This window comes from Lepisosteus oculatus, chromosome 5 (assembly GCF_040954835.1).
Source record: "Lepisosteus oculatus isolate fLepOcu1 chromosome 5, fLepOcu1.hap2, whole genome shotgun sequence".
NCBI classification, from domain to species: Eukaryota; Metazoa; Chordata; class Actinopteri; order Semionotiformes; family Lepisosteidae; genus Lepisosteus; species Lepisosteus oculatus.
This window is the reverse complement of record NC_090700.1, coordinates 37,250,790-37,353,820: the sequence shown is the minus strand read 5'-3', so window position 1 is coordinate 37,353,820 and position 103,031 is coordinate 37,250,790. Positions and strand designations below refer to the sequence as shown.

Below are 103,031 nucleotides of genomic sequence, written 5' to 3'. Positions count from 1 at the left end.
AAGTAAAGTGTTAAAGGAGTCTGTACAGAATATTTACATCAGAAGCCTGGATGGAGTCCAGTATTTTACATTATAAGGTTTTTCACACTGCTGTAGAATCGGATGTGGATCCTATCCACATAAGTGTTTTTTAATGCTCTATAACAATGCTGGTTGATATTTCCAACCTGCTGGAGAGGTGGAATTTGACACTTTAGCTTTCTCTGTTGCCCGCAAAAAGAGTTATTAGCACCTCTTCTCAGGGTGTCCTGCTGCGGGGGTTGTCTTTCATTCTTTTATTTATTGATCATTTTCAGCATGAACATGTGGGATCCGCACTCACTGAGACAGAAGCACAGGGAAATGCAAAACAAGATGGATTTCTTCACTGTGAGGCACAGGGGATGTGGCAGTTGATGCTGCTGCTTCAAAGCGCTTGGATCCCGGGTTCGATTCCAGCCTGGTAATCTTTGGTGTGGAAACTGCACGTTGTCCCGAAGTTTGCATGGGCCTTCGCAAGAAGTTGTTTCCTCCCATCTCCAAGAGACATGCTGTCTAGGTTTGATTGGCTGTTCTACTGTATATAATTGCTATCACCATGGCCCTGCAATGGGAGTAAGCCCTGGATCACAAGAGCCCTACCAGGAATAGTTTTCTGATATTCAAGTAAGTACAGTAGCTGTGTCAGGATGCATAAGGAACAAGTAAAGGTTCATTCCATTCTGCAAAGAAGGCTTCAGGTTTATTCATCACCTGAAGAAAGTTATACAGCCAAAATATAGGGTATTTTCTGTATTGGGTGGATTCAATTATTTTAAATGATTATAGGTCTAAAAATTGGATCAAGCTCTTTTGGCTGTCGTAGTGTGTTGTATATGATAATGGCCCCTGCTCTCTCTGTATTGCACATCTTTGGAAAGGCAATTATTATAAGTAGGATACACTTGATTTTGTATTTTAAATAACTTGGTGGCTCATTGCACAATTTTCATCTGCGTTGAGAACCATGTGCCATCAGCCAATATTTTTGTCCTATATGCTTATTTTTTATTGCCTCAATTAGCCTGATCGCAGTGGGATCAGCTTTTCCATAATTCAATGTTGGTAAGTGGCTGCAAGTTGTTTTTTGCATTGTATAATTGTAGTCCTTTCAACACAAGGTAAACTGTGTTTTATGACACATTAATAACACCGCTGAATTACTTTTTTTGGGGGGGAGGGGGGCATTTGAGATGGTGCTGTTCTGTCTTCTGATTATGTGATGGAAGATTATGCGTTTACACGTGTGATCTAGAACATTCATTGCATGAGTATTTAAACATTGGTATAGAAGTGAATACCTATAGGAACTTCCCACTGAGGGTTTGAAGGACAGGTAATACTAATTACTGCGATCTCTCAATGTCATCTCCAAGTGTTCACCTGTGCAGGGGGACCTAGAGCCTCATTGTCATAGGAGATGAGATGTGCTGGAGCTGTAGAGAGTGGCAAGGGACTTATAGCGGGATGGGTTAGTGTGCATGGAACAGCATGACTCATCCGAGCAATGAAAATGAAACGAGAGCCAAAGAAAAACACATGATTGCCCGTTTGAAACTAAATCTCCAATTAAAAGTAAATTCTCTTTCTGGGGATAAAATTATCTTGCTGTCACTGTTGCTGATCAGTTATAAATTGGTATGTGCGTTGCTCTTCTAAGTTGCTGGCAGGCAAAAATCTGAATTTGATTGGTGCAGAAAAAATGCATTTGTCACTCATAAATATATTAAAAGTAAAAGCACATTTGTAAACTTGTTTTCTGTTCGTTCTTTAGAATTCTGTATGGAAATGTAATTTTACACGATGAAAGCCACCACAGGGCCACACATCTTACTGGGAAGAAATCCTGTAACAGAATTCATTTGAACAGTGCATTTTACCACCAGCATCCCTGCGTCTATCGCAAAAGACTCTGAAAGAACCCTGTGGCAGATAAATTTCCAGTCATTTACTACAATGAAACACTGTGCAATTAAACAATTATCCAAAGGCAGTGACTTGAAGTCTTACATTCTTTTGGGTGTATGTATCTGAAACTAGAGCGCTGTAGTGTTCATTAAAGCAAGCAACAGCTAGTATCGCCAGTATACAGAAATTAATTCCAGGCTGAAAAGTGACACAAAAGAAGAAGACACACTGTTTCAGTTGTGGAGGAACTTGTTCATTTTCTAACTGGTATAGGTACTATATATATGAATACATATGAGTGTACAGTATATGCTGTATATATGATTTATATATATTTTTTGTGTTTACAATTTACAGTGGGTAGGAATGACTTCTCTACAGACATTTGTGTTCCTTTAAGCCAGTGTCCATTCACCAATTTAAAAGAATTTAACTTGGTTTCAATTGAAAATGATGAGTAGGTGATTGACTCTCCAGTATGTAACTACACAATTTAAAAGTTTATGAGATAAAGAAATGTAATATGCCATCGCATGACATGTCTTTGTCAAACGCCCTAAAGGAACAATCTGTATCAAGAACATTACAAGCTTCCTGGCTGAGAGAGAGCCTCTTCGTGCCAGTCATGTAGAACTACGTTTTTTTTTCTTCATTTTTATATGCCTATTGTCTAGCTTTTAATGGTGTAATCAGGTGATCCTTGCTTATGGTTCTAGAGAGCAACAGCCCTGCATGTTTAATCATCAACTAACCCAATGTCAGTGACTGAAATATTGGAAAACATTGTAATCGATGCATATTAAGCCAATACTTAATAAATTCTACTAATTGGGAGCTCAGATAGAATGGAAACCAGCAGGCATGGATGCTGTCCAAAACTAACAATGGGGACTGCTGATCTGTTTGTTAACTAGGCCTTAATAGCCATGTGCACCATAAGTAGCAGATGAATTTCAGAAAAGAGTCCCCCAGGTGCAACAGCTGTGCTTCAGCTGCAGTCTCTTTGGTTGATACCAGAGTCTTAAACAATTGTTTGTAGTGCCAGTAAGTCGTTGACTGAAAAAACCAATGAGCCACTTGGGTGTAGAAGAAGCTGAGGATAGTCGCACTTCAGTTAGGAAGACATTTGACGAAGGAACTGTATTTTAGGTATAGCTTTAGCTTGGGAGTCCAAAGACAGTTTTGTCTATTAAAGGTGCCTTGTTTTTCCAAACAGACAAGATTCTCTGTGCACTTTTCCACATGCAGAATTTTCAGTGCCAATTAATGTCTGCGTTGTTGCTGCTGTCGTAGTTGTTATTTATTTCTTCCCCTTGAAACCCTGCCCCCCTCTACTCCAATTCTGTTTGCTCGACCTGGTGATCAGCATGCACTGCAGCCACCTGCAAGTGTGTTTAATTGCTGGATTTCCTCCCCACTTGCCACCTGGTTCTGTGGAGAGTTTTCCTGTCTGCGAAACGAGAGAGCTGCTCAGGAAAGGAAAGTTGAAGTCTCCCAACGTGAAGCGTATCTTCATGCTTATTGTATTACCCAAGCCGCAGCGCATGAAATAATGCAGTCATTGTGAAAACAGACACTGCTTGCTCCTGTTTAGAGACTGAGATCATGTTAACCACCAGAGAGGGCACTTTTTTTTTGTAAATAAAGAGCGTTGCCACGGTGATATCGAACATGGTTTCCATGGAGAGCTCTTCTTCTATGGCTTAAGCCAGGTCACACAGCTAACTGAGTTTAACCCTCCAGGTGCTGGGGGGGCAGAGTCCGGGGGGAACATCAATTAAACGACACTGAAAATAATCTTCTCTATCCATTCAGGCACACAGACCAGAACAATCTGCTGTTTCAAGCAATTGGTCCCCAAACTAATGTTTGTTTCCCTTGGTTTATTAAGTCTTCTGAAGTGTTTGATTAGTACTGAAAGAAAATCCTGATAACTAAAAGGTCTTGGAAATGGATTGAAGTCCTTTTTTTCCACTGTGGGCACAATGCCACTTTATAGTAAATAAATCAGATGGGCATGTTGCCTGCAGTGGAAAATCGCAGAGCTGTGTCTTCTAGGAAAGCCATAGCTGGTAATTTACTGTAGATTAATCGGAATGTGTTATTCCTTTAGTAGGGAGACAGTGCTGGGATTCTTTCCTTCCAAACTGAATGTATATAGATCAAGCAAATTCCGGAGAGCCAGATTCCAGCATATTTTTGTGGTCTGTTTGATTTGCCAGCAGCTGAAGACCTTGGAAAAAACTGGTACAGTAAAGTTAATATTGACCTCAATTAGATGCTTCATTGGAATTAAAAATATGCTGACATTGCAACAATCTAGGACTGGAAGTGTACCAATAGAACTGGTATATAGAAACTAAATAATGTGGTGGTCTTTTGCCCCCTATATCAGTAGAGTTTACTAATTATTCTACCACCCACAATGCAGATTCATGTCAAGGAGGGTAAAAACAGGCTTTATAGGTTAGAAACCACACTAAAGCTGTCAGTACTCAGCTTGGGACCATGCAGTGCATTGCATCTTATGTATCCTGTAGCCATTAATATTTTCACTTCTTCCCTCATACGCATAGTAAATGCTGATAGTTTTATTTAATTTGCAGGTAACTGTCACGGACGTCCAAAGGGACTAACCGTGGGGAGCAGTAGAGCGGAAAAAGACCCATATGCGTAGCGGCGAGACGGGAAAAAGGCCCGGGCTCATTAGTGCAAAGAGTTCAGGAATGCAGTATAGAAACCTATGCCCTCAGGGAGCGGACGTGGGGCGCCCTGGTGCTAGGCGGGTCTCAGGACATCCGAACGTCAATGCTGAGCAAGGGCAGAGTGCAACACCTGGAAATATATAGCCCAAGGGAAAGAGAGGGACCGGAAGGACAGCAGACCGGAAACTAGGGACAGGACAGAGAAGGAGCGCCCTCTGGCTGCAGAGGGCGTGACAGTAACTGGACACAATACAATTCCTTAATGGGTCTCTTGTTTTTTATCTAAGAGGGAATGATTAGAAAATAGATACTGGAAAAAATAGCATTTCAAGTACAAAAGTAAGAGTGACTGCATGCTGTAATTTCTAAAGTTCACAATTTTTAGAATAAGCGCTGCAGTTACAGTATGCATAACACCATGCAATAACACAGCACAAGGGATCCATGTGCTCTGTACACAAAATCTCCTCTGCTGTCGTATAGTCCATAGAAATCTCCCAAGCAGGGGGCTCAGAGTGACTCAGAGTGACTCAGCTACAAAAGACACACGGGTGTGTGTTGAGGCCTTTAGTTCAGACCCTGTCACTTTGAGTCTGGGTTACTTCATTAGCCATCTGCCACTGTAATTCATCTGAATTAATACCATAGTGCCAGGTATCCCTGGCAATGTGACCAATAGCAGCCACTGCAGCATGTTGGGCAGTCATGCATTCACAGTGTGTTCAGAAGGAAGGTGTGTACACTGATTTTGTCACACCTGTGTTGATGAAAGACTCACTGAGGCACAACAAATGACCTGCTGATGGTTCCAGATTTGGGAAGGGCATAAAAGGAAAAAAGAATGAATGATTCAATTTTTGGATTGCCCATTTTTTTTGTTGTTACATTATCCAACTATTTCATAACCTCTTCTTCTAATTCAGGGTCGCAGGGGAGCCAGAGCCTTTTCCAGCAAGGCACGTTACACCCCTGGACATACAGGACAACAGCCCATTGCAAAGCACACGCACACAAACACAAACACGCACACACTCGCACCAGGGACACTTTTCCAAGCAGGCAATTAAGCTGCTAATATGTCTTTGGACTGTGGGAGGAAACAAGAGCACCTCAAGGAAACTCGCGCAAGCACAGGGAGAGCATTCAAACTCCACGCAGACAGCACCCCAGGTCTAGAACTGAACCCAGGGCCCCAGCGGTGTGAGGTAGCAATGCTGACCAGTGTGCCACTGTGTCGCCTTTATTTTATGATCTGCCCGTCCAGTCTGGAATCTGCCAGTTGTTTTCGTACTTGACCCTTAGCTCTAAAGATGAGCTTTGGGAGGGAGGGAGTGAGATATGCAGGCGTGCCCCACTCACGTGCCCACTGGTGGAGCCATTCACCATTTGACACACTATAAAAAGAGACTCCACAGTGATTGGAGGAGACATGTTTGTTTCACCGATATTTCAAGCCTGCAGGAGCCCAGCAAAGCGATTAGAAAATGGTTATTTGCAGTCAAGAGGGACCCTCCCAGCTATTCCCATCCATCCCTGGTGGCATGTGGGATGACTCCAGATTTTGAAACAATTAAAAAGAAAACTCAGACAACAGAACATCGACGGAGAGTGAGGGTATATAGATCTTCATTCATCCCAGAGTCATCGCAGTGGAAAAGGCAGAGTCCAGCAATATTTAACTCAATAATGGTCTCGGTAGTTCCTTTTGTTCTTTGTTCAGCGTCTTTGATTTTTTCATCTCCAGCTCACGGTCTGAGTTAATTGTCAAATAGGGGGTGATATTTATTACAGCTGACAACCAGGATACCGATTAGTTCCCTCCTCTCTGTGCAGTTTTAAGGGGAAGAGCCTATCCAGCTGTATCCCTTCACCTTCAGCTTGACGCCGCACTGCCTCTGGGAGTGAGGAAGGATGAGCTGTGCCTGTGGATTCAATTAACCCCAGCTGTGGGCTGTGGGGTGGTGGGGCAGTGGTGGGTGGATCCCACAGATTGTGTCATCTCCCTGTCTCTCGCCCTCACACCAGCGAGAGGACCCCACCACACACACACTGCTTCTCTTCCCTGGCAGCGACTTTCAAGAGGACCATCAATCAGGACTCCTAAGGGGACTGGAGAACCCAAGGACGTGCTTTCCTCCCGTCAGCTGCCGTACTGAGCATTAGCCAAGCTGAACGTTCGGCACACACACCTCTGTTGCTGCGCTTAGTGCACGTCTGGATACTCGGATCAGTTTATTGTCAGAGGCGCAAGTGCAATGAAATGCACAGTTGCATGTATGTTCCAATACAAAGAATACAAAGACATGAAGGAAACACCAAACACAAAAACACAGAACAGCAGCAGCAGCAGCAGCAACAAGTTAAATAATATACATCTTATATATGCTTGAATGATACTTCATCAAGTAAAACTAACTGTTGTTGCTCTAAGTAACATAACACCTATAATATTGCCTCCTAATGGAAATCTGTTCTAATGGAAGTATCTCCATACTGCACTAACAGCCTTTTTTTTCATGAACAAGCTTGTTTTTAGCCAGACTAATGCACCTCTTTCAAATTTGTTTGCCCCAAATCTCCAGGCATCTCTGAACCGAATCCTTTAATACTTGACACACCCTGTGAACCGTCGCCCACACCCAGATCCATCAGGCCAACCATCTGTTTTCTGTGCGTTTGACCACCTCGTAAAAGAATGTAAATCTGCTATAAACAGCGTGACTGGAAAGTGGCACAGGCTATGCAGCTGCATTGTCTTGTACATATTACATATGGACCCCTCTCCTTGTTAGAAGACAGAGAGAAATCCGTGCCTCCGTCTCTGCCAAGGTTCTGCTCGGCTGAGCCCTGCCAATCCTCACCGCTGCCAAGCAGCTCACAGCACTTTCACTCCTAATTACTGAGCAGCTAAAGTGGTTGCCAGGGGATAGGGGCTGCTGACACCAGTTCTCGACTCGTTAGTGCATACAGTATATTATTGACAGCAAACTGCAAAGCTAAACATACATTGCAGCGAGCCCTTCCTCTCCCTCACTCCCCCCCAGAAAAGAGGATCATCCAGTTTTCCCTTAGTTCTTCCTCATTTGTGACCTGAAAAACAGGAGAATCAGGTCCCGTATGATACTCCAGACCAAGATCCTCTCATGGTGCTCTGCGTGATACTCGAGGTGCGCCTGTCTCTCTGTTTTGTGCTTGGTGTTTCTGGAGCTGTTTTATCGCTGTATGTGCAAGCTGTACTTGCTATTTGTTTTTCATTTATTGTTGTTTGCGTGCGTGCGTCAACCTTTTCAAAAGTACTTTTCCCTAAATAAATTGTTTTCCTAAGAGTTTATTTACTTATTTTCACCAATCAGGATTACGTTTTCTGACATCAATTTCATTTCAATCTTTACGGTCACCCAAGCCATAGTCAGATGTGCAACTCCCTATACCACATGTCCCCTAACTACTTCTCATTTGTACTGACATAATTTACAGCAGTGTCTTGCAAAGCCCACTACAGTACTGCATTGTTTAGGAGCACGTCTGTAAGAGCCAGCATTTACATTACATTCAGAGAGGGCTGAAATTAGGGCAGTGCACACCGTCCTGCAAGACAGAGCATCTGCCAGCTCCGGTAGAGAATTCAGTGTAAATGCTATCAAGCACCATGTGAGAATTTAAATATTCCCTGCTAGTTAAGAACTGGCATCTTTGCAGGCTCTCAAATGGGATTCTGACGGGAGAGAGCATTTAATGTCCTGTCAGCAGAAGGGAATATTTGGTCATTAAATAATTAGTACACTTGTGATGTTGCATCTTTTCCCGCTTGGTCTCACAGATGTGCAATGAAGCAGTTGCACACGCACACTAAAAACAGGGGCCATTGCCAGATGATTAGGCAGACCTCCATCCACCAAGCTGGCTGTGGTGTAAGGGACATTAGGACTAAACCCACCTGCAGGCTATTTTCCTTCTCCCCCTTGTCAAAGCCATCCTTAGGCAAGCAGTCTTTAGCATGTACAGGTAATAGATCTGTTCCCCCCCCCCCCCCCCCCTTGCTAATAGCAGCTTAATCACAATTTCATCCGTACGCCCTATCATTGCCTCTTCTTCTTGCTGGGAAATCCATTTTCATCAACCAGCACACATTGACACTAATGGCTTTTACATTAATAGGGCTCTGGATATGTTGAGGCAGCAATTCAAAGGGGGGATGACAGTGCTGTGGCAGTTAGTGCTGCAGCCTTGCTGTTATTGCTTGGGACCTGGGTTCGATTCCGGGATGAGATCTCTAATATGGGGAGTTTTCATGTTTGTGTGGGTTTTCACCAGGTGCTCTGGCTTCCTCCCTCAGAAGCCATCCTTCCTAGGTTAAAAGATCTCTCTAAATTGTTCTTATGTGAGTGTGTGCACTGCGATATACTCCCATCCTGTCCGTGTTCTGTACCTTTCATTTTGTGCCTCCATTCCTGGCTCTCTGTATGCACACCTGCTTCTATCATGTAATTTAAGATCCGAATAAAATCCATTAGTGTCTCAGCTCGTAGAAGAGTGAAAGTTGAGCCTTATATTCCAGAAATGGCCTATTTAAACCTAGACTGTGTTATTACTTTCATTAGTAGGGGCACAATTAACTGAGCACCAGTGGGCTTGGGCTCCAGCCTGCCAAGGTACTCTTAGTGTGCCATTGCTGCAGTGACCTTCTGGACCTTGCCAGCCACCTGGAAGCTTGCACATTGCCAGCAAGAGCTGCTGCCACCAAGGACCAATTACATTCTTCCTTTCGCTTTTCCTGTGCAACAAATTCACTTCCTTCATTACAGCAAATTAAAAACAGCTCTTTAGCAGCAAGAATCTGTGAAAAGCAGTTTTGCCGAAATTGAAGAAGCACTTTCCTTCAAACGAAAAACAAAAAACCTGTTCTCGTGATTTCCGTGATAACGAGAGTCACTCTACGGGTCTTCTCAGAGTAAGCTGGAGCCTAGGAGAGAAACTGCAGCAGAACAAGAAGACAAGCAATGAGCCAATCAGGCTCCAGGAGCTCTTGCTGTGTGTCCTGTTGCAGATTGTATCCTAGACACCTCGGCGCATCAGTATTCTAACAGCCTCCTCTCCCCTCAAACAGTCTTCTCCATTCAGCTTCTCCTGAACACAAACTAAAGGGAAATAAAGACACAAAGGGTTGCCATGGAGATGTGCACCGGGGTGTCACTATTCCCAGTCCTAGATTTACCAGAGTGGAGATCCAGACTGGTGGCCAGTGCTCCTTATTACTCACTTGTCAGGTATGCATAATCAGAGCCACTCTCTCTTTCTGCGTTAATTTCTGGTTTGGAACCCATTTTTTTTAACTAGTTCCAAGTTTCGCACAGAAGTAACAAGAAATTTCATTGCATATTAAGAGTATATTTCCTTCTCTGCTGTTTGTCTTGGTCCAACAGAATCAGGCTGGGTCACCTGCCAACTGGCTTAGCATTTTCATTCATGTGCTGTGAACAGTAGGGCACAATTACCCAATTACCAGGGGGCTTGGGCTCCAAAACGTCTGTACCTTTTCTCCTATACCAGAGGGACTAAAGGTGTTGTGTGCTGCTGAATTCTCGCAATAATGCAACTGTTGTGGCATGTGGATCTTATGCTTTTTTCCTATACTGTATCTCTATGTCTGTCTGGAGACTAGATCAGGACTGAGTGTTCTCATGCCAGGACTGAAGATGTGACCCTGGAACACGAATAAACATTTAAATAGGAAGCACTTCTTTACACACAAAGTGGTGGGTGACTGTGAAATGCTAAACCACCAAGTTGTTGAAGCAGATTTCCTGGGATCTTTCAAGACATGACTGGATGAGATCCTTGGGTCAACGAACTAACCAAGCTGTTCTTGATCAGAACTATCCCCATACTCTGCGGCAGAAGAGGGCCAGCACTAGTTACGTCAAGAGCTACCGCCCACAACCGGCCCTTGTCCCATCTCTGGGTACCTAGAGCACGAGAAGCAACTGCACTGGGCCCAGCCAATCACACCTATCAACCTCAGAAAGCAAGAACAATGCAAATCCTTTCTCTCTGCTAATAGCCAAAAATGGAAGAACAACCCCCTGTAGCAAAACATTAAGAGAAGGAGCCCAGAGCAAAACCTTATCAATAACAGTTACCAGTAGCTCATGCTCTTTTTGTGTTTTTCCAGTTCCTAGTGTGTTACAGAGCAAACCAGATACAGTTGCCACATCACTCCCCAGGGTGATCATCGTTATTTTAAAGGGACTCTTTTAGTGCTGAACATTCCCCCATGTCTACCTCATGCCTTTGGAACCTAGATCTGAGCTCCTGCTTCTTGAACACCCCTGAACCACACAGCCCCCCGGTCAGGTCCCTCAGCTCAGGGGGTTTGAACTCTCCCAGGACTCCCAGGATCACAGTCCCCCAGGGAGTGAGATCAGCAGGCACTGGCAAAGTCAACCCAGCTGACTTCTTTAGAATAAACAGTGAAACAAAAACCAAAGGATAGCAGTGGCAACTACATGAAAGTGCAATTAAAACTGAGAGCCAGAGGCACTTTTTATACATAACCCCCTGTCACTGGTAACCATTCTTATTTTCTTATGCTCTTAGCACACAGGACTCGCTATACACTCTGGACCCTGTTACACAGACACACATACCACAGCACTGACCTGAGCATTGGGAGAAAGAGAGAATAGTCTGTTGCTGATGTCTTATCCCAAACAGTTGTTGGGAGTGACAGGCTAAGATGGGCTTGAAGTTTTAAAGCCTTTCACGTTTTGACAGCTAACTTCTGTTCTCAGAGGTTCTGATCACCAACCCAGGTATTTACATTGTGGAAACAATTAAAAGGTTTTCACATATACACTGTAGGTGCGTACTAGTAGCCCAGAGTCCAAGCATTGTAGTTCTGCCTCTGAAAAATTCGATACCAACTGGGACCGATGCCAGTGCCTGGCCACCTCTAGCTCCGACACTCATAGGAAACGGCTGGGGTTCGATCTCTAAAAGCCAATTTGCTTTTTTATTGTCTAATTTTAGTCTTTATTTCGCCCCCGACAAAGACCTCTACATTATTTAACTGTCACTCAGTGCCTGGTGAAAGAGACTGCCGCTGTGCTTCAGACAGATTCGCAGTGTTGGAGACAGGGTGGCAGTGTTCCAGCCTAATCTCGTTTCTTCCTGGCACCCTCCCAGAACTTGCTCGTATTGTCGCTGTTGATATTGGAGCTGATGTGCTGGAGACTTTAACAAGGTGATTGCACTTTTTTCCCCCACTTTTCTCAGGTCTTACGTTTTTCTGCTTCTAAAAACATTTGCTTTGGCAGCAAAACGTAGTTTTTGATACACTATCTGCCTTTAATACAAGTCTAAATTCTGTTTAACAGGGCAACTCTGAGCCAGCATGACTAAAGGACTGTCAGTGTTTTACTGGAGTCTTGTAGGATTTATTGCAGGATAATATTCAAATCTTTTTATTACATCAGGGACAAAATATTACAAGGAACTAAAACATTCAAGATAGTGTTGTAATTCCTATTTATTTAAGTAGGCTAAGTGTAATCTTTATCAGCATAGAGCCAAATGCCATCTCCTTACTTTTCTCTCTCTCTGTACTACTACCCTGTGTGGCCAGAAAGAACCCATCCCTCTCTTGGGGGGGACACTTCTTCCCCCTCAGAGAACAGAACAACTACTCCCCCGCTCCTTACTGGACTGGAAAAAACTGCCTGAAAAGTCTCTCTCTCCATGCAGCCTTTTTTTAAATTCGCTCGTGTCCTCAGATCTTCAAAGTTAAGACAGTTCTTTCAGGAACGGCAAGTTGTAGATAGGGCCACATGCTGGAAGAGATGTCTGCCTTGCGTTGCATTGACGACAATGAAAAGAAAAAGCATGTGACTCATACAGGCAAGGAAATCAGCACAATGCCATCTGTGTACAGGCAAATAGATAAATCATTGTCGATTTCAGATTTTTAGGTGTACAGCTGTGGCAAATTAAATTGACAAAGAAGCCTGCTGGAATGAGGTTCTGAGGTCTGGGTTTCAAAACCACTAATCTAGTGGAGCACAGAGAGCCGTATGCAGACAATACACAACAGAGTTACATCATAGGTACAGAAGTGCTGTGGATCAATCATATGTGACAACTCACCTGACCTGACTGTGAATTGTGGCTAAACTCTTCAGCCCTGTAGGACGTTAATAAATCTGTGTGAACCCACCTTGAGATCAATCCAGTTAATCAGTCGTTAATTTACGTACAGTCGGGCCTTGTCATGAGGGAGACCATTTTAATGTGCTTCACTCAGACGGATTAGAGACCAGGAAGGTATGAAAACCTTGCAGCATAACAAATAATCGTGCTTCAGCAGAAGAAGCAGAATGCTGATCTCTCTGAATCTAATTTCTCCAGATAAACGACTCAGCTAAATCCCCGTTGTTTAAATACATTCAAGCAGTTGAAAGAAGTAACCAAAAAGTTTATAATATACAGGAATCTAAAACTTAAAACGATTTCACACTACCCGGGGCTTGTGAGGAGAAGAGAATGAGGAATGGCGTTAGAGAGGAAAGTACAATCGGTAGATTCTTGGATGCGATGAACTGCTGTAGGGCCATAAGAGGAATTCCGCTTTTCCCTGGGACATCAGATGGTGAGGGTGCTGATCTGTACCAACTGTAGGTGACTACACCTGGTCCAGATGGGTGCCATGCCTTCCTGAGCCCATTTAGAATTTAGAAGGCACTGCTGCTCCACATCTGCACATTCCACAATGGCATGAGGAAGGAGTGTCTGCAGTCCCTCCACCGCAGAGGAAAGGTCATCAGGCAAACTGGTCACCACCCTCCTCTCCACTGCTCTCCTTCCCAGGCCACAGCTTTGCTAGGGGCCTTGTTTAATTGCTGGAGGCAGTTTTAGAAAAATGTCATTCCTGTTGCAGGCTAGCGCAGCAGCTGTCAGGGAGAATTGTATTAGTCTGGCAGTGGCTTAAAAGGTTACATTCTACAGTTACAAGGTTGGGTTACTCTCCGTCACACAGCCTGACAATACAGGGAAGCCCAGGAGGACTTTAATAAAGGACTGAACATTTTATGCACTCTGGCTCTGTAGCTCTGTGATTTGTTCTATTCCAGCGCTTGGATTTTGAGATCTTGTAGTCTGTGTGTGCCTTTGTACCCCCTTTAGGCTGAGTTATGTCATCCAGTATTTTTTAACCAAATGTCTCTATCGATAGTGAGATACCAATCCTACTGTTTGCTCCAATCATTGCTACTCGTGTATGACACAAGGAAGGATGAGTGAGAATCAAAAAGAAACAAGCTGCTGAGATGTCTATTCAAAATCTCTTCCCACTCTTTGACCAGAGGTCATGTCCTTGATTCTAAGTGGACAGAATTCAGTCGAATCCCACCTGTTGTGTCTGTATGATGTATTATAGCACCTAATAACTCACATGCAGCCCATATGTCAGTGACCTGTGATCACTGACACAGGAAGGAAACAAGGGAGAGAGCGACCCCTGCTGACTGGCAACAGGGCTGCATCTAGATTGTAGAAGGAAAGAGGAACCATCCTTTCTCCAGTTACAGTAAAGTGGTAGCTAACAGGTCCAGGGTTCGAGTCTCAGAGAAATTTGCTGAGACTTGCCAACAACAGTCTTGTACAAGTATTGGTGAGCACTCGCATGAGAAGACAGGCCGGGTTTAGTTATTATTCTGCTTTTGCCTCATCTTTCAGGCTTTTTCTTCTTTTACGTCCTCAACATTTCCTGGGATAGCTTGCTATCCCGAGTTGCCATGGATACCCCCTGAGATCACTCAGCCACCAGAAAGGTAGACATAATGTGTACTTGTTATAATAATGACAATAATAAAAAAATAATAATAAAAGCAGCCGACTGTGAATATTATATAATGGCCTTTACTCAATGGCCTCCCGTAATTCAGAGAGAAGAAGCATTCGGTTCTGGATGACATAAATACCTCTCTCATTATTGTTCAGCACAGTGTAACCCTGGATTTTCTGCTGGTCTCTGAAAAGTGAGATGATCTTGCAGCCAGTTTTAGAAAAACTACAATAGGCACAGTGTCACAGAAAATGAAAACCTATTTAAAGCACCCATATCAATTTTTACCTTACATTATAGCTCTTGTATATTCTTAATCCCTGCAAACATTTGTTTTTCTTAAAAAGCCTTCCTTCACCTGTTTGTAATACTTCCTTTTTTTGAGAATGTTTCTAGGGCTTTGTCCCCAAGCTAATAGTCCCTCCATTGTGTTACTCTGCCACCTTTCAAAATACTTCCCTGTGAAGACTAGCAGTCTTCTTTTAAAGGTAAACACCTACTGAAGGAATGATGTCAGTTCTATTTTGGAATATTTGTAGTACATCTCCGATATGAGAAGCACATCATTAGATCTTACTACATTGTGATGCTAGAAGCAGAATTTGAGCTTGAGCTTTGAGTGTGTGATGTGAACCATCAGTAACGAGTGACCAGGACAGTGGTAACGCTCTCTGAACAGCTGCTAAACCTACAAAGCACTACAGCTGAGGAGCATGACAGGACATTTTCTTAATAACTTGTATATAAGTACTGAACTGCAAAAACACATTGTAAAAACAATTGTAGACAATAGTGCCTCACCGTGTAATCTTGGCAGGTAAGCCTGTGATGAAGACCCAGGTGTCTGTGTGTCTGATCCAGGAGTTGGAGGGGGGTAGGTACCGACAGCATGGCCTGCCCAGGCATTTTGATGCCAGCTGTGATTCCATAGCAACATGCTCGGTAATCTCACGCCCTATAAGAGAATTATTTCTTTTCTTTGGTGGGAGATTAGCTGCTCCCCGACTGCAACAAACTGAAAACAAGATCAAAGGCTGTGTAACCCTCCCCACCACCGCAACCACACATACTGTACAAGTGTAGTCACTCTGCCATGGACTTTTGAACTCCTGTCCTTAAGATTTTAGGTAATTGAAGTTCTCTGTATCTTCCAAAACCTGTTCACATGGAAAACAGTATGTGAGCCCCCGATACGAAGTGCTGTATTCCGTCACATCGACTAGTCAGACCCAACGGACCCGTAGTCAGATGATGTTGATGATCAACATTATTTAAGCACATAATAAAGGTTACAAATGAAAAGAAGCCTTTCATTCCATCTAGCCCAATTGGTAGTTACAGATAGAATGAAGTAAGGTGAATAACAGATCCAAGGTTCTCATTCAGCCATTTCTTAGGCTGTACTATACTCCTACAACCTATGGGGCAAATAAGTGCCTCTTGTTTTTGTTTTTAAATGCACTTCCATGTATGAAGTTGCTACCTGTGTCCCCTGGTGCATGTTTCATATGATTCTGAAGCCCTTTGAGTTATCTTTGTATGTTGGGTTGTCTTTGGTCCTCTAAACGTCTGCTGTGTACTCTAAAATCCAGATAATGGAGGACTTAATTGGGTCCACTGCTTCCTGGTGTCACTCAGAAACAGAACATGTGCGCTGCTGGTAAGAGAATGCTGGTGAGAATAGTTCCTTTTTAATGTCTTCAAGACTCACATTAGTGATCAACTGACATACTGTACAGCTTGGAAAGCAGTCAAAAGGCTGAACGAAAGCATATTTCTGGATTTTGGCTTTAGTGACTGTGTGAGTTCTGACTCGGTGCTAAATTGAAATGGAAGGAAAATGTTTAAAAATGAAAGTGTGAAGAAAAGGAGAAGGAGCTGCCAAATGATAGAAACGAACGAGTGTTTGTTCAGCAGTGGGAGTGGGGGGGTGGGTGACGTGGCAGCCCAGATAGAAGAGCAGCCAGTTTCTGCTTCCAGGAGACTCGAATTTCTCGCCATCTTTTTTTTTTCTCTTTCATGCTAAGGCGGTGAAAGCTAACAAAATGAGTCTAACTGCTTACAAGAAGAGGTGACACAGGCAGCAAAGGAAACAAACTGTTTAGTGAGACAAACAGCCGCAGTTCCTGAAGGCAGATGCACACACACTCGCACACATGAGGCGACAGCCTTCTCCTGCAGACAAGATTGCATTAATGAGGATTCACCAGAGCTCATGAGATCAGCATGTTTGAACAGGTGGTGACTTTTTATTTCTCCCTGTTTCTTGTGCTGCCATTCCCTCAGGATTCTTCACAGACACATGGTATCCTTAATATGAGCTATACCACAGCAGATGTTCCAAATGTATGCAATGTCATTCACAGAAATCGCATTTTATCCAAAAGCATTGACAGCCTATTACAATGCACATTACAGTGTATTACGTTCTCACCGGCTGTGTTTTACAGGAGACACTGTTTATTATTATGCAGCCCTGTGTATTTGCACATGATCTGCAGAAACACAGATCTGGAGCGGTACCAAACTGAAATGAAGTGGTCACGCTACCAAGGGTTACTTCTCAGCTACATGCAGCAGGGCAGGGCTGTGATGACCCGTTCGAGAGGTCAGCTTCAACGATCTCATCTGGGCGTACAGCTTGTCTGCAGTGCATTTTGTTCTTGAAAGCCAGGAGATATCTGTCTCTCACAAATGACTTCAGTCATGTAACCTTGACTGCCTGCCACCAGCTGCATGTCAGCCCGTATGAACAGTGATCATCTGGGCAGGTGGATGAACTCTGAGTTATGAAGCCTTTCAGATTAAAAAAAAATGCTAGCCAGCTTGATCGTGATCGGGCAATAAAAGAACTGCAACCAATCTTATCATGTAAGGTCAGTTTAGGACATCTGACGTGCCTGAAATACTCACGCCTTATTGTGTAACTGTTCAGGAATACATTTTTAAACATTTTAAAAAATAGTTTCAGTTCCCAGTTGTTAATGTTTATAATGCACCTCCTAACCTAATTTAAACAAACCAGCTGGTGTATACAGAACCTAGATTTTTTTAAGGGCCAAAATCCTTACTAATCCTACAATATTTGGGAATATTACCTCCAGAAAGGCCCCCACACATTTGGTGAAAGGAAAACAGAGGATTTCCTGAAATCCCATAACATTTCTGGCCTCTGTGCACGGCAGGATGTCTTTGCAGCCAACATGTGGAATCTCTCCAACTCCATGGAAAAATTAGGGATTGAGAAGCAATACAGCTGTGACTCATACCAAAAGGAAAAAAGGCTGGGCACGGATATAAGTGGAAATGAAGAATTTGTGCTAAAATATTCTCTACTCTGATGTTTTTGAAAATCATTTAATATTAAAGATGCAGAGGGTATTGCATAGACTGTCAGCATTGCCATCTTCACTCCATTATAAAAAAGGAATGAGGTAAATTTCCTAGGCAGACATATTCAAGGATTCTTTACTGGTTGTACACAGATATCATCATTAATTGCCTGCTAGATGTACTGTATTATATTTAAAGACAAAGGCTGCTACAACACATTTAACATTGAAAAATCTGAATGTCTGTAGATGTCACCCATTCTTTCTCCTTTGAATAAGCCGTTTTGAATGGAATCAATTGCCCCTCGAGTAATGGCTTGTGTCATGTCTGAAGCTATCCCATGTTGCTATATTAGGATATGTGCCGGCTTTGCTGTTCCATTGGCTGATCAAGCAGGCAGCCTAGTGCCACAACGATAGAACTTCTCTACCTGTTTTCACACACAAATCCTGACAGAGGTTTCAGAGAGTAGGAGAGAGGGAATCTGAATGAGAAGCTAAAGGCTATTAGCAAGACTGGAGCTGTTGGGAAATACAAACATTAAAGATAACTGTTTTCACCTGAATATATCAAGTGACCTTACACGCACACCTACCTCTTAGTGTGGTGTAAGTAGGGTTCTGCTTTTTCAGTGTTTATTTTACATTGGCATACCTCCCTTTAAAAGGCAATTAGCAGTCATTGCATATTCACTAGAGCAAAACTAACTCTTCACCAGCACGGTAGCTCTGTTCGTTATTCATTGCTTTCTGAGTGATGGGTGTGTTTTGTCATTATGAATCATCGCTATTTCAGTTGTGCTAATTGTAAATTTTATACATCACCAATCTGATGAAAAATTATTTTGGGGATGTTTTGTTCAACAAAGAGTGAAAATAAATAAGCACGCATCCATTGGCACAAAGCCAGTAAGCCTGGCACGGCATCACTACAACTCGGAGGAACGGTAGTTCATCACAGTGCAAATGCACGGCCATGTATGCATGTGTCAGGCGACCAGCTGCAGGACTGAAGGGCAACTTCAATGGGCTCTGGCTCTGGGATAGTGAGCAAATCCCATTTGAAGGAGTGATGAGACCATACACTCGGAGGATGAGATGTTAAATGCAAAGCACATGGTGTTTTGTTTGCATTTAGGGGATTTTTTGTGTTCTTAGCTGGTAGACAGAGTTGTCCAAAGGTATGTTTAGACAAACAATGAAAACATGGAACACAAGGTGTAAAACTTGTGATGGCAATATTCTGGACGGGAAGTAAAGAGTCTTCCAGCCTGCTGAAACTAGATGATGTCTTGGCCAGACTGTAGATAGAAGCCCATCCTTTCTTACTGAGACGTGACACATCTATAGAACCACCACCAACACAGCAGCACAGGAGAAATAGATTTTCACTATGAAGGTGAGCCTTACGCCCTGCTCTTCTTTTCCTTTGCTATTCTGTGTGAAGTCTCCTATTTGAGCATTTTGCTGCCAGTCAGAAAGGCTACAAATGAGAAAAAGCCACTGACTAGAGCATTCTATAAGCCAGGCACAGCCCTGATCAGCCCTGATCAGCTTCATGTGTTACCAGAAATGTTGCATTTAGAACATGAACACAGTATACATGTAAACACAAAATGCAATAGGAATATATGTAAACAGCAACACAGAATATAAATTCTGGTACCCGGGTGTTTGACAATGCCCTGAATTATTTCAGGTAGTTTAATAAGAGCTCATCAATGCCGAACAACAGGTGTGCTGCCTGCTGTATCTGCCTGCTTTCTTAAGACAAAGGAGCTTTGTCTAATGGAGTTCTGCACTAGGACAGGATTACCTCCACAAAGACTTTTAGAGGATTGTTCATGAATTTTAATTTTAAATTGTGTCGCAACCGAAGGCAAACAGCAGTCCGATGGATGAGTGCAAATGGATGATCCTGTCACTCTTTCGGAAGCAATCAGCGGACAGCCAGCTCCTGCAGGCATTGCTAAAATCCTGGAGCCACACTCCCTCATGGATTAAAATGGGAGAAGCAGATATGGTTGGATGGCCACGATAGTGCAGGTTTTCTTTTTGAATGCATAAACGCTAAGTAGTTAATGCATAAATAATGAGGCCCATTTTCACTCCAGATGGGTAGAGAAATCATTAACTGTAATCTGTTATTCATTGACACATAATTGCCCTGTCTTTGATTTTTATCTTTTTTAGTTGGGAAAAAAATTAATCAGGTTTGATTTGGTGCTCATTAGTTGATTTCTGAAGTGATATTCCCAAGGTCCCTGCTAATTTATCTGTGAGATGTTCGTCCTTGCTTTCTCCACTCAATTCAACACACTCCAACCCAAACGATGACTCATTTTGAGGACAAGAACAAACTGTGATCTTTGCTTTCCTTGGGAGCTGATCGGTCAAGACTAAAGAGACTAAGTTTCTTTCGCCAGTATGTGTGTGACATTCCTACACTCAAGGCAGTGTATTAAACATTAGCCTGGTTAGAATGTTGGACTCCAACCTGTGAACCATAAATTCAAGTGTTGAGACTGCTGCTTTGGTTTACAAACACCCAGATCACCCCAACAAAGCCTATATTTTGCTTTTCACAAAGTCAATAATAATATCATCTTTGGTGAGTAACTTCAGATAAAAGCTTCAACACAATACAATAATCAGGATAAAAATACTGCGCACATTTTCCACAGCAAACGTTTGTTATAGCTGACAAAGGAGGTTGATCACAAATGTTCTTTTAGCTTTAAATCAATTCAATTCTGGGCAACTTCAAAAGAACAAAAAATGTCATTCCTTCTGAAATATCATATTATACTGCAATTCGGATGTGTTCTTACACCATCAATTAGAGCAGAGTTTAGCCCTTTTTGTGAAGATCGAAGTCTACCGTGTTTAAAGTTTGAGATGTTCTGCTTTACATCTTCCTGCCGAACAGTGGAAAATCGGGATAATTTTATAACTCTAAATTCAAATCCTTTCTTAGATATAATATACAGAAAAACTCTTAACTGGAATTCTCTGTTCCTGGCACTTGAAAATCAAATGTTTTCAACACATTCCTAACACTGTCTTGGAGTGACGTGGCAGTTCAGTATGCCATTTGTTGGGAGATAATTTTAAGGAAGGACCACACCTTTTTCCCAATACCAACTCATCTGTCATTTCCAGGAAAATCTCCAAAATGGTGCACTTTCAAGGAAGAGCCCACCCAGTATGATCACTGAAAAAGTATAACTGAAAGGAAATAAACAGTTGGATCACAGAGGTCCAGAGACAACTGTATCCTTAGTTTAATAACATTAACATTAGTAGTGTGGGTCAGGGAAACGTTTCGGCCGTGGAGCCTTCTGTTTTAGAGAGGGTAGCTACATCTCCATCTGCTACTTTTCCTTATGAGACCACTGAAACACCCTTTTACGCACAAGCTTGTACAAAGCATACATTTTGTACACACATATTCAAAGATATGTGTGAACGCACTCCTTTCATGTCACCATTCAATTGCAGAAGTCGTAACACTTAGTACTTTGAACTATTTTACTTGCCTTTGTTGCAATGTTTTTAGCGGCCTCTAGTGGCCCCTATGGTCATGACAGTCCTTCCACAGGACAATCTGATATACTGTAGATGCTGGAATATAAAAATAAGAGAAATTGCAAGGAATGGGTTACTACATCGTCATTCTACAGTACCTCCTCCTTTCCCTTTACGTGTGTTGGAAAGCATCAGGGGAATAACACTGCAGTGTTACAGGAGTGGATGGCAAAAACAGACATGGCAAGCATTGCGTATAGCATTGCAAATTTGCAAAGTGCATTAAAACCATAATTAGAAGCACGAAGCACGACTGAGGAAGGTCAGAAGGCTCGTGTTCCCGGCAGAAAACCAGCCCCCGGAGATCCTGTCCCAACCAGAGCCAGGAGTCTCCTGACTGGCAGCCAGAGATGATCCTGACCAAACAGTCTGGGCACTGTGAGGGCACCGATTTGACACACCAGGAAAGAACCCCATCACATTAAAATGAGCACGCTTCTGCAGACCAAAAGGGAGCTGTCCAGATTTTCCACCGTTCCACTTTTCACTCTCAGTAATGTGATGGCCTATTTGTTATCTGAGAGGCTCAGACACATGAGGCCAAGGCATTGCATACTGCTGTGTTTGTGCATTCTCTGTTTTGTGCCTAGTGTTGTTTAATCAACATTCCGAACCAGCAACACTTACTCAAAAAGGATAGGGTTCTGTATTTTATAAGTTGTACATGGTACATGGGAAGCTCTTTAGGTTAAGGCTGAAGCTTTAAAGTGTTGATGCTGTGATTGCTGTCTTTATTGATGTGGTCATGGCTGTTCATTTTTCTAAAAATGTTCTTTGAAAATTTTTGATTGCATAATGTAATGTGTTATATAATAGTTTCACATAAGTGAATAATAAGAACATGAGAGTGATTATTAATGAAAGGACGTTACTTGCTAGCGTTGATTAGTGAAGAGGGCATACATGTGTATCTTGCAACAAAAGCCCTTCAACATTTTGGTGTCTTTTAAAAGTGAGCAATCATTATGGGTTATCAGAACGTGTTCCTTGTAAGACACATGCTGTATATATACTGGTTTCACTGGTCAATGCTGGCTATGTCACACTGATGAGCACTTACACTTACACTTGGCTGCAAATTTGACTTTACATACCCTGGTACACCACAGGTTACCATTTGAGAGGCATTTTACCTGCAACGCTCCTGCTCTGAGGGCACTGTGGAGGCAAAGAAGGTATGAGAGGTGTCAGCTATTAGCTTCTGCAGCATCAGAGTCCCTTAATGCCACAGAGTGTGGCACAGTCAACACACACACACCCCTTCTCCTCTCTTTCCTCAGTCATGGGACTCCTGCTACTACTTGTAATCTGCATTACCTTGATATCTCTTGAGCCCTTACCCCTGTTCTTGAGAGAGTTTACTTCTTTGACAGCAGCATCTTTTTTTTCTCATTCACAATTACGTCAAGGTTTCCAGACGTCTCATTACAGCCTAGGCGCTTCTGTCTTATCGATTGGATACACTTCGATTTTTATTTCTTCGAAATCTACAGGATGGGGCTTTCTGCATCCTCTAATGCTCCTGATCCCAACGTGTTCTTTTTTTCATGAAAGCTGGTTTCTTGGCATCCTGATTAACTTGGCATCCTGCACGTAAAGAAATGGGACTCTTTGAAACTGATTTCCGCTTCCCCTAAAGTTGCAGCAGAAGAATTTTTGAAAGCTGGAAATCTCCTGCAGCTTCTGAGCTGAAAGCAGTGAAAAGAAGTGAATTACTGAGTTGAATGTACAGTAGTGTGCAAATAAATCATTGAGAGCTGATTTGGAACAAAACCCCTACAGATGACCTTGGGTCCTAGTACCAGGCTGGGGAATGTGTCTGATGTGTGTGCGAGGAGTTGCCCTGGGAGTGAATGGGGGAAAACAGGTCTTGGTTGTCCCTCTGGTCTAGGTACAGTCCCATCATCAGCCAGTTATTTTCCTGATTTAAAATGAAAAGCAGTGATCCATATTTCGCCCACTCGATCACCCCTTCCTGCCTGAATCTCTCCCTTATCCTTCTCAGTCTTTCCAGCAGGGCTCTCCTTAAAGTGGTTTGTGACAGACAGGAAAGCGTGAAAAAAGCTCTTAGTAATATCCCTGAGGTCACGCCTTCAGTGCCTTGCAATATCAAGGCAGCTGTAAAAGGGCAGAATGGAACTATTAAAGACCTTAAGAGCTTTGACCAGTCAGTTGATAGGAGACTAATCCTTCACCCTAGTGGTTGATGCACAGCGACCGGGCAATTTTTAATGTGATTTTCTGAAATCCTTATAGTATCAGTTTTTTAAGGAATTCACTGCTCCTATTACTATTTTGTCAGAAGTCAGGTGCATTATAATGTACTTCACCTCCAACTTCACATTGGCGAAACACACCTATATAATTTCCACCGGCATACACTAATGTGACATAACGTTTAGGAGCCTCTGAAGAGGCTTCAGGCGCTGTAAATGGTCTGCTGAGCAGAAAGCTGTTTCCTTGTTTAGTTGCATGTGTTCACCAAGTCCCCCTCTGCTATAAAAAAGAGAATGTGGATGAAGAAGGTTTAGAAGAGGTACTCAGATGTGCTAAAAGGCCACTCATCTTATACTTCCAAGTCCACATTTGTAAGATGAGATAACTTAACTTTCAAAAGACCCTGAACATCCCCTCATGTGGAATTGTAAATTGAAATTCCCTGCCTGTCTCTTTTGCTAACCGCCATTGTGTGCTCAGTCACAGTTCCCCTGCTTTTCACGGCTTGTGTAAAACACAAAAAAGAAGAAAAGAAGGCAAAATCCCAGACCCTGAGCCTCTACTGTAGAAGCCAGTATTTCCTGAAGCTCCAACTTTCATCTTTTTTTTGTGTTAACTGCCCTTCTGCAAATCACCTCCAGAAAATGGCCGTATTTAAAAAAAATATATTTTCCACAGGTCTGGGCTCCGATGATATGGGCATTAGAAAGCCTAATCAAAATGCAAATCGCGTTTTAATGGAGACAGCCATCCATGGCCTTCAATTGCCTTCCCCATCAGACAGGAGAGTTGAATAAAGGGGACAATTAGTCGTGTCTGTGTCTGCTCCTTATCAGCATTTAATCTGTTTTTTATTTGTTTAGCCATTGCACTTGACATGCCTAATAAAAATACACTGCAATACACAGAAGGCATCCGCTGTGTCCTAAAACCTCCTCCCTGTTGTGGAGAGATGATACAGGGTGTGTTTTCTAATGAGGGTGTTATTTATTTTAGTTTCACCTTATGAAAAGAAGACGAAGGACTAAGGCTCTTTTCTTTCAAATTTAGCAAGAGACTATGTCTGCATTTAGGACTGTTATTCATTGCTAGCCAAAATTACACACACAACAATGGCAAAAACACCATCCAAAACTTGCCAGCTTTTACTGAGGAATTGCTTTCCATATCTGGAACAGATCCTGGTCTTTTATCGTAATACTGACACATTAACCCCCCTAAAAACAGTTTGATGGTCTCATGAAAACATTGTAAAAAGCAAAAATGACATGTCCTTGGATATGTCAGATTTGACTGGATTCATTCTCAAAACTCCTTCTTGTAGAAAGATGTTACAATGAGGTTATATTTCCAGAGTGCAAAGGCTGTGGAAGTATTCCTTTTACTTTTATTTTAAAATACTAATTTCCCCCTTTCCCTTTTGTGTGTGTGTAAGAAAGAAAGCCTTGTTTCATGTTCTGAACTTGTTCTATTTTTGGAAAGAATAATGAAAATCACTGCCCAGAAAAAGGACATACGATAGCTCTGTTCTCAGACAGAAGAAAGCGTGTATACATAACATCCCTTCAGCCTTGTGTTGGAAAATTCTATCCAAAGATAATACTATCCAAGCCAATCATTTAATTCAAAATGTACCATATCTTTTTAAAAACAGAGATACTGAATGACTCTTTCCGGGACGATAAGCTTCATGGGACCTGTTGTTCCTATTGAAAAAAGTTTTCCTTCTCCCTCTTGCAGCTTTTCAACCTCCAGAACGCACTCTCTCCCACCGAGTAACTTCAGCCCCTGTGTGGTGGCAAGGGCTGAAATCATAAAAAATGGATGCCGATCGATTCTGTCTGAAGGGGAGCACGAACACGTTATCTCTTGTAGAAAACAAGAAGGTGAAGGAGGCAGCGCGGAATCAATCGGCCTTTTTCCCGAGCTCGGTTCTGACCTTCCTTGTGTCCTTCCTCACCCTGGCCTACTGAGAACAGCTCTGGAGCGAGTGAGATCTCACAACCTGGGCCAAGAACGCCTCCCCGCTGCCAAAGAAAACGAAACCCCGCCACTTATGTGGCAGACAAGTCTGCGTTTACTTTGGAAAAGCAGCATCTCCTGCTTGTTTTCCATTATCAAAAAGAACATTTTGACCCTTTTTTTTACCGAATGGGCAGTGTTTCCTTCCTCTATCAATTGGCCGGCTGTGCGGTTTGACACAAACCGCCTCTCTCTGTCAGTCATATGTCAAAAACTGGTTCTCTTTCCCTTTGTTCTCTAAGATCTGCTCAGTAGCAGATCAATGCAAGCAAGCATTAATGTCCCAAACAGTACAGCAAGGACAGCTCATGATAAAGAACATTAGAAAGTTTGCAAGTGAGAAGATTCCCTTTGGAAAGTAGGATGCCTCACAGTGATGCAGCTCACTGAACTACCGACTGTTCTCTATCCTAAGTGCACTGCCTGGTAATAGCCTTGAGCTGTGTCCTTTCCACTTATCTTTTACCCCTGACCTGTAGAAGACACAGAGTTTTTTGACTTGTTCCTCTTTTTTGCCCTTGTTTTGGTTACAGGACACCATTAGTGCCTGGGATCTATGTGCAGAATCAGGAAGAATATGCAAATATCAATTGCATGTAATAGCAGGTCTTCTTGTAACCTTGCATATGTGATCTCTATTGCTGTTTAATGGATCCATGGAAAATGCTCAAAATATGAATCTGCTCTTTACTTTGTCTTTGCTTTGTTGGGTACTTCAGACAGTCTTTTTTACCCCAGCCTTTCTCTTCCAATAGGAGCTGTGCGAAACCTCGACAGCTCTTATATTTCTGAATGTGACTAGAGCCAGTGTGATGTGCTGCAGTTCAGAACAGCACCGACTGCAATCTTCACTTTCTGTATATGCAGAATGTTAAGAAAGCAGCATTTCGTATTTTAACCAATACCAAGGTTAAAGGATATGTGATTCATATTAGTTCTTGTTTTCTACCACCTACAGTTGTTTGTTAAACGAGGAAGAACTAAAAAACAAAAACACAGTGAGTTTGTACAGTACATTGGGAAAAAGTTGTCTTATTCCTATACTGAAACCCTGATGCTGACAAGCTCCTGTCTTTCCGGTTTTATAAGTGGATTCCATCATTATCCAAAGAGCAAGGTCTTGAATTAAAACTGTAAATGAATCAGTAAGGGCAGAAGTCCTGGTTCCTGGGTTAAATTCTGGGACCAGCAGTGTGAAGTGTCATGTTGTCTGTGTGTTTGTGTGCATTTGTGTTACTCCAGTTTCTTCCCGCTTTTCAAAAACCATGTTGGCAAGGATAATTAGATTCTCTAAATCAGGGCTGTCGGACTGGTTTTAATTAAATAATTAGACCATTTAAGCAGGAGCTGGAGTTGGAACAGAAACCAGAGGCCACTAGGTACTCCAGGGATTGAGCCTGACACACACTGTCACTCAGGACTACACCCTGCTATGGCCTGATGTACAGTAGTCCTGCCTTGATTCGTGTGCTTCTGGGATAGGCTTTGGGCTGCTGTGGACCTTATGCAGCTCTTTGCTAATGGATAATAAATGTTGACTTATTGAATTGAAATGGAAGATTCTGTAGTTCTGAAGTGCTGGGTTTGGGGACCGCCAGTGCAGGAAACACAGTGTCTACCACTAGTCTATATACAGTAACAGTATTAGACGGGTGATATCTTTTCCTTTAAGTAAGATATAATGGGTTAGCGCTGCCGTAGCTCATTATGAAATCCACTCTGCTAGACCTGAGGTTCAGCAAGCCCACAGTCGTCCTCGGAATATCAATTGCCTGCTCAGGCGATGTGTGAGCGCTGCTTGTGTCTGATGACATGAAAGTGCTTCTCTGTCTTTGTATCCAGGTCTGGTGTGGGATGCTGGAGAGCTGATTTTAATTGGAATGTTTTAAGATGGAGCATGCATTTGCAGCTCAGCATGGAAGGCAGAATGAAGGCTAATTGAAAAGCCTGTATTCCACAATGCTCCACCAAGCACAGGATGGGAATATTCAAGTTTAATAAATTATTTCTCAAAGTGGAAAATTAATCATTTGTATTTAGGACTTCCTTGTTGATGCTGAACCAAGGATTACAAGGTTACAGCTAACCAGTCTGCAACTAATAAACCAACAATTGATCTATCAGTCAATCTTTAATAACCCTGGAACTCACTTTATTGATTGTGGAAGGCTACTCAAACAGTCCTATTGTGCTGTTTGACATTTTCAGACTGTGTTGCAAGCATGCTTGAGAATTTGAATTGAAAGCTTATAAAGTGAAAAAAAAAGTATTTTATTAAAACTTGAAAAAAAGGCTGTTCTCCGCCTCACTCTGAAACACAGGTAAAATCAAAGGCGGCTTTCTCCTTGGTATTTGACCCTTGGAAAGTCAGACTTTCTCCCTTTTATTTGTTGGCATTTTTGCCCCTTTCTGCCAATGAGCTTTTCAGGAGTTTGGTATCCAAACCCACATGGGCCCTACTTCCTATGACAATAAGGTAGATTATTTGTTCAATGAATAAGCTGACCCAGACTTTCAGTGAACATTCAGTTTAGTTTGTCTTAAGAACATAAGGATGGTTAAAATGAGAGGAGGCCATTCGAACACTAGCCTGTTCAGTACTAATGAGCTAACTGAAGCCAGAGTGAAGAGGGAAGCCAGCCTGAACGATGTAGCCAGAGAGGTTGTTCCACACCCCCGCAGTACAGTGTGTAAAGAAGTGCTGCCTGTCCTTGGTCATAAGTACAGTTTACATAGTTTCCACTTGAGTCCTCTGGTTCACAAGAATAATTAAGTAAGAATGCAAAGTACCATTTATATTGCACATTGCTTAATTAGTATATTTTTTACTGCATGGACCAAATTCTTCTTTATTCTAAGGAAAGATGTACTGTATAGAAATGAAAATAGCCCTATTTGAGATGAGAGTAGTATTCACACCTGAAAACATGCATGTAATTTTTTCCTAGACCTGTGTTGTCTGTGCTGTGTTGAAAAGGCTCAGTGAGTGTTCCTTATTGTATATGGCAGGGTGTTGCGCAAGCTGTCACACTACTTGGACACGGTTCACTTACACTGGCTCACTCCCAGCTCCCGTTGAGAAGAGTACTGGAAAAAGCTTTTTTTTTTTCTTTCCTTTGGCCAGAACACAAACATTTTCCACACACGGTTTCGAAGAAGGATGCCTGCTGGAGCCATTATCTCTGCATCTCTGCAAAACTCATTAAATACAAGTAGGGGTGAGATCAACACCCCCCCCCCCCCCCCCCCCCCCAACCTAACACATACTTTCCTGGAAGGACAGTCAATGTATCTGGTGTGAAGAGATGGGAAAGAAGAAAATATTTCAGGAACAGGGTGTCTTTTCTTTAAATTGGCTCCCAGCCTGGGCCAACATCTAAGCTCCTGACTGCCTTCCTCTATTACCAGAACTGAGGTTGTAGAAATAGAAATTGTCTGTTCCCCCTGCAGGCCTGTGAGTTTCACGCACCGGAGTGGAGCCGGACCTGTCATTGCGCAACAACAACAAAGAAAGGAAAAAACAAAGTCATAATCTCCAAGGGTTAAAAATAAACGGGGCCAGTTATGAGGTGTAGCAGCTCCCATGGCTGTTTCACATCAGGAATCCTGGCCCTGAGTGAGGGTGATGGGTGATGGCGCTTGTGAGATGAACTCGAGGGGACTCAGCACTGGCCTGTGGGACTGAGAAGTCAGTGTTACAGAATCAGGCCTGGTGAGCTTTGCTCAGAGACAGGCACGAACGCAGAGCGTGTAATGATGAATTTTAGCGCAATGCAGCTGACCACCATACATTCAGCCTACCTGTAGGAAAGCCTAGTGGCTATAATGACTTGTGCCTGTAGTCACAGTTGCCCTGTGTAGAAGAAACTGGGTGCATTAAAAAGAGAGACAAGGAGTCGCCAGATATTGTAATCAGTCCATCTTATATGCTGAGAAACAATGCTGAGGAGCTACAGTAAGTGGTGTGGTAAGTCATTTTGCCAGACCCTACAAAATGATGGTACAGTTGTCCTGTTTGCTGTGTGCTAGTTTGGACTCAGCAGAGCTATAGCTGTTGGCAGATGTCACATAATAAACATGAGGAAGGTTACAAGACGAGGCCATCCTGCTCATTTAGCTCACGTAATTACTAGCAGCTAACTGATTCAAGGATCTCATCCAGCCATTTCCTAGAAGAAGCCAGGGTACTTGGAAGCTTGTTTCCCCCAACTCCCAAACTCAACTAGGAGTTTCCCCCAATTCTTCGTGTAAAAACACTTCTTCGTGGTGCCCTGAAGAAGTCCTTTGGGTTTATTTAGTCAAGGCCTTGGAAGATCTTGGTCCTCTCATCGTCTGTTCAGGACTGAGAGGACGTAGCTGTAGAAGGAGGTCAATCCATGGAGGACTTTCTTTGAAGTTCAGGAATGTACAGTATTTGGTTCTTTGGACTGATTGCAGAGGAGCAACATTTTGTTGGGATACGGTGACGAGATATACATATATAAATTCTAAAACAGGTCTTGCTAGCACATCTGAAAATTTAACAAAACATCACACAGTTTAAATTCTACAGTTTTGACTATATACAGTATATCCTAATATTCTGTTTGCTTTTTATTGTTTACCAACATTGTTTAAAAGACAAAAATGATGTACCAACCTGAAGCCTTTTTGATAAGTAGCCTCTTCAAGCTCAGTGTTTTCTTATATTTATGGTTTACGTTTCTGCTTTCCTGTGCATTTTTCAACATCAAATGCCTTCAGCAAAGTGTTTGTCTGGTTTAGAATTTAGCACAAATCTTAAACCTAAAGAATTGGCCTAACCGTTTCTACAGTATTTGTTAATCCTGCTATTTTGATATCATCTATAAACCTGACTAGTTTACTAAATATAAAAGAATCTAGATCTTGGATGTCACACTCACTGCATATATCCGAATACGGCACCCTGGTGATTTTAATTCAGCCCTTGTGAATATAAATTCATGAGGTAATTTGGCTTGTCAAATTGAATGTGAAAATATAAATCCCATCAGCCATTTGGAAGGTAACAAAAAAGTGCTAATATTACCGTTTTTCAGAACTGTCATGTTTGTTGAACAGAAAGAAAAAGTATGTATGTCTCGTTTGTAAGCATAGTGTGGTTCAGTAATATTGAAAGACTTAACTTTATGGTGGAGCTATGAAACTAAATACAATTAAACATGATATTTGGAGAGTGAATAAAGGTTAAAAAAACTTGTAGATGTTTCTAAAAGCCCTGAATTACATTCAAGGGTGCAAACGTGAAACCAAAGATGCTGTAAAGGGGGCTGCATTGTGTAATAATGATGCAAAGTGTCCCTGGCCTTTCCCTATGGGCTCTGTTGTAAAATACTGTATAATGTAGTGTAACATCTCACTTAGGGTAGAGTTTGATTCTTGATGTTTGTGAGAATAGCTGTCTTCAGTGATGAAAATCAACGATTACTACCCAACAGTGACAACTGAATGATATTGACATTGACTGTACCAATGACTGCATCAAGCGCATGTCTCCTGAAAATAAATAAGATACCTGGAAAAGGTGTCAAGTCTCCACCATAAAATAACTTTCTCAAAGCAGCAATTAGGTAAGATGCGTATTTTGAATTGTTTCTAAATAGTTGATATATAGATAGTCTCTAGAGCTATTGTATATTTAAAAATTCAATTGGATTGAATTGTAAGAAATTACTCTCATTCAAAGTATGGTGAATTTAGATGATATATCTAAAAAGGAGGATGAAACAAATGTGCTGTTGGTGTATCAGTTGGCCCATAATAAAACTCAATTTGATACTGATCTACATTCTTGATACAAATTAAGACAGCCAGTTACCTGAATCCAGATCCCTGTGGTACTCCCCTAATTCGTGGCTCCAACTGAACTTTCACTACTTACAGTATCTGTACTTCGTGTTTTCCATTAACCATCTCTCAACCTATATACTGTACATTGAATTAGTGAAGTCATTGAATGCCAGTTACTTGCAATTCAAGAATTTGGTTGGTGAATGAGGAATTTATTCAGAAACCTTTTAAAAATCTACATATTTCATATCACATGCTTCATTGGTATCCTTTACTAATGCTGCTTGTTCAAAACTTTGGACTAGATGGGCTGAATGGCCTCTACTTGTTCGTTACTGTTCTTCTTACGAACAGGTTCATTAAGTACGACCAAACTTTTCTAAACCCATGTGAACTATATTCTAAAAGCATTTTGCCACGTGGATGTTACTCTACAATAGTTTTGTTCTAATTAATAATATACTGTGTATTGTATATCGTTTTCATAACCTTAGATGTTATAGAAATTAGATTTATTGATCTATAATTGCTTGGTTTGGTTTTGTCAAGTTCTTTAAGAATGGAAATTACATGCTAATCAGTAGGTATTACCACAGTAATAGATGGTGTCTGCTTTGTGTGTAGTCAAGTCCCTAACTTAACATTAAAATCTAAAATAAAAAAGGTGTTGGTGGAGACATATGTTAACTTGATATATTTATACTGTCACAGTTATTTCAAATGTGCTGTTTTTTTATCATATTAAAAAATGCATTTTTTTTGTTCTTTGTAGCACAGGGATAGGATTGACATTTTGTTTGATTTTAATCAGCATTTAATAAATTAGCTATATCAGGAGCCAGATATAAATCAAATGAATAAATGCAAATGAATAATGGCATACTGATAACAAGCCAGCAGATGTACACTGCCTTAATGAGTAGGCCTTCTCCTTAATCACAAACTTAAAACTTACCAGCAGAAGCAGTGTGAACAGCAGCAAGCAATGTGATAGTCATTGGTTTATAGCACCCTAACGTGTACTTTCACACACAAAAAAATCAGTTATTGGAAACAACTCCTGTGTTACTGGGAAGCCAGTCTGTTGTTAATCTATACAAACGCACATTTAAAACAAATAGGATGTAATAAGATGAAATCAATATCAAATTCCTTCCAGCAATTACCATACCATGATGTTTTTTATCGCCTTGGTCGTGACTGTGAAAGAAGTGTAAATGTGGTAATAAACAGAGAAATGGGGCTTAAACAGTTTAAAATACGCAGCTCTCTGTAGGCAGGAAAGGGGCTTCAGACATGGCGTAGATTTGTGCCCTCAAGGCTGCATTATAATGTATACCGCAAATAACCAAGAGGTTTATTATGGCCTTTTCATTTATTGTTTTACCTTTTCACCTCACATTTGAAGTGTCTTGCTAGAAATGAAAGTAAATTGCTCATCTTTCTTTTAAGCTTTGAAATTTTCACTGATGTGTCAAAGAAATTAACATGTCTTTTAAAATCTATAAATCCATCACAAAGACATCTACTTTTAAAGTCTTAGTGTCTGCATGAATAATAATCAATCATTATTAGACAGCTTACAGAAGACTAAGGCTGCTGTCTTTGCGTGTCCTTCTCCCAGTGTTTTTGCTTTCCATAATGGAGGTCAGAGATCAGCAAGTCTTTTTTTCTTGGTGAAATCTGGACAGGTGACCCTACATAGGACTCATGCAAAACACTGCAAATTAATTACCCAAACCACGTTGGTTTGGGGTTTGGTTTGGTAAAAAACAATCACTTGAAAAAATCTGGTGATCAGTTATTGGTATTATCATAGTGCTTTATGCATTTTTTAAGTGCTCCAGTAGAGATGCACAGCAGCACCTTCTATAAACTGAGCTTCAGAACATGAAAAGTACACATATTTTGTGGCATCCTGGAATCTGTCCCAGAAGCACAGGGTGCAAAGAGGGACAACACCCTGGATGGGACACTAGTAGTTCAGCAACACTATATCTTCAATTTCTTGAGCTTTAAATGACACGAGTACTGTAATGCCACAGGGGGCAGGGTCCCTGAAGGGTGACTCTGCCCCTGAAGGGCTGCATCCTTGATCTTACCAAGATATAAAACAGTGGTCACAGAGAGTGGAGCAGGGATGAGCTCCATGCCCTACTCCAGACTCTATAAGTAGACTGACATGACAGTGGGAGAGAGGGAAATAGAAGGTGAAGACAGTGAGGGCAAGACTGGCTTGTATGAGATGGAGATCATAAGACCCTCTGTGTGAGATTTCTACTGATCGATGCTAAACTATGTGTGAGATAATTACTGGGAGATACTAAACTCTGTGTATGATGGTATCAGGAGACACAACCCTCTGTGTGAGATAATTACTAGGAGATACTAAACTTTGAGATTAGCAACATTGGAAGATCCCTCTTCTTTTGGATATATTGGTTCATTTGTAAAGCTGAATCTGTATCTCACAAAATATATAATGGCAGTAAGAACTGTCCAGTTCAGATTGCAGAGCAGTATAGAGGATTGAACAGGTGCATATTAGAGAAGAGCGTGAAAAAGGCTTCAAACTGCAGCTGCAGTTGGCAGTGGTGACAGAAGGGAGCCTGAAAGATACAGAAGAGCTTGAAAAGGAGAAGGTTATGAAGGTAGGATATAGAAAGTTTAGTGATAAGGTTCTGAAAGACTGTTCTGGAGATGAGACCACAGAAGCCAGAATACTTGAACAAGCAGCCCAGTACTCCATCACTTGCACTGAGTTCTTGAGTTGTTTCCCGCGGCTCTCCCTGCTCATTGGCAAGGCTAATTCAGTGGTGTATGTGATGGCAGCATACATGGCATTTGGATGCCTAAGAATTGGCAACCCAGATAGTTGCATAGACTGGCTGGTGGCCTGCAGACACAATACACCTTTGTCTCACTAAAGACCGACAATGTGTTTGTCTTGAACTGGGAGCTGCGAGCAATTGGAGATTTCATCTTTTTCAGGGCAGCAAAATGAATCATAAAAGTGCAGGAGTCAGGAGAAACATTAGATGAGTCGGAGGGAAAGGTCAAGAGCAAACGGAGAAGGCCACTGAATGTGTTGCACAAGTCCCCAGACCCTGAATGCATGCCTGAGGAAGATGAGGATGTGGAGACTGAAGTGTTCTAAATGTGGAGGATATTAAATCTGCCAACTCTGAAATCTGAAACTCAGAAATCTGAAGACATAGAGGCAGAAGCAGAACACGAGAAAGTCTGAACCTACAGTATTAAAGATAGGTGACCATAGGCCCTCGAACACAAAATGGACAACGGCATCTTTTCCTGTATTTTTTTCTCTATAAGACTGAAATTACTACTGTTTTGAGGGAAGATGAAAAGGTGCTATTTTAAATGTAAAAACTTTACTGTGAAATGAAAGAAACACAAAGGAAATCCTCAACATAAAGTGGAACATCTTATCTGCAACAGCAGTGAAACATTTTGAACGGTGGATTAAAGAACGAGAGAGCCTGTAATTTTGTTTTTCCCCAGAGCCCTTCAGCCACCTAATTGCACATGTTAAAAACCATTTCCTGTCAATAACATTGCAAGGAAATAGCACTGAAAGATGTAAGTGTGAAAAACGATGGCGGCTGGAAGTTTCTTCCCGAGCAGAGTCATTAATTGGTGGGAAAAGGGAAGCCCTCAAACTCTGTATCTCTCTCTTCTCACACTCGGCCCAGAAAAAACAGCTGGGCGAGAAGCACCCAACACTGCTCTCTTTAATTAAGAGCGAGGATGGAAATGCTATTAGTGCTCTAGTGCATTTGTTTCTGCCGAGGCTATCTCCGAGTCACACAGGCTCCAAGCTTAAGAAAAACAACCCGCTATGTTTACGGAAACAGAGAAGAGGAAGGCTTTTTGCTTTTGAGTGACGAAGGACAGGCAAGATGACGCATCTTGGAGTCTGAAAATGGAAACGTGTGCGAAGAAAACATTCTGTTTATGGCTAATCCCAGGGGCTCAACTGTTGGAGTGTTTATTGTCCTGTCTGTCATTGAAAAAAAAATAGCTGAAAAATAGAAAAATCAAATGCTGTCACGCCTTCCGTTACAAAACTTGTATGGTATTAATTAAATTAAATATGGCCAGGATCACCTCAGCTCTTCACCAAACACTGACTCTTACCATCAATGAGAGATGAGCCGCTTCTCAAGTGAGCACTAACTCTCCTCCGACGCAAAAGTTGTATGGCTCTTACACATGTCTGTGTTAGACAAATACTGGTACAGGTCCTCATTCTCCCCTTGCAACTGAAGGAGTCATTGCCCAGAAGCAGACTCCATGGCCATGTAAACCAAAATAATAGTCTTTGTAAAAATCATCTCAAAGACTGTCTCCAATCATTTTGATTTTATGTAGTTCTTGAAAAAACTACATATTGTAACAGTGTGGGTGCCTGATCCTTACACTCCATTATACTTGACCTAAACTCTAACTCTGCACTCTGTGCGATTTACCAAATGGAACCCTGCAGTCTGTGTGACTGGACTCACCATGTGAAATGAGCCTGCCACAGTGATCTCACCCTCCTGCGCTCTCAAGAGCGCTCAGACTCCCTGTGGCTGGAGGACCTTTGGGAGCAGCAGGTTTGTTGCTAATTGCTGAGCTATGTGGCTCAGGTGCACAGAGGGAACATTTGTTAATAATTCTTCATAAAGGGTTACCCTGATCTGAGTCGCAGAGATCAGAGTGCGGAAAACAAGCCCCTTTTACCCTTATCAGTTATTACTCCCAGCTTTACTTGACTCAGGCTATTCTTCGGGAAGACTTCAGCGCAGTGTTTTAAATTTTCTCATTTCTACTAAGTCTCATGCCTACTATTTACTGTAACGCCAATCATGGTAATTGATTGGATTTTTGATGTTTGTTCCATTAAAAGCATAATGTATTATTATTATTATTATTATTCATTTATTGTGTTTTGTGAAAAAACAGTATTCTTTTAACCCACATTATGTTGTTGCCTCAGATAATCATTAGCTAAGCAAATAAGTAATATTAGCAAAGAGGATCATGCGTGGAGCATTTGACCATGTTCCAAATACTGAGCTCTGTACAGTACTCAGATGTGCAATTACAGGGCACCTTGTTTGGGCTTCAGTAAGTGTCAAGTCTTTCAGTGTGCTGTGCTCTAGTGTAAACTGTGCTGTCACACTGTGCTGCAAACAGTAATGTACACAAAGAGGAGCAAAGTAAGACTTTACAGAATCAAGACAAATAAATTGCCTTCTCGTCTCTGGAAAGACGCCTGGCCAGTAACAGTGCTGACTTTATCACACCCTGTGGCTGCTTGTAAGGATGTCTTGAATAAGACAGTGCAGTGCCAAGGTGATTTCCCTCATACCCTCCTTTTCCAGCCTTAGGTTTGGATGCAGTTCTTTAAAAAAAAACAGCAAGTTCGTTATTTTAAATTAGAAATGGAGTTTATAATGAAAATCCTGGAGGGATGATAACAACCAAGTTCAATCTGCCTCAACCATCAGTAATTAACAGTCTCTCCCGACATCCTATAATCCATCTCCCAAAATGCTATAAATACCTACGAGATCCCTGTCTCTCTCTCTTGCATCCCAATTTCACTCCATAATCCTTTCATGATCTTGGGTGTTGTCATTCCTAGTGAAATACAGGTCATGCCAACTCATTCATTTTTACCTTAAATTGACTCCTAATTATTAAAACAAATAAAGGCAAAAAACGTTTTTTTGTTACTCACATGTACACTGTGAAAAAGCATTCAATGTGTGAAACATTAGAGATAACATATAATGTGGTAACTATAAGTTAAGAGCAAAATAGTCATCTTTAATTACACTGTGAAGTTTCATATATCTGATCCTTGATTGACTCTGAATTGTTCTAACTTTGACCATTAGAGGGCAGAAAAAAATTGAGTAGGCACAAAAGAGGAGACGTTTATTGTTTTCTGTTTAGATAGGACGAACCGAGGGATGAAATTTAGGATAAGGTGTTGTAGATTACAGTATATCAGGGATTCAAAAACTGGGGAGCAGTCCATAAGGATCTGGCTTGTAAAACTTACACAGTTTGGTGAGAAATTTGATTTTATCAGTATAATGTTAATTATACTAATGACATACCCCTGGTGAAATTGTTCGACTATTTATAAGGAAATAAGCAGGTTTGACATGAACACACCAGGGTATACTAGAAATTAAAAAGTTGTATTATCAGAATATAAGGTCTTTATTGATGTTTACAGTACATTTTAGTGTGTTATGTGGTTGATACTGTATAATATCTCTGTTTGTTGGTTATTTTGTCATATAGCTTCTGTTGTTCAGTGAACCTGTTTCTGAATTCACACATGCACTGGCCTCTTTCTCCTTAAATTGGTTAATTCAGTTGAAATCTGAAATATCATTTAAATAATTAAAAACAGTTGCGTTTCATTATGCTAAGTTACTATCAAATAACTGTAGTTAGGGCGTTTTTTTAAACTTGTTGATTTTAGTGTCTTCCATTGAGAAAGACTGCAGTGATGGAAATAATCTGCATGTTTTATTTCACAGGCATCTGATACTCTTTTGCGAACAAAAGTATAATGGCTCTTGTTCTGTTTCCTGTCTCTCCACCCAACCAATTTCTTATTGCAGCTACAGATCTTCATACAAATGACACTTGAAGGATCTCATATAAGTTGGTTACAGCACATTAATGACTGCAATTTAATCTTTCCTCTGTTTTTTTGTTTCTGCTGACATTTGGAGCTAAATTGCTTTACATCGGACTCTAATGGCCAGTGCGTCTCTGAGAATATAGACCAGACACACTTAGTGGGAAGGAGAAGGTTTTCCATTATGAAGCATCATTTGCAACACTTACTGTATGAAATTTGTAGTCAGAAACTATATGTTTGAGTTTCTGTCAAAACCTGAGCTGAAATGCTCTTAACTGTAATATGTATTATACAGCTGCAAAATATTGCAGTTGATAAAACATTCTAGGTTTCCAAAGAGTTGTTGTACAGTATAAGGTAGCTGACATTATGGTAGAGAAAAAAAGGAGCACATTAATATTTGTGGGCCTGTAAATTACTGGGCAACATCACTAGTGTGTGCCAAAAATAAGGTAATTACTGTAATAGTGACTAGAATGTGCAGGCGGTACTGCAAATGAATGCTTTGTTTTCAAACACCAAGTGCTTCAGTAAATCTAGATACTAACAAGGAATTTATACTTTACAGAAAAAAGACAATTAGACATACAGTATTTGTGACTTTTTGAAATATTTGTAAAACAATCCAATATGTTGATAGACCCGATCATAATCAGGGCAAGTAAATTTACATTGTAAAGACTGAAAAGGGTGGGCCACAATCATTATCATACCATTGGAATCGAATTAGTTTGCCTGTGCTCAGGCTTTGCGAGACATGTGCAGCCTTACAGTGTGTGATGCCTCTGACCTCCCTGTGCTGCCTTAGTTCAGATGTGGCCAGTCCTGTTCCTGGAGAGCCACAGTCCAGTGGGTCTTACAGGTCACCCTTATGTTATCAATTTGTAATGTGTGTTTTGATCAATATAGTATGGCCACATGTGCATCTTGGGCTCCCTGTGCTTGTTTGTATTCCAAAATGAAATGTCTTTGCAATGTGATGACTTAAGGGTAACCTATAAACCGTTCTGAAATGTGGCTCTTCAGGGCCACAGAGTGAACAAGACAAGACAAGTCTTCAGTTATCTTGTTGTGGTGGAAGGGCCAGTGAGCCAAGTTATATAAGAATTGTTGATTCCAAAATGCATTAGCAGATTAAAAAAAAAAAAACAGAAATAAGTGGTTATTCGGAATTGTTAAAAAATGCAACTAAAGCACACACTCTAGTTCAGTCTTGCTCTCAGAAAGGTATGCCCCAATCTCAGGGAGGGGTCAGCACTGACATTAAGCATGAAGTCTGCGATGGAGTGATCAGTATTCAGCTTTGTCTCTCCCAGATGGCGTGGCAGTGCTCCCCTGATTTAGGTTTGCGAAAAGCTCAGCCACGGCACATTAGTGGAGGGCTGATGTGCCTTCGAGACAGGCAAGCACGCGAAAGTCATCAGCATTCCTCTCCACGGTTGTCTCTGCCCAGAACACGCCGGCACGTTTCTCAGGAGACGCTGGAGAGGTCACCTCTGCAAGCCCCTGTCTGACAGCACCCTCCCCTCTAAAACTGTTTTTTCTGTTGTTTGAGCACACATTTTTGAGTGTGATGTATTTATTTAGTTTTTGCGTTGATCTAGGCTGAGAAAGAAGAATGGCATCAAAATGTGGATGTGTATCTCTCTCTTTGCCTGAGTGAGACTGTACCCACACCTCCCCACTCCAGCCAACACCTTTTATTGTCCTGTCTGTGTTCCCTTTCTTTGCCTTTTCTTCACTGAAATGTTAAATTAAGGATTTTATCTCACTAGTAATTTGTATCACTCCCTTGTTCATACACCATGAGTACCCTCAAGGCCAAAAGTGGAACAGACTTGGTCCTCTTGGTCAGTATACATGTTAAGACGTAGTTAGGGTGGCTAGACCGTTTAAAAGATTAGCTCTTTGATTTCAAAACAACATAAGCTGAAGCTGGTGAAATATAACACAAAAGTAAAGTTTGGGTATGAGAAGTTTTCAAAAGTAGATGCTTTGCCAGCACTGGGTTAGTATTAAATAGCTCCTTATTTTTGGGACACTTGTCTTTTGTGTCCTTTATCAAATTGTGCGGCTTCTCTGGACTTTATTGAATGCAAGCAGAGTTCTGTCAGGAGTTCATCTATCAAGCAGGCTGCATTTCCCCTGAACAACAAGTGTGTAGAACCATTCAGGATGTGTGTCTCTTCCTTGAACGCCCCTGTCAAAAACTCTGCATTAAGACAGGAAGTCAAATGAAAACATTGAATACGACTCTGTGGAAGCAGCACCTCACAGAGGTTTTAAGACGCCACTGCACATTCATCCAGGTTTCTAAAATTGAAATCTGAACATGTTCTGTATTAGGGGTCTGTATAGGTTATCACAGGTGGCTGCTGTGATTCTCAAAAACACATTTTTAAAAATGTGTTCATATATATGGAAACATACATGTCTGGTGATCCATTCTCATTTGTGTTTTAGGACTTTCCTTGTTATATGCCAGATTGTTTAGCCTTGCTTTGATACTCCTAGGCTAATTTAAGCCTTTGAATATGTATCACTGGTTGCTAAGGGAATGGGGTGACTCTGGAGGCCGGTGCCATGGACAAACAGGATAATTAACACTCGCAATTGTTCAGTAGATATGCACTAGAGTGAATCTTGACAGACTAGCTTGCAGCAACATTAAAAAGTATACTATGAGTTTTGTCTAGCCCTCTGAACTTTAGTGAATCCGTTTTTATGTATATTCATTCAGTTTGTGAGTACGTATAAAAGGACATTTAACACTGAAGACCATTTGAATCTTAAATAGTCCAAATAAATCTAAAAAAAACATTTTATATTAGCAATGTCTTTCATGTGCTACAGAAATAAATACACAATTTCAAAATTGTTCCTTATCTTTCTCTTAATGTGTTTGTGGAAGACAAATGGTATCTTAGTTCTGAAGTATAGGTGCTGGGAGCAAAACAATCCTGGAAGAAAACTGCTTACTGTTTTTCTTGCGTATGAAAATGCTCCACCTAGAGTGAATAGGTGGTGTTGCAGTCTCCTTATTGCAATTCATCTTGGCTTGTGCTATCTTAGGTTTACGAAATAAAACAATTTGAGTTGGATGCCATAGTTCCAAACTGTACTGTATTTTGGAAGTGAACTATGGCAGTGAAAGTATTTATGGATTATCATTTTAATATTGTAGCTGTGGCACATTAAGGCATGGTTTTCTTAGTTCTGACCCATATTTACATTCCAGCTGGACTTTCTGGTGCTTGATTGTCCTAATAATTAATGAGGAACTCCTTTACTATTGTAGTTTTCTGCCGCAGGAATATTGCAGATTCCTAGTTGCTTATTTTTACAGTTACATTTAAACCTTCTTAAACAGGTTTAACATCCTTAAACAGCTGAAAAAAGTCGAGAACTCTCCGGTTATTTTAAAGAACTGAGCTGAGAAAGAATCCTGCAGAAACTATATTGTCCTTAATGCCACAAATACCCCAGAATAGCCTCCCAGCACAGGCGGATTACTGTATATTGCAGACTGAAATACACATTTAAAACATGGGTTCAGTCATTGAAATCATCAATTTCCATTGCTAGTAAAAGAAGGTTTAGGATACACAATAACAAGCTGGTATACTGTCTGAGCATTTCAAACATTGATCTAGGATTTTTTGTGTATTTGCAACACAATAAAAGTGAAGAATTGTATTTTTATAGTACTTCTTATCCCTTAGAATCCTAAAGAACTTGCATATAGGGTGGGACCTACATCACTCACGACTGTAGAGGGGGGTGCATGATGGGTATTCTGCCACAGCAGGCTCATTATACATATATCAGGTCAGGAGAAGTGAGAAAGTGCTTCAGCAGTTGAACTTTGGTGCGGCCAGGTTGTACAAGCCCAGGGTGTAATGTATCCAGGACACTGGGGTTCTTTTAATTGGGGGTATTAATGAAGTTTTAAACATGCTAACCACTGCAGCAGTGTAGTAAAATCCACTGCTGTGTAATATTCATTGCTTTCGTGCAGTGTATTGATTGGTTCCAAAAATTGTAGCCTGCCAGGCCTGACTGGTGAGCTTAGGATTCAAGGCATCCCTTGAATCACAAAGTGTTTAGACAATTTTAGACAATAAAATCATACATAACACAATGCATTATTTTCCCTAACTACCCTATTGCCACTTTTATTAATCAAACATCTCTTTAGAAAATATCGGACATGAAAATCATGCCAAGTTGTTAACAAGTTCAGTGTAGGGCTGCTGTCATACAGCAAGTAATCTATTTTACTATTTTATTTGTTAGTAAAAGATGAAAGAAAGCATCATACAGCTTATGATTTGTATCTTTTAAGTGTCTAATTGTGTAAAACTTAAAACACTCACCTCTTAACTGATGAAATGCATACTTCTTACTGTCACAATCAAGAAAATGGAATTTGAGTCTATTACAGTAATCTCTAACCATATTTTAAAGGTTTATTTTTTCCGTATGTGTATTTAGAAAAACAACAGGTTTTGCTGTGCTGTTGAATCATATTCTTATTTGCTCCTGTTAACGTAGTTCATCTACTTATTTCAGATTGACTGCTTTTAGTAGATTCTGAGCTTTGGTGTTTAATGGTTTTTGTGACACTATTTTTGACAAGATCCTGGACATTATGATCCTGAACAATATGTACATATTATACATGAATATTATAGAGCATAACACAATCCTTGAGAGCCACATTCCATCAGGTTTTCTCAGTGTTTTCAAATCAACAGCAGTAGAAGACCCTTGGCAAGTGTTACATTGATCCCATTAAACTAACGATTAACTCAGTTTGGTCATTAAGAGCCCAGGCAGAATAAAACCCTGAAGACATTGTGGCCTTCCTGGACTGGAGTTGCACACCATTGCTCTAAAGCTTCCTGATTTCACCCATAGAAAGGAGTGGCTTGGAGTCAGAAAACACAATAAATGTGACAGAACCCCACGAGAATACGAACAGCAATATTTTTTCCTTTATTGATATTTTTGGTGATATCCATAAGTGTTCCAGGTTTTCACACGCAGTTTAAATACTGTACAGTCATCGTGACGCCAACTATGGAATACTCATCTTGATTCGGAAAGACAACTATTATGTGCTTTAACATTTACAGCGAGAGATCATGGCAGATCCGGGTTTTGCCAAGCCCCGCGATACACTTAACCAGTAGGAAATACACACACACACACACCACACAAATCGCTACATACTTTGGCCACAGTGAGGTGCTCTATCCTCCCAGTGCACTCCCTGCTGCAGCTTCAACATCTCTCTGCTGCTCCATTTCTTTCCATCCTGCATTTGCTCAACTTTATTGCTGTTGCACAGCTTTGAATGCTGCCGTCAGGTGATGCTTACTGCATGTCACAAATGCCCCAAAATATGCAGAAATGTACACGACTAAGTTCTTAATTTCACCTTATTATTACGAGATAACATTGCTTTGTAATTATTGGTTTGCATGGAGTGAGAACTAACCTGTACTAAGTCTTTAAAAAGGACACATTTTAAGATGTAGAATAGTCTGGTGATAATGAGCAGCAGTAGGATTAGAAGAGTAATACAGCATAGCTGTTCCCTATTACCCTTTCCTGCCATTGAGAAAACTGTATTGGAAAGCTGAATAACCCTTTGTAATCACAGCAATCCTCATGTGCATTTCTAGATACGAGTATAACATTGGAGGAGTGGAAAAGACCAATATCCTGTTAAACAATTTCATCTTTAGGAATATGCTCACATTTCACTCAAATGTACCGTGTCCCTCTTAACTTTTTCAGACTGTCCACATCAATTACATCAAGAGGGGGCCATCTGCAAACTGTCCACTAAATAAATCTTAATGATGTCATCTACTGTAATTGGAACAGCCTTAACTGAAGAGTACTGTAGCCTACTTGGACATTGTGTTTTCGGAGACCTACTACCACAATTGCAATAGCATTATGTACTGTTTGCAGCATTTATATATCCATGTACAGTATGTACATTCATACAGTATGTATATATTTGTCATAGAGATGCTCTGGGAAGAGAACAGAAATTGCTTTACAAGTGGTCCAAAGTCACTGTTACACCACACAGTAACAAAGAGAACAAGATTAGATAATATACACACGACACTGTAGGGAATACCAGAAAATAGAGCCCCCCCACTTGCTTTGAAAATTAAAGGATAATTAATCCCTTTCCCCAAACCAGTCCCAGGAGGTAAAGTTACACTGGCGGCTACAAAAATTATATAAATATCTCCAAATATACAATGATATTTATATATACAGCACAGAGGATGAAAAGATTCACCTTGTCACTTTTATAGATAGTTTTCATTATTAATTTAACAGAATGTACACAGACATATACAGTTTAAATATACAATAATAGAAATATAGTCATTGATTTAATCACTGTTACCATGGCTTCTAGCATCACATTAAAAAATCAATAAGCGATAATTAAAAAAAATGGAACTCATCAATTTTGTATTGTGTTTTTCTTTTATTGGGCGAGACCTAGCTAGGGAGGCAGAGACCCTGGAATTTTTTGCCACTTAATCATTATTTCATTGGCCATTTATTTAAAGGCTTCTTTTGTGATGCTAAGATTTTAAACAAAGAAGCTAAAGATTTGTTCTTTTTGATTGTAGACCAGACATGTCTTCCTAGCAGGAAATAAGAGAGTAAGAAAATGTACCTCTGCTATATTTCGTGTTGCTTGTAAAAGGGCAGATAAGAAATAACAAAATCCTATGATGTCTTGTATGATGCAAGAGGATCTATGCTACTTTCTTTCCAAACCTACTGCAACCAATAAGAATGTGCTCTGAACAGTGTGTTGTCTTCCTGCTCTGGTTTGCTCCTGAAAACTCGCTCAGTGGGCTTGGCATTGTTTCCATTCACGACAGAAGGTGAGGAGCAAGGGGCCTAGTAGGGAATCAGTCCCTGGTGCCCCTGGTTATCTCCGTCTTTACTACCTGAACCTTACTCCAGCTTCACTGGCTTCAGTGTGGCTCCAGCCACAACTGACACCAGGACCTCAGGCCGTCAGCTAAGCACCCCACCACAATACTCTAAATCCTCGTTTGTCTCCATAGTAGGGATCATCAAAATGTGTAAATACATGATTACAATTGCATTAGTAGTTAAATCTATTAAATCAAGAACTCAGTTGGAACAAAAGCCACCAGACAATGGGGTTTACAGGGATACGGATGGAAAAGAAATAGTCTACTCATTTTCTTAATGTGCTTCCCTACTCCATCATTTTCAATTTCTCATATGCACTGTTTTCAGGATTTTTTATCTATTTTTCAGTGTACATGTGGGTTATTTTTATTGCTGTATTAAGTTAGTCTACACACACCTATGAAGAAAGGGTTTTGAGCTTGAGAATCTCAGATCCTCTCCACCCATTTGTAGGAATGTACTGTTTGCAGTTAAGTGGAAGTTTTAAGTCTTGTGGTCCCTAGATTCTACATTGTGCAGCTGCTGGATAGCCCATGCTGGTCTTGTGCTTGTGTATAAATCTGTGCTCTCTAAAACTTCTTATTTGCTTTTACTGTTTCTTTTAATCTAATATATATTTACAGTATGTACACTTACATATATATATACTGTTTTTATGTTGTGCACTGACTTGTTTCATTTCACATTGTAGGGATTTGATTAATTTAACAGGAAATGCTTCAGTTTGTAATGTGAGACATTACCCTTAATTGAGGGGAGGACATTTGCAATCTTGTAGGATTGCTGTGTTTGCAAGTTTTAATTCCATATTTATGAGGATCCTTATATGGAATCATCTTAAGTGCTTAATTGATCTGAATGTTGGATTAATTTGACCACTTTAACTTCAGGTGCTGGACAATTAAACAGAACTGAAAGACTTGCTTTGCCGCACGTCTTCAGGACTGAAGCTGTGCATTCCTGTCCATGTATCACGTGTAATTGAGTGGCACAGTAATTCCAGTGCCTCTGCCCATAGCAAAGTGCACAAAGTGATTATGCATTACTCTTTAAGACATTTGGGATGAAAAGCTCTATATAAATACAAGGAATTGTTAGTGTTATAAGTAGCAAAACTTTACGTTTCCATACCATTGTGTCTGATTAAACTATTGGGCTTCAAATTAACTGAAATTATTATTGTAGGCACCCATACAAAACTGTGCTTCATGAGAATTATGCTTTCAGTTACCTGAGCAAGGTAAATAGTAGTCAGAGGTGTGCAGAATATCAAGGTTTAGGAGGTACCTGTCTTTTAGGTAGACCCTGATCATTAATTAGCCCATTTTACTAACTGTAAATATTGCACCCCTGATGTAAGCATTCAAGACATATTTTAAGAGGCAAAGTTTCCATTATATTCATATACTTTTGAAACACATTCAGTATTTTTACATATTGCAGAGCTGAACCATGTCATCTTGGAGAATCACATATAGCCTCCTGATTTACTAATAGACTCCTGCTGTCACTCACTTCCCTTAAATTCACATAAATCCAGGCCTGGCTGGACTACATATGAGCCTGATTTTACCTGAATAGCTGGTGCAGTTCCATACCTTGCTTTTAGCAAAAGCTGGTTATTTGGAGCCGTTCATCTTTACAATTGAAAGTTTCGCTGTGCTGGTTTTTATCACAATACCTTCTGTAACGGCTGCAAAATACTTTTGCTAGCAAATAAATGAAGATGATTCTCAATAGACTCCTTAGAGGAATAGCTTGAGTACACAAGCTGCATGAGTTGTGCTGTTCCTTCATGTAAGGTTTCCCTTTGGGTCCTTTGGCAGATGATCTGCACACCCCCAGCAGGACTGTGTTGTTCATAAAGCAGGGCAGTGTTAGTGTGATTTACTCAGCTTGAAGAGTTTATTAACAGGCCATTTCAGAGGATTGTTTCCATTGCTGTGGAAATCCCTTTCCTCTCCATTGTTAATACTGAAATAATCAGGGACCTGTCTCTATCACATTCAAAACTGTCAGTACGTGTTAATTGCACACCCTCTTTCTAAACCTGCTGATACCCCCTACTAGAGAGAAGAGAGAACTTGGCTGGAACAAGATCAGGAAAACTTGACACTTGCAGACTTTAACCCCACCTATTTGTTTAATTACTGAATTGATGTATACAGTAAACACTTAATTGACCCATTTGCTGGGGATCACGTCAATAATTTAGGATAACCCAAAATCTTTGAGTGGAGCATGTGAAAAGAACCAATGTTGTCGATCCATGACACAGACTGAAATATATGTGCTTGAATATGCCTTGTTGAAGAGTAACTTTTTATAATCACTTGTACATGCACAATATACTGTATACTATATCTTTCAGCATGTCCAATGTTTGACATATCATGCAGACATTAATAATTGTTTTTCATGTTATTTCCCATAAACTAATAATTTCTCCTTAATTCTTGTTAAAATGACTTATATAATTTGCCACTGAGTTTATAATTTAATTATATTTAAATATAAATATGATGGTCTAAGTGCTAGAACACCTGTATGAAATCCAGTATAAAGTGTACAGTATGTCTACAGGTATTACCCCAAATAAATATACATTAAAAATTCCTACAAGAAAAATGACCTCTGCTAGCATACACAATAAATTTCTCTGAAGTTGAATGTTATAAGGTCTGGTGTCCTTTATACACAGCCTTTGTTGTTTTCACAATGCTCTGTTTTGTCTGCAGAGGAGTGTGTATTTTTGTATGCTTATTACTCATCGAATGTCTGTGCTCTCAGAAGCAGACATGTGTTTGTTTTAAAAAGAGTTCAGATTCAAAACATACTCAGATCTTACATCTTAAGCCTCCTTTGTGTCCCCAGGAGCTTTGAGTGAAGTAAAGAAAATCAAGTGATCCCGTCTTGGTAAATTACCTGCAATTCACTGATCCTTAGCAGCCTGAGGAATTTTCCTCTTTTCTCTGAGAAAAAATTGTTTATTCCTCACAAGTGAAAAATATATCTGCTATAGAAATGCACAACACTAAACCGGAAGCAAGCTGCAATCTAAAAACATTACGTTTTAAAATCACGAGCGCTCTGTTAATAAACTCTTTTTTTCGGTTTGTTTTATGAATATCAACCACAGTCCGTGCTTACATTGTCCCTGGCTCCAGTTTTTTCCTAACGATTCTCTGAAGCCTATAGAATGCAAAGGGTTTTGCCTTGTTATGCAGAACTAGTTTTGTACCAGCTCCAGGCTAAAAGGTTATCATATACATTAAGCATGTGCTTCACTACCTAATGATTTAACATTTTCCTATTAATTTACCATAGCAGTGTGCCTGTACGGCAGATGGTGTATGTGCGAGTTAACACAGTTGTTAAACTAAAACAGGAGTTATGACTGCAGTCCTTTTCTCCTGCACTTACAAATATAGATAATTACAATATAATAAGCCCTACACAATGTAATACTAGAATATTATTCTAACACACTTGTTACATAGTAGGAGATCAACAACTGAAATATCAATGTCTTTTACTAAATAAAGAATCAAACGTAAAAGGCTAAAGGCAAGCGTGGTGATTTGTTTCTGGAACATTTGTGTTTTCATAGTCTTTATCTTGCAATTATTTTCAATGAACAATTTTAAATGGAAATTGAATTAAACTTATTAAATCAGTATTTAAGCCACTGGCTCATCTCCATTCCAGCTCTTCATTTAGCAGGTTCTTTCATGTACAATCAATTAATTTGTTGCACAAAACAAAAAGCTTTCTGTTATGCAACTTGAGAAAGGTGTAGATATTAAAATAAGTTTTTTTAATGATGTATTGTAATGACTCCATATGTCTGCAGACATTATTCCAACAAGATTGCTTGAAATGGTTTGCACAGTAGTCAATAGTGTTCCTAATTTTCCTGCCCTGGCATTCATGCTGCTTTTTCTGTGGCTGACTTGTCTCCATATTGTGTCAAAGTGCAACTACTGCTTAACAGGGTTTGAGATGCTGTTGTGCAGGATGTCTGTATCCATAGAATAGCAGTGCCCTTTCCACCAACCAGAGGAAGACAGCAGGATTTAATAGACATGACACTGCAGATCATGTCCAAAAAGTTCTCCAAGAGAAATGTTGACATGCTAGACTACTATACTAAATTGGTCTTAAATTAATTAGTTCTTGTGTGTGATGTTTGATCTCCCCTCAAAACCTGCACTGTTGTCTAGAATGACAGCTGGTGTTAAATCATGAAACTTATGTAAATCTAAAGATTCTTTGACTTTAATGTTTTCCAGTATAGACAGCCTTTGCCTCTAATGATCAGTCAACATGCTTCAAGACTTTTAGTTTTCAGCTTAGGCCTTAATACGGAAGGCCAGGCTCCTTGATAACCAGGTACTTTTAAAGGCCAAATATTTATTACTTGTGAATGTGAACCCAGGAGAGGTGTTAGATGGATGGATGGAAACTTGAATTGCATTTTTAGACAGGTACTGAAAAACAGATATTTGGAAAATAATTGTCACTGTGGAAGACAGCACATTAACACTCCATATGCTTTCCTTCACAATCAGGCCTGCCTTCTAAAAACTATTTTAGCTCAATGGGGCAACTTAATGAAGCTTTTCCCTGAAGCAGAATAGAAAAGCAAAAACCGCTTTTATCTGAGTCTCCTACTATATAACACATACTTTCCTACCTACTCTACTGTATATTACAGCTTTAGTTTGTGGGAAAAAGAAAACAGGATTTAAACATCCTCTTTTCTTCCATAATCTGCTTTTTGGCCCTCTTCTGCTTCAGCTACCCTTACAAAAATATACTGCATTATTGTTTTGAATCTTGTCCAGTATAAAGCATTGTAGTGTTTCAGACACCTTAACCTGTACTGCACTGGCTTGACATTGCAGTTGAAACCTATCAGGAGCGGCGTGATTTAGCTCTAACCTGGGTTGAAGATGAAGCAGTACAGCACAAAAACCTTAGCTTCCCAGTAGCTTACCTGTCTCTCTCTTTCTGTCATTTATTTTAACCAGTCCTATTCTTCACTGCCTTTTTGGGTGAAGTGATCTGTCATGTTTCTTGCTTGGAGCTAAGTGGGTCTAATTAGCATTTTACTTGCAGGTTTAAAGCAGTTACCAGTTGATAGATCCCCACAAACACAAAAGGATTCTAGACTGTGAGAGCAGAGTTGCACACAACTCTCTCAGTCTAGGTACAGCCTTAATCTAGACTTTTTAAAGATTTACTCCATGAAGCTGCTAAGAGAGAGAGGGAGAGAGAGAGAGAGAGGGAGAGAGAGAGAGAGAGAAAGAGACAGAGACAGAGACAGGCCCTTGGCTCCAGGTTTTGAGGTCTCCTCTTCAACTACAAGTTAGTGTCTGTGGTTAAGGTATGAGGAACCCTATGGCATGGTGGTACTCTTTGTAAGGAAGAAGCTGACCTGCCTGTGGGAATCATAGCTCGGACTCGGGTGTGGTGGCCATCAGGTAGCCCGTGCCGTAGCGGCTGTTGGGCGCAGCACTGGTCATCTCCAGAGGAGAGGTGCTTCCGGGCCCCAGATAGGACCGGTGAGTAGGCATGGGGGAAGGCGCCTCACTGGGGTTCTTGCTGAGGATGAAGCGGGTCTCGTCATTGTCCTCCAGGTTGGACATGTCCTTCATCATGCAGCCCTTCTTGTAGGAGACGGACAGTTTGTTGGAGCCATCCGACACTAGGTTGAACTGCCGGGCGATGAAGACGATGGGGAGGGGCAGCATAGCCACCGCGATCAGGGTGAAACACATGGCCAGTGCCCAGGGAGGGTAGCCCTGGAAGCGTTCACTCGCCTGGAAGGATTTCAGAGCAGGGAGAAAGAGAGAGTGAGGCATGGGAAAGAGTAAAAAAGCATTGTTTTCAATAAAAAGAGTATGAAAAGGTGTTGGAAATTAACTAAACTTCATATGTATTTATCAGAACTTGAAAAGAAGCTGGTGTTGCGATATTTGAAATATTTACTCAGTTACATTATTATTGTGACTAATACAGAATCCCCATATTTACACCAACCCATAACTAAAAATAAAAATGACAAATTAGCAGAAGAAAATAAGAATATTGGAATTTGTCTTTTCTGGTTGAAGTAAGGTGTTCAGATCAGCACTGACCAGCTCCTGGATCCAGGCGTTGTACCCTGGGGGACTGATCGCCATCTCTATGATGGTGGCCATGACAAGCACACAGAGGCATATCGGGGAGACATACTTCCACATGTAGAAGTAGAAGCTATAGGGACGGAAGCCGAGCATGTCCGTCAGATCCTGCATGAACCTGTCAGACGGAAACAACGGAAGAGAAAAGCTTAGACCACTGGGAAGCTCACAGAAATCTCAATCAGAAATACCAGTTTTTGCCAAGATTGTATGGTCTATTTTACATTCTGCATTGAGCAGTAACTTATTTGTTCTGATGGCACCTGGCCACAATGAAATGGGCAAAGTGTTATATAGTCAGAGGACATTTACATTTACAGTAAACTCCAGAACTTACACTAAATCCATAGAGAGGACTGAAACTGTAAAGGAGCTGTCAGGCCAAGAGATTTAGATATAGTACTAGTACTGTAATTGAAAATAAGGCATTATTATTGCAAAAGGCATAGGTGTTGTGTGCAGTGTCTAGGTACTTCAATGGTTAAAGCAGGAGTTGTGAACAGTTCTACCACTAATGTTACTGTTACGTCCCCGTGCGTGTCAGTGTTTTTTTTTTCGCTTCCTATATTCATGTACCCCCCCCCCCCCCCCCCGGTTGTGACGTCATCAACCAACTCCCGGCCAATCAGAACCCAAGATCTATAGTTTAAATACCGAAGAAGGGCCGGCCTTGAGAGCTTTTTGGCTTTTCAGCTTCCGACTTCGGTCAAGCTTTTTGCTCAACTTCGGTTTGCTTCGGCTCGTGTTCGCGTTTGATCGTTCCTTTGTTTGTTTTGTTATTACCTTGCCTGCATCTGTTACTTTCCTTTGTTTGTTTTGTTATTACCTTGCCTGCATCTGTTACTTTCCTTTTCACCTTGCTTGTGCTCATTTGTTACCCTATTCCTTGCTCGTGTATCTTCTTCGGTATTACCCGTTTTCCCATAATCGTGCAATTGGTTCACTCGTGTCGTGTTATTGTTAACTGTGAACTTGTTGTACACCTGAGGAAAATGTATAGGTAAGGTCGTCGGATTGCATTGTGCACACGTAGGTTTGTTTTGTCTAGACCTACTAGGTTAGGGGCGTGTGCCGCTCGTGTATTGTGGTTCTGGTCAGTTCAGTGTAGGGAAGTGAAGATGCCGAAGACCCTATTGATTTGTGTTTGGGTTAGGTTAGTCCTCACTGTATTAGCTAGATCCGTTTGGTTTTGTTATTTTCTGTCCTTTTGTCATGGCTCAAGTTTCTTTTCCCTGTGTGTTATTGTGTCCTGTATATGTACCAGTCACTTAATCAGCTTTGCATCAAACTTGTCATGCTTCCTAAGTCCCTCACCAGAAACCCACCTGCATCCAAACCCATCCTGAATGTTACACCCCTTTACCCCTGGACACGTGGGGTCGTAACAGTACTGTATACTGGCTCAACTAAGCCTGTAGCCTTATTGTGCTGTCCTTCAGATTAAAGTGACCATGCCATTGGTTTGTTTAACACAGTTAAATATGGTCTCTGTTAGTTGTTTTTGAATAAACAATAAGTGTGCTCAATGTGCACAACTCTGAAGAAAAATGATTTCTGGAAGTACTGTGCACACAAAGTTTAAATTATTTTTTTATACTTTTCATTTTCTCTTGGGGTTGCATGAGTGACTTTGACTAGTTGTGTGGAAAAACTCCTAGACCCCTCAACCTACCTCTTGGTCCCATAAATCCAAGCAACAGAGATGTTTTCCAGAATTACAACGATGGTCAGTGGCAGCCCAGCTGAATAATCATCAAACATGGTGACGAAATAATTCCCTGAACGCTGGACAAAAATCAGTCCAAAGAAAAAGGCCCCAAGACAGCAAGAAACTGGATAAGAGAGGAAAAGAAGGATGGGTGGTATGGTTAATGTTGAGGAGGACACTAGGAATAACCAGCTTCTACAGGCGTGTGACATTTTCATTTTAACCTGAGAGAGTTACTTGTCTAGTGAAGCAACTTAAAGAGCATCTAAAAATAAAACTAGAAACCCAGCTGGATTTAAAAACCAGAGTTAGCTTCCTCCTGGCTGAATCAGGTAAAATGTGGACTTAAGGAACCCAAGTTGTGCTAGTTTTTAATCTTTACAAAAATAATGATGAACAGTAACTGAGGAAAAATGCCAATTGTGGAATCGTGGATGTTCTGAAGCTTTGTCAGGATGCAGAGTTGTCAGCATGGATATTGAGAGGCAGCTTTCTATGACGGCATGTTTGTGAAGTTAAAGTCCGCCTGGTTTGCATCTGATTAGATAGAACATTGGTCCCAGCATGTGGGGGAAAATTGTACTAAAGGAAGTTTCTTGTATCTCACCTGTGAAGATTTCCTTACGCACTTTGAACGTGTCCACCATGGGTGTGGTGATACCCTCCATGTTCCCAATCATGCTGCCAAGGCCCAGGTTGATGAGCATGAAGAAGAACAAGGCAGACCAGAGTGGAGAGCCAGGGAAATGAGTCATGGCCTCCGTGAAAGCGATGAAGGCCAGACCTGTGCCCTGCACTGCCTGTGGGGAGCAAGCACAAGAAAGAGAACAGAAGAACATGGCCAAGGTTACACAAGAAAGGAAGCCATTTGGCTGATCTACCCCATTTAATTCCTTGTAAGTAATTGATCCACAGAGCTCATTCAACCATTTCTTGACTGAAATTCTCAGGTTCAATAACTGCCTGCATAGCTTGCTCATGTGAAAAAGTGCTTCCTCATCTTAGTTTTAAATACACTTCAACATCTCCACTTCATTCATGTTTCACTGAAGAAATCCATTGGTTTGACTTTGTTAGTCACTTTGAGGGTTTTTATTGCTTTAATTAGATTCCCTGTCGTCTTCTTTTCTCAGCTCTAAAAATATTCATTTATTTAGTCTTGTCATTGTAGGGCATTTCTTTAAAGCTCAGAATAGATTGGTTGCTCTGCTATGAACTGATTTCACAGTTTCTTGTTTTTAACATGGTGTCCTATATTGCACACAATTGTTTTTCAATTTTTTCATCAAAGACTGTATAAGGTCTGTGGAGCAGCCTGTAAGACACTATAAAGAGTCTAGCTCTTTCAGTATCGATCCACTTCTGTCTCTTACTCCACTCCACTCCACTAATGCTAGAAACATCATGCATGGGGCTTGCAGAACCCTCGCTTCCCAGAGATATTGTTGTGTTCTATAATACTACTGTATTTTTCCAGCTCCCTCAGACTTGCACACATTCCCCATTATTGAGTAAATCATTGCAAACAGTCATGTGCCCCAGAAGATGAATTTTCGCCCTCTAGCAATATAACATGATGCAGGACATGTTACCCTGGTCAGGACAAAACATTTGATATGATCTGTTTTCCCACTTGATGCTGCATGGACAAACCATGCTGAGGTCATGTTCCAAAGGAAAGAAGATGTAGTCTTTTCATTGAAATGTTAACATATTGAGTCAAACGTGGAGAAAGCTTACTTTGTTGAGCTCATCTTCCAGCAGGCAGGCGTCCAGACCCAGCTGCTCAAAGTCGTCCTCACGCACAGTCTTTATCACACCATACATCTCTGCGTAGTCAGCTGATGACAGGTGGGAGAAGTTGACGTGGGGTGGGATAAGGTCGTGGCTTAGCACATTGGAGTTTAGGTAACCCAGGATTTTTTCTGCATTCCTGCAGTGTAGAGACAAAGAGTGGATTTTTTGCCATCAAAGTCCAAGTATAATGGCATTTGTTCAGAAATATTTTAATGTATTTCTAAAGACATGGTGTTGGCTTGGAATGTGGTTTCCTAAAACATTTTAAGGTTTTAAGAAGTTTAAGGGATGCATGTTTTACATCCCAGGGAGACTGGGAAATTGAGACTGGTAAGTGTGCCTTAAAGAGGGAATGTGTCTACGTGTCGAGCTGCATTGTTGGGTTCTGCTACCTTTGTGTATGTGGTGATCAGTACTCACTCAACAACACACTTTTCGTTCATGATGTTGGCCTTGAAGCCCAGCACTGCGAAGACCACCAGTGTGGCCAACACAGAGGTGATGAAGTTGATAATGGCGACCAGCGCAGCATCAAAGTGACAGTTGTTGTCCTGCTTGTTGTAGCTGGAGAAGGCGATGACCCCACCGAAGCCAAGCCCCAGGGCGAAGAAGACCTGGGTGGCTGCTTCTCGCCACACCTGGGGCTCCAGCATCTTTTCAAGCTGAGAGAGGAGGGACATGGTTAAAAAAAGGATGGGAGAGATAGTGGTGAAGGTAGGGAGGATGAGAACACGTTTCTACACAGTTTCATGCATTTAATTAGGAAACCCCTGTCACCCCTGTTAAAATGAATTTGACATAATATAATCTGCTTTCCCAAAACAAAGCTCTACATTTTACAAATGAACTTTTGAATTCCAACAGATGCGTTCTAAGTTGCATATATAGATATTATGAGGCAATGCTAGCAAAAATAATAAAGACGGAATTAGTATTACTTTCTTAATTTACAATTGTCCTTTATTGTTGTTACTGACATGGTGAAAGTTGCAATTTTCTTTACTATCATCTTATATATCGTCTTCTCCATTGGAGCTTCAATTGCAGCCCTAAACTGGCTATAATGACCTTATTGCACTGTATAATAATTTGATTATATGCAGTAGATGGACTGAGGCATCACGATAGTGTAGAGCCTAACACCGCTGCCACACAACTCCAGAGCCCTGTATTCAATTCCATCCTTGGATGTTTGTCTGTCTGGGACCTGCTATTCCGCCTGTGTTTGTGTGAATTTCCTCCCGAAGACATCTGCCTAGTTTGCATTGGCTGTTCTGTATTGTCCATTTCTACATGGCCCTGAGACGGTCTGCTGTGCTTTGAGGAAGTGCTCTGGCTTTCTGTAATCCTCAACAGGATAAGCGACTTTCTCATAAAGGATAGGTGGGTGGCTAGGAAGGATAGAATTGAATGAGGAGAGTTTGTGTATTGATTTTTACGTTGCTAGGCAGTACTAACTGTGCTCTTGAGTCAGGGTTACTGTTTAAAGTAAAATAATGTTTTCAGTGTATTGGGACCTTTGAATAAAACCTGAAGGCATGATGATGTTTGGGAATTCCTTTCCTCTCTCAGCGGGTGAGCTGTCATCTCTTCCCATACTGTGCTAATTTATCAATGTGAATGCTTGCTGATGATCTTAAGCTTGAATGTTAATCCCCTCAATTGGTGCCTCTCTACTCCCTCCCAGGAAACACAATCCCAAAATTGAATAATGGTTTCATGCAGCTCTAATGACGAATGAGGATTATGAATGAATGATCTAAACAAAAACCACTAGGCAGGATATGATGACACTCAAGGCCTGGCTCTTCCTACAGACGATCTCAGTTCAAATCCTTGAAAACCACTGTCTTCTACCTCTCCTTTCACCTGGATGACAGTTTGCTTAGAAATGAGCGTCAGTGGCTCGGTAGACGTGCTTCCACAGAGAGGAATGGAAAGTGGCTGAAAGCTGTGAAGAGGCTCCACTAGAGGGAGACAGCATCCATCGTTTCTGCTGGGACTGTGCAGAAGCCTCCAGAGCTCAATGACGGATTGTGCAGTAGATGTTTGGCACAGATTGCAAATCCGCAGAAGCAAAGAAAAATGTAAACACGTGACTCTTGAGTTCTGACTGTAAGGGGATTATAAATATTTAAATACTGGGGAATATGGTGACATTGATGTTAGTACTGTTCTCTTCACATTTTTGGGGTCCTGGGTTCGACTTCAGACTGGAGCTCCTACTGTGCAGAGTTTGCATATTCTCATCATGTTCATGTGGGCTTTCTCCGGATGCTACGGTTTGCTCTCACCTCAAAGACACGCTGACTAGGTTCATTTGTTTTACTGATTTTTCCCTCAGTGTACGTATGTCTGAACCCTGCAATAGAATAGCGTTCCATCCAAAATCTAGCCCTGCCTTGCACCCTATGTATCCAGGATAGCCTCTGGATTTCCTTGACCCTTAACAGGACTGCCCATTTGTCTGATAGTGGATGTAGATATCAGTTTATGTAGCAGTAGATTATTTTCTGTACCTGATGCTATGCTTACAAAAGAGATGCAGCAAGGTAACTACAGCAAGATACTAACTGGATCACTTAGGTAGAGGTCAGACATTTGTGTATTAGTACACTATGTGATAATGTGATAACGACATGGCTTTATGTTGTGTTTCTGACCTTGGGAGTGAACATGTGTGCGATGCCATCCACAGCCCCACGCAGCAGCAGTCCCCGCACCAGGAAGCAGATCAGCACCACGTAGGGGAACAGGGAACTGAAATACATCACCTGAGAGAGGGATAGACTGATTACTACAGTAAGATCACATCAAAGCATCCAGCTTTGACATATTTAAAAAGGAATTAGTTTCTGAACAGATTCTGCCAGGGCTGGTGATTATGTAAATTGAACCAAACTATAACACACTGCTCTCCATGGAAGAATTAGAATTTTTTTGTCATCTGTTTAGTATTCAGTGAACATAACATCTGTCAAAACATCAGTGCTTTTCCTACCACAGAAATGTGGGCCGGGGGGATTAAACAGTACAAATTTGGCCCACATGCTTCTAGAAAACAGTGTGGCTTTCCCTTCGTTGTGGTAGCAGAGCCACAGGAGGCTCATCAGCCTTCCCCTGGTGACAGGGGCTTGGATCCACACCAACTCCCTAAGTGCTTCCTAGGTGGCGCTCTGCATGCCTCAAGCAACCATGGCCTTCTGGGCAGAGACATGGACAGGGCTGCTTGTTTACATCACGTTGCCCTATTCAGTTTCCGCAGAACAGCTGGTGTGTTAACATTACCCCTCCCAAAACAAAGTGAAAGTGTTCAGTTTTCCCTCAACAGGTTCATAGCACATACCATTGTATTTGAGCCTGCTATTTTGCAATTGGTGCCATTGTAATTACATCATAGACTCGGATGGTAGTCCTGCTTAGAATATGGTAAAGGATAGTATTTCCCCTTCCTTTGTAAACCTAGCACACCAGCTAATCCAATTAGAGTTTGCACATAGAATACACTCAACACCATACTAATGGGTCTATATGAGGAGAGAACCACCTCTGTCATACTAGAACCAAGCCAGCAGGTATTCAGTACCTACTTACATGGTTTGCAAGTGTCCAGTGATGGAGTTCATCTGGAAATATATGACTAAGTGCTCTCAGGTGTGACAAGTGCGGAAGTCTGCTGATGTCCTAGATGCTCAAATTATTGTTCTTCAGGCATGAAGAACAGCTGCTAGATTTCACTGCAAGTTAAATATCTGTCATGCAAGTTGGATGGAGGCTGAGATGCAATCTCACGAGTGTCTGTTAACTTGCAGAAATTGCTTTTAAGGAAAGACATTCAAATAGATTACATTTAGCTAGAGCTAAAACCTCATGATAGAGTGCTTTTTCTTATATTAAAAATTGAATTACTCCCCCCCCCTTTCTCATTTTCAGCTCCTGTTTTTATTTTATTGGTTGTACTTTGTCAAATTACTTATTCGAGCATTTCGATCATCACACTCTACTTTGGCTACCAGTGAAGAAACGCTAGCCCACCACTCTGCTCACAGGTTATAGTGGTCTGATATGAGTTCTGCTCACCTTTCCTGAGGACTGGATGCCCTTAATGACAGCCAGACACACGATACACCAGGCTGCCAGTAGAGAAACAGTCATCTTCCAGTTGAGACCCCCACTGTCTGAGATAGAGCTGGAGATGTTCAGCGTTTGGCGGTACCAGAAGTAAGTGGTAGCTGAGCTCTTTTCACACTCAGGCTCCACGACTGTAGACAGAAGGAAAGACAGGAATGGAGAGGGACAGGGATGAAAGTGTATGAAATTAGGTGATGAAACACATGCCTGAGTCATATAGACATGGCTGGCTGGCTTCTTCCTCAGCACTATCTTGTAAGGCCTGGTCATTTTACTTGAGCATAAAAACAAGCTAAATGCATTTTGTTTACTTAAATACTGTAAATACCAAAGGACTTTTAGCATGTTTAAATATGGATTTGGTGATGACTGCTGTATGGTGTTGTTTAATATACTGTATAAGCATCTGGCTCATCTCCAGCCACAGGGGATGATGCTGGGTGGGGGCTAATAAGTCTTTTAGTGGTGGTGAGACTGCTGTCTAATGGGGTTTCTCCTCATTCATTTTCTGAATACTTGAGAGGACACCCCCTTTTTTTGTTTTATTCATTCCAGCAATGAAGTAACCATATGAAGCATTGTTTCCGTTATTCTGAGAGGTGGGCCCAGCAGCATCCTTGGGGGAGTGTGGGGGTTAAGCTCTTGGAGCGGGCCCGATCACACCACCTCCTGTGACTGCACTGAGCTTTGTTTAGCTGGACTGCTTTATCGTGCCCATCTGTCATATCCGTGAGCCTATGGCCATGATATCACAATGCTCGGACTGCTGCGCTTGTGAGGCGACAGTGATGAGTATCTTATTCCAGGGAGTGAGCCTGTCATGTGCTTTGACACTAGCAGAGGTGAGAAAACAGCTTTTCAATCCAGATACAGAGTATCAGTGGGTAAAAGCAGGACTGCCAGCCTTCATGCCCTTTCTCTACAGCACAGACCAGACGTACAGAATCAGCTTGAACCCAGAGGAGCCTAAATACTCACATCTTTCCTTCTATCAATGAGTATCAGGAGATCTCTTATTTTATGCCTCGGTCTAGAAGGTGATATATTCAAACTATTCTGACCCAGGATGGGTGGAAATTTAATGATTTTGAAAAGAACACCTTTCCATTTTCATGTGCTTTCAGATGACTTTGTTGTGGCTGAAAGTCTAAGAGCATTTACCAGGGCTTGAAAACTCAGAACACGTTGTTCTTCCCTTAACCATCAGGGAATTTGATTTGATTTTGTGCAGAACAAAAACCATAAGCACTTATATGTGTATTGCTTAGGGAGTACTACTGGGATAAATTAACATTCATGTCTTATGGAAAGTGGGCAAACATCTTTTGTATATCGCCATTAGCAGCAAAACCTTCACATTGCATCCAGGCTTAATCCTAGCACAAAAAGTATTGTGGTTTCATGTAAAATACACGTGCCAGCATTTTAAGAGACATCTGGTACTCCACAAAGGCCTGTTTTCTTCCAGGTTTATGTGAATCACAAGCATTACAACACATGGGCAGAAATAAAATCGTTTCATTTTTGAAAACCTTCAAAGTTGCCCCTTAAGGGCTCCAATTGTTATTAAAATTTGAAGAAGGAAAATGGTCATCAAGCGGCTTTAAATTGCAAGAGCACAGAACAAACAGTGGAAATAGTTTCTTTGGAGGACATTGCAACACGGACACACCAAGACTTTTGACACCTGCAGACAAGCACGGCTCAGAAGTGTATGGAGCTGAGTAGTACAATGCTTAAAGCTAAAGGCAATTTACTAGGATTCCTGTTTCAAGCTTTAGGTCTGGCACTGCCTGTTGGTGTGTCACAATACGGATTTAACCTCTGCACACCATGCTGTAGAAGAGTGGTTCTCAACACAATGCTCAGCCTTCAGTTAACACAAAACCACTACCCCCCTGAGTGTATTGGCTAATAATTTTATTTAAACATTAAAAAAAGATTTAATTTAAATTACTATTTAATTACTATTTTTTAACTTAGTCTTAAATCAGTTGAAAACTATTTTTACTTCAAAATATTGATACAGATTGAAGGAAGTATCATCCAAATTCACATTTGAATTTCAGTTTATTTAAGATTTTGCCTCAAACATGATCAATATAAGCTCTGATGCTGCATATTTGCAGTGCTGATTTTTGAAAACTGAAAGTGTAGAAAATTCATTCTCACACAGACAGGTGGGTGCAAATGGGACCAGGATGGACAGGTGTTTTTATAACTAAATTACTGCGATTGGATCAGACTTTGTCTATGAGATTTTGCTAACTCAAATTTTCTTTAGAATAATTTGCTGGTTTGGGGCATTGTGTCTAAAATGTTGAATTTTTAGATAAGCTTGATTAGAAGGCGAGCCTTACGTTTCCACTTGTAAAATGCTGTAAAAGAATTCAGTACTTATTCTGAATGACTGTAAATGGTCTCACACCCCCCTTTGGATTCTTAAATGCCCTCCAGCAGTTGAGAACCCCTGCTTTAGAAGAAGTGTAAAACATCATGTTAGAATTAGCTGTGTTGCAGAACCCCTCAAAATATGCAGCTCAAGTTTTTTGTTGTTTTATAATACAAAGTGCTGAAGGACTAATTACAAATGTAATACTTTATTTTGTAACTTAGAAACAAGAAAAAAGGCAGCTGCAAAATATTCAAAAACAAAGTGGAAAACAAATGTGTTTAGAACTGAGGGCCAACACACTGTAAGTGAACAAGAAACAAGGCAAGATGAGAATTCTGCTGGCAGGCAGAAGGACACCACGCATCGAAATATGTTCCAGCACCACTTTGGAATGCACTGCACACTCTGATTACATTTCATGAAACAATTTGCATGTGGGAGAGTTGTTTTATTTGCTTCTTTGCCATTCTTGTTGCAAACTATCCTAACTAATTCAGATGAAAGCCATGCTTTGGCAGGGCTGTAGTGTTCTGTCGAGGCTGAGCCCTGCTCGGGGCACTCACTGGCATGCGATCCGTTCCTCTTCAGTGGACACTCGTTCCATGGCAGTGGGTACTGGAAGGACTGAAAGAAGTAGAAGATGCTCCAGCCAATGATAACATTGTAGTAGAGGGCCACAAAGGCACACACCTGGCGAAAACAAGACAATGAGTGCTGCAGCAGGAAGAATACATGTTTCTAAGCCCCACAGCCTGCCACTCAGCCCATGATGTGACCTTAGCTGGATATGCATACCCTGCAAATACTGTTACAATTACACCTGGAAGAAAACGATCTTCCTTGGATGAATCTTGGACGTGTCTCTTGTAAAATAGTCTTTTATCTTTTAATGGGTTGAAATCACATTGAATTTCACTCATTCATTTTGCTGTTGGACACAAAGATGTACAACATATCTTGTGCTTATGGTGTCTTTGTCAACACAAGAACCATCCGTTTCTAGCAAAGCACCTTCACAGCTTGGGTTAGGGCAAGGATTACAGTTAGAGTTGGATTTCCCTTATTTATACTAAGGTGTCTAGCTACACATCAGAGGCACCAATAATTTAAAGGCTTTGAAGTTAACTGTTAACTGTTAATTTCATGTAGTTGTTAGTTTCATGTTCTAAAACCAGTTCTTGATGGCATTCCCAAATACATAAAAAAATCCCCTGGAAAACTAAAAGCCATCATCACATTTTTTAGATTTTCTGAACCATTTATCAAGTCCTGCATATTAAAAAAATACCATGCATCTGAGAATCTAGAATACAGCTTTTCTAATATGCTCTTTTGTCTGTTTCTATGAGGAGACCCCACCCACTTCAGTGATTCATTATTAGAAATGAATTCAGGTCAGTCCACATTAGATCTTGCCACACTGTTCCCTAACACGGCTCTTCTGGGTGGAGTGCTGGACATCACTGAGAAGAGTTTTGCCCTTGACACCTCCACCAAGTGATGATGCTGCAGATTTGCATACTCTCTGCTGTTTTTATCCATTTCACATAGGCATCGTTTTTCACGATCATTCTCAGACTATGAGACATGCACCATTCTCTGTTATTTCTGTGTTTTTGTTCCCTTTCTGACAAAGAACTCCTGAAAGATTGTCAAAGCCTTTTTGCCTGGAACTCAGTGTCATTCCAACCTCCAACAAGTGATAATACCGCATATTTGATTAAGAGCCCTCTTTATTACAGTACATCACTACCTAGCCACTTATCTTTTATGTTACTCCATCTGAACATTTGGGGGATATGTGATCTTGCAAAACCTCAGGAATTCTATTCTATTTTTCTATTCATTCTGTTTTATTATTCTAGTAACTATAAACCTGTCTTTCCTTTTTAAAGAAAGACACTTTACTTTTCTAAAGAAATAAATTTGACTTTTCTACTGAGTCCTATGAAGAATTAGTGGAAATGTATGAAGTTTTATTAAGTAAGTTTAAAATATATGGTACCTTGATACCATCTGCACTACAGTATATATATATATTCTATTAGGAGCTTACTAAACACAAAGTTTGTGAATGTAGGTATACTGAAGCTCACTCCACAGTTTTATTTTAAAAAGTAAGGTGTGACAAGGAATCACTATTTTGTTGTTTTATTTCAATATTTTTTCCAGGTTGGAGAAAAAACAGCAGAAGATCTCTACACAGCCTGGGAGTGGGGATTTTTCAATGAATTATTGAAGCTTATTCTTTCAGAGGCTTCTAAACTGATCCTTTTAAGATGTATTTATAGCTCCTCCACTCCCCACTGCCTTGTCATTTATTTTCCACTTGAGAGGCTGTTTCTACAGCTGGAAAATGCTACACTATCCACTACTGCTACTACACCAGGACCCAAACATACACAGGGACCCTTACCTAGAGTGGATTGTATTCTACTTTATTTAATCAGGTGGGGAGACGTTTAAAGTGTTTGCAAACAACGCTTTGTAAATGTATAATAAACAGGTTATTAGCATTGAAGAATCTGCCAACAAAGCTTTTATCGTTATTAAATAAAGCTTTTCTTAATAACATGGCAATACTGTAATGATATTGTTTTATTGTTGTTATGAATGTTATTAGGTTATAAAAATCTAGAAATGGTCTTTGTGACCACAAATCTGAAGCATTAATTCAGACAGTGCTGTGGACAGTGAGACAGAGATGTAGTTGTGTATAGGGCAGAACATAGACTTTAACTGTAATCAAGAGACAGACCAGAGTTTATTTTGGATTTTGACCCGACAATCTACTGTACAGTGTAGTAAATACCATCTGACTTTCAAACAAACAGGAAATCATTAATTTCAACTGTCCACACACCCTTTTTAAGTGGTAGCAAATCCTTAGCCAAACGTGCTCTGAAATAATTGGAAGTGGCATCAAATCTCCTGTTACTGGAAACACCTCAGCAGCTTTGAATAAAATGGGGAGGGATCTTTTCTGTAGAAGTGCAGTAATCACTGATGGGTCCCTTGAGTGCTACTTCACTACGGTTCAGTTTGGGAAATCTTGTAGTATATCCTGTGTCAGGTTCTAGGGACACTGATCTGGTTAAGTGGGTTGCATTCAATATACACTTGGAATTTAAATCTATCAAGCTATAGTGCTAGGAATAGGAGTTTAATGTAATTTCGGGAACTAGAGTGCAGAAAAATATATCAATTTCCTTGATATAAAACCCTGTCTGTAGCTGTCTTTAACTTTGCAAAGTAACTTCGCAAAAACATGAGCCTTTTGCTTTTTATCACCAGAAGCTTATCAATGTAAAACTAGTAAACAGAAGTATAATTGGCTTTGGGGAATCAAGCCCATTAACTGTAATGTGATTCCCTGAGTGCTTTGCATCACAGTAAAAAAAAACAAGATCACCAAAGAACCAGCAATGCTAATAGCAACCAGCAATGCAGTATTCACAGATTTTCTGAGTGATTAGACAATGGTGATTTCAGTACTGTAATTCAATTGTCATGATTGACGTGGTTTTTATTAACTTTACCTTAAATGTCTAACAAGCTCTCTGCTGGTTTGCTCTGTTTCTCGTAGGAATCATTATTCACAATACTTCTCAGACTATGAGACATGCACCATTCTGTTATTTCTGCATTTTTGTTCCCTTTCTGACAAAGAGCTCCTGAAAAGACTGTCAAAGCCCTTTTGCCTGGAACTCAGCGGCATCCCAACACCCCTTCTGGACATGGTATAACACAAAACTCTTGCCCTCCTCATTTCCCAAGTTTCAGCTCTGAAAGACCTATAGGTAGAAGTCATAATGTTCCTGCTGGTTTGCTTCAGAATTCCCTACTTACTATTAAACTGGAGAAGCCGATTCCTCCTAGCCTTGGGCACACATAGTTCCAGACCCCGATGCTCCCGCGCCGGATCCTCTGGCCCACCGCCAGCTCCAGGAAGAAAAGCGGAATGCCGATGATGATGAGCAGGATGAAGTACGGGACCAGGTATGCGCCTGCACAGGGGAGAAGAGGACCAGGGTTTAAAGGGCAGGCCTCCCAGAGCAGGACTTTGTCAAGCTTGTGAGAGTGTGCAATAAAGTGCCTTTAATTCTCACTCCCTTTCTGTTCCAGTCACTGTGCTTCACTGGTCGCTTTCAAATCTGATACTGTTCCCTTTGTTCTTTGCACTTAATCTGTAAGACTGAGCACAGGAGGCACTTAACACAAGGTTAAAAGGGCAGGGCTCCCCAGTGCAGGGCTGTGTCAAGGCTGCGCAGATGTGCAATGTAGTGCCTTTCATACCCTGCAACCAAAGGGTTATGAGGGCATGGAAGCTGCTGTTCATGTTACTCAGGGGCAGTAACAGCCTTTTTACAGATCACCCCTTCTGAATTCTTTACAGGGCTTTTTCAAGCCATTTCCACTTTTCTCTCATGACATGCTTATTCCTTGCTTTATCTTTACTTTAGTGTGGTTTCCTGCACTCAGTTTTGTGCCTAACTTTATCTCCCTTTGCTTTACAATAAATATGCACAGGAGTCAGAGGAGTCTGAGAAACTGCACTGAGGCCAAATCGAGCAACAGTGACAGGTGTCCCACATGGGAAAATAGTGATAAAACAATTTCCATCTTGGTTTCCAGTTGCTGTGATGAAAATATTTTATTGTTTATTGCTACTTAAGGATGCAAAACATTGAGAAATCAAAAATACAACCAAATGGTTGTTTGAAATATGTACCTGGGGGAGAGCTAAAAGTAATAAACAGTAGGCTAAAGCTGTTGTCAATCCAGACCTTAAAAATTGAGTGTGTGTAATGATTGTGGCTGAATGTCGAGGCAAAATGGGGGAATTTATTGGGGCACAATCTGATCTGTGGATGCAAACATTCTGTTTCATCCTTCCAGTGTTACCCGTTCATCCCTTCGATACTGTTGGAGGAAAAAAGAATGATTTTCCCCACCATTACTTTACACACCCACAAGCAGTCTGCAGTTTCTCCTTCTCTTGCACGAATCGGTTTACCAAACCCTCAATTACAAACTAATTATGGGCTGCTGGCTTGAAAGCAGTGAAGGAGAGGTGGGAACTCCTGCAGGACTGTCAAGAGGAATTAGAGGCTTCTGTCATCTGTGAAGCAGGAGCCACAGCTGTTAGCCCTCTGGTGTTAGTGTCATCAGTGGATCAGTGCATACACACAGTCACAGTCCTAGATGGCCATGCTATCACCAGTGCTAAGGCATTTTGAGAGAAGTATGGATCTGCTTTTCTGCCATTCCCATTACAAATCTAAGACTGGATTTAGGATTTAGAGTGGGATTTTAACAGGGATTCTGATTGGGTCTATGAGCCTCTTCGCTTTTGTGAATTGTAGTTTGTGAATTGGGTCCTACGAGTGTTGGGAGATTTACAGTTTAGCCTCTTCACTGTATACACCACAATGTTGCCCCAAATTGAATTTGCTTAAAAGGCAAGAAGAAAGGGAAGAACAAAAAGGACAGAATGATTTTCTTTGGTTTCCAGTCACTTTATCTCCCAGTCTGTGGTCTAACAGCATGTTCCTGCAGTCTACCGCCATTAGTTTGAGTCAGCCCTGATAGTGCACACTGCACTGCTGATAGACTCTCTGACAGGCATGGAGGGTCATCTGGGGGAGCAGAGAAACCAGGGGAAGATAGCCACTGAAAATCAATCCCCCATTAATCTCCTCTTAATTGCTCAACAGGGGACAAATTAGCAGGTGAAGGATAGTTCCTGTCAGACAAGAACTGGCCACTGGCAGGAACTAACAGCTGGAGAGACCAAGTATTCCTGCTGCTTCACATTTACAAAAATAACTTTGAGAAGCACGTTTTTGTGGCACCCTGCTCCCTTTCATATGGGGACTGGACAGTGACTGCACCTTGCTCCAGGTATAAGAGAGCTCTGAGACTTTTACTGAAGGTGACCTGACCCCATCGGGACCTGGACAGCATTACGTTGTCCCACTGTAGCACTGCACAGCTCTGAAACTGAAGGTGGCTGTGATCAAATCCCAGATGGGGCAATGTTGAACAGCAACTTAAAGTGACCTACTGTATAAAACCTACTGCGTATTTGGTGGGAAGAAATGGGGTTACCCAAAGACCACCCATGGCACCAAAGGCCATAACCAAACCCAAGACTTGGAAAGTGTTAAGAAGCAACAGCATTAACCACCGTGCCCCCCATCAGAATGTTAAAAGCTATGAAAACTGCTCATACTAAAGCAGTGTTCTTCAGCTGACCTGGGTAGTACTACAATTCTAAACAAGAACACTGAAATACAGTTGTCCGGTCCTTTAAAACTAATCTAAAAGTTTGGACACTGGTTGTCATTTCCAAGTAAGCCCAGGAAAAAGGAAACTTCTTATTGAATTATGATATTCAATTCAAAATATATTTTCAAGGAATATATTTTCAAGTTATCTCTGTGAGACATAATACTGTGGCATCTCTGTAAATCCAACCAGGCACTGAAATATAACCTTTCCAGGTTGTTTTTTTATACAACCGTGTCAGTGTTGCTAAAGTTAAAAAGCTTTTTTTTCACTTAAACTGACCTGTTGTTCATTTGTGCTTAGGGCATTTGGAACATGTTTTGTATCTGAGCAAAAAAAATTGAGTTCTGTCCAGTCCATATACAGGAAGATGGTGAACTCTGACAGACTGAGTATTCTGTTCTCCTAAAATTGATTGCTTCTCAAATCTTGAACTCACCGCCACCATTCTTTTGGCACAGGTAGGGGAAGCGCCAAACATTGCCCAGCCCCACAGAGAAGCCGACTTGTGCCAGGATATACTGCAGCTTGCTGTTCCAGGCAGGGCGTTCTTCCGCTGACTCCAGAGTATCGTCAGTCTCTTTGCCCTTCTGCTGCACGGCGCCCCCTACATTCAGGGCACTGCTCTTGTAGTCCAGGGGCTCTTCGTGAGCCAGGAGGTCTGCCACTGACTCTGTGACATGTTCATTGCTGTGCTCCCGCTGTGTCACTTTACTATTCTTAGGCATTTGGGACAACTAAGGTAACCAGACCCTCATAAATATGTATACAAGCCCTAATACAAAAGAGTCTGGAGGAGAACTGGAACACGGGGTCTTACAATTTCCTACCAGTGGATTATGAGCAAAGTAGCAGGCAAATTCCCTAACATTAAAGAGTGCCAGTTGCAGGGTCTGTATTTATGCTTGTAATCTGTTGGAAAAACACAAACACAAAGAAAGAAAATGTACAAGGCATCTTCAAATTGTTTCTACCAAACCAGCAGACAGGCAGCATCGTGAGAGGCTGAACACAGATGTGTTGTTAGTGCCCAAGTCTACCAGCCTCAGACTTGCTCACTGTGCATTAGCCAAGTCAGAGAGGCATATCTTGCATTTCGTGTTGGATGCTGTGTGTGTCCAGTACATCCCCATACAAAGAAAAAAAAGGTTACATTATTCTTCCAAGGATGGTACTGGGAACACTCCATTGCGTTCCTTTCACTGGACAAAAATATTCCAAATGTAAACCTCCAGTTTGTTTACACACATCTGTATGAATTATGGCCCAGGATTTTTCAGCTCTTATACATGTATCCTACAAGATTCTTTACTAGATCTAGCCAAGAATCCCAAAGGACTGGGATTAAGGACATGGCCATGTGGGCACATGGAGCTCCAGCTACAATGTCTTCACCACTCCTATTCAAGCCATGCAAACAGTTTGGCAATGATGCACATTAACCAGCTCCTGGCACTGGACTTGTCTCAGTGGGGAGGAGAGGTGCCCCTGCAAAATATAAATGCAGACTGTTTTCATTACCCCCCACCTCCTTGCACTAGAACAGATAGCCGTTCCTTCACACACAGGCTGTGGAGAGAGAGGAGAGAGCAGTTGGTTTGCAGCAGCCACAAGGAAAGTGCCATCTGCTCTTTCAAAACAAAATTGCTTAGCAGGTCCTCAGTTTCATTTCCTGCAGTGTTAAACTCCCCTGTTCATCTTAAACACTGTACAGCACAATACACTTTAGGATATGCATCTCCACCCCTGAATATGGATTATTTTTTTTTAACTAGAGATTTTGCACAGCTTTCCAGTGTCAAAGGCTTTCAATATTGTTTGAACAACGCCATAACTTTCTTCTGTAGTTCTTGTTTATTTTTCTCAAAGTGAATGAAGGAAATATGTTTAGAAATATAAGGATTCAACATGAGACATCCATCACCAGTAAAAAAGGAAAAGGTTCTTTCTTTGATATGTTGAAAAAATAGAACAACTGGAATAACAGGTCCAAATAAGGTAATCCTAATGTACTGTATCTCTTTGAATGCCACTACTGAACGCCCATTTACTAGTGGCATCAAATCCATTTTAAGAAGGACGTTGTCTTATGGGGATTGTGCCCAAATTATCTGTGGTATGATTTAAATTGTGTTGGAAGTTTTGTCTGATTACGACAGGGATATGTCTGTATACACATTTATTGCATGAATCTTTAGCTCTTTTCAGATAAAAACTGTACAGCAGTATTTACAATATGACCCTCTTTTTTGGAGTATATCTCTCAAGAAGGAACAGTTATCTCTTGGTCTTGGCAGGGAAAATGACCAATGTGCTCCCTAGTCCCTGTTCCTTCTGAACAAGGTTTGCAGCTTTGTGAGCAACAGAGCTTTTGGATGGAGAAGAAGACAGATTGACCCCTGCTTGCGGCTTTGGGATGCTCTAATCTGAATCAGCATTTTCCCATCACAGCAGTTCTATAGCAGGCCACACTGAGCTAGTCTTGGCCCTATCAATGTAGTTTATCTTGCACCTTCTCTGCATCTGTAAAATGACCTCCTTGATGGATTGGGGACACCCATGTGAGTAATGGGTCTCTGAACACTAGCATCACCTGCTTGGTATCCATTGCTTCACTCTCTGGGGTGCACTGAGCTTCATCCCATGAATCACCTGCTTCTTCGTATTTAGAGACATGCTGTCAACATGTGTATGATTTGGTAAGACATCAGAACAGTCTTAAAACATACCTGGCAATACATTAGACCAGTGGTTTTCAAACAAGTGTCCAGGTATCTCTAGTGGTTTTAGTAATTGTCCAATGCAACCATAAAATCAAAGAAAAATGTGCTGCTTCCATGTGTAGTAGTGAGTACAATAAGCACCCTTATGCTCTGACACATCTTAACATGTTAAAAATTGGGGTCCACATTGTAAAGGGCTTCTCTCATATTGTTGTTATATTGAGTTATATTAATGCTTAGATATGATATTTAGATAGATAACGTTTAGATTAATGTTTAAATCTGAGCCTTGACCAAAAACACATTATTAACCATGTGTGCATTACCCTGTTTCCATTAGTAAGAAGGAAAAAAACTGGTGGCACATAAAATAAACTTCTAGCAGGTGTATAATTTACAAATGGTAAATTATTGGATGGATTCAAGTTTCTTTTGAATCTGTCTGTAAGTCTCCCAGCAAAGCAATTTACTCTACAGGAATCTTATTTGTAAAAACAGGAATATCATGGAGAAAATAAGCAGTAATGAAGTCAGTAGTAGGCAGAGGCCTAGAGGTACATCACTCACTGTGCATGTGGGTCACAGATTTCCCCCACACTATGATTATGTGTAATATACCTCCTCACCTGCCATAATACTGGGTCTGATAAGACACAGATATTGTGGTGTGATATCAACTGGTAATACAAGAAAGTAATGTTCCAACTTATACCTGAGCTATTTTTACTTTACCGGGTGGAGTGCATGTGAAGAAATAACACATCAGATTCCAAGTGTCTTTTATGAAGGATATGCTCCACTTTTATCTTGTCAGGTTGCTAGGCAACCCTGCTTTACAAAACTCTCACTTCCCTCCCTAATCTGCAAAATTATGCTTTGCCAATTCCACTCAGTGTGCACGGCTTATCCTGTACTGAGAATATTGTCTTCTTCCCTCACAGAAACACATCCTAGAGTACTACTGCTGAGAATGAGCTAATACTCTCTATTTTGAGTAATTGCATTAAATTTTGTAAGTAATGCTGTCTTAATCAAGTGAGGATGGTCAGCTGTTCACTCAGTGGTCATGGCCATTGTTAAGAAGATTTCTTGTCTTTTTGTAAAATCACAGAAACAGTGTTGATTTTTCTTAATGACAATTGGTACATTAAATTATCAAATCATTCTCATAAATTTCGTGAACTAACCTCACTGGTGAAATTATATAAATTCAGAAATAATTACCAGAGTCTCTAAGGGGTGGGCTCAGTTACCAAACAGCTGAAAACAGAATATTTGCTGAGAAGCTTACACATTCAAAGCAAACAGGATGTGTCTTAATAACCATTTTTGAACTATGACCAGACAGGACAAAATGAATCAGAGACAACATTTTTCACATGTTGTAATATCCTTAATAATGTAGAAGTAGCAGGCAAAAAAAAAAAAAAACATCCCTTCTGTTGATAAGAGGAAAAGGAGAGTGCTTCTTTTAAAAAAAGGTTAGATCTGGTACCTGTTGAATTCAGATTTGCAAAGGCTATTTCACATCTGAATTGTGATTCATTCTAAAAGCAAATTATCTTTGATTAGGAGCCAAATGCGATATTGGACAAGTCAGAAGAGAAAGACCCAAGATTGTTTCAAAACTCTTTTATATTTCTTTTCAGGGCAAAACCATCAAAATTGTTTTTTTGGAAACAAAACTAGTTGGTAAATCAGCATTGATTAATTGTGCCTTGAAAATAAAAGCCCTTCTTCCATTGAGCTGATTTACATATATTGACTAATAATTGAATTCTATTCAAAGTAACATCTATTTAGCAAGAATATTCAAGCAGTTGATCAAAAGAGAGTCTTTCCTGTAAGGCAACTGATTAAAATACAAAAGTCACATTTATCATTTGATAAACCTCAATGCAATTATTTTGAAACGTTACAGAAGGTCCTGGGAAACAATGAGGTCACACACCCTATATAAAAGTTAATAGAGATGTCAGGAGGCCCAATATTTCTTGCAAAAGCAGATATAGGAGTGGAGCCCCCTTAATCTGACCTTTTCCCCAGAAAAGTACATCAACTTCAAAAACTGAATTTTATAAGTGAAAGGTCATGGCAGTTACTGCTGGTGAGAATCTATAAAATACATCATATGCAGTGGACATTTTATGTCCCCACTATCTCTCATTTTCAGTGATTTAGATTTTTTCCCACACATCAGTGGACAGGGCACAAGCCTTTTGAACATCAGAGAGTTGTAGAACTTCATGCAGAAAATAATGAGATAACCTTACTAATACCAATACTTAACTAAGCACAAGCACAGGCAACATGTTCAGACAATCCCAGGCAAATCACAGCTGTCCACCCCATCCAACTGTATATCAGGGATGGGAAACAGTGGGGCTCCTGTATAATCTTGCTGTGAAACATTATGCTAAGATTGTTCATAGCCTGAAGGGTGACAACAGGCCTAAATACACATTTAGAATTACATTTGCTCAAAAAATAAATCCTTTCTAAATCCCTAAGATGAAGAAAAATATCATTGCCACAATATTTCAAGCATTTTTCATTGATACTGAACACAACTATGATTCAAGGAACTTTAAATTTTGTCTTATAGCTTTTTTACTAAAACATGTGAGAATGTAGTTTTAAAAAAATTTGCTTTTGTCACATTTCAATCCTGCGTCTTTTATAAAGAATTTTACATATCTAACAGAAAGTGTTGACATTTTTTTGGTTTCCATTGTAGCTCATAGGGTTACGAAGCACAGTATCCTTCAATTTTAACAAAAATCCTATTTGCAGCTAATGTTAAACTTAAAATGTATACAAAATCATCTATATAAGATGCTTTTTTATTTAATCGTTTCAATGCGACAGAAATATTACAAACTGTAAATTCTGGTAAAATTAAACATCGCAATATTCTTAAATATTCAGTGTAATGATCTCGATGAAACACAAAAATTGAAAAATGTAGTGAAAACAAATGTTATTTATAGAATTATTTATTAGAAATGATAACTATAATTATTGTAGAATACTATTTAGTCGTATCACTCCAGACTAACAGGAATTATACTGTATATCGTGCCCTCTGAATTATAAAAGACCCCAAATGAGAGGGAGGTTGTGACTTCCGAAGCCCTCCACTTTGTGAAAATAAGCGGATATGACCTCTGACCTCAGGAAAGGCTAAAATGTCCGTTACTTCAAAGATTTAAAGTGGCACGCGTCCTTCTCAGGATTTGCGAATAAATAAATGGCATTGGCAAAATCTGGAATAAAGTATTTCAGAATAACTTCAAATCTTCAGAAAGGTAAGTCTTTATTGAGGAGTACAGCTGTCCTTCCGATTGCTATGCTACTGAATGGGCAGTAAGGAACTTAATTGTTCAAGGTTCAAGGGAGCTGGAGGAAAACGCTACGTTTCTGTTCGTAATGAACAAGCATATCTGTCGTATTATAGGCTGTGAAACTCGAAAAAAGCTGCAGGTGTTTTCTGAAAGCTAGACTGTCTGCAGTCTGTCAAATTCCCAGCGCACCAAGATGGCGGCTTGGTGGTGTGTTTTTCCTTGTAAAGTATATTCTTGCACAGCAATTAATATTTTATGAGACTACAACAGCTTAATAAGTTTCGGAAATGACAGCTTTACTCGGTTTAATGGAGGACCTATAAAATCCCATCCCTTGGTGTTAGACGCTATACAGTTGTTGGGCGTGCTGGGGTTACACTAATTCAGACAGCTTTAACGGGATTATAACTCATGGACGTGTTACCTAATTGATTTACAGGCGTAATGCAATAGTCTTTTCACTAAGACGGTAACCTAATTAAGTGAAGTGTAGCAAGGTGGCTAATTAATTTAAGGTCAAAGGCGCTATGGTGCGTGGTGAAGGATTCTTCTCTGTCTGAAAGTAATTTTCCTGGAGCTATCTAAAGGTCTCATGCTGGATCTGAACCCGTAACCTTCTGGTTATAAGGATGCGTTCGGGGTACCGAGCGCTATACGCTAGGCCGCCTTGCTGGCTTGGCTTTGTCTTTGAGCGTTGAATGGAAAAGACAGTTCAGCGCATCCCATGTTAATGTAAATTACCTTAACCCCCCCAACGAGGTGTTGAGCCCGGCACTCTAAAGACAAAACGCGTGGGGCGAGATGCTGAAAGGGATACACTGTAATTAGTTGTATGTGGAGAGTATAATGTTTTTACACTATGTTTTGCTTCAATCTGTAGTGAAATAGCATCTGTGCAGCTCAAAAAGATTTCTGCTGCTGCTTATCGGATTGTCGAGACAACTTGCAGGCCAAAGACAGCGCACGGATTTTAAAACGAAACGAAGAGCGACAGTGGATGCGCTTGTGACAGAGTACTTTACAGTCATCTTAATAACTGCCTGGATCTTATCGACACAATGTCGTCCGACCCCAGAGCTTCAGAGCTTAACACGCTGGGCGAGTGACGAAATGAGTCTATCCTTCGCTCTGGGGTCCGATTGTCACGAAAAAGCACAGATCCGTCATCATAATGACTCATTTTAGTTAATAATTAGCATGTACATGTTCTTTTACTTTTACACGTTACCTCATGTTAACAGCTGTGATTCAAAAACACCATAGCATACCGTGAATTGTCTTCAAGGTCACACCAGCCCGCAACTCATTAATAATGAAAGGTAGACATGTCATTCCAAATACACTCAGCAGTATGTACCCAAAGAGAGAGGAAAATATTGCAACGGTCTAGCACTTTGCATAAAAGGAATGTGTTCTTGTTTTACGCGGTTTCTCAACCGATTTTAGCATCAAGGTAAGCGCGATCCATTGATGATAATGCTGCTCTTTCAAAACTAATACTTCTCGAAACTATCAATGCTCAGCCCATCTGTAATATTACGAGATCAAAAGTAAAGATCGTCGTGACGGCTCAACTACAGGGACGCATTGACAAGTCTCTTAAATAAGGCTACGCACACGGAGAAAGCACTACTTCTTTAGACAAGGTGATGCTGAGCCCTGGTTACTTAGCAACAGGGGCGAGATCCGGACAATAACATCCGAGATTAAAATAGACATCGTTTCATGTCTTTTTTTTTACGAGAAACAAATACATAAATACAGAACGATGGCGACACACCGTTAAGAAATGCGATGATAGACGGGCTGATTTCTCGGGTAAAGCTACAGTGCAAGAAACGTGCGATCGTTCCTCTCCTAAGTCTTCCTTACCTTATCCGTAGTTGGGAAGGTTATCCCTCTGATTTGTTAATATAGAAATAATGGCGGAAATTAATAAGAACGAACGAAAAAGAGCGAGCTGGCTCCGCGAGAAGTCTGCTTACACACAGACATCAGCTTGGCGTCTGGTCTCTGTGCACACACAAGGATGCAAAAACATCACAGCAGCGATTCGCATGCAGAGAGCCGAGCGTAGAGTCTGACGCAGAAGCCTGGCTGATCACATTGCCTGGTTATTAATAGCTAATAATAGCTCAACTTATTCCCAACTATTTTTTAACATGGAAAACACGTTTGCTGTAAGATATCTCTTTTAAAGGGATGAATACAATATTAAATCTAGGCCAGTGTATTTAAGAGGAGCGCGTCAGAGTTTTTTTTTTCATTGCAGGTTATAGCACAAGACATATGGACTATATATATATTTCCAGAATCCTATAAGGGGGTGGGTCATTACAGAAGAGTAACACTGAACCTGACGCAGGTTTGACTCACTCGACAACAGACGTCAGCGGTCGTCGCCTCTTTTGAGTCTTCTTCCCGCAGACCTGAGATAAACCGATAAATATTTATATTGCTTACAAAGGCGGTGAGACTGTGGTGAGAGTGGGAGGGGACACGTTTCTCAGCGAGTTTCCATTTCTATGACCGTTTTTCTATTTTGTTTAGATTACATAAACCTTTCCCATCTTCACCCTTCATGTTTTTACCAATGAAAAATACATCGAACGTCAACGCCTGGGAGTTCGCTAAACTCACGATTTCCCATCAATAAGCTCAGCCTGCCTTTTTTTTAGCGTTTTTTCGTAACCTCCTAAACCCACCTCACTCTGGGGCAGGGTTGGAAACGAGTGTTACGCATGATCATATTAACAGTGCATGTGTTAACAGGTGCCGTGCTCTGATCCCAATTGCTCACGCTTCGGGGTGTTAAACACGCCCTGAAGGTCGGAAGCTCAGGTGTGATTAAAGACGTGGATGATGCTCTGTCGCCCTAATAGTGTTTACATGTGTTTGTATGGGGGGAGTGGGGTCACTGGAGATCTTACACCTTGTTTCGAGTGGAGAAACTAGTGTTCTTATAATGTTCGTGTTTATAACGCTCCTATAACTACTTACGTAGTGTTCCATTTTAATTAAGGGCCCTTAATTAAAAAATAATAATAATTCCGAATCAAATTAGTATGGCGATGCTTGGAAAGGTGTATCTAAGAGAGCTGCTGGTAAATATAAAACAGAATGCCTCAGCAATGAAACAGCCCTCAGTCCGACATGTTTAAGAGAACTAGAAACGAGAAACGATGACTTAATAAAGCGTCATGCTTCACTTTTGTAGCTTACTATGGGGCATATTTGACTAAAAGATCTGAATCGACCGTAAAACTAGTAAAGGTGCTGGTCAGAACAATTATATTTCTCTTTTCGGCGTTTCTGAAGCGGCTTTTTAAAAAAAACAAACAAACGCTTGGTTCCCTGTTCCGATTGTTAATGCAGAAACCAGTGAAACGAAACTATTTTTTTTTGCGCGACAATATTCGTTTTCGGTAGCGTGTTTTAATGTCTTAAGGCAAATTGTAATTAAGACGTTGGGTAGGCAGCATGACTTTCCAGCTCGCTGTTTCAAGAGCCCATAAATCACTTCTCCTCTTAAAAGGCTGTATTCGTACAGCAGCAAATCTTAACAATCTACTCCTTTTTAGAAATCACTGCAACTCGCGCCTGACACCATTAAATGTCTCTCCTTTGATTTATATTTTTGTCTTCCTGAACAGGAAGGTAACTTAAATGTTGCACCAATGCTGTCCTGATATGTGTATGTGTTTAAACACATCGGTTGCTTCATATCTTCAATTCTCTTTTGAATGTACGAATGAATAAACCACTGAGGCCTTGAGCACCCAGTTCAGCACCCCCTGCTGCGGACAGCGACAGTGGCGTCATGTGAAACAATAGGAAAGCTTGAAAAAAGAAGAAATACAAAATACTACCAACTCCGGGGCATAGTGTGCAGAATCCTAAAACCGGCGATTTTCCCTCATAAATGAAAGTAGTCCCTTTGCATATATATACGTTTGCTGCAAACTGCTTAAAGCGTCTTGTAATTCTCGTTTAATTCGAACTCATCGAATTATCTACCACTGATCAAACGCAAGAAATATTCGTTGCCCTAATAAATATTCACTTAAATAATAAGTAATAATAATAAGTATCAGTAACTAGCCAGATTAATATAATATATCATTGGTTCAGAATCAGGGAGGGCCCAGCCTATGTTAACTACAGCAAATTTAATCATTCAACAATGCAGTGTTCACTATGTATTGCTTTAAATGGGCTATTAATCTTTACAGTATGCATGAGTGATACAGATATTTTAAAGTAACACACAAAGTCACTGAATGGGGAACTGTCTTTCCTGTCTTATGCTGTGTTTACTCCATCCTTTCTAATGAGATTGCTGTAAATTGCACCCACTATAAACCAGAAAAAGACTGAGCCTGATTGCAGTCCTGACTTTGAATGGACAGCTCAGAAGAACCAAGGCTGCCAGCAGGAGCATTTTGTATCTCAAGGATATACTTTTCCTTAAACACCACCTAGGTGACAGAGCAACTGCAAATCATTGTTGTGAAAACGTAACAAGGATGCATGTGGGAGGCATTGCATAAATAGCACACTGGTTTTCCCAGAATAGGTTCCATGTGTATTCTCTTTGGAGGAGCAGGGTGTACAGTGAGTGATGAGCATTCTCTTCCCAGTCTGAAATAAAATGTACTGTGTGTTCTAATCATAAATCCATTCTTTCTAAAAGGTCATGTAAAATGCAGCGGTGTTATGACATTTTCTGTGGTGACAATATCAATCTTATTTTTGATCATTAACACTAGGATACATGAAAAATAGCTGATCATAATCGTTCCATGATAGGGTTGCTGTACAGGTGTCCTTTCTCCTTTACATTGCAGGAGCTTTGCTGCAAATTGCTTAGCATATTAATTATTTGATCTTTCATACTACAGATTTTTATCAGGTTTGTTGTATCATGGCAGCTGTGCACTGTGGGGTTCAGCAATCGTCAGAGCTCTGGTATCAAACTTCATCATGCAACAATGCAGTTTTCACAATGCATTCCTTCACATGGGCCAGCTAAGTTCATAACCGTAAGAAAAACATTACGTGCTGATGCTTTTGATTGCTTTTCCTCATTATCTGGAAATATGTGAGGACAGCTAGGCTAACAGAGGCAACCTGAGTCTCTGACTGGATGATCATCAAAAGTGGATCCTCAACCAGACTGCAGCTTCTACTCTCCACCTCATCTTAAAACAAATAACATCCTTTAAATCAGTCTATGGTGATACACTGTACAAAACTGTAACTCAAGGTTTTGCCATGCATTTTACTATGGATTTACTTTGCATTTTCTATGTTTTCTCATGTTTAAATTAGACTTAAATAGTACCTCTTTGTTTTACAAATGCTTTTACTGTGACACCATAATTGTGCATAACGACTGCTGACACATTGCCTTTAACGTGGCAAACATTCATATTCACAAGTCCCAGTTCCTCTATGAATGAATGTTTGAATATGAATGTTTGCCACGTTAAAAGCAATGTGTATTTATGCACATTTGTGACAGACGATGCTTGAGGAAAGCTCTAAGCATCATCAAAGACCCCACACATCCCAGCTACAGACTGAATGACCCTCTACCATCTGGAAAACGGTACCGGAGCATTCGGGCCCGGACTACCAGACTCAGAGACAGTTTTTACCCCCGCACTATCAAACTACTAAACTCCCAGCCTCTCTCATTCTCACCTCACCTCTCACCTACTGTATGATCTGAACCTCACAGTGCCTTCTTTCTTACCAAAAACTCACACATTGAATGAAATCTACCTCTACCTTACATGTCAAAAAGCTCACTCCCCATAATTTCTATCCTTTCATTTCATTCTGTTGATCCATGTTTGTGCACATCTGATGTTGTTTTTGCACATTGCCTGTTGCCTTTTTGTTGTTTTGCACATTGCCTGTTGTTGTTTTTGCACACTGCCTGTTTTCTCTGTCTTTCTTTTATTCTACAATTGTATTGTATTGTTGTTGTTTTTTTGTACTGTTGTAATGTATTGTCCAAGAGCTAGCTAAATAGCATTTCGTTATACCGTATACCTGTATATGAGTATAATGACAATAAACTTGAACTTATTAAAATCTGATCGGAAAACATTCAGCTTTGCCAGTGCTCCCTGTACAGGTACATCCAATCCAGTGGTTAATGTTGAAGCAGCCTTGTTCTGTGTGGATTCGGTGAGAAAATGGCAAATATGAGTGCTTCCTGAATACTGTCTATGAACTGTGTAGTATTGCTAATAAAAGAAATCTGAGGGCAGGGGAGCCACTGTGGCCCTCTCTGCGGGGTTGCCTCGTGTCTGATCCGTGCTGTGGCAGAGGACCGTGCCTGGACGCGCAGTGAGAGCGAGCGGCACACTCACATGTGATTCACCTTGGAAGGGCCTGCTGCTGGGATCAGTTGGCATGGCAACTGTGGATCATATGATAGTCATCCACTCACAGAGTTTTTCCTTCTTTCTCCCCCTCTGGTTCTAAAGCAGTGTTATGAATGGATTTTAAAGGCCACGCAGCCAAATACCAGCAGATTGTTTTTAAAAAAATGCCAGCTTTTCTCTGTTGGCATTTAATAAAATCTGCCCTAGGCGCTGAGTGTTTTCTTGTGGGGTTACACTACACTGATAATCGTTGTTGCATCCATGCATAGCAACATGTTTGTGTTCAAACTCACTTTGTGCATAAGTAGTGTTATGCATTTTACACATATATTGGCATGATTATGAATGTATAAAATTTACATTTATTTCCATCATGGGACAAAAGATTGTATCTTATATTTTCAAGCTTATAGAGGAGTATTCATTTCTTACACCATTTTTGTAAATACCTATCTATACCTTAGATGCCAGTTGAAATACTTGAGGCATTTTGTATTTTTTGCATTGACACAAGTATTTTTATTATTGCATGTTTTAGTTGCAAAGGTTTATTACCATAAGCATAAACACTTGTCTTTTCTTCAGTGAAAAGAAGGTTTGAGACACAGAAAGATTGTATGATCATTACAGTTACAAAATTTACTGATCACAGATGACAGTCCAAACTCTCTCGAGCTACAGTCTGCACAGTTTATTCATCGAACCACGAAGAAGTCTGTTATTTTGATGGAATAACTGCATAACTGGATGACGTAAATAAAAAAGCTTGAAGATAATGCTTGTATGATATTTGCTTTGGGTTTATGTAATGTATATAATCCTCAGGCTGAAATAAGGCACAATATGCAGATCTGTATTTGTATGAACGTGGAGCAATTATGTCTGTGTGTCAAATGGAAGGTTTGTACTGCTGATGAAATTCCACCATAAATAGATTAAAAAAAACCTTTGATAATCCAAAAACATATTTGCCTTCCGAAATAACATTTTGCAAGCTGAAAAGTACATTTCCCTTACATTTACAGGAGAATGATACAGATGGCTGTTTTGTTTTTGAATTTCTCCAGTTTCTGTTGTAATCCTCTTTAAATCCCATGTTAAAGTGAGGTTTGCAAAGACCCTCAGCTGTCAGATTGCCAAACAGGGCTGCAGGAATACATTATGATCCTGTGGCACGACTATGGAGTGCCAGTGTAGAACTGTAGAGACTTCAGAAAGAATCATACAGCAGCAATGCACTGTATTTCTCAGTCACTTTGAGAAACACTTATTGTACAGCACTCTGTTCTGAACTAGTTTCATAGCATGAAATTCCTTCAGGTTTAGTACCAAGAGCATGAATCTATCTACAGTAAAGGTAAAGTATTTTATGAGTAGGAGCCACGGTGTTCTGCTGGTTTGGACTATGATTCAGCAGCATGTTTCAGGAGAGTCCTTGAATCTTTGTTTTCTGAATTGGAATCCACCCACTTCAAAAATGCATCATTTGGCTCTGCTTCTTCTAGGCAATGATATCTATTTTCTAAAAAAGTCAAATCTCTTATCTTATTGAATCGTTCAGCTAAACAATTTCCCTTCTAGTTTGTGCTTCTCACACGGCAACACAAGGATTCCAATAAGTCCAGATAATTAGTTTGTACGTTATTTTGTTAGTTATATTAGCAGTGGATGATTACACTATCATAATTTAAGAAATCATTTACTGTTTAACCAATGACGATTCTGTGAAATTAATATTTAATTTACATTTCTGATGTATCAAGAGCATAAAGTTCATAGTGAAGAATGGTAACGTAACGATCTACTAGAATAAATATTTGATTGGGGGGATTTGTGTTCCCCATCACAAAGCTGTGATTTCATTAAGGTGAATTTCAGGACATTCATTTTGTGATATATTTATTTGTTGTACTATACTTACAGTTTTTCTTTATATACTATGTATCAACACATTTATATGGATGGTAGGTGGATTGGTGTCAGAAAGTATTTCTTCCCAAAAACCTACCAGGGAACATGTTAACTAGGAAACAAAAAGGGTCATGAGAAATTGTTTAATCTGAGGATCTCATTCTGTTATTTCTTGAAGGATCTCAGGCAAGCTGCCTCCAAACCCAACACAACCCTTTACGTGAAGAAGGGTCTCCTGTTCTCAGTCCTGCTCATCCTTTCTCTGAGCATCCTCTTGTGCTCACTGGTCCTCATTTAGTTGCTGACCATAATGTCCACATTGTCAGCTCCTTTCAGCATTTTGAAGGCTTGTGGCAAGTCCTCCCTCTGCCCACGACTAAAGAGATTCAACCATATGCTTGACAGTTCTTTCAGTCGCAGATTTATTTGGGCTGCTCTCCTGTTTTGTTACTGACGGAGGTCTTGACCAAGTCTGTAACTGAGCTAATCGATCAGAATGCCCCACAGAGAAAGGTGAAACCTACAGCTTCCACACCACCCCCACTGATGCTGCTACCATTGCAGTCAATGTCTTCTATCGACTGACTTTCAACAAGGCATCTCGCTTGAAGTCAGGGGAAGGGGGGGGTTTGGATCGATTGTGCCCATACTGTATGTGAGCAGGCAGAGGTGTTTTGCATTACATAAGGGAGTTGTTTTTTATAGATGGATTGCCTTTAATCCATGCTTAACGAACATTGAATTAGCTATCATTATTCTACTAACAAAGGCTAGAGGGAAAATAGATCAAAAAAAGGTCAGGTTGCAAAATCCTAGAGGCATTTTATTGCACGTATCATATTACCCCTGTCTTTATTCAGTTTGTCTGAGAAAGTATAAAGTAAGGAGCAATTAAGAGGCATTCCAAAGTGCAGGGATCTAGTCCTAATTCCTACAGATGGGATGAAGGGAGGAGAAGGAATATTGCCATTGAGCAGCTTGATTAGTTTGAGCACTGCTATATATTCTAAGTTTAATTTTGAGCTCTGGCTTTGTGAATCATGGATTTTTAAAATACAAGAGGGGGAGGTTTTTCACATCAGTTCCATAGCAGTAAAGCATGCCAGAAATCTGCTACTAACTAAAGGTATACACAGAAAAGTATAAAATGCAGCATTGACATTCAAACATGGTGACTACTGCTTTTATCTATATGTGAGCAGTCTTCAGCACTGTTTCAAGCTCCTTGGGAATTTCTGCCATGGCGTTTTCCATGAATTATGCATTATTTTGTTACTAATTTGTTCTTATGAAATCAAACAAAACTACAAAGTTCAAAATGAAACAAGACAGGGAAAAACAAGTTTTCAAAAATGAGAAAAGGCACCTGATCCAGTGTTGCAGTTTCTGTGCAAACAAATCCCTATCTTGGTGCTTTCCATAACATACTTTGGCAAACAGATGCAATCGAAACTGATTTTAACACATTCCCAGCCTCTGACCAGTCTTGCAGGATAGTTTTCTATGGCAGTTCATACTTAGGTTTTATATACTTTAGGTTTAATAGTATCTTGGGAATCATTTCTGAAATGGAGCAGTTGAGTCTCAGAGTCACAACAGTTAGGTCTATAAGTACATTAGTAATCAGAAAGTGCTGACACCCCCATGTCGCAGGACACCCCCAGTGCCTCTTGATCAGATGGTGATTGGACTGTAAGTCACTTTGGATAAAAGCACCTGCCCAAATGAATGTGCAGTACATGTACAATCTGAATTCAATTGTGATGGAGGGGAGTAGGGATGTTTTCTTAATCTAAATGTGAATTTGTTCAACCAATACAATACTCACTTTTAAAAATGGATGAGTTGGTGTGCTATTGTTCCTGACCTTCAGATGCCCCCAAAGCAGGTCTTCTTCCGTAGATCATGCTTTATTAGTGACAGGAACCTGTTCTTAAAAATCAAATGTGGTTATTTACTTTAAAGGCCAATTTAAGAAGTAAGCACTACCGTGAAATTAGTGTGGGTCATGAATTTTGCCATTCCCTTTCATTTATACCAGGAGGTACCAACTCAGGTCCCGGACAGCTGGTGTGTCTGTGGGTTTGCTGGGTTTGCTTCTTTAATGCAGAAGACCTGGGGGAAGTTGGTAAATGAGTTCAATGAAGTCAGTAAGCATATGTATAAACAAAAAATAAAACAAAACATAAAATGCAACTACAATTAAAATGCAACTACAATTACAATATTTTCGAGCCATTTCCTCTTTACCAGCCACCCTACTTTACAAAATCATGCCCAGAGAGCCAACACTATAGTTGTTTGCTCATTTAGACTCTTTGTAGGGTTGAGCAATATTGACTGTAGTAAATTTCTATAGAGGACAGTTGAAAGATTGTAGTTGCATTTGATTGTAATCATTTGATTGTAATTTTTCCGGGTTTCCTAGGCCTGTTCTAAAACTGGTACAAACAAAAGAGATTTTGATCTTAGCCATATTTGGCTTCTTACTATATGTACTGTAAGAGTTTGTCTTTCAGTCCCTTCAGTCTGACTGTGACGTTAGTGGCATGCACTGTATGTGACAAGGACAGATCTCTCATTGTAAGGTCCACTGTGCTGCCCTAGTCTGTTTTTTTGACCCACTCATGTTTGCTCATGATGCAGGCTTGCAGTGGCTGAGGTGCAGCATCCTGCCCTTTACTTTCTAACTTTAGGCTGCCTAGTTTCCATGGAAACCAGTCTGGACCTCAAAGCTCTTAAGCAAGAAAGCCAGTTTCCCAAGGTCGCCTGCTGTCGCGGTTTTTGTCGGGGCGCTCATCTCTCATCGCGGATCGTCTTTTTGATTAACTCCTACAGCTCTTCGTGTTTGTCACTCCCTGCCCCTTAAACCGGCGTCTCCCAAAGATATTGCTGCTGTCAGAAGGAGTACGGTATAATTTTGATAAGGATGTGCGACCTTTTTTTTACGGATCGTTCATCACTCTCTCGCGGTCCACTGTTTCCTTTTTGTGAGGCCTGTAGTATTTGATCTGCTGCTCCATTTTCAGCACACTACTTGACTTAATTACGAGGTGACACAGGCAGAAGAAGTTGGGAGGATTAGAAGGCAGGGAAGGGGTTTGTGCAGATAGTCTTGAGCCAATGTAAACAGAGGGATTGACCCTCGATCTGTATGTCATTCCTTCTGGAGCCTGCCTCTCCAACTGTTTTGACTTACTCCACTGGAACGTGTTTTCCTAAGAGTCTGATAGCTGCTCATCTGTGTTAGCTGGCATCCAAACTCCACCAGCGCGGTAATGAAACCGTGTGAATGGAAGCTCGGTTTTGCATCATGTCAAAGATGGGGCGGGGGGATTTAACCAAAATAAACATTTCCTCCCAGTTTCCAGAAATCAAAGTGCAACATACTGCAGAAAGAGAACTACAATAGTGAAATGGATGTTTTCCTTCTTTAAGGTTAAAAAATACTGAGATGGTTACAACTGAGATGAGGCCATTTTGAACCATCTGGTTCTAGACCGACTAAAGCAAGTACATAATTCTGTAAAATCACCTCTACTTCCATAAATTATGCTTAATTAGTCACTGGAAACTATTCTTCAAAATCCTACTGTTATGATGTTGTAGGAGGCTGCAGCATTAAGCGTTGAAGTGAACTTGCTTGATGTGTTTTTTTTTCTGCTGCTATCTTACGGGAGTGGCCGACTCGGCTGAGCAATCTTTATTTGGTTTAGGAAAAACGAATCGAGCAGCTGCAGGGAGGGTGACTGCATACCTCTCCTTCCCGCCTCGTTAGCAGGTGACTTTCCGCCTCCCTGTGGGCTGGAGTGGCCCTCAGCCTCCTCCCTGCTGCCTCCCCGAGTCTTCCTGATCAGGCAGGCAGCTCGTCTTTCACAGTCACATGAGAGGCCCCAGCTTCTGCTTCTGCTTTTGCTTTGTACTGTATTTAAAACCCTCCGGCTGACGTCAGCCCCCCTCTTCCCCTGGGACGTTACCTTGCACATCGCCCGCCTCTGCTGACGGGAGTGTTCACCTTCGCTTGCTCAGACTTGCACACACTCACACACACACACACACACACACACACACACACGTGGACGCACTCTCGGCATCTGCAGTGCCTCTCCCAGTAGTTTTCCGTCCTGCCGCCTCTCCTTTCCCATTCTCCCTTCTCTGCGCTCTACGTTCCTGTCTCGTCCTCTCGACGGAAGTCAGCAGAAGGAATGTGTGATGGGAATATAGCTCTGTGACGGACCGCAGCTCCAGGCATTACATTCTTAAAAGCGGACTAGAGAGGATGAGGAAAACCAGATGCATTTTTATGGATTTAGGCATTCTTTAGGGCTCTTAAGTTCTGCAATAACATTGAGAACATGTTCTGCAAGGATGTAAAAAATCTTTGCATATTCCATTGCATTGCCGTGGTTGAGTGTATTAATATTCCGTGCAGGACTTTATTAGTGGGTTTTTTTATTTTTAGATTTATCAGAAGGGTATACAGCATAACGTAGTAGGATTGGCCCCGTTACCAGCTGATAATACGACTCTTCTGCAGCTTTTGAGCATTGTTCAGAAATATAAATTGGCTCCCATTGCATATTGATTTCAGTCCTCACTGTTTCAAGCTCCTGTGTTTATAAACTAGCACCAGATGTAGATGTTTCAGGCTTATTATCTAGTTTTGAGGCAATATATACATGCATATTTTTATTTTATGAAATGCACCAAAGGGTCTGAACCACTTAAAAACCTGTAACCGATCATTGTGCTCTACAGTGGGAATCCTACGTCGATCCCTATTTAAGGTTCCAAACATATGAGGATCTATTAATCAAGCTTTTTTAGGAACTGAAAATTAAGTGAAAAATCTTGGTTCCAGTCTCAGTTTCCATAGGAGTTATGTTGAGAGCTGATCAATAACAAATCTATTATTTCTCTTCCGTGTTTCTCTTCAGATTAGACGTAGACAGGAGACAAAGACTCTTTCTGCAAACAACAGTAACGGTTGCAGCAATCTGAAAAAGACTGCAGGTTTCCTGATTTGATGTGGTGCCTGACCTGAGGATTGGAAAGAACCACTGGTGGTCAGACTCGTGCCAGTGTGATCTCTCAGGAGGCAGATCTGAAGTGTGGTCCCTGGACTGGCCCTCTCCTCAACGGGCAGTTACTGGAGTTTACAGTACTGCTGCAGTGATCCCTTTGCTCTTTTTCAGGAGAATTTATGGCAGGAGCAGCAGACAAACAGGCCATCAGGTGGTGCCGACTACATAGGACAAGCCATAAATATGGACCTGGTAGGCAGAGAGAGGGGTGTGTCAAGGCTGCTGTGGTATTACATCGAGATTTGCAGAGCACTTTAGAGACAAATGAGGAGTAGCCAAAGCATGTACTGTAGATAAAGAGCCCAATGAATCCCTGCCGTCTTCTGCTACACTACATGATACAGGGGGAAAGGGGAACACAAGATACTCTAATCTGTGGATATTCTTGTTTTAAAGGTTGGAATTGCCGATTATTTTTAATACACCCTCCCAGTATGAAATAAACAATTGTCTTTTTTATGTCTCAGTTGGCAGCCATGAGCCCCACAAGCTCACACAGGATAGGATGAAGAAGTATAGAAGTTCCTCCGACCTGTACACATTCGAGCCATTCACTCCTTTACCACGTCCCTGGCACCTCACTTCCTCTCTCGGGGTTCGTTGATAATCCCTCACCAGCAGCTCTGCGGGTTTCTTTGAGGACCCACAGAGCGGGGCCCGGCCAATGGGACGATGCCTCATGGGGAATCCCAGTCCCAGTCAGCTAGTACCACGACACAGATTCGAAACCCATGGTCACAAAGCTCAGCTTCTACAGGCTGAGGGACTCGGAAAACGTTGTCTGTGGAACTTCTGTGGGCCAAGAGAAGGCTCAGCTAAAGGACGAAGGGCTCTTTTTTAGTTATTTTTCGGTTCACTCTCCCTGTTCTGTCCTCAGCCAAGTGCCAGCTGTGCGGAGCTGAGGGAGGCATCCTGTGGGTTTCCTCAGAGAGCTCCCCAAGCGCTCCCCTCTGGAGCCCCCGTGGAGTCGTGCTGCCTTGCCTCTCACTGAGTCTTCCTTTGAGAAGTATGAAGTAAATGGGAAACACGCATGACGTGCCTCCCAGCTGGCGCGACGGAAAACCAGATGCATTGATGGCGAAGGCCGGGAGTCGGTCGCAGTGCTTGTTTTGTGTTCATTGTTTGGAGGCTGTTCGTGACTGGCACTGCCCTGTGGCAACAATGCTTTTACTTCCCCGTTACTCTGGCCTGGTGTGGCAGCCTTTGTTGGAATAAGACAGTAAGGAGAAAGTCAGCGAATTTAACTCCTCAGCGAAATTCCTGGGGGTCTTCTCTGTTTTGTGTATTTTTGCAAAATGGTAGTCATTACTTTCCATTTAATTTTCATAACAAATCAAGAGTACCGTACACAAGTGTGACCAGATCCTGGCTGTGACTAGGTTTAGGTACTCTCCCTTTGATAAAAGTCTTCATTTGCGATGCAACAAGAAGGTTGCTCATGGGAGCGTGGATTTATCCTGTTGTGCTCATGGGGCTTAGGTTGACAGGTTCTAATTACCTGTGAGAAGGCAAATCTCACTTCCCTTTGGAAGGCAGGACTCTGTAGCATTTTCAGGGTGTGTGCTGTCTTCGGAGCGCCCAATTGCCATTCGCATGTCTGGCCTCCTCACTTTGCTACACCCCTGCACATGAATGGTACAGTCGCCCCACTCTCCGTCAGTCTGTCTCTGTCTCTCTCTCACTCTCAGGCCCAGCACGCCTCCCTGACCGGTGCTCATGCTCGACGGGTGTTGACACAGCTCGCAGGAAAAGTGGGTCACCAGGAAGCAGACGCAGCTCATGCAGCAATCACAGAGTAGGAGTCCCTTCAAGGTCATATCTGCTTTTCAGATACCAAATTATATATTTAACAAATACAGCTGAAGTTCTTCAATTGGTTGGTAAAATTCCTGGATAAAAATAGTGCCTTGTCTCGTTGCTTCAGATTTTTATTTTGTTTTCACCATACAAATACTGTATATTTGCTGCTGTTGCAAAAGGTGTGATTTATATTTCTTATTTAGCCCTCACAATGTTTTTTTTTTCCTTCCAGAAAACGTTCTCAGTGTGAAATTCACCTGCCACCTTCTTCCTGATGAAGAGGGATCCTTGCAATTTAGTGAGTTTTTCACCTCAAGGAAATGTCTCATAGGAGAGATGTCATATCTCACCTCTGTAACCCTTAATAATGTAATAAAAGAAGCCTGACCAGCCCTGAAGTGAAATCTTAAACATCTTGAAATCTTGAAATAAGGAAAAAGGATTTTCAACAATATCGCATAGCTAGGTGAGTCTTGGTCAGCTGCTTCTTAAATATCTACAGACATCACCTTACATCTTACATCACCTTTAAGCTGGTACCATCTACTCAGTAAAGATGCTCTTTTATTTTCTGAGGGGGAATGGAGTTCTGGGAAACAGGAGATGTGGTGGGCAGTACTGTAGCCAGCCTTTTAAATCAGACATGGCATTGTGAGTCCTCATGCTTCTTATCCTAATTACTAATTTAACTAATTAGCTAGACACGAAGTCAAACCACCTGTATTTGTGTCTTTAAATCAGAGGTTTCCAGCTTTGGTCTTGGAGAGCCCCAGTCCAGTTAATCTTATAGGTTAACGGTGTTTAAACGTGGACAGCACCTGTCTGTCAGCTGTTGATGAATCAGGAAAGTCTGTGCTCAGTTAAAAGAGCTCTAGTAAAGGGCTGAAGAGAATGTAGATTTTCGCCCTAAATGATCTCTAAATTCTTAATTTAACAAATCACCCGTCTATGTGATCACAATAGAGTTGTTTCATGTCTCTACAAACTGGTGGTTTAACGCTGGCCTTATTGGTTGCTAGTTGAAAAGTACCTATAAAATACATCGGACTCCAGCTCTCAAATTCTCAAAACCTTTTCCTTCTGTTGTAAATCACTTTCAGGAGATGCTTTGCAGAAATGTATTTTGCAGGAGATGCTTTGCAGATCCACACTGTTTATTTATGTTTCGATTGCTCTTGCCAGCTTGGAAACCGATATGCCTGAAGTAGACATTAGGCAAGGGGTTCAGGGCTGAGTCTTCAGAAAACATAACCCATGATAATAAGTGCTTTGAAAGTGGTTTTTGGAATTAAAATGATTCAGCTTTCTCAAAAAGCATTTGTTTTCTTAAAAGAGGTGTATTCAAAATCTTCTGGCCCAGAACCATTTCAAAACTCAAACCCCATTGAATGTATCCACACAACAGAAAGTAATTTCAAAATCCACAAATGCAGCTCAGTGTAAACACAAGCATAGCAACAGGGCTTTCTCTGATCTTTTTCTCTCCTTCGCATCTTGTCTTTTATCTAGCATGACAATAAGATCGTGTGCTTCTTGCGTGTTGTTATGAATAAAGTAGTTGAACTTAATCAAGCACAAGACCTGTAATAACATAACTAGGTTTAAAAGTTTTGACATGTAAATTAAATTCCAAACTATGAAATCTCTCCAAATCTTTATTAAAGCAGATCAAAAATGAAGAAACCAGGATTTATAGTGAAACACATAGCGAGGAACACAAGTAGGAAAAAAAGGAGTGGCATTAAAGAATATGAACAGGAGATACACCTTTACATAAAGAGTGGCAGGTGACTGCAACTAGTTGCCCAGCTATAAGAATACCCTGGATGTCTTCATAAAAAAGCTGAGTGAGATGCTTAGATCAGCTTGCTACTGGCAGCCAAGAGAGCAGGTATTCTCCTCTATAATAAGTACATTCTCTTATGTGCTGGTGGGTCTGAAACATTTGGAAGAGGCATCTCACGTATTAAATCCCAGATGTGCACTTTGTCCCTGAGAAGGGGCCTGTCAGATGCTGCCTGTGCTCAGAGGCTTCTGAAGGGATAGGGAGAGAGGAGTGCTGACAACAACAGGCAGGATTTTCCACACAGTTACACAGCTGCAGTCATTGTCCCTCACACCACCTGTGAGAATGGAAAAGGACCGGAGCCTTTTAAAAATGCACCACACTGTCCCCCGGGGAGCCAAACTCTCTTGGGGATTCTTTGAATAGAAATCTCTCTTTATTTTCATGGAGTCATTAAATGATGCAAATGTTTTCAATATCCAGAAAAATGTCAGGTCTCTGTTCATCATAGGTTTTGCTGTTTTGTAAGAAGAGACCATTGTGTGTACACTGAGATCGGGAACAGAGAAAGTAGTGAAAAGGCACATGGGGATGACCTTTAATGTGTTTCTTGTCGTATGAAGAATAGAAACCCATTCACATTGCTGTGTGAATGTGATGTGAGTGATGAAGTGGCAGTTTAAAAAAAAGTGCCTTCCAGAATCTACTGTATGATTTAATTTACAATGTTAAGGAGTATTCCTACTCGTCTGCATGTGATCATAACAAAATCCCCCTGTGACGACGGTGTATTCGGTTGTCTGTCGCCCGCACTTCACAGTTTCTAATAACATCAAATCCCCTAAAAACGAGAAACGCGACGACTGAACACAGTTTTGTAGCTGTGAGTGGGGAAAAGAGGAATAATGGCGGCCTCTGTAGGGCAGACTCGGAACTGCACCTCCAGGAACCATTGGGACGAAATCGAGAATACTCGTCTGTTAAGAGGCCCTTGCAATATAGCGCCGTTGTGTATTATAATACTGGCCCAATTATTCAACCCCAAGGGAGCTCCCTAGCTGTCTGGGAACCAGAAGAAAACTCTTCATTAGCAGAACAGATCTTAAATATGTTCTGTACTGTCCAAGCCCTGGCACAAATTGTATTGTTCTAAAGTATCTTTATCGAAATAGTGGAAAATACCTTCTTCAAAGGCCAAGTTTCAATTGCACGATCGAGTCTACTTATGTAAAACCAGAACTTTACATAATAAAAATAAATATCAGCTGATACACTGGAAGCAGAATGACTGTGTTGCATGTCCATCTGTCATGTTTGTTTGCTGGAATTGCAGAACTCATAAGACAGGCTCCTAGTTTGATACACTGTAGGTGTTGGGTAGGGCACCATGTAAAAGCGGTTATTGCTAAGAGCTGGTGATGCGATGTCCGTATTTATAAATACATACAGCTTGTGTAATCCTCAAAGCAGGACCCTACAGATTGCAGAACACGTTGTCTGTAACCCTGTAGAGTTTCTCTAATCAGCCCTTCACACACAAATGTGAAGGAATGCTGGAAAAGGGGTTCGGCTCGGATACGCATATTCTCCTTCCTTCAAGACATTTTACACAGCTAGGTTTCTCGAACTCAACTGCACCAATTTAACAGTCTCTTCCAGCTGTGCTTCTCCCAGTGTTGCTGCTTTAAAGAGAACAGCAGCCATATCACTCTGCAACTCACAACTGGCAGCCCACTGAAGCTCAGCAGGTGTGAGCCTGGTCAGTACCTGAATTAACCAATCACCTCATCCTAATAATCCCCATCTATGAATTGGCTACATTACTCTGCTCTCCTCCCCGCTGATAGCTGATATGTGGTGGGCGTTCTGGCGCACTATGGCTGCCGTCGCATCATCCAGGTGGGGCTGCACATTGGTGGTGGTGGAGTGGAGTCCCCATTACCTGTAAAACGCTTTGAGTGGAGTGTCCAGAAAAGCACTATATAAGTGTAAGCAATTATTATTATTATTATTATTATTATTAGAGTGGAGTGGAGTGTCCAGAAAAGCGCTATATAAGTGTAAGCAATTATTATTATTATTATTATTATTATTATTATTATTATTAGAGTGGAGTGGAGTGGAGTGTCCAGAAAAGCGCTATATAAGTGTAAGCAATTATTATTATTATTATTATTATTATTATTATCATTATTATTATTATTATTATTATTATTATTAACTAGGAAGCATGCAGACCCCGTGGCCTCTTGGACGGGAGCTGTACCTCCCTGCTGTGTGGAACTGGCCAGATAGTCAGGCAGTTGGGTGCTTCTTTGACAAGATTCTACCCAGCTGGCTGATTAATAGATGTTTGCATTTCCACTGTAATGGAATAGTACTGTAAATGAGCTGTTCAGTCTCAATGTTAAGCTATGTGCATTTTCTCTCTAAGATTTAATCTGTCTTTAGCTTTTTTTTTTCTGTAGAGATGCAGCTGTCACATGTGTGTCTGGGAAATCTGTCACCTCTAGCCAGGGGGCAGGCTAGGGAGCTGGGAGCCTCGCTTCAGAAGTCTGACAGTCACACTTTAAGGAAATGTAAGTCTCATGCCCAACATGCCCTCTGTTTCTGTACATTTACAGTTGTATACTTTATTGCATTTGTATAGCGCTTCTCATTACAAAGGATTGAAAATCTATTTATACACAAATAGAAGGGGAATCGCTTGATTCATGACTGAAGCACAGCAGCCCCTGCACACAGCAGTCAGGTGGAGAAGTGAGAAATTGCCGCTCCGGTTAAATTAAGGCACATCTGTAGGGAGGCTAGATTGCATGAGCCAGGACGCTGGAGACTCGATTCCAGTCTCTCAGGAGTACTGTAAGTGAATCAGAGTCCATCACTGACACTGGATCCACACGCGGAGCCTTCGGGTGATGAAAGCTGAGGAGGTGGGGGGGGGGGTTGGTGGTGTCAGAAATACAGCTGGTCTGTTAGAGCCAGAGAGCTGGACTCCAGAGGCATGTGTGCCCTCAGGTTTTCCAGACTTTTTGCAGCACTTGAGAGACGCTCATTTTCACATTCGTAAATCATCTGAATAGGTTTTGAATGTAAAAAAGTACACCCGAACACTGGCTCCCCGCTACTGAGGTAGCGTCTATGTTAACAATGATTCTTAGTTTCTCAAAGTTTCTTGGAATAAGTTTAGAATCTTCAAGGGTCCACATCATCCACGAAGACAGCTTGACGGCCTCTGTTTCACTTCTTCAACAGCCTCCGGGCGTGCCCTTCTAAGGTGGCAAACTGAAGCTCAGCAGGCTTGCCACGGGGGGCGGCTGTTCTGCTTGTTCTCTTCTCTGCCTTGACAGTTTGTGTAAGCGACACAGCACGAGCAGCCAGCGGCCAAGGCTTGACATCAGACTCGCTGAATCCACTCGCCCTTGGTGATCAGCTCACACCATAAAACAACCCGAATGTGAGTGTGACGTTGGAAAGTCCATGCTCACAGCATGGTGTGCCAGAAAAAGACCTATTTGTTCTTATTGGCCAACACATAAGGGCATTCATTGGCCCGATTTCACACTGAGGTCAAAAGGGGGGCAAACTTCTGCACTGATGAATTAATGGATGAGTTGCCCGCAGTGCAAAATATGGATGCCTGTGTCTTAAACTATGGACATGGAGGAGAGAACTCTCAATCAGCCTGTTATTTCTAAAGCCACAGTATGAATTGATAATGAAATTTCAAAGGTACACAATGGCAGCTGAAAAAATTGTATTTATTTTCGAGAATTGCATTTTTTTAGCAAATGCCATGGTAATCCGAGTTTCCGCTACGCAGACAAAACAGACGGGCCCTTTTCATCGTCAGTTGCGTGTCTGAATCAAGGAAACACTGGGGTTCTGACCCCTCCCTAGAACTCAGAGCAGCAGCTTCAAGCTGCAGGAGAACAATGATCTGAACAATCCATACAGATGAATGCTGTTGGCACAATAGAGCCGGAAGCCCTAGGCTTTCTGTCTGCAGTAGTGCCGGTGATAAGCCACAGGCTACAGGATCCTCTGACACTTGTCGCTATCTCAGTGAGGAACCTGTGCCTGCAGGATTTCAGTGTAGATGTCTGCCTCACTGTGGAAAGCAGAGAGAAGCCATCCGCAGTGGCCTCTTCAGCGACCTCTCCCAACCAATAAAGCCTTTAAGTGCTGGCAGTGGCGAAATAATCTGGTGCGTGGGAGTTCCGTGAATAAACTCTTTCACAGACCCTGCTTTCAGAACCATTAATAATGGCATTAATACATGTTCAAAGCGTTGCCTTTGCTAGGATTTCTTTCACTAAATCCTGTCAATTTTAATCATTCTCTGAGAGAAAAATAATCTCCTACCACATAAAAGCTAAATGGGGCTGGGAGCACTAATGTTTTTTATGTTGTTCAAAATGGTTATTTATAAAACACTGTGTGTGTGTTTTAAATACATTTTCATTCATTTGTAGAGAGCCCCATGTAAACAACCCACTTCTATAATTCCAAAGGGGCTTTGATCCAGCATAGTCTGCAGATGTTAACTGGTTTGATGGATTTGGTGAGAATGAATGCGTCTGTGTGCGTGACTGAGATCAGATATGGACTAAACTGCAGACATGATATTTGCGTGGTTGTTCTCTGCTTGGAATAAATATAGTAGAAATATTGCTTTTGTACAGTGTCAAGAAAAGTTTCTGAGCCCCCAATATAAGTATGGGAATTAGTTTCTTACCATGACACACCTTTCTTTAAAACCAGTCTTTCCTTAAAAAAACAAAAGAAGAAAAAATTAAGAATCAGTGCATCTGTAAAAATAAGTAAAACCATCGTTATCACAATTAAGGTTCTAATTAGAATTAAGTGATTAAATAATTCAATAAAAACTAAACAGGAACTGAGATTTTTCTGCCCTGTCCCTTAGAATGGTCAGAAACTTTGAGTTTGATCTTCAACCTGTGGATCAGTGGATACACATCACGCCACAATCAAAGAAGATTTGTAATTAAATCTTCAAGTGATTTCGGACAAGAGCTGCTCAGACCAGGCAAGTAGAAGCAAATTTACATGCAATTTAATTTGCAAAGCATGGTGAAAAGGGCAGTATCTTGCCTCGCAGGTAATCCACTGAAGACAGCAAGGGCTTGTCCTGATATTGCAGTGTGCCCTGCAGAAAGGTCCACTACTTCAGCTCGGACTCTTTTCACGAGGTCTGGTTGAACTTGGTGGGTGGGATAAAGATCAGGGAAAAGCTGTGCTGAGCTGGACAGATGTCAGCTGACAGGCTAAGAAGATGGCCCATGCTTCTGTACATTGAAATCTGGGGCTGCAGGCATGTGCACATCTAGAAGTCTAAAACCCAGAGCTTTCATTTTGCAAGGGGAAAGCCAGCCGTGTTTTCTTTTAGTGACACCGCATTCATTTTGCTTTTGTCTCTGTTCTTCCTTTTCCTTCAGTGAGGCCCGCTGCTTGTGAGGCGAATGAGGTGATTGTTCGAGAAATGCTTTCTGCATTGATGCTCCTTCATTTGCATTCAGTGCCTGAGACCTGCCCGCGAAGCAGTGTCTCCTGTGACGGCAGCTCTCCACAGGTGACGGTGACTCAGACAGCTCTGTGTGCACGTGTGCCTGGTGGGGTGGGGACTCTGAAAGGGCTCCAGTTCACTTCACTTCCACTGTTCCACCAGGACATGTTGGCACAAAGGTGTTTACTGAGGTCTGTCATGTTAAACACAGAGACCCTACGGCAGATCTCATTAGAGAGTGCTTGTTCCCTTCCTCAAGTCTCAGTCCTGGAGATGCTAGAGTCCACACCACGCAGGCAGGTATAGTCTGAGTGTAAAACAAACTGTTTTAATTTTGTCTCTTTGACAGTAAGTCAAAAGGAAGTTTAAAGGCAATACTCTGCACTGGAGCCTTGATTCTGGCCTCTACCAGAAATGCAAGATCCAGACAATCAAAACAAATCATAAACTAAAACAATAACAAATAAAACTGGCATCACCAGAATACTGTCATTTGCATTCAACATTTCTTGATATTCAGATCTGTCTTTGATCAGAAATCAGATGCGTAGTGGCTGTGGAGATGGAGGCAGTGTGGTAGAAAGGCAGGTGGACACCTGCAGCAGCTTCAGGCAAGTCTGACTCCCAGCTGGCTGGCCGAAACACATGATCAGAGTAATTGCCAAGGGGAAGCCCTGTTTCACATTGACACTGAGATAAAGCCGCTGCAAAAAAACCCAGTCACATAGAGGAGCAGACTCTCAACGCCTTTGGGCCTGGTCGCTTGTTCTTGCAGGGCCTGATGCATACTGCTATGCAAAAAGCCTCAATTACGGGCTACCTGCAAAACTGAAAGCTTAAGGAAGAATCAAAGCAATGTGGATAATCGTGACTTGATTGTTTGAATTTACTCACCAAGAATTCCAAGCAGCTTATAACAGCATCTGTCTCCAAGGCCCCCCTCCTCCATGTTCAGCTGTCTACCCAACTCTGCTATTTCATTAATTCCGAAAGGTGCATTCCTTAGCCACTGACAACAGTGGGTGAATTTCTTTATATTCTTATTGGGTTAGTGATTTATGTATACAGACAAAGATACACACAAAGTACACAGATAATAGGAATATAAACAGATATACTGTATGGAACTACATAATTGTATATGGCAGCCATGATCTTAGGCATGGTAAATTGCACCTCATCATTCAGTCACTGTGGCTTTTCTTTTTGTGCTGCCCCATGATTTTTATGTTCTTGGTAAGTGTCGCTTTGGATCCCAACACAAAACATTTTGTTGTCGATAAGATGACAAGATCCTTTTTTTCACATATTACTCTCCCCATTTTTTTTAGATGCACCTGAACAAGCTCCCTCACCCCCTCTCCCCTCAAACACACCTCCACAACATAAAGAAAATGTTAAGTGGCTGTAATCATCTTTGATCAGCAGTTTATTAAACTGGGCATCTGCAGCGCCATCTAGTGGATGGATGTGGAATATATTCATTTTCTTTCGCAGGCAGCCAGAGCCAGAATGACCAGCTCAGTGATGCAGAAGTGCTGGGAGAAACCTGGACAGTTTCTGTATGGCAGGGGTCTTTGAGTACAGCCGTCTAGCATGTTTCATAGGTCTCTTTTAAACTCATCAGCAGCACAAAACCTGAGGAAGAGCTTTACATCAGATCAATTACTGTAAGTCTTAATTGGACCAATTTCACCATCCAGTACAAGTTTAAAAGTATGGATCATTACAGCAGATGTACAGAGAGTGGAGTGTTTCCACCTCCAGGGCTGCACCTTGTGGACTGGACTGGGAGCCCTGTCCAGCTCGGCTTAATGTGATTTCAGTGATCCTTTCAGATCTGGGTGTTATTATAGACCTGTCAAACCTGTCAGACCTTGAGGGAAGATGTCTACAGTGTCGCAATGTCTGCATTTTTCCTTCATTGTAACACAACTCATCCTTGCTCTTTCTTTAGTTTAGTTTGTGCTTTTAGGACTTCTAGAATAGACCACTGTAAAGTAGTGTTCTCTTGTGTTCCGAGCGGTGTTAGTTGGGGGCTACAGTCTGTTCATGCTGTTGCTTCTTGCACTTTAACAAGAACCAAATCTTCTGGTCGGATTTCAGTTGTAGCCAAATTGCACTGGCCTCCACTGGCTGGCCTTGGGCACTGTTTCTTAAGTTAACTTAATGGAAATATTTCTTTATTCTTATATTATAAGCTGTTATAAGGGCTTATACCTATCGTATAAAATATAATACCTTTTCTTAGTTGTCACGATGCCTAAATTATTTAATAACATCTGCAATCAGGAGGGCAGTCGTAAATAATTTATTTATGTCAACATGCCCTTTTTCTTTTGTGCACTTCCTCAATAGACAGGACCACACCATAAAATGTGGCCTTTTATGTGACTGTCCATTCAGAGCATGGAACAAAAAACAATCTCTTTATTAGCTTTTGGTTCATGTCCAGAGATGTTTACTCCTGCACTCTATTCTTATTTATTCTATCAAGAATGGATTTCAGTGTGTTGGGGTATTAAAATCTCTATCACAAAATACAGTATTAATATTTTGATTAAAAATACATTTTGTACTTTAATAAGTTCTAATTGCTTCTGCCATTGAGTTGGTATGAGTTTCACAGTATATTAGTATACATAGCAGTTCATTTGATCATGAATCAAGCCATTTAAAAAATAAGGTTTTGCTGTGGGATTATAACCCAGATTCTGAAAGATTCTTCCAGGCTTTGCACTAGGGACTGTATGTACCTTTGTCACAGTGCATGTGTGTAGCAGTTTAAGCTCAGTGTGCACAGATAAACCTGTGTGCATGGGCTTTGCTCACCTGTGAGAACATATCTCTCTCCCGTGCATGATCACATGTGTTTTTCTTTGCTGATATCTGCAAGAAGCCAACACGCCTGGGGCCCATGTGTCAAGGTTGGGCGTGTTTTAAAAGATGCTGCAGCCATCTGTGTGTTAGCAGGATGCTTCAGCTCTCAATGAGAAAGGTCACATTTCAGGTCTGGGTATCGTTCAGAGTGAACCCATGCAATATCATCCCTTGTTTCTATATTTATGCTTCGTATTGCACCAGGAAACTTGAAGCCTGGCAAAGGAAGGTGCTCTGTTAGGCTGTTGTTTTGTGAGCAGCTCAGGCTACCCTGATCTCCTACACAGCCCTGGTCCATTCCACTGAAACCTCCTTACATCTGCAGCATAGTCCTGTTTTCCAAGAGCAGTTTTGCATCTTTTGGGATACTTACTAGTGGTTCAGCCTTCAAACTGCAGGCCAAGGCCAGTATTGTGTTTGTGTCTGCTCCTCTTTGTGCATGAGGTTGTGTCAGACTCTCATAATCTCTATGCTAGGGATGCTTGCATTATTGTGGCATCACCCTGTGAGTCTTCCCAGTTTTAAGTCTTTGTCCTCTTGGGTTCAGTGTATGGAGTTGTGCTGTGCAGAGTAGAAGCTATGGCTCCAGACTCCTATTCAGAAGCTTGTGGATAGACATGATCACTGAGGACACTGCTGTTGTATCCTTGAGTATGGTAGTTTGCCCTTACTACAGCGAATACGTGTATAATTAAATACCAGCATCAGCATTACTGGGGTAATCCGGCAATGGACCAGTTTTTCCTCTATGGTGGGAACGCATATGCTCTCAGACTACGAGAGGAGACAGTAGCCAGGATAAACTTCAGTTCTTGGCCTGAGTATGAACATACCCCTGAGTCCAGAGACTGGACTTAAACCCTTATGATGTTTTAGTCTGCAGACAAATGGACAAAGAAAAAAAAAGAAACAGTCGTTCAATATTAGCACTGAGTTTTCCCTTATCTCTTTATCTTGTTGGATCAATCAAGATGTTTCTCATTGGAACTCTGTCACGGCTGGATCCTGAGAAATTAAATGCGGTGGGCATTTTTCATCAAGCGGCAGAAGCAGCTCAAGAAAACAAAAAAATATAGGAGCCTGTCTGCCTGTATGTGGGAGAAGAAACTCTGATTTCCCCGGCCTTTCATTAATCACGCAGACCCTGCAGACAGCAATTGAGACATCTGCCTGTCGCTAATGAAGCCAGATGACACCTAACAAATGGCGACACTGCCATTCTCTGACACAGGCTTTCTTCTATCGCCCTGGCCTGATGCCAGACCCGGCTCAGACAGCCTGGGCGCCGTGTGCAGATCCCGGTAATAAATGTGCCAACATCAGCCGATGCAGTACAGGCGCTATAAATCACTCACTTTCTCCCTCTAACTCATCCAGTCTCTCTCTTTCAGTGCCCTGTATCTCTATTGATCTTGCACAGCACACCATGAATTATGCAAAAGCGATGTTAGGTGTCGGTGGTCTGATTCAGAGCATTTAGCATCCATTTCAGTCGCTCCATTTTTCCAAGGACACAGTGCAGATAAAGCAGTTGAGCACCAACACAGAAACAAAGGCCTACAGCAGAGCATAGCAACTTCTTTCATTTGAACATCAGTGTAGTGATGTCGTCACTGCATCCCACAGGGCTATGTATAATCCTGGGTTTGAGTCTCGATTGGGCACATTCTGAGTGGAGTCTGCATGCTCCCCCAAATGTGCATGTTTTTTTTTTCCACCAGATGCTCCAGTTTCATGCAGCCTCCTAGAAATGTGCATTTAATGTTCGATCGGCACCTCTAAATGCCCCACCCCCAGTTTGTGACCTTTACTATCCGTAGTCACACATGACTAGCATAATTCATTTCAAGGACGCTGAAAGAAATATAAGGTTAACAGAGATGCTTCCATGTAGGCTTCTTCATTATTTATTGATACAGAATTTAAAATTCCTAAATTGTATTTGTTCCTACTTAACTGTACATTTAAAGTTATTTCGATTTTTTAAATTAAAATTAAATTAATTCTGAATTCAGTTGGGTACATTTCCCTGCTTTTGTCCAACTTGGAAAACTCTTTGATATTTAGTCCTGTCTTGATTGATCAGGGATCCTCTAGGACCAGGTAGGCTCTGATCTTGGTCTGTTGTCAGTAAGTCTTACTCTTCCTATGTCGAGTGAGTTCTGCTGTGCAGCAGGGCCTGATACTCAGGCAGTGATAGGTCTGGATGCTTGGAGCTGCTTTTTTTCTCATCTTCACCATCCAAGTGACAATACTCAAACAACACAATACACTTCCTCTATCTTCCTCCTGAGCACTTGAGTACTTCCTGTGGCAGCAGAGGAATGAAAGACAGACCCCATCTGTGCCATTCCTACACAGAAGCCAAAATGTCAGAGCTCATCTGATTCCTCAACCTCAGGCCTTGTCTTTCATAATGCATTTCATTCGTAGTGTTTCTAGATTAAAGACTGACTTTATGACTGCAATCAATCAGCCAAGCAACAAGTTAACTTAAAAAAAGAATGTTTTTTTTTCTTTTCCTCTTAAGTTCAACTTAGATTGATTTGCAAATCTAAATTATTTTTCTTCTTGTGTTAAGGGGGTCTGAATTCTTCTTTATTGGTAACACTGGAGCTGAAGACAAATAAGGAGATTGAGACATAAGCCATGGCATTATTTCTTGGAGGTCAGAGAGTCGCTGTCAGACTTTTCAGGTGAAGACAGTAGTACTGTCAACAACGCAATATGGTCGGAGAAGCCGGAAGCATGGAAGGTGAGGAATTGACATGTATTTATTTAACAAAGAACAAAACGGGATGCAGTTTTCATTTACCAGATCATCCTGGCTCATGGAAGATGCAGGAATCGGCTGTGTGCAGCAGGGGCAGAGAAGTTGCATTAAGAGAGAATGGCATATTGCTGATTCTCTGATTGGAGATTTGATATTAAAGCGCTTGTAGTTTTCAGCTAGAGATGTGTTTTTAAATCTATCTGTCTGCTATCTATCTTTTCCACTATCTGCTTTCACTTTTCTCTGGGACAGTGGCTGGTTAAGCTGACTTATGGTTATGGTGCCACCAAGAGGTCTCAGACAGTTTTAAATCCTGTTTTTTAGTACTCGGATTTCATCCTGTGTTCTATTTATCTCATTTCTACTTCCATTTATCCATTTTCTAACTACTATTTCCGATTCAGGGTCGTGGGGGAGCCAGTGTTTATCCTGCCAAGGGTACACCCTGGATGGGATGCCAATCCTTCACAGGACGGACAGACACCGACATGCACTCGCTCATATCAGAGCCAGTCAACCTACCAGCATGTCTTTGGACTATGAGGGGAAACTGGAGCAACCGGCGGAATCCCAGGTGAACACAGGGAGAACATACAAACTCCACACAGACAGCACCCCAGTTCTGGAATTGAACCCAGTGCCCCAGACAGCAATGCCAACCGCTGTGCCACTGCACCACTCATTAAACCATTCTCTCTACCCTAAATGTGATCCCTATGCATGCCCCATTCATGCCCTCGTGTCCTTGTTTCACTGCTGATAACTATGTGTCCATCAGCATCCCTTTGTCAATAACCATGACGATTCTGCAGACTGTATCAGCCCCTCCTAATCTCCTCCGTTCTGGACAAAAAAAATGTATGCCTTTTAATGTACTTGTGTGTGGCCCCTTTTTCGACATGGACTTCTACTTCTTTCCAGTAGAGTAGCTTTTTACTTCTTCCTTTTCGTCCTCCATGTCTGTGCGTTACTATATATTCCATATCCCATATATTCTCTAAAAAAAAGGGATTTTAGATTAAATTCAAGGGTTCCATAAAGGTAAGACGAACCCATTCTGACCCAAGGCTTCTGGTTCCTGAGGTCTCCAGTCAACTGCTGGCCAGGCCATGCAGAAGCACCAGAAAGTTCGGTTTTTGGCTGCATTGCCCTGGAAGTTCCCAAGAGGCCTGACCTCGTGGCTCGGTTTCTCT

The 103,031-nt window shown here is 41.1% G+C and overlaps 1 protein-coding gene and 4 long non-coding RNA genes across 15 annotated transcripts; 3 read left to right on the top strand and 2 right to left on the bottom strand.

Moving 5' to 3' along the window:
• Positions 1-21,336: 21,336 nt before the first annotated feature.
• On the bottom strand, positions 21,337-28,838 carry LOC107076850 (uncharacterized). Its single transcript, XR_001477972.2, has 3 exons — positions 28,682-28,838; positions 22,730-22,976; positions 21,337-21,425 (listed from the first exon to the last, which is right to left on the bottom strand). It is a non-coding gene; the product is annotated as an uncharacterized lncRNA (long non-coding RNA).
• A 14,247-nt stretch (positions 28,839-43,085) lies between these two features.
• slc6a17 (solute carrier family 6 member 17) lies at positions 43,086-75,932 on the bottom strand. Its single transcript, XM_015342741.2, has 12 exons — positions 75,552-75,932; positions 68,052-68,524; positions 65,171-65,328; positions 61,885-62,011; positions 58,876-59,057; positions 57,459-57,569; positions 55,216-55,457; positions 54,739-54,931; positions 53,606-53,798; positions 52,963-53,122; positions 51,246-51,408; positions 43,086-50,927 (listed from the first exon to the last, which is right to left on the bottom strand). The coding sequence occupies exons 2-12, from the start codon at positions 68,338-68,340 to the stop codon at positions 50,556-50,558; spliced, it is 2,190 nt and encodes a 729-aa protein (XP_015198227.1). The 5' UTR covers positions 68,341-68,524; positions 75,552-75,932; the 3' UTR covers positions 43,086-50,555.
• LOC107076863 (uncharacterized) lies at positions 53,740-56,946 on the top strand. The gene is made up of 3 exons (XR_001477988.2): positions 53,740-53,894; positions 55,360-55,509; positions 56,483-56,946. It is a non-coding gene; the product is annotated as an uncharacterized lncRNA (long non-coding RNA).
• Positions 58,952-61,725, top strand: LOC138239208 (uncharacterized). Its single transcript, XR_011189673.1, has 3 exons — positions 58,952-59,016; positions 59,482-59,768; positions 61,543-61,725. It is a non-coding gene; the product is annotated as an uncharacterized lncRNA (long non-coding RNA).
• LOC107076859 (uncharacterized) lies at positions 73,432-102,802 on the top strand. 11 transcript variants are annotated; one of them, XR_011189671.1, is made up of 12 exons: positions 73,432-73,643; positions 86,926-87,264; positions 88,761-88,884; positions 89,105-89,338; positions 92,308-92,646; positions 93,127-93,237; positions 93,914-94,115; positions 95,586-95,708; positions 96,118-97,855; positions 100,037-100,366; positions 101,647-101,820; positions 102,243-102,802. It is a non-coding gene; the product is annotated as an uncharacterized lncRNA (long non-coding RNA). The 11 variants fall into 11 exon arrangements; XR_001477983.2 differs by having other exon boundaries at positions 90,540-92,646; XR_011189666.1 differs by having other exon boundaries at positions 89,105-92,417; positions 92,506-92,646.
• Positions 102,803-103,031: the final 229 nt, after the last annotated feature.

Coding starts and splice junctions, on each gene's coding strand:
- slc6a17 (XM_015342741.2), bottom strand. CDS start 68,340: ATGCCTAAGAATAGTAAAGTGACACAGCGGGAGCACAGCAATGAACAT. Junction 65,329..68,051: donor GTGCCAAAAGAATGGTGGCG/GTGAGTTCAAGA, acceptor TCCCCTGTGCAG/GCGCATACCTGGTCCCGTAC. Junction 53,799..54,738: donor TGGAAGATGAGCTCAACAAA/GTAAGCTTTCTC, acceptor TGCTCCCCACAG/GCAGTGCAGGGCACAGGTCT.